Source organism: Rhinatrema bivittatum, chromosome 9 (assembly GCF_901001135.1).
Source record: "Rhinatrema bivittatum chromosome 9, aRhiBiv1.1, whole genome shotgun sequence".
NCBI classification, from domain to species: Eukaryota; Metazoa; Chordata; class Amphibia; order Gymnophiona; family Rhinatrematidae; genus Rhinatrema; species Rhinatrema bivittatum.
This window is the reverse complement of record NC_042623.1, coordinates 150,970,945-151,084,709: the sequence shown is the minus strand read 5'-3', so window position 1 is coordinate 151,084,709 and position 113,765 is coordinate 150,970,945. Positions and strand designations below refer to the sequence as shown.

Genomic DNA, 113,765 nt, shown 5'->3' with positions numbered 1-113,765 from the left:
TTTTTAATGAGAAAGTGTCTCGTGCCTAAAAATCAAGGGTTGAGTGGGTGGGAAATACAGACACTAGAATTAACTATCTCTGGCTTGCTTATTACCTCAGACACACACAAACTCTAAATAATATATCCCTTAATTTCAACTTTCACCAAACTTTTATAAGCCCAAAGATTTCTGAAAGCTATACTTACCAATCCTCTTTAACCACCGTTAAATGAATCTTCATTCAGTTAATGGAAGAGTTTGAGATAACGGCACGCGCTTCCAGTCCTCCTCTACTGCAAAGGGTGTGGGGCCTCTGGAAGCTGGGGCTGTGGAAGTCAATCCCTGGATCGCTTGTGGTGACCTCTGGACTCCTCTCCCGGGGGATGCTGGGAGCAGTATGCAGATCAGCCTTCCGGTCCTCCTCTACTGCAAACCGTGCGGGGGCCTCTGGAAGCTGGGGCTGTGGAATTCAATCCCTGGATCGCTTGCAGTGACCTCTGGACTCCTCTCCCAGGGGATGCTGGGAGCAGTATGCAGATGAGCCTTCCGGTCCTCCTCTACTGCCTGAGAAGTCAACATGGACCCCTCCTTAGGCAGATTTAATTGTACAGGATCCAGAATTGGACAGCCCACACTGTCCAACAACACTGTTGGCTCAGTTCCTGGTGTATCCAGTTCTTCAGCTTTAAAGTTTGTATAATCCCAGGAGTAGCCATCTCCTTTAGGTCCCCTGGAACATCCTGAGAGCCCAGACCACTCTGAGGGCTAGAGGAAATAATCAAAGAAATGCTGGAATCAACCAGCAATATACCTGGTGAAGTTTGGGATTTAGATGAAGGAGATCACGCTTCAGGAGAAAAAGAGATCCTGGCTCATCCTATACTCAAATCTTGCAGTGGTGAATTAGCTTTATGGTCGTGCAAGTCCATTGGCCCACAGATTAAAGTGAGGATAGAAACAATACCGATGTCTTCCCTTTCCTTTTCTTCTTCAAACTGTTGGTAGTTGGAAAAAACATAAGGGGCATGCCCTTTTGGTGAGCGCCGCTGCATGCCACAATTTGAAGATCCCATAAGAACATAAGAACATAAGAAAATGCCACACTGGGTCCGACCAAGGGTTCATCAAGCCCAGCATCCTGTTTCCAACAGTGGCCAATCCAGGCCATAAGAACCTGGCAAGTACCCAAAAACTAAGTCTATTCCATGTTACCATTGCTAATGGCAGTGGCTATTCTCTAAGTGAACTTAATAGCAGGTAATAGACTTCTCCTCCAAGAACTTATCCAATCCTTTTTTAAATACAGCTATACTAACTGCACTAACCACATCCTCTGACAACAAATTCCAGAGTTTAATTGTGCGTTGAGTAAAAAAGAACTTTCTCCGATTAGTTTTAAATGTGCCCCATGCTAACTTCATGGAGTGCCCCCTAGTCTTTCTACTATCCAAAAGAGTAAATAACCGATTCACATCTACCCGTTCTAGACCTTTCATGATTTTTAAACACCTCTATCATATCCCCCCTCAGTCGTCTCTTCTCCAAACTGAAAAGTCCTAACCTCTTTAGTCTTTCCTCATAGGGGAGTTGTTCCATTCCCCTTATCATTTTGGTAGACCTTCTCTGTACCTTCTCCATCGCAATTATATCTTTTTTGAGATGCGGCGACCAGAATTGTACACAGTATTCAAGGTGCGGTCTCACCATGGAGCGATACAGAGGCATTATGACATTTTCCGTTTTATTCACCATTCCCTTTCTAATGATTCCCAACATTCTGTTTTCTTTATTGACTGCCGCTGCACACTGTACCGACGATTTCAATGTGTTATCCACTATGACACCTAGATCTCTTTCTTAGGTTGTAGCACCTAATATGGAACCCAACATTGTGTAATTATAGCATGGGTTATTTTTACCCATATGCATCACCTTGCACTTATCCACATTAAATTTCATCTGCCATTTGGATGCCCAATTTTCCAGTCTCACAAGGTCTTCCTGCAATTTATCACAATCTGCTTGTGATTTAACTACTCTGAACAATTTCGTGTCATCTGCAAATTTGATTATCTCACTCGTCGTATTTCTTTCCAGATCATTTATAAATATATTGAAAAGTAAGGGTCCCAATACAGATCCCTGAGGCACTCCACTGTCCATTCCCTTCCACTGAGAAAATTGCCCATTTAATCCTACTCTCTGTTTCCTGTCTTTTAGCCAGTTTGCAATCCACGAAAGGACATCGCCACCTATCCCATGACTTTTTACTTTTCCTAGAAGCCTCTCATGAGGAACTTTGTCAAACGCCTTCTGAAAATCCAAGTATACTATATCTACCGGTTCACCTTTATCCACATGTTTATTAACTCCTTCAAAAAAGTGAAGCAGATTTGTGAGGCAAGACTTGCCCTGGGTAAAGCCATGCTGACTTTGTTCCATTAAACCATGTCTTTCTATATGTTCTGTGATTTTGATGTTTAGAACACTTTCCACTATTTTTCCTGGCACTGAAGTCAGGCTAACCGGTCTGTAGTTTCCCGGATCACCCCTGGTGTCCTTTTTAAATATTGGGGTTACATTTGCAATCCTCCAGTCTTCAGGTACAATGGATGATTTTAATGATAAGTTACAAATTTTTACTAATAGGTCTGAAATTTCATTTTTTAGTTCCTTCAGAACTCTGGGGTGTATACCATCTGGTCCAAGTGATTTACTACTCTTCAGTTTGTCAATCAGGCCTACCACATCTTCTAGGTTCACCGTGATTTGATTCAGTCCATCTGAATCATTGCCCATGAAAACCTTCTCCATTACGGGTACCTCCCCAACATCCTCTTCAGTAAACACCGAAGCAAAGAAATCATTTAATATTTCCGCGATGGCCTTATCTTCTCTAAGTGCTCCTTTAACCCCTCGATCATCTAACGGTCCAACTGACTCCCTCACAGGCTTTCTGCTTCGGATATATTTTAAAAAGTTTTTACTGTGAGTTTTTGCCTCTACAGCCAACTTCTTTTCAAATTCTCTCTTAGCCTGTCTTATCAATGTCTTACATTTAACTTGCCAATGTTTATGCTTTATCCTATTTGCTTCTGTTGGATCCTTCTTCCAATTTTTGAATGAAGATCTTTTGGCTAAAATAGCTTCTTTCACCTCACCTTTTAACCATGCCGGTAATCGTTTTGCCTTCTTTCCACCTTTCTTAATGTGTGGAATACATCTGGACTGTGCTTCTAGAATGGTATTTTTTAACAATGACCACTCCTCTTGGACATTTTTTACTTTTGTAGCTGCTCCTTTCAGTTTTTTTCTAACAATTTTTCTCATTTTATCAAAGTTTCCCTTTTGAAAATTTAGCACAAGAGCCTTGGATTTGCACACTGTTCCTCTTCCAGTCATTAAATCAAATTTGATCATATTATGATAACTATTGCCAAGCGGCCCCACCACCATTACCTCTCTCACCAAGTCCTGTGCTCCACTGAGAATTAGATCTAAAAATGCTCCCTCTCTCGTTGGTTCCTGAACCAATTGCTCCATAAAGCTATCATTTATTCCATCCAGGAACGTTATCTCTCTAGCGTGACCCGATGATACATTTACCCAGGTCGAGTCCTCTGATGTGCCCACAGCACAGATCCCCTTGAAGCCTCTGGGTCCCAGGTATGGATGGGAAGGCTAGTGTCCCCGGTTTTTGCTCTTTTTTTATTGTCTTCATTTGGATCCATCTTCCAATTTTTGAAGAATGACCTTTTGGCTTTAATAGCCTCTTGCAGTCAGTGGAGACAGAGAGACAATCTTGATTCCAGCTGTCTAGACGATGGGTTCTCAACCCAATCCTCGGGGCACACCTAGACAGTCAGGTTTTCAGGATATCCACAATGAATATGCACGAGATAGATTTGCATACAATGGATTCAGTGCATTGTGGATATATCCTGAAAACTTGACTGGTAAGATGTGCTCCGAGGACTGGATTAAGAACCATTGAGTCTACAGTTGGTGAAAGATACAATGTGGGTTTTTTTTTGTCAGTGGATGACAGGACCCTTGTTTCTAGCTGTCTTCTCTTTAGTGAGTGATAGACTGATGCTCTTGTTTCCAGATGTCTTCTCTATTGTAAGTGACAATGACAGTCTGTTTTTGGCTGAGAGTGGGCGACAGGACACGTCTTGTTTCCAGCTATCTATTCTCTAGCGGGAGACAATTCAGCCTCGTTTTTGCTGTGCGCGGGAGACTGAAGGTCACTTGTTTCCAGCTGTCGCCTCTAGAGTGGATGACAGAGGCCGTCCGCATTCCGCGGCCTCCTCTCTTCGGGAGAATACGGGCCCCGCCGGCTGCGTCGCGCCCCGCGTCAGCTGACCGGCCGCGCGCCGACTCCCTGACTAAGATGGCGGCCGAGATCCACTCCAGGCCCCAGAGCAGCCGGCCCGTCCTGCTCAGTAAGATCGAGGGGCACCAGGACGCCGTGACGGTGGCGCTGCTCATTCCGAAGGAGGACGGGGTGATCACGGCCAGCGAGGATAGGTGAGAGCGAGGGCCGGGCCAGGGACCTGCCCCCCCCTGGGAACCGAAGGCCGCGGGCTCGGCGCCGTCGGCTTTGGGGGACCGGGGAGACTTTTTTTTTTTTGCCAGCTCTGGTGCCTTTCCCTGCTTCGTTTCCAGGTGCATTATGGTATCTGTAGTCCTGGTAGGAGTTCATATTCAAAGAGCAACCGTGTTCAGGAACTGGGGCTCCTTTAAAGAACATTTCAGGGAGCAAAACAAGGCAAGGCTGAAGTCTATACTATTGTTTTTAGTTTCTCTTCATTCCGGCATTTTTATAAGGCTCGCTGGACAGGCCGTTTATAAAGCCCCTGTGTCTTGCATGTGGAATTGATTTACAGCTGCTCATAAACGTCTCAACTTGCAGCTACAGGTTTACAAAAGGAAACGTTTCATTGTGGTAAGGATCGTGGTGTGGACTGAATCCCGAAAAGTTGACGTTGAATGTAGTACTAATTAGCACTAAGCTCATTAAAGACGGAGTTAAAACACATTTTGTTAAGTATATATAGTTCCCTTAGCTTTTGACTTACTTTTATGAACATATGTGAGGTTATTTAATAGCTCTTTGTAGACTAAATAACATTAACAGTGCTGTACGTTTCTGTGTGAATTGGTGGATACATTAGTTGCAGACTTTTACAAATAAAACATGGAAAATTAGTTAAATGTACCTTTGTGGTGGTGTGCTCCATTGTACGTAGAACTGCAGGAGAGAAGCCATCTCTTTGAGTTTTGGTACTGGAAGGTAATCTGATTTGTTGTGGAAGTCACACAGTGGAGAGACTTTTTTTTTTTAATTGAAAACATTTTTAACCTCAGTGGGGACCTGAACATATATCCGGCTATACCCCTATTTGGCTTCCTCTGACGTTCATGTTATGATGCAGCACTCCTCTGTTAGGACTCCGGCACAACTTTTTATGGAGGGAGTATTTTGTTCTTGGGCTGAGTTTCAGGAGAAATCTAACATGCCAAATTTTCCCTTCTATGAGTTCTTTCAACTGAGAGCTTTTGTCTTAACCCAGAAGAATAAGGGGAGAATTTTGAAAGCACCTACTTTGGGGGAAAGGGTGATGTTTGGAGAAGGCCTCTGTAAAGGCTATACATGGCTAGCCAATGATCATGAAGTTGCCTGTCATTAAATCATGGGGGAGAGAGTTGGGAGGAAGATTGGAAGAACATGATAGAAGGGGTAAGGAAGTGCTCAATTTCTGCTAATGTAGTGGATTAACAATACAGCAACCTTCAGAGAGCCCAATCTACCCCAACTAGGTTGCCTGCTATTAGTGGGATCCTCTTCGGAGCGATGTTGATGGGAATGTGGGACATCTTACACACATACTCAAATGCCTTGCTTTGTCCCCATTTTGGAGAGATGTGAAAAGTGCAATTACTACTGTTCAAATTCTTGAGGTCCCAAAATTTTTCTTTTTCTTTTTGTTCCCGACAAAGTGATGGGTACAAGACCTCCGTACTCTTATTAAGAAACTCTGCCTAGTAGGCAGAAGGATTATTTTAGCTAATTGGAAAACAAAAATCCCTCTTCAAAGCAGGATTGGTTCTAAGCAGTGTGTGTGTGTGTGTGTGTATGTGTGTGGGGGTGGGGTGTTGTTATGGAAATGGAAGTTTTAATGGAAAAAGTCATGGGCAAGTCTGAATGGGTGAAGAAGTTTTGAGATCCTGTGTGGTGCTTCCTTGCAACCAATCCATGAGCCTGCGGCTTAGTTGTATTGAAGGTTTAGTCTTTCCAGCTTTCATGTGTGTTTTGATTTTGTTTAATGACAGTATGGTGGTGGGGAGGGGAGGTGGGTGAGAGGCAGTAGGTATTTGGGGTTGCTTGGGGTTGATGGAGATGATTTTCATTGTTGGGTTCTAAAATTAATAAATAGTAAGTAAAATAAATAAAATAAAAATTAGTAGACCACTTTCACAGAAAACTGTCCATGCAAAGTGGGGAACTATCTTGCCAACAATTGCATGAAAACCAGCGTTTGATCTCTGTGTTGTTACCACTACAATGTATCAAACCCTGAGCCCTTACAGCTCAAAGGTGTGCATTGCATCATGCTCTAAAATTGCTCTGGGGTTTAATTAAATTGCAATTATATGATCTGGAACCATTCTGGTGGTAAAAAACACAAATTGGGAAAACAATTTGTGAATAAGTATTCTGTTTTTATGTGCAAATGACAGAAGCAGGTGGCACCTATAGACCAGTTTATTGAGGCATTGGACCATAGCAGGCATGTATAAGTAACTGCCCTTCTCCAGCTCTTCCATTTTCAGAGCTAAGGCTTGCAGTCATAATGCATTTGGATTGAAGTCTCTAAGCAAGGAGGAATTGATACTTAGCAAATGAGGGTCAGTGGAACACAGATCTTAAAATATATATTATCTTTAGTGTGTTTCTGTGTAGAAGTAGTGACTCACAAATTTGTAGCACTCTATGGTTTGTGATTTGGCAATCCCTGAGCAAGAGCATTAAAAAAGTTAGTGAAAATGGGTTACTTCTAGGGGCATGCACTGTATGGGTGGCTTTAAATACATTCTTTTTTGTTTCTGATTTTAAATGAAAAAACAAAACAAAATAAAAATTGGTGTTTGAGTCCAGGATTCTGCCTCCTCCCCTTGTCAGCACAAATTAAACATTTCCAGGCTCCTTTCTGCCCCTCCCCCCTTCTCCCCAGTATCTTACCCCCATCTGTCAGCTCCAAATAGGGCAGGAGTGATTCCCAGTGATTCCTGCTCCACTGCTAATTTTCATAATGTTGCCGGCGTCCCAAGGCTGATGCCATTTGTTGTACACTCCTACCCCATTTAGAGCTGATAGATGGCATAAGAAAAAGGAGGGAGGGGGAATGGAGGGCCTGTGAGGTAGATTAACTAACTCAAAAGAAAACAAGCAACATTTGCTTTCCCTAGTTGCTACTTGGTTCCTAATGTGAGAACTATTGCACCTCCAATGTATTGCATTGAAGACTAGCTGACCTGTACTGACGTTTATCAGATTTATCATTACTACAGAACTGATATTCTGCCCTACTTGCCAGGTGGTTATTCAGATTCATATTTTGATCAAAGGTCCTTTTATGTCTGAGTCAGAAACAGAAATGTGCTAACCACTGTACCAAAGGGAAGTGATTGCAGTGAAACCAGCAACCATTATTACTCAAGTCTTCAATGAGAGAATTTTGCCAAGTGAGAAATAGTGACAAAACATTTGCAACTCTTGATAATCCTAGAAATGGATAACAGACTATATAGTCTATTTAATAAAGATTTTTTTTCCATAGGCATTGAATATAGTCCCCCTTTTTTTTTTTTTTTTTAATCTGACCCTATTAGCACAGGGCGGCCAACTCTGGTCCTTGAGAGCCACACACAACCCTAGTTTTCAGGATATCCTGAGAGCCACACATAACCCTAGTTTTCAGGATATCCACAATGAATAAGCATAAGAGATTTTCATACGCTCCCTCGTTTGGATACAAATCTCTCTTATGCATATTCATTGTGGATATCCTGAAAACCAGGCCTGTTTGTGGCTCTTGAAAGAAGGAAAGGTCCGTAGTGGTATAGTGAAATTGAAAAGTGAGAAGGCACACTGTGTGGAGAGAGATGTAGAAATATTAAACAAATTCTTCAGTTTGGTGCTAACTAAAGAAGACCCTGGAGAAAGACCATTGCTGGTAGATCAGATCATAGATGGGGATAGGGTAGATGAAACTCTGTTTATGAAACAGAATGTATGGGAAGAGCTAGGGAAGCTGAAAGTGGACAAGGCCATGGGGTGGATGAGGTACATCCCAGGAGACTGAGGAAGCTCAAGAGATGTGCTGGCGGGTTCGCTGAAGGACCTTTTCAATAACGAAAGGGAGTGGTGCCATGGGCTTGGAGGAGCGGTGGTAGTCCCGCTTCACAGGAGTAGAAGCAGAGAGCAGGCTGGAAACTACAGGCTGGTTAGCCTCATATCGATGGTGTGAAAATTAATGGAGACGCTGCTGAAGGAAAAAATAGTGAACTATCTGCAATTTGGTGGGTTACTGGACCCGAGGCAGCATGGATTCACCATGTCAGACAAATCTGATTTTTTTTTTTGACTGGGTGACTAGAGAATTGGATCGAGGAAGAACGTGCAATGTGATCTACTTGGATTTCAGCAAAGGTTTTGATATGGTCCTGCACAGGAGGTTTGTGAATAAAATGAGAAGCTTGGGAGTTAGTGCCAAGGTGGTGGCGTGGATTACAAACTGGTTGACCGATAGGAGACAGTGTATAATGGTAAATGGAACTCTCTCTGAAGAGAGAGATGTGTTAAGCGGAGTGCTACAGGGATCGGTATTGGGACTAGTTCTGTTCAATATCTTTGTGAGTGACATTGCGGAAGGGATTGAAGGTAAAGTATATCTATTTGCGGATGTTACTAAGATCAGCAACAGAATGGCCATGCCTGAAGGAGTAGAGAGAATGAAAAGTGATTTAAGAAAGCTGAAAGAGTGGTTGAAGATTTGGCAGCTGGGATTCAATGCCAAGAAGTGCAAAGTCATGTATCTGGGATGCGGTAATCCAAAAGATCTGAAAAACTAATGTGCATGGACCAAGAGAGGCATCTTGTAGTTATAGTGTCTGGGGATCTGAAGATGACGAAGCAATGTGATAAGGAGATAGCTAAAGTCAGAAGATTGCTGGGCTGCATAGAGAGATAGGAATAACCAGTAAAAAAAAAAAAAAAGGTGATATTGCCCTTGTACAGGTCCTTGGTGAGGCCTTACCTGGAGTATTGTATTCTGGAGCCTGTATCACAAAAAGGATAGAGACAGGATGGCAGTGGTCCAGAGAAGGGCAATGAAAATGGTGAGGGGTCTATACTAGAAGACTTATGAGGAGAGGCTGAAGGATCTGAATATGGAACCTTTTTCCATTGGAAAGAAATCAATAGAACTAGGGGTCACGAAATTAAACTTCAGGGAGGATGACTCAGAACCAACGTCGGGGAAACATTTCTTCACGGAGAAGATGGTGGAAGCCTGGAATGCCCTTACAGAGGAGGTGGTGAAGAAAGAAGCTGTCAAAGAATTCAAAGGTGCATAGGATAAGCACTGTGGATCTCTAAAGGCTATAGAAAGACAGAAATGAGATAAGCATGTAGCGGGTAACTTGCTGGTACGGCGGTTACTACCCTTAGCAGAAGACATGGGGATTACTACCCATAAACAATATGCTTTGATGCTTTTAATGCAACTGCTGGTTGGTATCCACATTCTATAATTTGCATTTTTTATTTTTTATAATTTAAGAGACGAGACACTTATCATTTATGTAGCGTAGGTGGTGACAGCTTTTAACAACACCGGCCTGACCCGACACGATGCGTGTTTCGTAGGCTTCTTCAGGGGTAAGATGTTTTTGTGATGTCTACAATAAAAATCAAACAAGATTATATCTGATGGTTAAATCCCAGCAAAAAATCACCAAACGCTAAAACCATACATTTTATAAAAGTCTGTCCCATTGCATTACGCTATAGCATGATCTCAGCTTTACTGAAAGCAGAATCCGCCATTATTGAACCGAGCTTTATTTAAAAGGATCATTAGATTCACAGCAAGCCAATGAAAACACAGAGGATGAATACGTGTCCCAATGAAAAACTAGAGAAGTGATGACCATTCAACGCTGTCGTTAAGGCCAGCTGGAGCTTCGGACGCGAGAGTGAAGATCCACCATTGCTCGCAATAGTTGAGATGACCGCTAATGTCTCCACCTCTTTCACTTATTGCAACTTGCTCCAGTATAGTCCATTGAAGTTGGTCGAATGTGTGGGAAAATTGAAGACAATGCTTGACAATAGGAGCTTCAATATTACCAGTGTTAACTCGGATCCTATGTTCATGTAGCCTGATTTTAATCTGTCTACTTGTCCGTCCCACATAGAAAGACGGACAAGGACATTGAATTAAATATATTACTTGTGTCGATTCACACGTTGTATGAGCATTTTTTTGTATATTTTTTGTATAATTCTTCATTGTGATGGTCATCCAAAAACGTCTTACCCCTGAAGAAGCCTACGAAACACGCATCGTGTCGGGTCAGGCCGGTGTTAAAAGCTGTCACCACCTACGCTACATAAACAATAAGTGTCTCGTCTCTTAAAATATAAAAAACAAAAAAGAAAAAATGCAAATTATAGAATATGGATACCAATGATTAAAATCAAGGTTGATCCAGTCACACAGTCAACAAACTAACTGGTGAATAATACTTGTGCAAGCTTTGTACATCCGTTGTGAGCATTCTCTGATAATATTGCAAGCTCAATCGATATGAGGTACTACATTCTTTCTTAAAACAATTTCATAAAATAGTTTGCAGCTTGTGTATATGATGTTGAATGAAATATAGTTTATCAATACATCATATATCTTACAGTTTCTAATTGTAATCCGTTAACTGCAACATTGCTGCCCGCTTAGACTTCAAGGGGATGAGGAATTGGATTCAGACAACCGAGGGCCCCAACTTTCATGGTCTGGGATACTGATACGCAGACATAAGGGAAAAAGCACAGGACTGCTTCTACAGCCAAGACCTAAAGGAAATGAAGACAGCATGCATGGGGCAATTTTGCTGGTGCGGTGGTTACTACCCTTAATCAATAAACTTTGATACTTTTGATGCAACTGCAACCTTTTCTCTCTGCTTCAACGGCAGGGGAGAAAGGGGAATTTGGATTTAGACAGCAACCAACGAGGGCCCTGCCTTTTTTACGGTCTGGGGAAGTGATAAACATGAGGGTAAACTGCACAGAACAACAGTTACTGCCCTTAACAGAAGGCATGGATTACTACCCTTAACCAATAACTTGGATGTTTTTGATGCAACTGCAATATTGCGCTCCTCTTCGAAGGAGGGGGGTGGGAGATGAAAGGAAATAGAAATGTGGATTCAGAGATAACCAAGACCTTTTTACAGTCTGGGGTACCGATGCTCAGACATTAAGGAAAAAAACATAGGACTGCTTCTGCGGCCAAGCCTATAAGTAAAGTACATTAAGCAAAAATGATCGATCCATGGGGATAACCTGCATGACGCGGAAGAGACTACCATGCTGGGCAGACTGGATGGACCATCGGGCCTTTTCTGCTGTCATTTCTATGCTTCTATATATTTAAAGCTGATCCGGAGGTCGATCTAGACTTAGCATTTTCATGCACAGCCAGGTTATGCTTCCAAAGAATCTGAGCTAAAATGGTTTTGCAGTACAGCAATGGAAAAAACGTATGTATTTGAAGTACATTATTACTATATTTTATTGATATTAGAAATAAAAGGAAAGACAAATGGCATTAGGCTGAATATTAATCATGCATGTGTGCCCGAACGTGGCAGTGTAAGGATGTGGTGGTTGAGCCAGGTAAAATCCTATTCTTTTACCACTACCAACAAGAGGCATTTCTTCATTTTAAGAATAAGATAGATGTGCCTCTTGGCATACAACAGAAAAATCTTTGCTGTATTTTCCACTGGCCGCATGTCCTGTGAATACTGCATAGCTGAGATCTCCAAAGAGAAAAATGCTCCTGACTAGCTGTGATCAATGTACGCATGTACTACCTGCGTTCTGCCAGTTCTGAGCTGGTTTTTGTGTATTCGGTAAGCCTGGGGCTCTGAGTTTGTGCTTGGAGGTGATTGGCATGACTCATCCTGTTTTATGGCGGTCTTACAGTCCTGCCATAGATACCGCTTCTGGGTGTTTTTTACCTTCCAGCCTTGGTGAAGCATCAGAATTGTTTCCTCCCTAGGCTTACAAAAAACAGCAATGAAACAGTTACAAGTATTCACATTCCACTTCACTCCAAATAAACAAAATCCAATTAAGGCTGGAAAGCTAAGCTTGAAAAAGTTGTTTCTGTGCCTCAGTTTATCCAAGCTGAAACCCAGGGTCTGTTTTTCATATGTCTGTACTGTGTGCTTTGTAATTACATATGCTGCTTTCCATACAAAGCAGTTCAATGGATCAACTCCCGAAAGACAAGTTGTGTATAATGTCACAGCTGATGCACTGAGCAGCCTTTGTGCGCTTGCAAAGCTAAAGTATGAAATGAATACTGAAATTTTATCTCTGGGCAGAGGGAGCTTGAGCCTGATGGAATGTCTATAATGAAAGATGAATATCTTCTGTTCCAAAAAAGTTGAAAATTAAGAAACTGGAGAAGAATAGAACAAAGAACCAGAGATGATTGGATTTGGAGGATGGTGGCTGTTGCTATACACGGAGAATGAGAGAAGGTGTTGAGGAAACCCAATTGAATTCATACAGGCCGATTCTGTAAAGTGCGCTTGGCTGTGTACACTGTTTAACACGGGTTTGGGCACGTGTTTTTGATGTGCGTCTATTATCACTTATACTGTAAGGGGTTTAGCGCCTCAAATGCGCGGCCAAACCCCCTGAAAACTAATAGCGCTCTTCACATGCAGATGCATGTTGATGAGGCTATTAGTCACCCGGGATTCAAAAAGTAAAATGTGCGGCTTTTCTGTACACCCTCTGACTTAATATCCTAGCGATATTAAGTAGGAAGAACCAAAAATGTAAAAAAAAAAAATGTGCTGGTCGGTCCAGTTAAGAGAATGGATGCTCAATTTTACCAGCGTCCATTTTCCTAACTGATCGCTGTCAGCGGGTTCAGAAAACAGATGCTCTTAAAACTGAGCGTCTGTTTCCTGAACCTGCTGACAGAGCCAGCTCTCCTGATCCAAGGAGGTGCTAGGGGTGCGTAATCTCCCCTAGCGCCTCCTTTTAGCGCGACCCCTCATTTAAATATAGGATGGAGCGCCCAGGAGAGGTGGCTGGGCGCGTGTTGGGAGAGCGGGCGCTCAACACAGAGCACCCATTCTCCTGTGATCTTTACAGAATTGGCCTGATAGTTTCTTGTGCAGATCTTAAGTTTTAATTTGACATTTTTTAGTATGTTTTTTTTAAATGGAATTTGTCTTCATTCCCATTATTGACCAAAACAGAAAATGTATTTCAACAGCCCATAATCTTCAATTTCTGCCTTTAAAAAAAAATTCTCATTTACCCAATTATAAATATGTATCTGTAATATTTCTTTAGTGTTGCAGGAGCCTGCACCCTGTGATATTCTCTCTGAAATTAGGGCCTGTAGCAAAAAGAGGCGCTAGGGACACTAGCACGTCCTAACTCCTCCTTTTTGACAGGAGCGGCGGCTGTCAGCGGGTTTGACAGCCGACGCTCAATTTTGCCGGCGTCTGTTCTCAAACCCGCTGACAGCCACGGGTTTGGAAACCAGACGTCAGCAAAATTGAGAGTCCGGTTTTCAAGTTGCAGGCCGACTTCAATTTTTTTTTTTTTTTTAACTTTCGGGACCTCCGACTTAATATCGCCATGATATTGAGTCGGAGGGTGCATAGAAAAGCAGTTTTTACTGCTTTTCTGTGCACTTTCCTGCTGCCTGGAGAAACTTACGCCTACCTTTGGGTAGGCGCTAATTTCTGAAAGTAAAATGTGCGGCTTGGCTGCACATTTTACTTTCTGTATCCCGCACGCAGACCTAATAGGTCCATCAACATGCATTTGCATGTTGCGGGCGCTATTAGGTTCGGGGGGGGGGGGGGTTGGAAGCGCATTTTTGACACGCTATTCCCCTTACTGAATAAGGGGTAAAGCTAGCGCGTCAACCGCGTGTCCAATCGCGGGTTAACAGTGCTTTCTGCCGGAGCACACTGTACTTGTATCGGCCTGATAGTAACTTAGTAGATGACACAGAAAAAGACCATCCGATTCATCTAGTCTTCCCAGCAGCTAGCCATAGACCAAGGGGTAGCCAGAAACAGGCCAGATTTTCAGGATGTTCGCAGTGAATATACATGAGAGAGATTTGTAATCACTGCCAACATTGTATGCAGATCTTTCTGATGCATATTCATTGGGAATGGCCTGTTTATGGCTCTCGAGAGCCAGAGTTGGCCACCCTTGCCATAGACAATATCCACTTGTAAGATGTCTCCTTATTTAGGATAATTTTTGTCTTCTTCCTCATTTGTATTCTGTCATCTTGGGCAGAGGAGCTTAGAAAATCCCCCTATTTAGTTTGCACAAAGTATCCCTTCCTTCCTTCCCAGTGTTACCAAAGCTTCAAAATAATCTGTGGCCTTTCCAGGCAGTACCCTGCCACCACCAACCTTCTGCATCGACTGGGCAGTATCCGGGGAGTTACATTATTTACATAATTGCACATTGAGGATTGTTAAATTTGCAGACTTTCATTTAGAAATGGACTGAAAACATTCATTTAATGTATTTTTCTTGTCCTTCTGGATAATGAGTTACAAATTTTAAATAGTACAAAATGCACACAATCGTAACTCACAATGTTCAAACAATGCAAACACATTGCACCACAAATAACATGAATAACAAATATAGATCTAGATTCATCAAAATGCTATAATTTCCTAGCATGTAGCCAGATGAACTCAGGACCAGTGGGTTATGTGCTCTTCTGCTAGCAGATGGGAGACTGAGTCAGATTTCAAAGCTGACGGCACCCTAGATATACCCCTGCAGTGACCTCAGCTCTTCAGTATCTCTCAGTCTCCTAGCAGATGCGGACACTATCCCACACTAGCACAGTGTTAGGAAATTACAGCAAGAAGACAACAAATTTACCTCAAGAAGATGAGCCCCGCTCTCCTGTGGTGATACCAAGGGTCCCTCCCCCAGTTGAGAATTCCTGAGATGATTTCAATATCCCTCAGAGGTGAGCCTTGGTCCGATAGCCGGTAACCCTGGCGTGGACTTAGCCCCTAAAGTGGCTGAAAGGCAGCGGGTGCACATCAGAGTGCAGCAATTGAGGTAAAGCCCTCTCCCCCCGCAGCTGGAGACCGTCCTGGCACGTGATCAGTAAGTGCTGAGACCAGGTAAGAGGAAAACTTTAAACTAAGGTCTCTGGGGCTTGGAGTGCCGCCCCGATCCAGAATTTCACCCGGCGAGGTAAAAGGGAGCACCGATCGGGTTGAGTAGCCTTGCTTGGGCTAGGCCCCAGTCCAGTGCAGGGGGTCTGAACACATGGAGACCCTTGGGGGGGGGGGGCGCGTGCGCCATATTACGCGCAGGGTTGTCGGTGCTATCTTCCCTTCTCATCCGGCGGTACTCGCAGGGCAGGCCGGTCGGTCAATGCGTCCAACTTGTGTGCCTTCAACTTAGATGTGCGCGCAGCTGTGCGCACAACCGCACGAATAGCTATACGCACAGCCACGCTTAAAACTACATGCGTGTATTGCGCTCACATGCATAACTACGCCCATATTGAAGCACATTACCTGTGTGCCTAGATATAGAGGCAATGGCACCGGTGTTCAAGAAGCCCAGAAGGCACTCTTTGCATAGCCTGAACTGGAGTCCTGCCTGTGTCATTGTGAAAAAGCCCAGGGGCACCCAAAGCCTAGTCCCTCACTGTCTGAGGATGAGTCTGGAACTGCTACATATGATAGCACCCCAGATCTATGCAACTCCGAAATGGCATCTCCACAAGAGGGCACCTCAGGGACCCGTACTCAGACTCTCCCTGGGGTTAACATGGATCCAGGGACCTTCTCCTGGCTAGAATTTTTCCAGGGGCTGCAAGCCTTGTTCAGGCACAATCAGCCCCGGCTGCGACCCGGGTTCAACCCCTGCCGGAAGCACAGGATCCTCCCGGCCCTGTTCGGATGCCTCGAGACATGCCTCTTCTAACCAAGAATTTCCCGGACGGGGTCCTGGATACCTCAGATGATGATGGTGGCTCTATGGAAGAAGGCGAAATCCCTCTAGGCCTGGAACTATGCTTCACTTCTTCCACAGGGATGAATTACCAGCCCTTGTTTCTCAGACTCTGCAGACTCTGGGGATCCCAGGCATGGACCCTGTGGTGGAACCAAAGAAAAACCCCATCTTGGTGTCCCTTTATAAAGCCTCATGCTACTTCCCAATGATGTAAGCCATCCAGGAACTGATTGACCTGGAGTGGGATGCCCTGGAGACCAGCTTTAAAGGAGTTGGTCCTTGGAAGCCTTGTACCCTCTGGAACCAGCGACCAAGGAACCCCTGCATTTTCCGAAAGTGGACACCATGGTCTGTGCCGTCTCAAAGCGAACAACCATTCCCGTTGAGGGAGGGGTTGCACTGAAGGATACTCAGGATGGGCTCTTAGAATCCGTCCTTAAGCAGGCCTTCGACGCAACAGCAGTGACACTGCAGATTGCTTCCTGCTGCGCACTGGTGGCACATTCTGTTTTGCTCCTCTCCAGAGAGGCAAACAATGCAGGAACATATACCGGTGAAACAATTTAACCTGCATCAGCCTTTCTGATGGACGCAAGCTCGGACCTGCTACGCACCTCAGCCAGAGGAGTAGCCTCAGTAGTGGCAGCCAGAAGACAGTTATGGTTGCACAATTGGTCTCCTGACTCTATCTCTAAAGTGAACCTCACAAGGATGCCTTTTAAAGGATCTTTTATTCGGAAGTGAATTGGAGAAGTTAGCCAGCAAGTGGGGTGAATCTCCAGTGCCTCGGTTACCGGAGGACAGGGGTAAAAGATTCCAGTGCCTCTCCCCCCAGAAGAACTAGGGGCAGGGGCTCTCAACACTTCCCCCCTACAGCAACTCTCAGTTCCATGCACCCCGTCCCTCAGGAAGGTCTCAGCCCTTTCGGAACAGACAAACCAAGAGAGGAACAGGGGCAGGCTCTGGCCGTACTCCCCAATGAGAATGGGACGACCCATCCACGGGAAGAAGAAATAGGGGGTCGACTTTCCCTCTTCTATCAACGATGGGTCGAGATCATGTCGGCAAATGTGTACTAAACATCATTCGAGAAGGTTACTCTCTGGAGTTCTGCAACATCCCTCAGGACAAATTCATGATGTCACCCTGCCACTCCCACACCAAGAGACTGGCCGTGGAAGCCACTCTGACAAGACTACTCAGTCTGAAGGCAATAACTCAATTTCTTACACCCCAACAAAATACGGGGCGCTATTCCATCTATTTTATCGTTCCCAAGAAAGAAGGATCTTTCCGACCCGTCTTGGATCTCAAGATTGTCAACAGTCATCTGCGGATACTACGCTTCCGCATGGAGACTCTTCCGTAATATTGGCAGTACAACCAGGAGAGTTCCTAACCTCCCTGGACCTCTCCGAAGCCTACCTTTACATTCCAGTCTATCAAGATCACCAGCGTTTTCTACATTTTGCGATACTGGGTCACCATTACCAGTTCAGAGAGCTACCCTTTGGCCTAGCAACTGCCCCCAGAACATTCTCCAAAATTATGGTGGTCATGGTGGCAAAACTGAGGAAGGAAGGGATCTTGGTTCACCCTTACTTGGGTGATTGGCTGATCAGGGCAAAGTCTTCGGAAGAGAGCCGGCAGGTGACCAGCAGAGTCAAGAACCTTATGCAGGAACTCAGTTGGGTCGTGAACATGGTCAAGAGCAGTCTGCAGCCCCCTCAGTCTGTAGAGTACCTTGGGGCCTGTTTCGACACCAAACAGAACAAAGTCTTCCTCCCCTGAGGAGAAGGAAGCTGATGGAACAATTAAATTTGAGAACCAATGCATGCCCCAAGGTATGGGATTATCTTCAAGTCCTCTGGCTCATGGCATCAACCCTGGAGGTCGTTCCGAGGGCAAGGGCTCACATGCGACCACTCCAGTAGTGCTTACTGTCACGCTGGAACCCACTGTCCCAGGACTACTCAATTCGCCTCCAACTGCCAGCAGAGGTATGTTCTCAGCTTCAGTGGTGGCTACAGGAAGACCACCTAAGCAGAGGAGTAAGCCTGTCCCCACCGTACTGGATCATGCTCACCTCTGATGTGATCCTTCGAGGGTGGGGAGCCCACTGTCAGGAACTGACTGCCCAGGGATAATGGAGCAAGGAAGAGGCGGGATGGAACATAAACCGCCTGGAAGCTCGAGCAGTAAGACTAGCGTGCCTGTGATTTAGCCACAGACTCCAAGGCAAAGTGATTTGAGTAATGTCTGACAACACTACAACGGTTGCCTACATCAACGGCCAGGGAGGAACCAGGAGCCAGCAGGTGTCTCTGGAGATAGATCCTCTCATGGCATGGGTGGAGATAAGCCTACAAGGGATCTCTGCCTCCCACATCGCAAGAAAAGCAACGTCTCAGCAGACTTTCTCAGCAGAGAGAGCCTGGATCCGGGGGAATGGACGCTATTGACAACAGCCTTCCAACTGATAATAAATCGCTGGAGCCTCCCAGCCATGGACCTATTGGCCACCTCTCTCAGTGCCCAAGTCCCCAGATTCTTCAGCTGCAGATGAGAGCCTCACTCCCAAGGGATTGATGCTCTCGTCCAGACCTGGCCAGAGGAAGACTTACGTACGCCTTTCTCCCACTACTGGGCAAGATCATCCACAAGATGAAACCACTACTATTTTTCCAAGGTTTCAGAACAGTTCTCCAAGCGTTGCTATTTGCTAAGATAGATTACTGCAGTGCCCTTTTCCTTGGCCTCCCAAAATCTACTACCAAACCACTGCAGATGATTCAAAATGCTGCGGCAAGATTATTGACCAACACCAGCCGTGGAGATCACATTTCTCCCATCCTTAAAACTCTACATTGGCTTCCAGTGAATTTTAGAATACTTTATAAATCAATTACCCTAATTCACAAATTCATTCATCATCAACTCCAACTCGACCTCGAAATCCCCTTCAAATTACACTCCTCCAATAGACCAATTAGAGATATTCTTAAAGGTACTCTGAATTTTCCCCCAACTAAAGCCACACGCCTTTCCTCGACCAAAGTCCGAGCTTTTTCAATAGCAGGACCTTCTATCTGGAATAACATTCCCACAGGCCTAAGATTAGAACCCTGCCTCTCAACGTTCAGAAAAAAACTCAAAACGTGGCTATTTCATCAAGCCTTTGCTGACCCTCCAGACAATCTCTATTCACCTTTATTCCCATCGAGACGATTTTATCCCCTCCCAGACGAATGGATTGCTTTCCGCTCGAAAGATGGACTCTGGCACTTTTAGGTTAAAGCACCTTAAGCTTTAACCCACATCCTTTATTATTATTGTGTTACAATACTTCCTGCCTTTTTTCTTCCAGCTATATTTAGCTTCCAAGTTTCTACTCCTTGTTAAATGTAACTTTACCTTATTCTCCGCTATTGTTATTCACTTTATTTATTGCTTCAGTTATCCTTGTTCTATGTAAACCGATCCGATATGGTTATCACTATGAAGGTCGGTATAAAAAAGTGTTAAATAAATAAATAAATAAGATAGAACATCACAGGGGACAAGTTCTACTAGTGGCCCCGGATTGGCCAAGATGCCCATGGTACGCAGACATGCAAAGACTCCTGGCGGGGAGCCCTCTGTGTCTACCTCCACACAGGGACCTTCTCCAGCAGGGCCTGATTCTTCACGAAGATCCATCTCTATTCTCTCTTACGGTCTGGCCCTTGAGAGGACTCGCCTGAAGAAGCTTGGTTATTCAAAGGCTGTGATTGACACCCTGCTCCACGAGTGCAAGTTCTCAACATATCTAGCATACATACGGATCTGGAGAATATTCGAAGCCTGGTGCGAGGACCGTGGAATACTCCCGCGGACGGCCAAGATCTTCACACTGTCCTGTAGGAACTTCAGAATCATGAGGAAGGGGTTGTCATTCAACTCCTTCAAGGACCAAGTAGCAGCCCTCTCCTGCTTCAGAGCCGAAGTGAATGGAATCAGTCTATCAGCTCATCTGGATTTGACCAGTTTCCTAAAAGGGGTTAAGCAACTTCGGCCACCCCTAAAGTGGCCAGTGTCCCTATGGAACCTCAATCTGGTATTAGACTTCCTAGCGGGGGCTTCCTTCAGACCAATGCACAGTCTGTCACTACACCTCTTAACATTGAAGATGGTATTCTTAGTGACAATATGTTCAGCTCGTTGCATCTCCAAACTACAGGCACTATCCTGCCAGGAACCCTTCCTTAGGTTCACTCCTGGAACCATATAGCTGTGCACTGTCCCCTCCTTACCACTGAAAGTGGTTTATTTATTTATTTATTTATTTATTTAACATTTTTATATACCGAAATTCATGTAGCAAAAGTTACATATCAATTCGGTTTACATTATAACTTTAAACAGGCAAGACAGAGTGCAATTACATCGAACAGGAGGATAAACTTGGATCAAGTAACTGGGGATTAAAGAACAAGTAGATACAATAAATAATGTAGTACTCAAAAGGACCTGGCTAAATATACAGTAGACACATTACAAGGTGCATATATTTGGGAAGATTTAGAGTAAAATTATTGGTATGGATAGAAGGCTTGTTTGAATAGCCAAGTTTTGAGTCTTGGTTTCCGAGTTTTATTTGACCCAAGCCATCTCCCTACCATCTCCGGATGAACATAAGGACTCTGAGGATTCACACTTTCTTCACCATCTAAATATCGGCAGAATCCTGGTGCGATACCTGGAAAGATCGAAACTGGTGCACAAAATGGATTAATTGTTCGTTCTCCACAGCAGGAAGAATCAAGGAGAAGCGGCCTCATGGGCGACCATAGCTAGCTGGATCAAGGAAGTAATCAAGGCGGCCTACATAGAGGCAGGAAAGCCCTTACCCCTATAGGTTAAGGATCATTCTACTAGGGCCCAGGCAGTATCTTGGGCAGAAACCAAGCTGCTGTCACCTGCCGAGATCTGTCGGGTGGTGACGTGGTCCTCCCTACACACCTTATCCAGGTTCTACTGCCTGGATGTTCAAGCCTGAGAAGACGCAGCTTTCGCAAGGGTAGTACTAAGTGGGCCATGGGCAGCCTCCCGCCCTGTCTGGGAGTAGCTTTTGTACATCCCACTGGTCCTGAATCCATCTGGCTACATGCTAGGAAATGGAAAAATTACTTACCTGATAATTTTGTTTTCCTTAGTGTAGACAGATGGACTCAGCATCCCGCCCATGGCTACCCTCGAGAAGGAGAACCTAGAGTTTAAGCAAATACGAGTAAGCCGTTGCCTACCCCTAGTTCAAGACACCCGCAGTTTGTCCGGTGTTGGCGTTAATTGGTTGAGTGCACTGGTGGTCTCCAGTTTTTGGAATCAGTTCAATCAAGTTAATCAGTTTTAATCAAGTTAGTTAAGAAAATATATATCCACAATGGCTTTTTGAAGACAATACTGAAGAGCTGAGGTCTCTGCAGGGGTATATCTAGGATGACGTCAGCTTTGAAATCTGAATACGTCTGCCATCTGCTAGCAGAAGAGCACATAACCCACTGGTCCTGAGTCCATCTGTTTACACTAAGGAAAACGAAAATATCAGGTAAGTAATTTCTCCAAAACAGTGGAAATAGCACCCACGATTCCAAAAAAATAAAAGGGCATATTTAGGCTAATTTCCCTGCTCCCGCATTGGATAGGTAATCCTCAACGCGCGATATGTTTATCGCGCCTGCGCTATTTTTTTGCATCGCGCAGGCACGTTACCAGAAAGGATTTTAGCGCAAATGCTGGTTCAGAGAGAGACTCCAATCTGTAAGTTTACTATTTATATCACTGTAAGAGGGGGCACTTTTAGCTCGGGTGAAGTTTGGTAGATGGGGTAGGTTTTGAGGGGTAGTTTTACATACCCATTCAGAAGTATGAACAGCAAAGTTGACATCAGTGAAGATTTTCTGTTTGGAGTGCTGAAAGGTAAAAGAGGAGTTGATTTGTACAATGTATTCTACCTAGCTTGATTGCTATTTACGATAATCTTTTCAGTCGTTAACGTGGGCACAACACACAGAAAAAAGGTATAGTAATTTCCGGTGTCCTTCCATTCTGTGTTTGTTGCTACTGACAGTTACTTGCATTTTATTTATGATAACTTTGTATATCACTTTGGCAGGCCATTTGTTGGCTGGAGAGGGGATTGATAAATATTTTAAATAAAATGTATTTATATAGATGAGTGCAAATACTGTAAATCCAGCCCATAATTCAGTATTCATCCCTGAGTGCATTTTATTAGGTCACAGGGTAATAAGATACTGGGCAAATGGAGAATAAAGGTCAAAATCCTTGTTCTGAATCTGGTTAACCTGTTTTCCTTCTCCTCTCTCTACACAGAACAATCAGAGTATGGCTAAAAAGAGACAGTGGGCAGTACTGGCCCAGCATCTACCACACAATGTCATGTAAGTATTGTACTTCCATGGAATGGGTATGTACAGAGAGAGTGGCACTCTGATGTCATTGGGGGTAATGAAAGGAGTTAGGCGGGTCCAAAACTATATATTTTTTTTCCAAACTTGGTTTCAGCAATGGTATTTATTGTTATGGTGCTGAAGGTCTTGGTAATGATTTTCCTTCTGTTTTCAAAATGTTTGCCAGAAGGCCTCTCTCTTCCCTGAGAGCAGTCCTTTCATAGAAACAGTGTTGGGATTTCTTTTTCTTCAGTTACTTCCACAGAATAAAACACAGATTATCCTGGGTGGGGTTGCAGCACTTGTAGGGATACCAGAAGTCTCCTTTTACCAGGACGGTCCTAACTTTAGCATATACCGTGCCAGAAGGGTAGCGGATACATGGAACGACCTCCCAGGGGAAGTGTAGAGGTAAAAATCAGCAAAGGAATTCAAGGAAACCTGGAGCAGGTATTAGAGGCTCCTTGCTTTCCCTTCACTTATTCACAATCCAGAGATCAGCTATGGTTCTTGAGTCTGTTCTCAGGTCCCTCCATCCTAGCTGTTCTGGTTATTTAGGATGTCCCTGACATGATGAGTATGTGTCAGCAGGTTTATCTCCTGCGCATTCTTTGGAGGGGATATCCTGGAGAACCATCAGTCTGTGAGGAAGAATGGTTTTGGATGGACTTTATGATCCTTATCTGCTCTCCTATTCTGTATTTCTATATTTCATATTCTATGAAAGATTTTTATGTATGATAGTCCTGGTCGATTAGACTGTCAGCAGTTCTGAGGAATAATATGTTGCTTAAGTTGTTGAAAACTAAACCATTTTTCCTGTCTAAAGTGCCTATTCATGTTCCTCTGATGCACAGTGGCTGCCAACTAATACTGGGCTTCTTGATATTCATATACCATATTTTTCGCACTATAAGACACACCTGACCATAAGACACACCTAGGATTTAGAGGAGGAAAATAAGAAAAAATTCTGTCCCCAGCTGTTTGAACTGGCGTAGCCCATGCGGTTCAAACAACTGATGTTTGACCTGCGCCGCACCACGCCGACCTTCACAGTAAGATGCACCCCGGGAACAGCAGACCGGCAGGGAGCTCAAGCTCTGCCGGTCTGCTGGCATCAAAGTTTATGGTTAGTACAGGCCATTTCCTTCTCATTTGTTTAGATATATTAGAAAATCATGAGGGTAATATACTGCCTGGGATAGAGGACACATGATACAAACCTTTACTTTTTTAGTTCATGTTATAGTTTAGTGATTTATGATAAAATGTTTCTTGCATTTGACCTGCGCCACCATGCTGATTGGGCTGAGTTGGGAGGAGGAGGAGGAGGAGGACGGCGCGCGAGAGGAAGAGACACTACATTCGCTCCATAAGATGCACAGACACTTCCCCCCCACTTTTGGGGGGAAAAAAGTGCATTTTATGGCGTGAAAACTACGGTATTTGTTCTGCAGCACCAGGAAACATGGCCTTTAATCAAGGGACTAAAAATGATAGTATTCCATTTCTAAATGTTGATATCTATGAAATCTTTTATATTAGAAAATTTATTTTTCATTCCCTGGTTTGTATGTTTACGGAAAGTGTCAGCACCAGCTCCTGCTGTGATTGCCATTGCCTTGCCCTCAGCTTCAAACACAATTTTGGTTTTGTATCATCTTTGGATTCACTGTCAAAATGGAAGGAAAAAGAATACTTTTAAACCAGTTCAGGGTGGTTTTGTCCATTAATACAGGGGTGCTCAAACAGTCCTTGCACCCTTCCCGTCAGGACCTCCCTAAAGAATGTGCATTGGACATATTTGCATGCACTGCTTCCAGCATACGAAGATCTCATGTGTATTCCTTGGGGCTATCCTAAAACCTCGACTAGCTAGTGGAGCCTGTGGACTAGTTTGAGCACCATTGCATCAATAGACAAAAACGGACAACTTATTTTTACTCTCTATACCTGAACATAGCTCACTTTGAGTTGCCAATGAAAAGGCGTGAGCTAAATCTAAATAAATAAAATACATCTTGAAAGTGAATTTCCATACAAATGGGTTGCTCTGAATCTTAGATTTTTCCCCAACAAAAACAGATGCAGAATATTTGGTGATGCAGAAACAGTGGAAAAAAAAATTTAGAATTTAAACCCAGTTTTGGTTTCATTTATTACAATGCGGTAATTTAATGTTATATTTGGTTTGGCTACCCATCTGAAACTGGCTTTTTGTTTCTAAAAATGGCCTTCAAAAGGCATACTAGCAGAGTACCTGCTTCCTCATTCTCATAATTTGGGTCTGATTTTATCCTGGGGGGTTCCCATAGTGAAGTATAAAGAAATGAAACCTTTAGAATATGCAGAATCTCAGAAAAGTCTGTGTATGGTACACAATGCTGGGTTAAACTTCATCTGCCTTTTAGATGCCCAATCTCCTGCCTCCTATCTACATTATAATCAACTGACTTCTTTATCCATGTTTATTTATACCTTTAAAAAAAAAGATCCAATAGGTGTAAGGCAAAACTTCCCTTTGTTAAAACCATGTTGACTGTTGCTCATTAAGTCACGATCTTCTACCTAGCAATTTTTTTATTTTAAGAATAGAGTCTATTATTTTGCCATGCACAGACATTTGGCTCACCAGCCTATAGTTTCCCAGATCACCCATGAAGTCCTTTAAAAAAAAAAAAAAAATTAAAAAAAAAAAAAAAAAAATTCCACAATACATTGGCTACTGTCCAGTCTTCGGGAACTGTAGCCATTTTAAATGATAGGCTATAGAGTACTAGTAACAGGTTTGCAGTTTTATGTTTGTGTCCTTTCAGAGCACTGGGGTGAATACCATTCAATCCTGATGATTTGTTATTCTCCAGTTTGCTCTATTACAGTTTCTAGTTTCACAGTGATTTGCTTTAGTTGCTCTGAATCATCTGGGTATGTCCCAGACATCCTTCTCAGTAAAGATTGAGGAGAATTTGTGTTTGTACTATTTCCTAGTCCCTCTGAGCACTCCTTGGTCATCTGCAGGTCCAACTGGCTATGCTATGTAACTTTCTATCTCCGACTTCCACTTGAGAAAGTAAATATGCTTTAACCCTATATTCCTTACTGTGATCCACTCTGGCAAAATAGAAACATTAAATTAAATGCAACTGCAGGTACACGATGCTGGGTTCCAAATTAGAAATCGCTACCCAGGAGAAGGACCTCGGAATCCTTATGAACAATACTTTTAAAAATCCTCAGCTCAGCAGGCGGCGGCAGTCAAGCAAATAGGATGTTAGGAATTATTTGGAGAAGAATGGAGGAAAACAAAAACACAACATAATGCCACTGCACCATGAATATTGCTTCCAGTTCTGGTTGTCCTCATGTAAAAAAAAAAAGACAGAGCAGAACTAGAAAAGGTGCAGAAAAGGATAAGAATGGCAAGTTTTTATTTAACTTTTTAAATACTAAAACAAAGGGTCACTGTGAAACTAGCAACCAGCAGATTTAAAACAAATCATAGAAAATACTTTTTTTTTTTCCACTTAGATTCCACACTTGTGTACAGTTGCCAGAGGATGTGGGTAAGGCCAGTAGCATAGTGGGGTTTAAAAAAAGGTTTGCACAAGTTCGAGGAAAAAAGTGCATAAACTGTTATGAGCTGGGTAGACTTGGGGAAAAGCATTACTTATCCCTAGGCGTGAGCAACAAGAAATAGATCTATTTTTATGGGATGTGTCTGACCCAGCATGCATATCTTTTATGTTCAGTTTAGCTCATGCCTTTTCAAGAGTGAATTACATTTAGGTACGGTAGGTATGTTTGTATCCCCAGAGGGCTTATCATCTAAGGGCCTGATTTACTAAGGTTTTTCTTCCATTCTATGGGAGGAAAAATGCTTAGTGAATGAGGCCCCAAGTCTTTATACCTGAGGCAATGTAGGGTGAAGTGATTTGTCCTAGGTCACGAGGAGTGTCAGTGGGTTTGAATGCTGACTTCCCTGGTTCTCAGCCCGCTGCTCTAACGTACGTTACTGTGGAATCGGAATAGAAGTGGCTCACAAATCTTGGGCCTTGGAGGTTCTTGGATCTCTAAGTAGGTCAGCTAAACAAGGGTCGCATGATGGAACAGCAGTTCAAGTTAGTGCAAAAAAAGAGAGCGGTTTACTTCATGCTCTAAGTCTTATGATTAGAGTCTTATGATTTAATGTTGAAATCTTGGACTGGAATGAAAGGCAAATTTAGATTTGCACCTGGAACCCAGTAAGAGCAAAACTGACAACTTCCTGTTTTATGAGAAAAATGCTTACTAAATGAGGCCCTAAGTTTCTATACCTGAGGCAGTGTGGGTGAAGTGATTTTGTCCTAGGTCATGAAGAGTGTCAGTGGGTTTGAACCCTGATTTCAGTGGCTCTCAGCCCGCTGCTCTATTAGGTTACGCACCCACTCATTTTACATCATTACAAATGATTTTGTAAACCCAAAAGATACAGTTTGCTTGCTTGCATGCTTATATTAACCAATTGATGTGGGTAAAAGCACAGCAGGGGGGTGTGGTGCCAGCACCTTGGAGGAACAAAGGAGCACTGCTGCAGTAAAGTTGGAGGCTTTCTAAGTACTGTACTAGTGTTGCAAAAATAAGGTAGGTGGCACCTTATAGACTAACCAATTTATTGAGGCATGAGCTTTTGAGGACAGTCCACGTTGGTCAGATGCATGAATTGTAGTACAGGAGGTGATTAGTATTCATGAAGATGGGGCTGGGGGAGGAAGGTTACGGAACCAAGAGAAGGTATTGAAAAAAGCAGGGCAGGGTGTAGAAAGGGAGTGTTAATAGGATTATGGTTCAGCCAACTGAAGGAAGGGAGAAAAGACAGGGTGACTCCAGTGTGCCATGAAGCCATCGTCTGTTCAGACTGAGGGTGATGGTGTGTTTTGATGAGTTCCAATTCAGCTGGCGTGTTCCTTTGTAGGAGTATGGCAATCGGAAGGTCAGACAGTGTTCCCCAATTTGCCCCTGTTTTAGCACTTCAACATTCACATGACCCCAGAGGACAAGCAGGGGTGCAGTTCCTCTCTAATAATCGTGCTGCTCTCCGCTTCCCTGCACTCCAGTTAATTCCTTCCGTCAACATCCACCCACCATAGTCTCTCTCAACCTCCACTCCTCCAGCTAATCTCCCAAATCCTCTAACCTCTCTAGCCTATCCCCTCTTACTTACCTCTAGCCCTTTTTTGCACTTTCAGTTCTTCTTTCACCTCCAAGTGATCTTTTGTTGTCCCCTCTTTCTCCCCTCTAAGCCTTCTCGTACCCACTCTCAGCTGATCCCTTCTCCTCCACAACTCCTTTTACATCCCCCTTCTGTTCCTCCTTTTTCACTCTCCACAGCCAACCCCTTTTCACCTGATGCAACCCTCAAAACCTCCTGCATCTGATCTCCCTTCAAACAGCTCCTCCTCCAAACAATAACCCTGGTCAGGATTACTGGTAACATTTTCCTTTGTGCCTTAGGCCAAAGGTGGATGACAGTTGGTTGGAAGAGAGGGCAGGCTGGTTACAGTGGTAACGGTTTTTTCCTTTGGCTAAGTTCATTGGTGAGTGAGGACAGAGGAACAGTGTCAGTCTCTACTAGCTCATGCACACTTAGCCCTCCCCTCTGCTCATGGCTGGTCTTAAGCCTGTCTGTGATCTGCTGCAAACAGCAGCAACATTAGTAAAGAAAGTTAGCCTCGGGACTGTGAGCTAATGCAAGTACCGCAGTGGTTCCAATTCCTCCTTGCGCAGGGTTTCCTGTTACCACAGAAAGTCCTGCATAGACAGTGCCACTGCAGGGCCTGTGAGAGCATTCTGGCTCATAGGCCCCATGACTTCTACCTCAAATGTGGCTGCTGCTGGCACCTGAAGAACCCCAGTAGTTTGAGCCATTTGGGACCGCAGCTGAAGGTTTTGTGTGTGACCCCATTTTGGGTAGCACTGGTTTCTGAACATTGACTCCTTTTTTTAATGTCAGATTTATGTCCATGTATTCTTTTTCCTTAAGTGATTGGGCTGTGTAGATGATAGGGGGCATTGCCAGCAGGTGATAGTGTATATTACATTAGAAGAAGAGCAGGTGAATGAGCCCTGGATGTTGCAGTTGATGTAGGGTTCTGTGATTTGTGTTGCCTGGGTTAATATGGGAACAGAGTTGGCATCTGGATTTCTGGCAGGGTCTGGTTCCCGAGTTGGTGTCGTTGTACAATTTGTGGTTGTCGGTGAGTATCCATTTGAGGCTGGAGGGCTGTTGGACATGTTCTCCTTTTTGCCTATTGGCCTGTCTCTGTCTGCAGAAGAGAGCATAGCATTCTGGAGGCCAGGAGGCCCTTATTTCAGGAAACTTTTGGATTTCCTGATGTTTGCCGCCAGGTGTAACACAATGCCTCTCTACAGTTCTGAATGCCCACCAGTGATCAACACTTGGTCACTTGAGTGTTCCAACAATCAGTGTTCAGGCCTTACCTCCACCTGCGCATGTGCCCCTGTCTAGGTACCCTCCCACCCACTAACTGGGTTCCAGCTTGCCTCTTAGCAAACATCCTGATTATTTTCTAATGGTTTCTGGGGACATTGTAACCTCACAACAGTTGGAAGTCAAAACGTTCACAGAGAGGCATTCACTGACTAGTTACTAAAAACCTGGAGATCATATAGCTTACTTGGTTTACTAATCCAGTCACAAACACAATGTTAATAAACTAAAATTGTATTGTTAATATTGATTTACAGCAAATACAACAATGATTTGAAAAGCTGTAAGCAACGAAGAGGGAAAAAGAAAAGGGATTTTTCATTTAACACTAAATACTTTTACCTCGGACTTGTCTGCCAATTTAAACACTGCAGTTTTTCTCAGCAGGAGAGGAGTTGATCCTGTTGGACTCACAGTCTGACTTCTTACAACAAAAACAGCTGAGAGGCTAGATGCTGATTTTCTCACTTTGTGACGTATCCGTGCACAAAGCTGTACTCTGACTTTGTTTGAAAAAGCTTTTAGCTCACAGCTATACTTTCTTGGCTCCTATCCCTGTCAGCTTGTATGAGTAATTCTCAGCTGTCACTCTGCCTCCTTTCTTAGAATGATTTCATCTGATTTGATCTGCGTCAGAGATTAATCCACTCACTATGAAATACAGTATTGATATGCTGCCACCTGCTGTTTAACTTAAAGTCAGTAGAAAATGAGTTTATAAAGACAAAGATGTTTCACAGGATACATAATTTTATTAACAAAACATATTTTGCCACACCAGGGAAAGAGATCTTATATTCTTATTTTGCTTGATGTTTTGTCTGCATTTGATACCCTATTCTATGTTAAATGACTTGATTGCCTTTAATCATTTGGTGTGAGTGGTTTAGTCCTTCACTGTTTAATTCTTTCCTGCTGGATTGTTACTAGTTAGTGAAAATTTGTGATACTTTTTCATATTGGAAGCCCCATAAAGATCAGCTTTATCAACTGTACTTTAACATCTATTTACAGCCCTTTGGTGATCAGCCTCTTTTCTCAGAGGGCAAGCAGGATGGTAGTCCTCACACATGGGTAATATATCATCAGATAGAGCCCCAATGCGGAAAACTTATGTCAAAGTTTCTAAAACTTTAACTAGGCACATTGAGCATGCCCTATACCACACGTCCACACGGGGTCCCTCTTCAGTCTCTTCTGTGGAGCTGTAACCCTCGCGGTTTGATTGAGCTCACTTTGGCTGATTCTGGCCTAGTAGAAACCCTTTTTTTTTTTATCACAGTTTTTGGTATCATTCCATCGCTGGGTCCCTCTCGGTACCTCCCTTGTAGTATCCTAGACAGGGTTTTCGGCATTTCTGGTTCATTTCCTTTCATGGTCAATTTCCCCCCTCCACTGGCCATTGACGGATGCTGCCTTTGTTTCGTGTTTGCGGCCCCTTTTCTTGTTTCATCATGGCCATGTCCAGTTTTCGTTGATGCCCCCCCCGTGCCGGAGGACCATGTCCATTATAGATCCTTACAAGATATGTCTTAGGCCTGGGGGCACTGCATGACATCCATGGTTGTTGCTTGTACGCCCAAATGACCCCTGAAGGTACATCTGCTTCAACTCAAGATGGATTAGCTCTTTAGGTCAAGGAAGTTCGAGCCATCGGCATTGATGGACCTTGGAGTCGCACTGAAGGACACCATGCCATCAACATTGGTGGGACCATTGATGGATAGGGGCTCCAGAGACAGACAATGGTCTATCTCCTCTGGGTCAAGGACGCCAGGTTCATTGTCTTCAGTCTTGGCACCGGGGAAAGACCGGGCTGAGCATTGAAGAGAGCCTAAGAAGTATCTGCACTAGTCCCCGTATATGCACAGTGCTGAGAGTGGGGATGAACCAGCTTTTGCCATGAGGGCCCATCCTCTAACAATGCCAGGGGTCCGCAACGATCTTCACTGGTCCTGGTACCAGTTGCTAATACACCCATGGGTCTGAAGATCTGGCCACCCCTTCTTCCTTCCAGTCGGTGTTGGCATTGGCAATGATTGAGGAGGAGCTGGAGTGTGGAGTCCAGCTGGTAGTGGATTGGGCATTGCAGGACATCAAACCTGTGACACCGAAGGCACTGGAGCTGGTACTACCCATCATCCTACTGCTGTTGGAGAAGCTCAATATGCTCATTGGTGCGTTACCAACCTAGCTGATGCTGGTTCCTGGGACAGCACCTGTGTCCAGTGAGGCACTGAGGCCTCCCCCTATCAAATCAGTGATTGTTGCCGGTTCCTCCAAGGAGGAAGCTCCACAGAGGCCAGCAGAGACAGAGGCCTGTAGTCCCCTGTCCAGTTCTGCTGGTGCCTGTATCTCTGGACAAAGGCCAAGCACCTAGGGCCCCTTTCCCTGTAGCATTCAGTGAGGATGAGGGTCCTTATGACCGCTGGGGGGATGATTCAACGGAGTCCTCTTCTGAGGGCTCTGATGGTCTCTCGTCAGACCATTCTCCTCCGGATGAGTGAAGGAAATCCCTGCCTGAGGACTTGACCTTCGCAGGGTTTGTGAGGATGATGGAGGCGGCCAATCCCATTTTAACTTTTAACAGAGGAGGATGTCGGGCACAAAACTATATAATATTTTATGCATATCTTATCATTGATAACTATTACGTGTTCTTATAACTTTTAATTATGCCAATAATTCTACTATATATCATCTGATAACTTCTTATTTTAACTTTGTAATGTTATATCTGTTCTTAATATTTTACATATATCTTAACATTTTTATGCATTTTTATCACTTTTATGTATTTAATATATTGTAATAGGAATTGTACTTGGATTAGCTATTCTTATACAAATGTTTTAAACCATTATGATGGAACCCACCGAATGACGGTATATAAAACTTGCAAATAAATAAATAAAATGCTTGAGATCCTCCAGTTCGAAGAGCCTCCTAAGGCGATCGTGGCAGTCCCGGTACATGAGATCCTTAAGGAGTTGCTGCTGAGGATATAAGGTACCCCCTCACAGTGTTAACAAGGAGGATGGGGTCTACTTCATCCAGAAGGCTGCCAGATTTGATAAGAGTCAGCTGCCTCACCAGTTTGTGGCAGTTGAATCTGACCTCGAGAGCTGAGTACACTTGGACACATTCCTTGGTGCCTTGGAACATCTTCCTCTCGATAGCATCCATCGCCAAGGCACCATGCTTTATTGCCTGCATAGCTGCCTACCAGCTCTACATGAGCCAATACTCACAGGATATCTGGAAGCAGGTGCAGGAGGTGGCTGAGCAGCTACCTTAACAGCAGCAAGACAGGTGCACAAGGGTCTGAAGTGCGGAAAAGACTAGATCTGTGTGACCTATGATGTTTTTGAAACGGCATCGAGAGTCTCTGCAGCAGGAGTCAGCACCTGCAGAATGGCGTGGCTATGGGCCTCTGATCTCCAACCAGAGTTACAGGAATGACTCGCTGGAGAGAATCTCTTCAGACATAGGGTAAGGGATGCTGTGGCCTCACTTCGAGACCACCATGAGACCCTCCAACAACTCTCTGCCAGTACTCAGGACCTGTCCTCCTCATAAAGGTGGTCATCGACTGTGGCCAAGGAAGTCTTTCTTTTGCCAGAGGAAATACTGTCCTCCGCTGCCTCACTCCATTGACACCATCAGGACTCCTGCGGCCATCCCAGGCAGCAGAGAGCCCACAAATTCCAGCCAGATCCTCAGTCAACACCGGAGATGGCGTTTTGACTGGACCATAAGGAGCGTAAGCCAGTTGCCCATACCCGGGATGATGGACCCTCCGTTCGGAGGCAAGCTGTAGTTCTTTGTGAACCAGTGGCCCAGTGTAATCTCTGACCAGTGGGTCTTGTCCATAGTCTGCTAAGGGTATTATTTGAATCTATTGGATGTCCCACAAAATTGCCATCCGTGCCCATACTGGGGGCCAGTAGCAAATCAGGCATTACAAGCAGAGCTGGGGGTAGTCAAGCCTCTACCCGCAGGGAAAAGATGGGGATTCTACTCCAGGTACTTCCTGATTCCAAAGAGAACATGAGTCCATCCCATCTTATACCTAAGGGTCTTGTGCAAGTTTCTAAAAAAGAGAAAAGTTAAAGATGGTTTACCTGGGTACCTTGATCCCCCTTTTTACAAAAAGGGGACTGGCTGTACTCTCTCGACCTAAAGGACGAATACTCATATCAAGATCTTTCCCAGTCACTGGGAAGTATCTCCGATTTGTAGTGGGAACAAAGCACTTCCAGTACAGGGTGTTGCTGTTTGGGCTTACATCCACCCATGGGTCTTCACAAGATGTTTGGTCATGGTGGCGGCACAACTCTGCAAACTGGGAGTGCATGTCTTCCCTTAGATGGACGATTGGCTGGTCAAGAGCATGCCTCAGGCAGGAGCTGTTGGGTCCATGCACTTGACCATTCTGGTGTTGGAGTTACTAGGGTTCGTTATCAACCAACAAAAGTCCTATCTCAGCCCATCACCTCAGTTGGATTTCATAGGAGCCCTGCTAGACATGGCTCAGGTCAAGGCCTTTCTGCCTCCCAGAGGGCCACTGCCGTGGCGACCATTGTGGCAGAGATGCAACAGAACCAGCAGGTATCAGCCTGGCACATGTTGAAGCTGTTGGGCCATATGGCTGCAACTGTCCATGTTACTCCCTTGGCACTTTTAGACATGCGCAGAGCCCAATGGACCCTGAGGTTACAGTGGCGCCAGTGCATCCGAGTCATCTCATCTCTCCAGGACTCATTGTCCTGGTGGTGGATATTTTCCAATCTGGATCAGGAAATTTCGTTTTGGAGTCTCCCCACTCAAATTGTCCTAACCACAGATGCATCTACCTGGGGTGGGGAGCTCATTAGATAGGCTTTGCACCCAGGGTCTTTGGTCCGCTCAGGAACGTTCTTGTCAAATCAGCTTCTTGGAGCTTCGGGCGATCATGTACATGCTATGGGCTTTCAGAGATCGGCTGTCTAAAAAAGTTTTCCTGATCCAAACAGACAGACAGTTAGCCATGTGGTATGTCAACAAGCAGGGAGGCATGGGTTTGTACCTCTTGTGTCAGGAAGTGATCCGGATATGGTTGTGGACCCTATCCAGGATGGAGAATGTTAGTGGACAGGCTGTGTCAAGCCTTCAGACCCCTCGAGTGGTCACTGGACTGGGGGGGTAGCGAATTTGATCCGTTCTCGTGCCCCACACAAAAACTGCTCAATTACCTTATACACCTATCGGAGGTTGGCTTAAAAACCAACTCCATTAGAGTTCATCTTAGTGCAATTGGTGCATACCACCAAGGTGTAGATACAACAATAGGCTGTACAGAGATGGGTGTTCTATGTTTCATGCAGGGTCTGCATCAATTGAAGCCTCCCCTAAGGCCTCCCACTATGTCTTGGGATCTCAACTTGGTGTTAGCTCAGCTGATGAAAGCGCTTTTGGAGCTGCTGCTGCACCTGTGTCCTGAAGTACCTGACATGCAAGGTCATAATTTTGGTGGTGGTCACTTCAGCATGCAGATCAGCGAGTTCCAGGCCTTAGTGACTTATCCACTTTTATACTAAGTTTTATCACGACAACGTAGTCTTGCATACACACCCTAATTCCTGCCTAAGGTAGTGACTGATTTCCATCTTAACCAGACTGTCGTCCTGCCAACATTCATTCTTTCCCAGGTCCCATTCACATCAAGGTGAACGAGCACTGCACAGTTTGAACTGCAAGCAAGCCTTAGCCTTCTATCTGGAGTGGACAGAAGCCCAATGATAGTTCACCTAACTTTTTGTTTCTTTTGATAAGAATAGGTTGGGTGTTGCCATTGCCAAACAGACACTATCCAGTTGGCTAGTAGATTGTATCTCCTTCTGATATGCCCAGGCGGGACTGCATCTTGGGGGTAATGTCAAGGCTCATTCTGTCAGAGCCATGGCAGCGTCGGTGACCCACTTGTGAGCAGTTCCCATGGAGGAGATCTTCAAGGCTGCTACGTGGAATCCTTTCCACTCATTCATATCACATTACTGTCTGGATAGGGATGGCTGATGCGACAGTAGCTTTGGCCAGTCTGTCCTTTGGAATCTATTTGAGGTGTAGAACCAAACTCTCTCATCCTAAGGCCCGTTGTTTGGGTTCAAGCTGTCTTGCTCCTTGTTACCAACAGCACTGGTGGTGTTTGCCCATTAGCACTGGGTTAGGTGTCTGTTGGTCTCCTCTTTTGTGTTGGGGAGCAGCCTGTAGCTAGGGATTCCCCTATGTGTGAGGACTACCATCCTGCTTGTCCTCGGAGAAAGCAGAATTCTTACCTGTAACAGGTGTTCTCCAAGGACAGCAGGATGTTAGTAGTCATGAAACCCGTCTGCCACCCCACAGAGTTGGGTTTATCCTATTTTCTATTTTAATTGTAATTCTGTTATGATACTGAAGAGGGACCCCGTGTGTGTGAGGGCTAATATCTTGCTGTCCTCTGAGAACACCTGTTACAGGTAAGCAACTCTGCTTTAGGGATGGATGTAAAATTTATGCAGACATACATTTGCATTTTCCAATTGGGTCGTCTTCTCAAGATGTTTTTGCAGAGCTGTCTGATTGTATTTATGGGATTAGGAAGTGGAACTGCTAACAGTTTAATTCTCAATCTTAAAAAAAAAAAAAAGTCATGGCAAATCCATAAATTTTTATTTCTCAAGATTTACATTGTCTATGGATCGATGGAGTTACATTTCTGTTTTTGGCTGAGGTGAGAGATCTGCATGGAATTCTTGATTCAGCCCTTACCTTTAAATGACATAAGTCCTTATTAAAAACTGTCTTTTTTTTTTTGTAAGTTATGGACAGTGAAAAGACTCAAATACATACACTCCAAGATTTGCATCAAGTAGTACAAGCATTGATTATGGAGATATAATGCTATGATTGCACTGATTGCCAGTCTTTGCAGGAGCCAGATTGAAACTTCTGTGTGTGGTTTTTTTTTTGTGTGTTTTTTTTAAGGCACTCAAGGAAAATAGACCTTCATATCTAAGAGATCTGTTAATTGAATATACTCTTATCGTACCCTCTTCAAGCAGCAGAGAAAGTGCTATTAACTGTTCTCTCTCAAACACACAAATTACAACCAACCCATAATGGGGCCTTTACAGCCATTGTGCCAATTTTTATGGAATAACTTTCTTTTGGCCTTGAAGGAGGAAAGTGAAGTGAGATTTTTTTCAGGAAAAAATGAAAACTTTTATTGTCTAATACATTTGATTAATCTCTGAAAAAGTTTTAAAATCTTTTTTTTATATATATAGTTGCTTAATTCCTTTGGTTAATGTTGCAGTAACTATTTTTAATTATTTTTTTTAAGTTGTGGGTCCATGCTGTCTGTGGAACATTCTTATTTTTCATGTCTGTTTTTTGGTTTATCTGTGTTAATGTGGTGGTTTTTTTTTTAAAACTTTTATCTGCTCCAAACAACTTCTTTGGCAGTGGATGGAATGCAATTTGTTTAAATTAAATTAAATTAGATATCATGCAACATAAGACCCAAGCAAAAAAGAACCATTTGGTCCACCCAGTCTTCCTGTGGTGCTGCTCGGGTCTTACTTGATCTGTAATCTTCTACCTCCACCACTAAGGACCCTTTTGGTTCAGTCCTATTCATGTTTGGATTCTGCCAGTCTTCTTGCTCCTATCATTTCCATTAGAAGTCTGTGTCCACCACCCTCCAGATGACAAAATTATTTTCTCAGTTTCATATGATGACCCTTTGTCCTTGAACGTTTCATTCTGTGGGAAATATAGAATGAAGCCTGGTAGATATTGGAATGTTTGTGAGTAAAGAGGCGGAGCATTTATCAGGGGGGGGGGGGGGTGTTAGTAGTCATTTATTATCTGGAGAGGTAATGGGGTGAATAGGCAGATGACATGATCCTCAGAGGAAGAAAATGGGTGGGATTGAGGTGGAAGGAGGGGGTTGAATCCTACAGGAAGGGGAAGAGCAACAGTCCAGCACTTTCTCTGTGGCTTACTCTTCAAGGTATATGGGGAAAAAACATACCATCCATGACGAAGAGCAGCAATTGAAACAGCATCCTTGGGAGTGGGGGGAGAAACCCAAGTCTGAAGGTGCGAAGATGAAGAGTTTAAAAGAGAGGTCATAAATGTAGGCAGCAAGCTTGTTAGAAACAGAATGGGTATTTCATAGGAGAGGGATAGGGATGAAACTGGAAGAGTAACAGTTTGCTATACACAGAATGGGTGACAGTTGTCTTGGAGGGCAAGAATTGGGCTTGATATTCCCAGCTGAGAGGAGGAGGAAGAGCAGGAGAATATGGAGATAAGAGGTTGAAGTGTGATGACTGTGATGAGGATGAATATTTTCAAGCATGAAGATGGCTGGATGAGAGGAATAAAACTTTGAAGCTAAAGAGCAGTGGACAAGACAGAAGATAATGACTACTGAGGTAGAGAATGGGGACAGTAGACTTGATGTTAGTGATTTGCAGCAGGAAATAAGACTGGGGAGGTTCAGCATCATGAAGAATAGATGAAGTGGAGCCGTAGAAAATAGAGGGGGAAAAATCTGCTGATTTAAGACAGCTAAGGCATGCACCTCCTAGCCAGTTGGTGGAAGCACGAGTGGGTTGAGGTTTCCTCTGAACTTCACCGAAGCTACTAAGAAAAGTATGCAGATGTCCTACACTCTCCTTAGTACATGGCTGGCTGCTTGAGGGAGCACAAGGTGGAAACGGATGAGGCCCAAGGTGACTTCTGAAGTTGACTATTGACGAAGCTGGGAAAGCAATGAAGATTTACTGCAGCCTTCCCAGTTCCTGAAGAAATTATAAAGAAAAGAGGGAGAAATGGAAAGGAGTCTTGCCGTTGGAAGAAATGTCTGTCTTACTTAAATTAGTTGCATATGAGAGTGCTCAGATTGTTTTAATGTGGAAACAGAGTTGAAAACTTTTCTTGAAGAAAAGGTGAAACTTGCAGACCAGTAGCATAAGATCACTTTGCCCTTTTTTGCGTGGATCTTTGTACTTCCCAATCTAAAAACGTATGTGGAGAGCAGCTGCTCAGAACAGTTAGTTTTTCCTCCCCTCACAGTAAAGACCACTTATTTCTTCTAGACCTTACTCATGGGGCATATGGTTTAAATCTGTTAAGGTTTGTTCAGTCACAACTGAGGGCTGAACTGAAGATGGAAAGATCTGATTTTCCCTAAAGCACTAATGAGCCTTCAGCGTAGCAGAGCCCCTCTTGAAGCAGGGGATATTTTGGAAGATGATGATGGCCTTCATGTGACGGGAAGGCCAGGAGGAAACTGATGTTTTAGGCATGGGTGGAGATTAACATGAAGCCAGTTTTTCATTCCTAGAGCTAACTTTTTTGTTAATTTTTAAAAACGTTTTTGCTGACTTTGAACTTGGACTAAAGTAGAGAAATTTTGGGGGATCCTCTCCTGTGTGGATACACCAAACCTTCAAGGATTTTCATGGTTTATTTTGTATGGAAAAAAAACAAACCCCAAAAAACTGGTGTAAGATGTCCCTGAGCATGGAGCACAATCAAACTGCAAGAATTTATAGACTTCCCAAAGATAAAACCCTAACTTTTTTCCATTTCATGAGTAAGTGCCTTGACACCTGTTAATTGAAGGCCCAACAAGCCTGAAAGACCTTGAGATTAATGATTAAAGCCCTTTGACAGATACTTTTTATTTTAGGGACACTCATTAACTGGTTAAACAATCCCTTTCTGTCTTTTGCATTCTCTGTAGATTTTTCTTTTTTTTTAATTTTCTTTTTTTTTTCTGGAGGAATCTGTGAATGGTCACATGGGCTCTGGACCAGGACAAGTTATTGAATGCTTTGGCATGTAGAGAGTTTGTCAGATAGGAGTGCAACTGCTTAGGGTGTGTTTGTTTTAGGCTTCTCCCCTCTGGTGCCAACAAGTGGCTGAAAAGTAATCATACTGATACACCTTTAATGTTTTCTTACTGTAATACTCGTTGGTCTTAATCTGAGAACTATTCATATATGTGGTTTTAATTTTCAATATTTTGGTTTTGTTCCTTGTAGCTCCCTGTTCCGCTATGACTTATCATCATGACAGCAAGCGAATCTTTGTTGGCCAGGATAATGGAGCTATTATGGTAAGTACTGTAATAACCCTTCAGTGGTAGTTTTTGGAAAAGATGAGAGAAATACACAGTATCTCTGGGTACATAAGTCCAGTTAATGAGGTAGTCCTGATTGAGGGTTAGGTGATACTTTAATGATCGTAATCTGTACCTTTTATTTTCTAGAGGGTTAGATACTTTTAGCATCTATTATATAAGCTAGGGTGAGGGACAGTCTTTCTTTTATAACTAATTCCCTTTTTCTTAAGAGCCTGAATTTTGTGGGGATTTTGTACCTGTAAATTGAGAGAGATCCAGGAGACAGAGTAAAACCAAAACATGGGCACTTTCCACAGATTTCAGGCTTGACTGGGATTTAATTCTCAAACGGGCCAATACAGTAAACCGCGTGTGAGAGCCAGTGAGCGCCCGCACGCCCAGGCCACTCTCCTGGCACGCGATTTACTAAGCAAAGGTATGCAAATTAGGGCCTGCGGTAATAAGGAGGCACTAGGGACACTAGCGTGTTCCTAGCTCCTCCTTATTGACAGAAGCAGCAGCAGCTGTCAGTGGGTTTGACGGCCAATGCTTAATTTTACTGGTGTCTGTCGAACCCGCTGACTGCCATGGGTTTGGAAAATGGACGCCGGCAAAATTGAGCGTCCATCTTCCAACCCGCGAGCCGTGGGCTGTTCTTTTTTTTTGTTTGTTTTTTTTTTTTTACGATTTTTAATATTTTTTTTTATTTTTGGGGCCTCCGACTTAATATCGCTATGATATTAAGTCAGAGGGTGTACAGAAAAGCATTTTTTTTCTGCTTCTCTGTACATTTTCCTGGTGCTGGCCCAAATTAACTCCTGCCAAAGGCAGGAGTTAATTTCTGAGAGTAAAATGTGCGGCTTGGCTCGGGCGCTATTAGTTTCGGGGGGGGCGGGGGGGATTGGCAGCACGTTTTCCATGCGCTATTACCCCTTACTGTAGAAGGGGTAAAAATAGGGCGTCAAACGCATGGCCAAACTGGGGCTAATGGTGCGCATCATATTGAATCGGCCCGAAAGTGAGAAGGTCCAGTGCACACGAGAGTCCCTGTGCTTGAATAACATATCTGGGCCTGAGAGTATGGAGTCTATTCCCATTGTACCTCAAAATAAAAGAAAGCTACTAGTTTGCGCAAGAGCTTGTCTGAATCAAAAAGGTGGCCAAGTAGAATGACGCACTCCAAGGAGGTAGTTTCAAATGTGTGACACTATTTGGCTTCCCCCAAAATAATGTACTTCATTACTACAAAGTTGTTTTTTTTTTTTTTTTTTCTGATTTGGGGCTTGGTATTTGCCAAGGTGTAACTCTTGTTACCTTCTTGCTGATATTTTGTTGCCTCTTTGAGCCTATTGTATTTTTGCCTTCTCCTGGTGACCTGGTAGAATCGATATAGGTACAGGACCACTAGATGTTGTACACTCAGAAGAAAGGCCCAGACTCTGAATGACACAGCTTCCTTTTAGTACTGTAACACTATACTTTTAGCAGTGTACAGCCATGGGTATGTTCTAAACTGGGCTGACTCTGGAGTCTGTTAGTACTTCCTTGTAATACATACTACACAAATACGGCTGCAAACAGAGACACAAAAATTTAAATCTGACCTGAAAACGTGTTTTTTTTGTTTTTTTTTAAAATGCGCATATACAGAGAATGGATAGCAGACAACAGCAATGTCTTGTTTTATATTGAGTTTTTCCGCTATCTTTTTACTTTGTTTTTAATAAAGTATTTATTTATTTATTATGTTTTTAACAATGTATGTTACCTTCTAATTCTGTAATCTGCTTCAGCAATTATTCTAGCATTATAATTCCTTTTTAAGTATTGTTAACTTCTATAGCTGTTAAAATTGTTATGTTTTTTTTTAAATTTTTAGCTGTTATTATTTTATTATGTATTGTATTTCCTGTCTTATTTAATTGTAAACCATTGTGATGGTCCCAACTGATGAGATGGTATATAAAAACTAATAAAACCATTTACTTTTATCTGATGAGACTGAAGATGAAAAGCGCATGAGAGAAGAATGTCACAGGTCACCTGAAACTGAGGAGAGTAGCTGCTGCAGTGGGGCATATTGGAAGATGGAGCGCACCCATCGGAATTGAGAGAGATGATAAAGCAGTAGGAAGTGTCTTTAACCAGAGCCAGTTCAAGCAGTCTTTAACCTTACATTGGTGTTCCAACAATATAAACATATGACATTTTGAATATAGCATCCATTATTTCACCTTTGCAACTAATATTTCAATTTCATGATACACAATGGTCATGCTGACATCAACAGGAAATGGTGGGGGTCACCACAGAGTGCTATCACCTTCCCCCCCCCCCCCCCCCACAGAGTGCCAATTGCCACCACCTGGCTCTGCAGGCTTCCTGCTGCTAGTAATATGGTTCCACTCCACTCCTCACCCTACCTCTAGAATCACTAATGTGAGGGCTGCTATAGGTGCTTCCACCTTCCCTCACTACGGCCGGGCACTCTGGGTTCATCATTGCTGTCTTCGGCGCTTCCCACTGCTCCCTCAAACAGCTAATCATGTTGGAGAATGAGAAGGAAAAAAAAAAACCCTGCTCTGCTTCTACTATGGGTCAGAATGGCCCTTACTACTCCAGTTTCCCCTCCTGCCTCCCTCCTCAGCAGGCCGAACTACTGATTTTGGTCTAGTCTAGTGGATGAAATGGCTTCTTTTCTCTGTGATTCCAGATAAGGGTGCTGCCCCTTTAAGAGGTCCTATCAAAAGTGATTAAAAAAACAAAAAAAAATGTAATTTTAAAGTTTTAGTCCCTGGCTATGATATCTTCTTTAAACACACAAAAAAAAGGGGGAGTTTCAGAGGTTTGTGCTGGTACTAAACCCCATTTTAACATCTTTCTAACTGGTTTTGAGTTACATTTTGATTTGTGGGGCAGTCTTCAGGAATCAATTGTCAGACAGAAGTATATAGAGAATTCCTACATCTGTGCAGGAGGCTGTCCTGGAGGGGAGTGTTTGGACTGCTGGCTCCAAAGAAAGGCAGGGATTATGAACAGCAGCGAAAAATGGCACATTGATTTTTCTTTTTGGAGGTTGTTGACTTTCAAAGTGAGTGAGGCCAAGGGCTTTGTGTACTGTGTATCATTAATGTGCTTCAGTGTTCCTCTGGCATAAGGTTTTACATGTGGGTTTTCAGTGGTTAAAGGGCTGTAAAGTAAAAATTGCAAATATGTGCTTAGGAATGATGATGGGTTGTAGTAAACTCCATTTTCTGCAGCTGTTTGATGAGTTACTTAACCAGGTAGCACATCCCCTTTGTGGAGATGAGCTGCAGAAACTGTGATGCTCCTCCTTTTGTTAATCCTAAGACATGCCGTACCAAGGGATACTGGTACGGCATGTCCAGGATACTGGACTTGATGGACCAAGGGTCCATCAAGTCCAGGATACTGGACTTGATGGACCAAGGGTCCATCAAGTCCAGTATCCTGTTTCCAAGAGTGGTCAATCCAAGTCACAAGTACCTGGCAGGATCCCAAAAGATCCATACATTCCATACTGCTTATCTTGGGAATAAGCAGTGGACTCCCCTCCCCCCCCCCCCCCAGTCCACCTTCATAATGGTTTATGAACTTTTCGTTCAGAAACTTATCCAAACCTTTTTTAAACCCAGCTATACTAACAGCTTTCATCAGATCTTACGGCACCGAATTCCAGAGTCTAATTATTTAAGTAAAAAAGGAAAATTGGTTCTTACTTGCTAATTTTTGTTCCTGTAGTACCACAGATCAGTCCAGACTCCTCTGTTTTGCCTCCCCTTTAGCAGATGGAGACAGAGTTTGACTGACACTGCCACATAACATGAGGTGCCACCTGCATCCCTTAGTATTGATCTGTACCCAAGCCAAAATGCAAACAAATACCAACACTTTAACTAAGTAACATCCCCTGAATGAGCAGTGGGAAGTGGAAACCTAGAACAGATAACCATGCCCACACAAAACCCTGTGTAGGACTAAAAAAACCTGTGCCAATATTCAGAGTAATCACAAAATCAGACTGAGTGGATTCTCCAAATCTCCATTTCCTCCAATGGGCAGGACTCTGGACTGATCTGTGGTACTACAGGAACAAAAATTAACAGGTAAGAACCAATTTTCCTTTCCTTGTATGTACCCAGATCAGTCCACACGCCTGAGATGTACCAAAGCTTCCCTAAATGGAGTGGGGTTGCGAGAGTCCTACTCGACGTACACTTTCACCAAAGCCCATGGCCTCTGGGGCCTGGACATCCAAACAGTAATGGCTGGTGAAAGTGTGCAATGATTTCCAAGTAGCCACCCTACAGATCTCTTGTGGCGAAACTTGCTGACACTCTGCCAAGGAGGCCACCTGCGAATGTGTAGAATGAGCCCTTAGCCCCTCTGGGACAGGGTGACCCTGACAGATAGATGTGGAGCTAGTAGCCTCTTTCAACCACCACACAATTGTGGCTCTTGATGCATTATGACCCTTATTTGCACCACTCCATAGCACAAAAAGATGATCTGACCAGTAGAAGTTGTTTGTGACCTTCAGGAACTGCAACAATATATGCTTTACATCCAAATTTTGCAACTCTTTTGCCTGAGGCACTATAGGATCCAAACATGGGAAGGAGGGGAGTTCCATTGACTGATTTAAGTGGAATGATGACACCACCTTCAGCAGAAAGGAAGGAACCGTCTTCAAGGAGACTCCAGAATCCAAAAATCTCAAAAAAGGCTTCCTATATGACAAGGCCTGAAGCTCTGAGTTCTGTCGAACTGAACAAATTGCCATAAAGAAAACCACCTTCAAAGTGAGATCTTCAATAATAGCTTGTTTCAGAGCCACACACGTGTTGTTAAGGACTATGTTAAGGCCCCAAGAAGGACAAGGCTTCTGAACTGGAGGAGACACATGCTTCACTCCCTGGAGAAAATGCGCCACATCTGGATGTGCAGCTAAAGTCTCCCCTCAAACCTTAACTCAAAGACCGCCCAAAGCCGCCAAGTGAACCCTGCGGGAATTAAAGGATAAACCCTTTACCAAACCTTTTTTCAGGAAATCCAGAATATGTACCACCAAAGCTCGCATTGGATCCATCCCTTGCTCCAAACACCAGGCCTCAAAAACTTTCCATACCTTCACATACACCAAGGAGGTAGAAGTCTTCCTAGACTGCAAGAAAGTGGCGATGACCCCTTCCGAATAACCCTTATTCCTCAATTATTCTCTCTCAAAAGCCAAGCCGCTAGACAAAAGCGAGCTGCCTGATCTGAAAATACAGGGCCTTGATGCAGAAGATTCGGCAGATGAGCTAGTCTCAAAGTGCCACCCTGTAGGTTGATGTAAACCACCATTGTAGCACAAAACTCTCACTGGCTTCCCCTGCACCAGAGGCGAAACTCCTGTAGAGCCAAAAGTAAGGCTCTCATCTCTAAGTGATTGGACCACAAGGCTTCTTCTGCCGACCACTGCCCCTGAACAGACTGATCCTGACAAACCACTCCCATCCAGAGAGACTGCCATCAGTGGTGACTATCATCCAGACTGGAATATCTAGGTCCACACCTCGTCTCAACTTGTTCGTAAGGAGCCACCAGGAGAGACTGGAGCTGGCAATCTCCGTAAGTCGAAGTGGCAGCTGAAATTGCTCAGACAAATGGATTCCAGCGGGATAGTAAAGCTGACTGTAGAGGCCTCATATGAGCAAATCCCTGTGAAACCAACTCCAAGGTGGAAGCCATCGACCCGAGAACTTGCAAGTAATCCCAGAACTTAGGTACCTGCTCCCTTAGCAATCCACAAACTTGAACTTGAAATTTGGAAATCTGCTGTTTAGTAAGGAATACCTTCCTCGCCTTGGTATCAAAACACACCTCCAGGAATTCCAAAATCTGGGAAGGGAAAAGAATACTCTTGGACAGATTGACTATCCTTCCCAACGACCGCAGACGCCAGTGGACCAAGTCCAGTGCCTCCTGGCAAAGGATTTCTGACTTCGCTTAAATCAGCCATTTGTCCAGATCAGGGTGAACGAAGACCATGTCCCTCCGGAGGACCGCAACCATCACGACCATCACCTTGGTGAAGGTCCTGGGCAGCGTTGCCAGACTGAAGGGCAGGGTGCAAAACTGAAACTGTTTCCCCAGAACCATGCATCTCAGATATCTTTGATCGGGCCAGATTTCTATGTGTAGATAGTTGCGGTCAAATCCATAGATGCCAGGTACCCCCCCCCTTGTGCACTGAAGCAATCACAAAGTGCAGAGTCTCTATTCAAAACCAAGGAGACTTTAGAGCCACAATCATCTTTTTGAGGATTGGCCAGAACGTGCACTCCTTCTTGAGAACTATGCAATAGTGGCCTGTCCCCTGTTCCTCCAGGGGAACAGGAACAATGGCTCCCAGCATGCGAAGATGACAAACAGTTTTCTGCACTGCTAATGTCTCTTCCTTGTAAGTATACAGGGAGACGAAGAACAAATCTCTTAGGGGCCAAGCAAATTGTAAAGTGTAACCTTATTTTATCACGTTTAAGACCCACTGGTCTGATGTGATTCTGGCCCACTTCTCGTAGACCAGAACCATCTGGCACTGAGGAATGGACCAGCCTCGCATTATTGGGCAGGAAGGAGTTGTCCACAGGCTGCCTTGCTGGAGAGTGCCTCTTAGGCTAATAGCGCCTGGCCGAAGTCACTGCCACTGTCACCGAAGTGCCCTCTTCCTTGGAGAGATACTGGGAGCGTGGGCCATTGCCCAAGAGACACGCCTGTGCACATCTCCACAAACGGAGCAGCACAACTCGCCAAGCATGAAAATGTAGCCTTGAGCCGCAACACCATAAGAGCTGCGGGAGGAATGGGAAAATAAAAGCAGAGCTGCTCGATCACCACCTGTACGGAAGAATCTGGATAAAAGCTTGCTGTCCCATGTCAACCCTTTTGTTTAAAAAAACAAAACACTTTAAGCAGGGACTCAAAATTACACTTCCCTTGAAAGAAGATTGGCAGCAGGCTCTGTCCATCCTTCAGGGTGAGGGAACTGGAGCCCCCAGTTCCCTGTCCAGCGATGAAGGACCGAGCAATAAAGGGTCCCCCATCACCTGCTCGTCCACTTCACTGACCAGGGGGGATGGCCCCACCAGGACCTAACAAGCCCCTGGGAGGCAAGCAATCCTGGATCTTCTAGTCTCTTATCCTTCAATATTTATTTGTTTTAAATCTGACTGCAGGCTTTGCACCTCCACCATCTGCTGGAGACAGAAATATTGAGGAACTGCAGGTTGCACCTCATGTTGTAGGCAGTGTCAGTAAAACTTTCTCTGTTTCCATCTGCTGGAGAGGAGGCAAAAGCCTGGAGTCTAGACTGATCTAGGTATGTACAGGGTAATAGATTTTCTCCTATTTCTCTTAAATGTATTACTTAGTAATTTCTTTGCATGTCCCTTAGTTTTTGTACCTTTTTTGAAAGTGTAAATAACCCATTCCACTCCATTCATTATTTTATGGACCTTTTATCAAATCACCTTTCAGCCACCTCTTCTCCAAACTGAAGAGCCCTAACCTCATTAGTCTTTTCCTCATAGAAGAATCATTCCAGCTGCTTTATCATTTTGGTCACCCTTCTCTGTATCTTTCTAATTCTGCTATATCGTTTTTTTTGAGATGCGGTGACCAGAATTGCACACAATATTCAAGGTGTGGTTGTACCATGGAGCAATACAGAGACGTTAGGATCATCTGTTTTATTCTCTCTTCTTTTCCTCCTTACATTCTCTTTGCTTTCTTGTCTGCTACTGCTCACTAAGCAGAGGATTTCAATATACCCATGATGACTCCTAGATCGTTTTTCCTAGGTGGTGACTCCCAAAGTGGAACTTTGCATCATGTAGCTATAATTTTGGTTCCTCTTCCATACATACGTCACTTTGATCATCCACATTAAATTTAATTTGGCGTTTGCATACCCAGTCTCCCAGTCCTGCAAGGTCCTTTTGCAATTTTCACAATCCTCTTTTGATTTAACAACTTTGAATGATTTTGTGTTATCTTAAATGCCTCTTTTAATATTAAGATTATTGATCCATCTCTTAGTTTTGTAGAGGGAACACAAATAATATGCTACATAGTTTGCCTCTCCATAGCTACACAATAGGTTTATGGTAAGACTCTAGCAATGAAGATAGGTTGCACAGTGGCTTTTCCCTGTCTTGAACATACTTAGCAATGACCATTCTTGTTAGGTTATTTGAAATCCAGTAAGTTAATGTGGTATTTGATATAAGGAAATTGGTTATGATTTCCCATGATACCCATTCTCTGATGACAGCAGGATGGCAGTCCTCTCATCAGATGAAGCCCAGCCTGAAAGTTTCTAGAATTTTTGACTACGCCTTACTGTGGAACCCACCAATCGCAGTTCCTCCCTCTCCTTTGTGTGTAAAAGTTGCAGTTTCATTTTTTTGCAGGGGCCCCATGGTTCTTGTTTGTCATTTTTCTGTTATATTTTCTGCACCCGACAGGTGCACTGACTGCAGCAACAGTCTCGTGGCCCTGAAATGGATCAAATAGGTCATTATCGAATGGTAGGTAAGGTGCAGTACAAATGATTTTAACCAGCTTATGGATCATCAGTCAATCAATACGCAGAGGAGTTATACTTGCAAGAACAGAAAGCCAAGGTTGGGGACTTGCATGATTTGCATTTAGTAGGTTGTCAGCAAATGTTTGTTTGACTTTTGTCAAACAGGTGCACGGTACTGAACAGGAAATACACACATTATGCTCTCCTCAAATGACACAACCAATTTTTTCTTTTTTTTTTAGGAGTTTCGTATTGCAGAAGACTTCAATAAAATGAACTTTGTCAAGACATACCCAGGTAATGGATGAGAGACTGCATCAGTTGAGCTCGTGCTGAATATTCATCGTAGTTTTGTCAAACAGCCACTGACTATGCTGTCTTGTAAATCTAGAGTTCCAGCAGCAGTAATTAGTGTGACTTATTAAGATATTTATAGGATTTATTACTTACTGTCCTACCTGAGCATTTTTTAGGTGTGGGTTTTTTTTTTTATTTGATATTTCACTTTCCTGAACTTCAAAGTGGATTACATTCAGGTACTGTAGATATTTCCCTGTCCACAATGGGCTCACAGTCTGAGATAATGGAGAGTGAAGTGATTTGACCAAGGTCACAAGGAGCGGCAGTGAGATTTGAACCCTGGTTTATAGCCCACTGTTTTAATCACTAGGCTTCCCCTCCACTCAGGGTACTCAGAACGAGGAACAGGATTATTGAGTGGTTTATATCTGTAAGACAGGGAAGACACGATAACTATATCTCTATATATAAAATATAAATATATTTTATAACATGTGATAAAGAGATGGAACTATGAATTTTAAATTAAATTTGCAATACATGTTATACATGAGTGGTTAGCAACAAAATTGTGTGGCAAAATAATGTACTGATCAATAACAGCAGTGAAACCTTTTTTATTATTTTACTTACGCACACATCAGTTGTGCATAATATTAAACTCCACAGTAAACAATATTGTATAAACAAAGGACCCCGACATGGCCATGTTTCACATCAGGGGGGACCATAGTATCCACAAATTCATGTTATATATTAAGAGACAAGATGTACACTTGTGTCTGACAATCAATGGGCAGCACGGGACAAGGTTTGACTGATGAACTAATCTACAAGGAGCCACGGAGGCACATCAGCCATGGCGCTGAATGAGTAGAAAACCTTGACAGGCTAGAAAATCCTAGCGTGGACTTTTACATCGCCAAATCAAAAGGTATATTAAACAACTAAACCACTGTTCTGGAGTGAACTGGACCGGGAAGGGTCTCCAATTTTAAATTTGATGGAAATAAGTTCGGGGAACACTTCAAAACGCGATGAAGGTTTAATCTTGTCCAACACTATAGATCTTACTCTCACAACGTATATATTTGACACCATGAGCATCCTGGGCATTCCAGATCTTGGTCTCACAATGCATATATTGAGATACATATGATTTTTCCCTAATACTTTTGTATTTGGTTGTGTGCACCTACTGAATATGTAATATCTTGATGCTATTGATTTGGTATGATTCTTTTTTCAGCTTTTTGTAAAAATGTTTGTTTCTATAAAAATTTATTTATTTAAGGCTTTTCTTTACCGACATTCGTCAGGGACATCATGCCGGTTTACATCAAACAAGGGAGAGGCTAAGAGGTGAAAGCAGTTACAATAAACAAGGAGCAGAAAAACTGGGAGTTGAGGAAGTAATATACGTAAAAGCAAAGCAAATAGGCATAAATAAGAAGATATCAAATTAAACAGAATATAACATGAAGTAATATGAGGGAACTATTATATATGGATGTGTAATGAAAAGTGATTTATCTTCTGCATTAGTGAGTTGTGTATACTGATTTTTTTTGCAGAGAGTGTACTATACGTTCCAGTTTTTTTTTTTACCTGATGATAATTCTGTGAAACATTTCCAAAGAAAACCATGCCATTGTGTAATCCTAGTCCCACAATAATTATTTGCGCCGCAGTCCAACAATAATCGGTTCCACAATCATGACGTAACAATTGCAGCTATCCATCACACATCAATTAATATTTTGTTATATTGTGTATAATCCTTAATCAAAAGTGAAAGTCATCACTGCTCAAAAACTGCTTCTTCAATTATTAAATTATTTCTTTAAAAACAGAATTATTGTAGTTTGAAGTTCAGTTTTGTTCAGAAATGCTCATGTATTGGGAAAACCTGTTTACTTCCCTGCATCAAATGCCAGACTGCACTCAACATGGCCCCGTGTTTCAAGTTAACTGCGTGAGGAGTGCTTGACATGGAAACCCCATCAGACAGCAACTGGAGAAAAATCTTCAGTGTTCCTTCATTTGTGGTGAAACTGTAAAAAGGGGCCAAGTTTAAACTGTCGAATGACCAACTGCCCAATTGCTATTCTGTCTCATAAACCACCTGGTCTCCATGATGCATTCAAATAAGTGTGTTCCACTTCAGTTCCATCTTTAAACCTAAATAAAGCAGATTTATCTGGCTCATTCCTGAATTTAGCCAGACAAATCTTTTGACTATTGATCTCAGTAAATATGAGGGGCATGTTTGAGCCAGCAATTTCCTCTTCCTCTTTTTTTCACTGCTTAGTCAACTGGCCTCTGTTGAGCAGTGGCACTAGGCACCTTCAATTACAACCACCTAGAGTATTTCCCCTATGTTTTTTTGACCATCCCTAGCCTGCCCATTGAAATGATGGTTCTTGGCCAGAAGCCACAGACCACATTTCCCTCATGAACCTGGTATGCATACACCCTAGTTCCAGACCAGTAAGTGCCAGCCATGGAGCAATGGACTGGGCCTTCCAGCCTACCAGTACCCTTATTTATTTATTTTAAAAGCTGTACTCTGTTTTCCTTAAATTTGGTGCCAGAACAAAATAGTGACTTTTTCCCCCTGATGTTTATTTCATTTCTGAAGTAGAATAGTTTTTGTCAAGTTCTTGAAATTCAAATGCTAGTTCACCTTCATGGAGCTCAACAATTGAGACTTTAGAAACCTGTGCTACTGAATGCCACAGGGCCTTGGAGGAATGGAGATTTAGGAGTAAGGAAGACCCTAATAAGCAAAGCATACAGTTAGATAAAATCCTAATGTTGTGGTGCTTATTTCCTCCATTACAGACCTGACTTGTAATGAAAAGCGGTGAAGAAGCAATGAAAACAATTTTTTTTTGACCTGTCACACAAGAAGTCTTTGTTCCTTTTCTCCTCAGGTTTTTTTTTTTTATATTATTATTTTTGATCATAGGTAGCTTATAATTACTAACAAGTATAAATAACATTTGTGCTTCGACTTTGTGCTTGTTTTTCTAGACAGACAACACAAGTTAGATAGTGATGCTGCATTACCAGAAAGAGCTAGGCTGCAAGGTTATAGAAAACATTCTTGGGACAGAGACAAGGCTGCTAACGCTGCAAAACTCCCAGAAAACATTACCATATGAGACTAATATTAATTAGTATGGAGAGCGAGAGAAAATTACCATATAGCTATTCAAATTAATTGTTTATGGTAAAGACCCAATCACTGAAATTTTGACAATTATGTAACCTAATTTGGGGATGAAAATGTACAAGTAAAAATTCAGTATAAAATTTTATCAGTACATTAAGTGAAAGGGAGATTTATGCCGGTGCTTTGCATAGCACTGTGCCTCGCCATAAGGGATAGGAGGCGATGTCCTTTCGTGGATTACAAACTGGTTAAAAGACAGGAAACAGAAAGTAGGATTAAATGGTCAGTTTTCTCAGTGGAAAAGGGTAAACAGTGGAGGGCCTCAGGGATCTGTTCTTGGACTGGTGCTTTTCAGTATATTTATAAATGATCTGGAAAGGAATACGATGACTGAGGTTATCAAATTTGCGGATGATACAAAATTATTCAGAGTAGTTAAATCACAAGCGGATTGTGATACATTGCAGGAGGACCTTGCAAGACTGGAAGATTGGGCATCCAAATGGCAGATGAAATTTAGTGTGGACAAGTGCAAGGTGTTGCACATAGGGGAAAAATAACCCTTGCTGTAGTTACACGATGTTAGGTTCCATATTAGGAGCTACCACCTAAGAAAAAGAGCTAGGCATCATAGTAGATAAAACTTTAAAATCGTCAGCTCAGTGTGCTGCAGCAGTCAAGCAAACATAATGTTAGGAATTATTAGGAAGGGAATGCTTAATAAAACGGAAAATGTCATAATGCCTCTGTATCACTCCATGGTGAGACCGCACCTTGAATACCGCATCTCAGAAAAGGCATAGTTGCGATGGAGAAGGTACAGAGAAGGGCAACCAAAATGATAAAGGGGATGGAAAAATACCCTATGAGGAAAGGCTGAAGAGATTAGGGCTGTTCAGCTTGGAGAAGAGATGGCTGAGGGGGGATATGATAGAGGTCTTTAAGATCATGAGAGGCCTTGAACGAGTAGATGTACATCGGTTATTTACACTTTCAGGTAATAGAAGGACTAGGGGCACTCCATGAAGTTAGCAAGTAGCACATTTAAGACTAATCGGAGAAAATTATTTTTCACTCAACTTAGTTAAGCCAGACGATGTGGTTAGTGTAGCTGGGTTCAAAAAAGGTTTGGACAAGGTGTTGGAGGAGAAGTCCATTGACAGCTATTAATCAAGTTGGTACAATAGATATTCCCCTACTCCAGATGTCTTACAGTCCAACTGGAGGATTTATCATTTCGTTATATGATCGCCCTTGGAGAAAAAAGGGTTAGGGGGGCAATAGTGAGCAGGCGGCCGCATCATTGTGGTGCTGCACACTATTGTCCCCGTTGTGCCAGTGAAAGAGCTGTAGTTATTTCCAGCACTATTGTGGATGATGATGTTCGATACATTATCACTCGCAGCGCTGCAAGCCCCTAACTTTCCCTAACCCGGCCCAAACTCCTCCCCTTTCCCTAATTTCAATTTTCAATTGTGATGATGTTGTCATCGCATGTTAGGTCGTTATCGTGTGTGATAATGCAGGTGCTAAGGGCGCGTCGCAATTTGAAAAATGACCCCCCCCCCCCCCCAAGTTTGAATCTGATGACTGAATTTGTTGTAGTTGGTTCTGCAAAAATTCTGCATTGCATGAAATACAAGAGGGTAAAGTTCCAGGTCCAATTCTACAGGCCGAAAACTAGACCCATGCTAACATCTGTCAACCAAGATGAAATACTACAAACTGCCGAAACAGTTGAGAATTAGTTATAGCACCTGTTGGTGGGCAGATATTGCAAGGCCATGCTCCTGGTTTTTCTTCTCTTTTACCAAAACAATGACACTCATCTCTTCGCGAAGCCAAGGTATATCCTGGGTGGAATGTGTACAATGTGGTTGACAGGGCTGACATCACATATGACTATCAGAGGTTGCTGAAAAGGTATAAAACATGAAGCAGCATAGAAGGACTTCAAAGGAGCTGTCTTCTTCCATGGACAGGCAGGACTAATTTTAGCTGCACAAGTAGGTAACATCATTCAATGGTGCACTTGCAGAATGTTCTCAGAGCGCAGAGAAAGCCCTAGAAGTCTTTCTGAGCATGTGCAGGTGCATCATGCAGCCACTGCTGCACAATTCTCTGTTTTTCTTCCACCAAAGCAAAAGGACACATTTGTTCTCTCACATCAGCTGTGTGTCTCTTCAGATTTTTTCCCTATTTAGTTCCATTTTCATTCTTAATTTTCTTTCAGAGTTTTTTTGTGAGTCTCCTAAAAGGGGAAAAAAAGGTTTTCATAGATTTAGGGGTTTACATTCTTTGTCTTCCCTTAATTTTGTTTCTTAATGCTAGGGAAAAGGTCTTTCAAATGGTGCTTGAAATGTGACTTCAAGATGTCAAAGCTGGACTTCCATGATCACTGACATCATGTGAGGCTCTCAGACAGTACATAAGAAATTGCCATACTGGGTCAGACAGAGGGTCCATCAAGCCCAGCATCCTGTTTCCACAAGTACCTGGCAAGATCTCAAACAGTAAATAGATCTCATTCTGCTATTGTGCAGTGATAACCCATTTGGCTACTTTGCCATAAACATGTTGAATAAGGATTTGGAATGACAAAAGGGAGGATGTCATGATGCCTCTGTATCGCTCGAGTTAGATCGCACTTAGAATACTGTGTGCAGTGCTTCTCACCGCATCTCAAAAAAGATATGGTTGCACTGGAGAAGGTACAGGGAAGGGCGACCACAATGATAAAGGGATGGAATGGCTCCCCTGTGAGGAAAGGCTAAAGAGGTTAGGGCTGTTCATCTTGGAGAAGAGATGGTCTACAGAATCATGAAAGGACTTAACCATTTCACATTTATTTACTCTTTCGGATAATACAAGGATTAGAGGGTACTCCACTAAGTTAGCATGCAGCACATTTAAAACAAAGAGAATTTTTTTTTCACTCATTGCACAATCAAGCTCTGGAATTCTTTGCCAGAGGATGTGGTTAAGCTAGGTTTAAAAAAGGTTTGGATATGTTCTGGAAGAGAAGTCCATAAACTGTTAATCAATAGGGAATAGCCACTGCTTGTTGCCAGCTTTAGTAGCATGGGATCTATCTAATGTTTGGGTACTTGTGACTTGGATTGGCCACTGCTGGAGACAGGATACTGGGCTTGATGGATCCTTGGTCTGACATAGTATGGCATTTCTTATGTATGTTCTAACTTGGAAAAACAGTACACTGAATTGGGAATTGGATAATGTCCCCTGAGCACAGGTTCCCTCCCTCACGTAATGTGGTATTCCAGTGCTTTCTGGTTGTCCATGTCAAAAGTGACAACTGTACTACTTTTTATATAATTGAAAGACAAACTTGTACAGTGTGAGAGCATTTGATATGGTGCTCAGTGTAGTCGGGCTTTATGCTCCTGTTATACAGCTATTTGTGTGTAGAAGGTGACTGGCAAACACCTACTAAGCAGGAATTAAAACTGCCATTTAATGAAATAGTCCCACTCTCTGCAGAAGTTTTCTTCCCTTTCCTGAAGCGAGTATAGTAAGAAAATGGCAGTAAAACACAGTGAAACAAATGCAAACACAATTCTTGTATATTAATCAGGATTTAGGAGCTGCTTTTCATTCAGACTGTATCAATGCATGTAGACAGACATTAGCAGTGCTTAACATGGCAATCAGAAAAAAATACCTTGTAAATCTCTCACATTTCTAATTCAGCTGACTTAGAAAATGAGGATGTGTTGAGTGTGAGATCATAGGGAATTGTTATTTCTGCTATCTGCCCCATAAAACTTTATCACTCTAATTCTGACCCTATTGCGTGTCTCCTGTTTACAGCTTGAAGGAAGAATATATTCAGTGCAAGAAATAGATAAAATGCATGTTTCAATGGACTAATGCCACAGAAGTGTTTTTAGGCTGCCATTGTGTAGGCGTTTGATTCATTCTTGCTGTGATAGGGAACTTAATTTGCTATTCCTGCATAGGATAGAAAGTCTCAGGTCAGCCTTTTACAGGTTAACGAATTGCCCCTCCTATCTCCAAAGAGAGCAGGAATGGCTCAAAATGCTACGCAGTAGGAGTCTCAGGATACTGCCTGGCTGCTGTTGATCTTGAACAAAATGCATAGCACCACTTGTGAACAAAATGAGTCTTTCCATGTCAAGTGGATGAGCGCACAAAATCCAAAATTATACCATGAAAAAGAGAAGAACATTTGAATTGGAATATATAGTTAAACTTCTGTAGCTTTATTCATCATGCCTTTCTATAACCTGATATACGGGGGATTCATTTTGAAGCCATTTGGATGTTGGTAGCCGTGGCAGTGAGGAACAATGGTTTTGAGAAGATGCTATTTTTCTCCTTCAACAATTGGGAGGAATCTGCCACACAAGTAGGGGGAGATGGCACTGATGCTTGTGAGCATTCCTCAAAGCTATGGTAAAACCTAAAACACTTTTCAGACGGATTTAAAAGGCCTGCGCAAGTAAAATCTGGGCTAGGCCTTGTGCACACCGCATGAATTTTCAAAGGGGCCCAGCCTTGTACATAAACCCAGGTTCGCGCACGAGTGCTGGGCCTCTTCAAAGGGCTGGGCCAGGGTAGCGCCATTGAACTTACTCCTTAATTGGTGCGGACTGGGAGGGAATTGGGGAAGGTCTGATTGCGTTGCCGTGTGGAAATTGCAATAGTCCCCTCCCCCCCTTTGCGCACGCTGTCCGCACATGTGTGCGCGGCCACCAGATTCTATAACATGCGCGCGCATGTTATAGAATCGGCATGTTCATGTGTGCTCAGTGGGAACCATGCGCGCGCATGTTATAAAATCTACCCCTTTTCGACTTGTGCACGGCAGTTCCAGCGCTGCTGCTTCCACCTCCCAGAGTCTCCTCTGGCTATTTTTATCTGTGATTCAACTGTACACATTTTCCTTCTCCTGTAGAAGAAAGTATTTTGGGAAGAGAAGCAATCTTTCTTCTGTATAAACCCCAGACTAGAAAGACCAATAAAGACCAGCTCTAAAAGTCAAACAGTGAAGTGTATTATAAAGAAATGCGTGGTTTCTTTAGGAGTAGCAAGCGTTACAAACAAGCGGTGTAAGCTCAAACCTACTCAGTGATCTATTGCTTGTGCACAGCTTTATAAGGGTTTGCCTTCAGCCAGTCACCAGGTGTCTGCGTTTCCCCTGCCCCTTATCCCAGGTCCAGTTGTTAATTTTTGCATGTGTATGTGCCTTGTTGCTAGGGGTGCTTGTTCTGCCATTTGCACTTGCTGTTAGTTTCCAGGAAATCAGTCTTCTTAGGTTTCGTTTTCTCAGCTCTGACGTCTCTTGTACTGACCATATTCATACACTTCTTTTCCTGTTATCTTCCCTGTTAGCTTCTTAGGTTTAAGAGTGCTTCAAACAAGTGTTTTCTTTTTTGCTAGTCTGCATGGCTCTGGGGATGGTGTTTAGTAACATTGAGGTCTTTTGCAGTGATTTATATTTAATTTCACATTGGCTATTTTTCTCAGTATATACAGACCAATGGCTTCCCAAGGTACTGCAACTGCAAGATGTCCCTTGCAGGTCTTCACAGCTTATGCATCATGTCCCTAGTTATAACCTCTGTGCAAAGATGTTCACCCCTGAAGCTTTCAGTTATTGGATCTCTTTGGATCATTATCTAAGCCCAATGCATCTTCATCAAAGACGGAGTGTGGAAGCATTTGGGAGCCGCACCAACCTCTGGTAGCTCTTTAATATCAAAGCTCTCTGCTCCATGCCAGGAGCAGAGAGCTTTCCCATTCAAAGAATGATGAGGATTCAAGAAGGCGCTGGAGAATTAGAGTTCTCCTTTCCTTCCCCCCCGCCCACCAAACAAGCTTGATGCTGAGGGAGGCGAAATTGAAATTTGATGTGCCCATTTTCCAACCAACTATATCAATTACTTGGAGCTTCAGGTTTGCAGGATCCATCAAAATTTATATCAACAATTTGTAATATGTTCTACCCGAACAAGCAGGGAAGGAATAGGTTCATTCCTATCAGGCCGATACAGAAAAATGCGCGGGAGAGCCGGCGAGCGCATAGGCCACTCTTCTAGGCGCACGATTCAGAAAACCCAGGTATGTAAATTAGGGCCCGCGGTAAAAGGAGGCGCTAGGGACACTAGCGCATCCCTAGCGCCTCCTTTTTGACAGAAGCAGCGGCTGTCAGCGGGTTTGACAGCCGACGCTCAATTTTATCGCATCGGTTCTCCAACCCACTGACAGTCACGGGTTTGGAAAACGGACTCTGGCTAAATTGAGCATCCGTCTTCCGGGCCGCGGGCAGATTTTTAATTTTTTTTTTTTAAATTTTGGGGCCTCCGACTTAATATCGCTATGATATTAAGTCGGAGGGTGTACAGAAAAGCAGTTTTTTCTGCTTTTCTGTACACTTTCCCGGTGCCAGCCGAAATTAACGCCAGCCTTTGGCAGGCGTTTAATTTCTGAAAGTAAAATGTGCGGCTTGGCCGCACATTTTACTTGCTGTATCGCGCAGGAATAACTAATAGGTCCATCAACATGCATTTGCATGTTGCGGGCGCTATTAGTTTCGGGAGGATTGGCCGCGCGTCGAAAATGCGGGCTAACAGTGTGCTCCGCTGTTAGACTGTGGGACTGGGCCATATCTCATGTTAAGTTTTGACGGCAATGTACCTGGCCAAAAAAGGAAATACCCTGGCAGACAGTCTCAGCTGGATACTAGACCCTTCTTCTGACTCAGAAGATTGCAAACAAGATTTTCCTCTTCCTGGCACATCCAAGGTGATCTACTTACAGCCTCTCTAAATAGGAAAGTTCTGTGCTCCTGGAGGAGATCAGAGGGCAGATTAGCATTACACACTTTCTTTCTTCTATTATTGGGGGCCATATCCTCTGTATGCAAGCCTTGTGATAATTCTTTTGGATGACTTCACTCCTTGTGTGGCTGATTATTTGCTGTTTTTGGAAAAAAAAAAACCCCATTATAGATAGCAACTTAAGTTTTTTGACACAAGTGCAACATTACAGATGAAGAAAATGGGTGCTTTTTTTTTCTGTGTTTCCAGCTCATCAGAACCGGGTGACTGCAATTATCTTCTCCTCTGACATGGAGTGGGTTATCAGCACGGCACATGACAAAGGTATCAGCTGGATGTGTACCCAGAGTGGTAGCATGTTGGGAAGATACTATTTCTCCTCCTGGGCTTCTTGCTTACAGTATCCTTCTTTAAATGTATGATTAGTAAAATCTTGCCACAGAGACTTCATGTAAAGGGCTGACTGCAGGTATTTGTTTTTGGGTTGTTTCTTGATGTAAGAATCTCCATTTCACAGCAGTCTTATAGTGTTGCAGACTGAAAAGGTTTTCCTTATTTGTCCAAAATGACTTATCACTGGAAGGACATTTTCCAAAAGGATAGCAGAAGTTAGCAAAAGCATTACTTATGATCACTCCTTAACTAGCTTTGCCCAGATATGACTATGATACTCGGCATGCTTTTGTTGGCGATTACTCTGGGCAGATAACATTGCTGAAGCTTGAGCAGAACAACAGCTCATTAATCACAACCCTCAAAGGGCATGAAGGTAGGTTTTCTTTTATGGTGAAGCGCAGTGAATGTTGTGACTCGCATTTTGGACCTGACCAAGCTAGAAGTTGATGTTGCAGCCACTCCTTGTCTTCGTGGAGGGAAAGCAGGTGGATTTGAGTGATAACGCATGCCCAATCTTTGGTTTGGCTACTGTTTTCCAAACTGTCTCAAGATGTTAGAACTGACATTTCGCTGATGTTCTACACTGATCAATCCACACTCTTTAGTCTAAGTTGTTGTGAGCTGTCTGCTTTCTTTGGAACAGCTATCCACTTTTATCTTGGTGGTCCATAAATACTAAGCATTATTAGATAATCCCAGAAAGGTGAGAGGAATTGCGAATGATGTAATATGACTGATGCATTTTAATCAGAAGTACAAACTGGTACCATTTTCAGAATTTTGATGGGAGCGAGTGATCGGTCCAAAATCCTGCTGGATAATTGCTTGCTATCACTATTAAGAGAGGCTGGATTTTTGTGATTTAGGTTCTATAGCCATTGACTTCCATCTTGAAAAATGTTCTAAAAAAACTATCTCCCTCACCATAGAAAATGGCTCATCTACAATGTGTATTTTATACAAGAGACTTAGCCTTTTATTTTGAGGTGGTCAAAGTAAAATTTTCAAATGCTGCACCATTCATTTATTTATTTTCAAACACTTCTATACCGCAATATCATAGAATATCAATGCGGTTTACAGTATTAAACACATACATAACATTTTTAACATAAAAACCACAGAACAAACCTGTAATTTTTGTTGAATGCAAGTAGCCAAACAGAATGAGGCAGCCTTCAGAGCCGTTGTTGCCTACTTACTGTAGAATGTATTTTTTATGATGAGAGAACCTAAGGAGAAGGGAATGCATTTCTTCTATTCCTATTTTGAGGTGGATTTGTTAAGAATCTGAAAATTAAAAGGGAATGCTACTTAATGAATGAACAGTCCACTATTTACTAAGTTGTGATTATCAGGAAATGATATGCTATTTCAGATAAAACAAATCGAGCACAATGTATGCCATTTAATGAGCTGCATTGCATGTATGTCAATTCCATTAATATTAAAATGGATTGTGAAGAACTGCTGATACTGTTGTTCACCTCACATCTCCTTGCATTGATTGTGAAGGGGCAGATATCCCCTTCACGATTGCACTCGCAAACTTGCTCCTTCAGTCCAAACACCCTGTCTGCCAAATGCAAGGAATGCTCTGTCCTCCAAATCTCAAGTTACTGCTGCTTAACCAATTTTGATGCGAAAGGTCCTACCCCCTAGGAGTAGGCACAATCCCTTAAACCTCCTGTCTTGTCTGTGCCATCATTCAGAATGGCTTCAGTGGTCTTGCAGCTCCCCTTTGCTCCTTTAAAAATTATGGCGGTGTTTCCAGGAATGCCTATACTTCCCCTGGCAACACACATCCCATCCACAATAGGATTCACTAAACTGTGGGAATTTTCTTGCAGTAAATGCATGGAATGCAGCTTAGTTAATGGGCCCCAGTATGCCAAGAAAATGGCAGGTTTGGCATCTCCTGCTCCCTCTGAGCTACTTTTCTATGACTCGTCCTAGATTAAGCTTTCTCATTTTTCTAACAATTAGGAGACTTTGAAGTCCAGTCCCAAGCCACTTTCACAGTTCCAGCTGTTGGATGCAAACACCTGTTTGGAACCAACAGGTTGAACAGTCATATAGGAAAGGACAAGGGGAAATGCACCTTATTTGGACATGAAGAGTTGAGTTGGAGAATATAGAATAAGATGCCAACATAAGCGAGAGAAGCAAACCTTGTATGTTCCTTTAATGGCAAAATACATAATTTAGCAAATACTCTACAAGGATACATTTAGGGTGTAGAGTTTTTTGGGGCCAACCATTTCATGTAGAATGTAGAGGATATGTATTCTTTCACTTACTATGGTAAATGTGCAATATGTTGTATCCAAGGAGTGTTATGAATCAGTTGCACCTATATGACTGATGGATGTCAGACTTTATTGTATGAATGTGGTTGTCTTAGTCTAAGGTTCCACCTCCTTTCCAAAGGAACCTTACAGTGAACAAACAAGGATAAGAATATATATATATATATATATATATATATATATATATATATTTTTTTTTTTTTTTTTTTTTTTTAAATTAAAACACAATGTGGTTACCTGCCATGCAAAGTGTACATTCAGCATGAGGTCCAATGGTGCTTTTTCTCACCAGGTAGTATTGCCTGCCTTTGGTGGGATCCTGTTCAAAGGTTACTTTTTTCTGGTGCATCTGATAACAGCGTTATCATGTGGGACATCGGTGGAAGAAAAGGAAGAACACTGTTGCTGCAGGGCCACCAGTAAGTGACACACCCTCACATTTCTTTAGAATCAAATTCTCAATGCTGGGGATTAAAAACAGGGAGCAACAACAATGTTTATCTGCCACTCAACCCCACTTTCCATATTCTGCACAAAATTATGTACTAGGCTTGCACCAGATGAAAGTCCACATTTACGATTAGAAGTATTTAAAATCAAGGTAAAGAGATTAAAGAGAGCCCAGAGTGGCTGAGCATAGGGAAATAGAGTGAGGTGCTTATGTGTTTGAAGAAGCTAGAGCGAAGATTCAAGCCTGGGAATCCAGGAAACTGGTAAGGTTCATGGTCTTGTGCTTTGATTGGCTAAGCTACATGGACTACTCTATTACTGCAAAAGCACCATCACCTCCTTTTCATCTTTTGTGCTTGATAGTGGTTTCCACTTTATTGTGTTGCAGCACACCTGGCATAGGGTTCACTTCATTGTGGCACACCACCACCTTCACAATCCTCACCTTCTCTTCCTTCTACCACCACTATGCTGGCATCATCCTCACCTTCCCCAATCCCGGCACCATCACCTCTTCCTTTCCCTCTCTTCCCACCCCCCCAGCATTATAATTGCCTTCTCTTCCATCTCTCCTAGCATCATTACCACCTTCTCTGCCCTCTCCCTCCACTCCTACTGGCATTATCAACATCCTTCTCCCCCAGCCTATGGTATCATAATCACCTTCCATCTCCCTCTCCCTCCATCCTCCTGGTGTCATCACCTTCCCTTTCCTTCCCCCACACCCTGATTCAGCTGTCATTTCTTCCCCCTCCCTCCCCCCATCCTGGAACAGGCAGTAGACTAAGCAGTACTTACTGGTGCTGCTTCCTGTTGCTCTGCCAGCTTCACTCTGTAATCCGAACTGCATGGGGCCAACAGGTCTGGCAAGACTAAAAGGCCCAATGCAGTTTCTATTGCAGAGGAAAGCCAGCATATAAGTGCTGCTCCCAACCCTCCCCATCCTGCTGGTGGGAGGAACATCCTGCAGGCCAGGCAGGAAAGACAAAATGAAGACCTCAGCACACTAGTCGGGAAACGCTATACTAAATTACTTAGAGGCTGATATAATAAGGTACGCTCAATACAGCACAATTTTTGTGTGCGAAAAATTACTTCCGATGCAGCAAGTTTTGTGCACAACAATGTATACAAGTTAATGCCCTCTTTGTGTGCATAAATATTCCCAGCCTCTTCCTTGCTCCTTTTAAGTATTTTTAAAATGGTCCCACAAGGTTGCTCTTGCCTTCTCTCCCAACTAGTTTCAAAATGCCCCAATGGGGCTGCCTCTCATTCTTGGCCTATCATGGCCACTAGTACAGTCTGTCCCAAAATGACCCTGGGGGGAGGGATGCAACCTGTTTTATTGCTGCCGCAGTGAGAAACAGCTTCTCCCCTCCATCCCCTGCAGCTATGGCTGCTGCCAAAACTTTCTGGCATTCCTGTTAATGCCTGTGAGAAGCGGAGGGCTGCCAGCCCCAAAACCCAACCACAAGGCAAACAGCTGATGAGAAGGTTGTTGGGGCCTAAAAAGGAAAGCCACCATCATAGCTCCACTCATTGACTTTGTTAGAGCCTGGATCCCCACTTCACTTGCCAGTGTGTTGGGTCTCCCTCACCTGGTCTCTGTTGTTCCCTCTCCTCCCTCATAACTTATGCAAACAAAACTAGCATAAAATGTTTGTGTGAAAAAGGCTATTAGCAGAAAACATGATTTGTGCTTGCTTGTGAGTGTATAAATCATGAGTCAGTCTGTCCTGCCTTCCTACCCCCAGCGAATTAAAATGTGCGCGCAGTCTGTGCAAAAGGCCGAGCACACTTGGGCTTGTGTGCACATTTGTGTTTGCATGCTGTTTTTAAACTCCCAATGAATTAGAATACCACTTGCCTGCTGCATCAAGAGTTTAAATTTTGTATTTAGCACATGCATTAAACTGTGCACCGAATTTCTGGCTTCTTACATCAGCCTATTAAAGAAAATAAGGAACAATTAGAATTTCTATGACTGCTGGGCAAAATGATGCATTTGCTTGAAATGTTTTCCCTAAAATGTAAATATTGAGGTCTGTAAATGTAGGTGTCCATACTATCGGGTTTTTTTTGTTTTTTTTTTTCTTTTTCCTTACTTAAGCATATGTATTGGTTCAGTTATCTTTCTCCTTGTATAGTCTGAATAGGAAAATTGATTCTTACCTTCTAATTTTCGTTCCTGTAGTACCACAGATAACTCCAGACTCCTGGGTTTTGCTTCCCTTCCAGCAGATGGAGACAGAGTTTTACTGACACTGCCACATAACGCGAGGTGCCACCTGCAGTCCCTTAGTATTTATCTGTACCCAAGGCAAAATCCAAACAAATACCAACACCATAACTAAGTAACATCCCCTGAACGAGCAGTGGGAAAGGGAAATCTGAAACAGAAAACCATGCCCACACAAAATCCTGTGTAGGACTAACCAGACCTGTGCCATTCTTCAGAGTAATCACAAAAACAGATCGCGCGGACTCTCCAAATCTCCCTTTCCTCCAGTGGGTGGGACTCTGGACTGATCTGTGGTACTACAGGAACAAAAATTAGCAGGTAAGAACAAATTTTCCTTTCCCTGTACGTACCCAGATCAGTCTAGATGCCTGGGATGTACCAAAGGTTCCCTAAATGGGGTAGAAACTGCAAGAGTCCCGCTCTAAGTACGCTTTCCTCAAAGCCCATGGCCTCTGGGGTCTGGACATCCAAACGGTAATCGCTGGCAAAAGTATGCAATGTTTTCCAAGTAGCCACCCTACAGATCTCTTGTGGCAAAACTTGCTGCCACGCGGCCCAGGAGGCCGCCTGAAGAGCCGGTAGAATGAGCCCTTAGCCCCTCTGGGACAGGGCAACTTGGAAAGATATGCGCAGAGCTAATAGCCTTTTTCAGCCACCACGCAATTGTGGCTCTTGATGCCTTATGACCCTTTTTTGCACCACTCCATAGTACAAAAAGATGATCTAACAAGCAGAAGCTGTTTGTGATCTTCAGATACTGCAGCAGTGCACACTTTACATCCCAACATCGCAATTCTTTTGCCTGAGGCGCCGTAGGATTCAAACTTGGGAAGGATGGGAGCTCCACTGACTGATTTAAGTGGAATGACAACACCACCTTCGTCAGAAAGGAAGGAACCCTCCTCAAGGAGACCCCTGAATCCGAAATTCTCAAAAAAGGCTTCCTACATGATAAGGCCTGAAGCTTCGAGATCCAGCAAGCCAAACAAATTACCACCAAGAAAACCACCTTCAAAGTGAGATCTTTCATGGTAGCTCATTTAAGGTTCGAACAGAGCTGCACAGATGCTCTTAAGGACTACGTTAAGGCTCCAGGAAGGACAAGGCTTCCAAACCAGAGGATGTAAATGCTTTGCTCCCCGGAGAAAATGCACCACATCTGGATGTGCAGCTAAAGATGCCCCTCGAACTTTACCTCGAAGACAATCCAAAGCTGCCACCTGAACCTTGAGGGAATTAAAGAATAAACCCTTTTGCAGAAAGGCCAAAATGTGCCATCGAGGCTTGCATAGGATCTACCCCCTGCTCCGTACACCAGGCCTCAAAAACTCTCCATACCCTCACATACGCCAAGGAGGTGGAAGTCTTCCTAGATCCCATACAGAAGGATGTCCGTCGGACAAGGCAGAACTAAGGCACCTACCCCTTCTGCTCGTTGTTCCCTTCTTCGACTGAAGAACCACAGAGCCTTGGCATTTTGGAAGGTCGCCATTAGATCCATGCATGGTGTGCCCCCCATCTGTGACTGAGGCACATTGCTTCCTCTGACAGCTCCCATTCTCCAGGGTCCAGCTATTGAATCAGAAAATCCGCTTGCACGTTGTCTGTGCCCGCTATGTGAGAGGCTGCTAACAGCGCTAGATGTTGCTCTGCCCAGCTGATTAGATCCCAGGCTTCCTGAGCCACTGCCCGACTGTTGGTGCCACCCTGTCAGTTGTTGTAAGCCACCATTGTCGCATTGTCTGACAAGACTCTCACCGGCTTCCCCTGCATCGGGGGCAGAAACACCTGAGGAGCCAAACGTAAGACTCTCGACTACTGCTCCTGAACAGACCGGTCCTGACAAACTGCTTCCCATCCGGAGAGACGAGCATCGGTGGTGACTATCGTCCAGACCAGGATATAAGAACATAAGAACATGCCACACTGGGTCAGACTAAGGGTCCATCAAGCCCAGCATCCTGTTTCCAACAGTGGCCAATCCAGGCCATAAGAACCTGGCAAGTACCCAAAAACTAAGTCTATTTCATGTTACCATTGCTAGTAATAGCTGTGGCTATTTTCTAAGTCAACTTAATTAATAGCAGGTAATGGACTTCTCCTCCAAGAACTTATCCAATCCTTTTTTAAACACAGCTATACTAACTTCACTAACCACATCCTCTGGCAACAAATTCCAGAGTTTAATTGTGCGTTGAGTGAAAAAGAACTTTCTCCGATTAGTTTTAAATGTGCCACATGCTAACTTCATGGAGTGCCCCCTAGTCTTTCTATTATCTGAAAGAGTAAAAAAACGATTCACATCTACCCGTTCTAGACTACTCATGATTTTAAACACCTCTATCATATCCCCCCTCAGCCGTCTCTTCTCCAAGCCTCGTCCATACCTCGTTTCAACTTGTCCGGAGCAAACCACCATGAGAGACTGGACCTGGCAAACTCTGTAAGAGGAAGTGGCAGCTGGAACTGCTCTGACAATGGGTCCCAGAGGGGATAGTAAATCCGATTGTAGAGGCCTCATAGAGCCAAAGCCCCTGGAACCAACTCCAAGGTGGAAGCCATAGACCCAAGAACTTGCAAGTAATCCCAGACCTTGGGTACCTGCTTCCTCAACAATCCGTGAACTTGAGCTTGCAATTTGGAAATCCGTTGTTCTGTTAGGAATACCTTCCCCATCTTGGTATCAAAATGCGCCTCCAGGAATTCCAAAATCTGGGAAGGGAAAAGAAGACTCTTGGACAGATTGACTATCCATCCCAGTGATCTCAGGCACCAGAGGACTAAGTCCACTGCCTCCCGGCAAAGAATTCCTGACTTTGCTCCAATCAGCCAGTTATCCAAATAGGGGTGAACAAGACCCTGTCCTCTGGAAAGCCGGAGCCACCACAACCATCACCTTGGTGAAGGTCCTGGGTGCTGTCGCCAGACCAAAGGAAAGGATGTAAAACTGAAAATGTTCTCCCAGAACCATGAATCTCAGATATCTTTGATCGGGCCAAATCCAGAGATGCCAGATACTCTCCCTTGTTCACTAAGGTAATCGCAGAGCACAAAGTTTCCATTCGAAACTAAGGAATCTTTAAAACCACATTCACCTTTTTTAGATTGAGGATTAGGCGGAATGTATCCTCCTTCTTGAACTATGAAATGAATGGAATAGCGGCCTGTCCCCTGTTCCTTCAGGGAGACAGGAACAATGGCTCCCAGAAAGCGAAGACGACAAACGGTTTCCCAGACTTCTAGCTTCTCTTCTTCGTAAGTACACGGGGAGAACAAGAACAAATCTCTTAGCAACCAAGCAAATTCTAAAGCGTAACCTTGTTTTTATCACTCTTAAGACCCACTGGTTTGTCGTGATTTTGGCCCACTCCTAGTAGAACAGAGCCAACTGGCCCCCTATAGCTGGAACTGAGGAGTGGACCAGCTTCGCATAATTGGGCAGATTTGGTTCCACCGCCACCCTAGGAGGAACAATCTCTACCCAGCTTTCGCCCTTGATGGACTGGTTCCTGGACGGATGTCTTCCCGAGGACTGTCTTTTGGCTACCCCCTGATGTTCTGAGAGGCCGAAAACGCCTATTCTCTCTGAAGCGGGAATGAGGAGGAAAGGAACCTTTCCCTTTCAGCTTATCTCAGGCAATTTATGAACCTTATTCTCCCCGAGAAGCTTGTTCATCTCCTCCAAGTCCCGACCAACAAGCAACTTCTCCTTGAAAGGCAAAGCTCTCAACTGAAACTTGGATGAACCACCACCGACATTGTTCTGGAGGAGGTCCTAATGAGATCATATAACGCATCAGCGCCATAGCCCACCACAGCTTCCAACCTGCTGCTTCTCAGATTCAGACAAGAACTTGTCTGCTTGCACTGCTGCGTCTAGTGCAAGCCCGCCCTCAACATGAAACTGCTACATTCAGCCGCTCGAATGCCAAGGGCGGACACCTCAAAAAAAACTTCTTGAGGTGCACTTCCAGTTTCCTATCCTGAAGGTCTTTCAGAGCTGTAGAACTGTCAAATGCAATAGTCGTCGTCTTAGTAATAGCTGAAAGTGATGCATCCACCTTTGGGACCTTCAGGAGATCAGTTATATACTCTGGCAAAGGATTCAACATATCCATGGCTCTGCTGACCTTCAGGCCTGTCTCGGGAGTATCCCACTCCCTAAGCACCATCATGCTGTCAGACTTGTTAAATGGAAATGACCTGTTGGACCCCAGAGGCCAGCCATGACTGAGTCCACATCTTCCAGCTCAGATTCCTCTTGTGGGATCTTTATACCCAGTTCTTCCAGAACAGCGGGTATTAGGGGACCCAGCTCCTATTTGTGGAACAGCTGTACTACCTTGGGATCATTCCCCTTCGACAGCTGGGCTCTTGGTTAGCGCTTGATCCAGATCCTGATCCGCCAAACCCAGACACAACCCTTGAGGGTCCTGTTACCACAGATCCTCCAATTCTGAAGCCTCAGAGGAGTTCTCTATGGTGGTAGTCAGTGCCAAGGCCCCTGGGACCTGCTGGACCCTTGTAGCCCCTGCAGCCCTGGAGGGCCTGGCCCTCTTTGCTGGCCTTGGGTGCACCGAAGCCCCCTGCGCAGCTCTACGCCGGCTTGTGGCTTTCCTGGCCTTATAAGCTTTATGCAATAGGAAGACAAAATCAAAGGAAAAGGTAGAAGAGGCATCTGAGTGCTCCAGGGAATCCTCCTCGCCTCCTGAGTGAGGCCCCTCAGTATTTTGACCTCCCCTGGAGGTCCTAACCACTGGGGATAAAGGAGGATGGAAATCCTCCCTCCCCCTCTACGGCCCGTGAGGCAGCCGCAATTGTGGACAAGATGGCCAGCATTCCCATGGTTAGTGGGAAGGGATCATCCGCAGGCTACCATGCTGGTGAGAGCCTCCCAGGCTCGTGTGCCTAGCCAAAGTCTCTGCCACCATCCCCAAAGTTCACTCTCCATCGGAGAGGCACCGGGAGCATCGGCCATCATGCAAGAGAGCACATGCGTGTCTCCATAAGCAATACAACACGAACCGCACGGCCTGAAACTTGGTGCCGAGCCGCGACAACTGACAACTTATGCTTCCAGTTGTTCCTTCAGAAGGTGATGGATTGCTCTAAGGTGTTTTAAATGTTGACTATTGGCAGCTAAAGGAGCATTGAAGTTTGTGTTCCTATAGAGCATTATGGGGATTCTGTCCCACATATCATACTGGGTAGACTGTGTAGATCAAAGTTCTTTTCTTTCCTATCCTCACCTCTACTAGATGGCTGGTATCAATAGTCCAAACCAAGAAATCCAATTAATTTCAAGAACAGGACATTAACGATAAAAATTGTAATGCATTGAGAATCTATTCCAGGGGTATTCCTTGAAAACTACAAACTGGTCTGTTTTTCAGGATTCCCATGATGAATATACATGAGGTATATTTGCATACGGTGAAGGCAGTGCATGCAAATTTCTCTTGCGCATTCATTAAGCATAACTTGAAAACTTGATTGGTTTGTGGCTCTTGAGGACTGTAGTTGGTCATCCTTGACCTATTCCATTTTTCACCTTTTATTGGGGTGAATATGTCATACATATTTGGTTTTTCTTGATCAAAACATCAGCTGCTGTTTTCCCCACATGGTGGAGGGGGAGGGAGGAATCTGTGCAATATTATGTAAGGCCTGTGACAAGTGAGGAGCAAAGATGTTATAACAGGACTGACTGATTGTTCCTTCATAAACGGAGTACTCAAAACTGCACACGATTATAGAAAGCTTATTTGACGGACTACTTTTCAACTGTAGGCGTTCATTCTAGAATATCTCTTTAGCTAGCCCTCTATATTGATATGTTTTTTTATGTAGAAGTGGCACAGTGGGCCACTCTGCTCTGCTTTTAGCTGGCCAGAATATAAGATGTTGGCAATTCATAACTTTTCATTGGCAGATTACTGAAAAGTGGAAAGTTGGCGGATGATTGAGGAGCAGGATCAGAACGCTCTCCATTCTTTCTATATTTGAACTTTATCATTGTTACCTTTTTTTCATTTTTCCTATGCCGCATACGAAACATAAAGTCAAGCTCCGAGAGAGCTTGGTGGTTTTGGAGACCTTGGATTCAAATCCAGCCACATATTGAGAGCTTCTTTTCCTCAGTGCTGAACATGGGAGCAAGGGCCACAGAAGGAGACGAGGAGCAAACGTCTCCTCCTATGGTCGAAGAGATCTCGCTTAGTCCCGATGCGCTAGAGACGCCGTCCCCACCCCAGTGAGAGCTGCTGTAACATCTCCTTCAGCTTGTTCTATCGAGCGGTCTATATCACAAGAGATCGATCTGGGAGCCATGGGAGAAGGTTCCAAGGGGAATATCGCTGTAGGAGAGGTTTTGGAAGGCCATTCCATGGCCTATCTGCCCTCTTCCTTATTGGAAAAGCTGGTACTGCTGTTTTAAACTTGGACCTAAACCAGGACACTGACACTGAAAACACTGGAAGTGGTGAGCATGCAGTTCTTTCAGGCCCTATCTTTTCAAAACCTTCTATTATAACTCTAGATTCGGTCTGGGAAGCGCTGGTCTCAATAGAGCCTGCAATTGTTACTTTAACTCAAACTTATCTGGATAATAATAGATGTATAAATACTGAAAAAAGGGTTTCAGAATAAGAGAAGAGATTAAATGCCTTTGAAAAAAGATTAACCTCAGTTGAAAAGCTTCACAAACTGGTGCATTCTGAAAATGTTCAGGTTAAAAAGAGGGAAAATATAGAAAATACTTTAAGAAGCCTTAATATTAGGGTTCTTAATTTTCCTCTTGTTAAATTGTTACCTCCGGTGGACATATTTAAGAACCATTTGGCTAATAATCTCAAGATACTGGCTGAAGCTATGCCTTTAGTTACAAAAGCCTATTATTTGCCTCAGAAACCTACGGAGAATTTACATGGTGATATGAATGCTCAACAGTCAATGAATCTTTTGGACGTCTTGGAACTTTCACAGGATGTTGAAGTTACTCAAAGAGGGATGATCTTAGTGAGCTTTGCATTTCTAAGTGATGAAAATACAGTCCTAAGGTTTTTCTTCCGAAATAGGAGCTCACTGTTTCATGGACAGAAAATATGGATGTACCCAGATATTACACATTCCACACAGGAGAGGAGGAGAAAGTTTCTTTCTGAGATCCAAAGCCTTGACAAGCTGCTCTAAGTTTATATTACGTTATCCTTGTAAATGTGGTAAAGTTTCAGAGCTCTAATTATATTTTTTTTGAACTGTCGCAGTTGTGATTTTTTTTTTGGACTATCACCCTAAGTGATAATTAATCAGTGCAGTTTGGCAATTGTTTAAAGGCAATGAGACCTCTGTTTTCTTTATTTTTTTAGATTCTTTTCGCTCTTGGGTATTTTCCTGGGCTGCCGCCCCCCCCCCCCCCAGATTTCCTAAAAATTGAGGGTTATACTTATTTCCTTGTAACTCTATAAAGATTTTTATTTTGAGGTAGATCTTAAATAAGTACGCCGGATTTTATAAGATACGTGCTTAGCCGCACGTATCTTATAAAATCCGGGGTTGGCACGCGCAAGGCTGCGCAAAATCGGCAGGCTGTGCGCGCCAAGCCGCGCAGCCTGCCTCCATTCCCTCCGCATCCCCCCCCCCCCACCTTTGTTGTGCAAGTTACGCCTGCTTGAAGCAGGTGTAACTTGCGCACGCCGCCTCTGCATCCCCTGGCACAGGCCGCAGTGCCGGGGGATTCGGGACCGCCCTCTCGGCCCGCCCCCGAACCGTTGCCACGCCCCCAGACCCGCCCCGGACACGCCCCCTCCCGCCCCTTTTACGAAGCCCCGGGACTTACGCGCATCCTGGGGCTTTGCGCGTGCTGGCGGCCTATGCAAAATAGGCGAGCGGGGCTTTTAAAATCTAGCCCACAGTATTACTTGTACCTCTGTTTTCTTTCACTAGTGTACTTGTGTTAATTTGGAATGCAATAAAAATAAAGTTAAAAAAAAATATAGTGGGAAGTTGATAAATAGTGTACCTCGGGCTTTGGTTTGCAACATTTTGCCTAATGTATTGAGAAGGCAAATGTACGATTTCTTTGCAGTGACAAGGTGCAGGCCTTGTGCTACATACAGATGACACGCCAGCTTGTTTCCTGCTCATCTGATGGTGGGATTACAGTCTGGAATATGGATACCAACCGAGAAGAGGTAAACTTGCAAATCAGTTTTGGGATCTTATGTGAGTCCTCTTCGCATGCAGCAAAGAGAATGGTAGCACGTTCAGCCACAGAGGCTGATACACTGAGCTGCACCGAAACTCGCAAAGGGAAGTTTGCATGTTCAAATAGCTAATAGCACCCAACAAATGCTTTAACATGTGCTTTTTTTGCCATTCTAATATGTGTAACTTCTACTGTTTTGCTTTTTTTTTTTTTTGCAAACAGCTGTTTTAGCACACATAAGTTTTCTTTTGCAAGTTTTTTGTGCAAAATCAATGCCAATGAGTGACTGAGATTCAAAATTGTGAAAAGCAGCTCATTTGCTTTGAATGCAAAGTTAAATTTATGCTTGCTAAATATTTCGAGAAAGTCATGGCACAGAAGACGTAACTATACCTCAGGGAGGTGTAGTTGAGCACTTTGCGATTATAGTGCCTGTGTTAGTTTCCTACTCAACTCATTTGTATATAATGCAGAATGGTACCTGCACTTGGAATCACCAGTTTGCAGATTCTTCCACTGGTTAACCTTGACCTTCTAGCACGTCACCTTGAACCCCCAACAGTTCACCAAGATTTCCCACCCAAAAACTGCAGATTTCAGTTATGTGAGTCAATTAGCAGATGTAAAAGTGTCTGGACCAATTCGTTAATGTATGCACATATACCTATTACAAAATCGTGACTTGTGCCTGTACTTCCGAACCCTGCCCTTATTTCCTTGTTAAAATTTCCAGACGATACTGCAACAACCCCCCACGTATCTCTTTGAAGATTCACCGAAGTAAATGTGTAATCCTCTTGTGTTATACGTACTAAACTGCATTTATAGACCTTGAGTAAGCAGCATGACAAGTTAGTGTCACAGCCCACCTTCTCCCTCATGTTCTCTCTCCTTCCCATCCTCTTATTTCTCTTGTAGCGATAGCTCTCAGCTAATCTTTTGGGTGTCCTGCTGCACTGACTTCCCTCCACCATCACAATTAACGTTGGCGCACAGAGCAACATAGCTAATCAGACCTGATGGTCTGCATACAAGCAATCTGCTATTGGAGGAAAAGGCATTTGTCTTCCCATAAGACCCTTCCTTTTGGCCCTCCACCTCATATCAGTTTACAGAGGGCAAATGAACCAGTTGTACCTGAGGATCTGATTACAGTGAGGCTGTGATTGGTTAAAAGATCTGTTCTCCATAGGACTCTGCTCCTTTCTTTCTTAGCAAGCCATATAGTATTGCTCCAACAAGGTTCAGAGGGAGAAAAATCTCCAGCGGCTCTGTGTAGAGCTCGTCCTTCCATTAAGTACACTACCTATTTAGGTGGTGTGATCATGCCTTTGCACTTTAACACCCTTGCACCTTAACGCCCTTGCTTCCTCATATTGATCACAATGAAGTGCGACAGTAGTGTAGGGAGTAGGACCAGTTAATACTTCTAGTTCTGAAAAAATGGTGCTATGATTAAAAATAGCTAGAAGCAGATCCCAAAAAATACGAATTGACCCAGTTTTACCAAATACTGCCTTTTACTAGAATGATAAACTCCTGAAAAGGGGGGGGGGGGGGGGGGGCGCTATGCCTCTGTTTTTGAATTCAATGTTACTAGTTTTCTATTCCCCTCCCTCTCAAGACTTCTCCTTGAAGACACCTCCTGTTTTTCACTAGGTCTTGAGGATATTCAAACCTTAGCATGGATGCTTTAGCAGGTCAATTTTCAGGGGTTCTAGCTGGATACAAAGATATTTACACAAGAAGATTGTCCTGGGTGAAAATGTGTCCTCTTCAGAGCAGCTAAAAAGCATGCGCGGAGTTCACAGCTTGTGTAATTCCTGGTGCATTAAAAAGCAGTGTTCCTGGGGTGCATGAAAGAATAAAATACACACATGGAATTGAATTTTCAAATCTGCATGCATTCTTTTCCCCCTGTTCCTCTGCCTGCAGAAAAAGAGGCACAAGCCATGAGGGACTTTTTGTGCCTGTGTCAGAGTTTTCAAAGCGAAATTATGCAAGTAGTTTCTCTTTGAAAAATGCCTACACAGTAGGTGGGTTACTGGGAAAATGTCTTCCTAAATGTATGCATTTTAAAATGTCTATTCATGGAAGCTTGAAACCTTAGTGTGTGTTCAGTTTTAAAAGGCCAGCAGCTGCTTGTTTCTCTCGTGGCTTCTAGTGTGTATAAAACTTGAATCCATTGGGGTTAGCTATCTTTTGGTTGCCTTTAGCAACATGCCCACATACTACACTGATTCCACATCTGCATAAAGGCTTGCCAGACAGATCTTCTGGTGGCAGTAGATATGAACTGCCTTTGTAATATAATGCCAGCAGATCTGGCATGCAGCTAAAGGTGAAGATAGACATGTTACATTCACATAGGCCTTGGAGGTGGTCAGTCTGTCATGTCAAGGCCGAGGTAGAAGGCATCTACTCCCGGGGGAACATGAGGGTTCCTGACCCTACCACTGACCCAGGAGTGCTCTGAGAATGATCCAACCTTTTTCGGACTCCTGCAGCAATATAGGAGTCTACTGATTATCTTCCCTGAGGCCAAAGACAAATGCAATTCATGTCATTCAGTTATCGCCACTCGGGGGGGGGGGGGGGGGGGCAATATTCAAACCACCTTCATTAATACCAAGTCCGCATGACTTTTTTTTCCACGTCTTTGCACCAGTTTTCAAAAAGGATGTTGTGTGTACTTTTTGCTTTGAAATTTGCTTTGAAAGTGGGAAGAATTTTCAAAATGTTTTTGTGAGTTAAATTACCATATATGTGCTTAAGTACCTTGTACTTATGTGCTATTTTGTAAACATCAAAACTACCTGAATGGGCTGAAAAAAGTGTGAAAAGTGGAATATTAAAAAAATCTAAATAAAATGTGTTTTTTATGTTGCATGCACATTTACACTTGCAAAAAAGGGGAGGTCTGTGGGCATTCTGGGATGGGGCAAAGAGGTCCGTGTGCAAGTTGCTATTTTATAAGAGACATGCATACGTACATTTGGCAACTTATTCGCATAAATTTACACTTGCTGATTATCTTATACCATTCAGATCTTATCTCATCCTGTACTGTTGGGTGGGTGGGAGGTTTGCATGAACTAGGGGGAGGAGTTCAGGGTGAAGAATTAGGAGGGTCTGAATGACCTGGAGAAGAACTGGGCGAACTGGTGGAGGTGTCTATAAACTGGTGATTTCACTTACATGTGCATGTTTTAAAATATATCGACTTACAGCTAGTAAGTCCATTCTCTTTTTTTGCTCTTAGAATATGCACATGTATGTTTTATAAAATAGGAAATGTATGCTTATTCAATGCATTGACGTGCACACTTCCTGTGCATTGCAGATGTTCGTGTGCATATTGGGGGGAGGGGGGATAGACAAACACATCTTATAACCTATGTATATCCGATACACGCAGGTTATAAAATACTGTAGTAGATCTATGCATGGCTGTATATATGTGGCCACGTGGAGTTGTTTGAAAGTTACTCATTGTGTACACAGTCGCTTGTACCTGCTTTTCTGGGGGTAGAACTTGACTGGAAAAGTACACTTGTAGATTTAAAAATGCTATTTACATATGTATTTTTCTTCTCCCGACCTAAACATGTCCCCTGGAACACTGCATGGATTTCTAGCCTAATTGAGGCTGAGCGAATTTCAGACAGCTGTTAAACATGGGTGCAAAGTGTTTTCCCAGGTGCATTCTTTGAATATTGGCCTTGAAATGTAGTGATTCCAAAACTTATGAAAAAAAACTTAATTCAAATAATTTACAAACGTAAAATGGTATGTTGTCCTTGAAATTAAAACTGGAAATATTGATTTGGTTATCAGAGGTACAGTTTGCTGAGGCACTGGGGTCAGGTCAGGCATGCTCACCAGCACTCTCTTTTGCAGGCTCCCCAGTGGTTAGAAAGTGACTCATGTCAGACGTGTGAGCAGCCTTTCTTCTGGAACATAAAGCAGATGTGGGACACAAAGACACTTGGACTAAGACAGGTGAGGCTGCAGCTTTGGCCATTGTCTATGCTGCTTGGATGAGAATTTTCCCCAGCAATGTGCTGCATGTTAGGGAATAAAAGCAATGATGGGAGTGGTGGCCAAAAGTGAGAAAACAAATGTGAAGGTAGAAAACGACTGGAATAAATTTAAATGAAAAAATAAGTTAATCCAGATTGCTAAACAATCACTTAAATAAAAGTATTTTAATATAGATATTAAGTAAAAAAATATATAGATATATGGAAATAATGAACAATGCTGAACAAGAGAAACTTTTCTAATAGTGCTGTAAGAAATCAGTTTTGGTTTACTGGCAGAGTGGCAAAGTGCTTTAAGGCATTTCAACTTGGCAAACTGGAAAAGAAACCTGACAAAGTTGAAATACTTTCTGATGATGTCTAGCACTAAAATATGGCACATTACATAGTCAAATAGAGAAAATAACATTTTCAGTTACTTTCCCTATGGTTCTGGGGTTGGCAGCTGTTACCTGCTTGTCCTTTAACACTGCCCTGTTATCCTGTCTCTCTTCCACAGAGCATCTGCAGTAGTATATAACTTTCTGTTCCTGAACATACCCAGATCAGTACAGACAAGTGGGTTTATTCATCCCTACCAGCAGATGGAGGCAGAGATCAAATATTTTGAGGCACTGCTACATAATGAGAGTGCCACCTGCAGTCTCTCAGTATTTCTGTGACTCCAGCAGATGGTAGAGGTGCAAACGTGCAGGCCTGACTGATTTGGAGTTTGGAGATTTGGATCTGTTCTCTAAGGTGCCGGGTTCCTTGGTGGGCCATCCCTTGGGTTGAGCCGAGCGAACGAGGCTTTGGATACCCCTGGCTGTTGTAGCCTGCTACTTCTGGGGTCCCTGATAACCAGGTCCACTGCTGGCTCTCTCCGGGAAGTATCCCTTGTGGTTTGTTTGTTTGTTGCTTAAGTTTAAAAAAAAAAAAAAAAAAAAAAAAAGTAATTAGAGAGCTCTGAGAGATTTACAGCCAGGAGAATCAGCCTGCAGTGCAGTGCCGAGGTGGTAGACTTCCAGGGTTGCCGGGGTCAGTAAGGGAGTGGGAGCAGAGTGCACCGGCGGGGGTTCTCTGTAATTTCCCTGGCGGGGGAAAGGTTTCCCATGCACCATGGTCTTTCTGTGAGCTGCTTTTGGTGCACGCTATTCTCGGGCCAATTCTGTTCCTGTGTGCCGTCTTGGCACCTTGGAGGAGCGGCCTACCTTGCGGCAATACGCTTGTGAGTGACACTGCGCGTGTGAGCAGGCCTGCATGATAGAGAAGCCGTGCATGGAAGCCTGTAAGGCCTGCAAGCTTTGGTCTGCTAGATTAAATTTGTGCTTTCTATGAACAGGTTGGGCTTTGGGAGGGAGGGAGCCTCCGCTAAGGGTCCAAAGGACAGGAGGGCCTCTCGCTCTATGGGGCCTGTGGCAGGGGCCAAGGTGGGGGTCTCCACCTCCACTGCTCCCGAGGGGGATTGCATCCAGGGGACTCCAGCCGGCCAGAAATCTGATGACTTATTCCCCCCCCCCCCCCCCCCCGGCTGTCTCTCCTCTGGGGTGGGAACTCAAGGATGGGCAGGAAGAGGGAGTGGATTCATCATCCAGTAGTCCCGAGTGGGTGTTGTCTTGGCCCGCAGGGGTTTTCCCACAAATTCATTCTGCTCATGCACAAGGCTTTCCTGGAACACTGCATCCAGGGAGAAACTTCCAGGCCACCCAAGAGATCTTGACTGGCTTCAGTCGGTGCCTCTAAGAGGGCTAGCAAGCATCTGCATGGCATTGGTGCGGAGCTTGACATCAGGGATCTGGATGACGGATGAGCTGCAGGAGGATGCGGCTTCCCCTCCAATAGCAGACCCGGAGATGAACCTAGGGATCAGAACCTAGATTTGCATGGGAGCAAGGATGACCCAGATCTTGTTCAGGGGACCAGGTCTGAGGGACATGACCCTTGGGTGGGCCACCTGTTTAAAAAGGAGGAGCTGCAGCCTCTCATTTCCCAGGTGTTGGAGGAATTGGGGGTGAAGCTAGCTCAGGAGTCTGATAATGAGTGTCAATCCGGGCCTGGATGGTCTGCAGGGTACTTAGGGGAAACCAAAGACAATAGACTGCCGGAGGACAAGAAGGGCAATAAGAAGGTCTTTCCGTTCCGTCCCTGCTTTCACAAGTTGAAGAGGTTTTGGTGCTGAAGTGGGACTTCCTCCTCTGCTTCCAAGCAGTCGGCAGGTCCTCCAGAGGCTGGTCCAGTCAGGGGACCGGAGGAAGTAAGCCGTCCCAATGAAGCCAGGCTCGTCCGCTCCTTGTGGACAGCGGTAGGGGGCAGGTTGTCCCATTTATTTTTATGAGGAGTGAGCCAAGATTATCTCAGACCAGTGTGTGCTGGAGGTTGTAAGAGACAGTTATGCCTTAGAATTTTCTCGGCAGCTCAGGGATGTCTTTCTGGAGTCCCCTGCTCTTCTTGAAACAAACAGGAAGCGGTAGAGGGGACTCTGCAAAGGTTGATAATCTTGGAGGCAATAGTTCCCATGCTGCTGAGGGAGCAGGGGTAGGGAAGATACTCCATCTATTTTGTGGTTACAAATAAGGAGGGCACCTTCCTTCCCATCTTGGATTTGCAAAAGGTGAACTTGAGTTTGCGGGTGCCACGTTTCCAGATGGAGCTGTGCACAGTAATTGCGGCGGTCCACAAAGGAGAGTTCCTGGCGCCTTTGGATCTCACTGAGGCTTATCTGCATATTTCCATTCGCAAGGACCATCAGAGGTTCCTGTGGTTCAAAGTGCTGGGTCAGCATTTCCAGTTTTGGGCCCTTCCTTTTGGGCTAGCCACAGTTCCTTGAATCTTCACAAAGGCAGCCTTCAGGAGAGGAAGGGATTTTGGTCTGCCCATAACTGGAAGTTTGGCTTATCTGGGCAAAGTCGGAAGCAGATTGCGCTCATTCGGTGGGGCAAGTGATGGATACCCTAAGCTCTTTGGGATGGGTGATCAATGTGGTTCCATCTCAATCTCTGGAGTACCTAGGAACCCACTTCGATACCCTGAAGGGCAGGGTGTATCTGACAGCAGACAGGTTGTCGAAATTGCAGGCGCAAGTAACCTGGCTTCTACACCTTTCTGTTCCAAGGGTCTGGGATTACTTGTAGATTCTGGGTTCTATGGCCTCGCCATTGGATCTGGTTCCAGGGGCCTTTGCTCACATGTGTCCACTGCAGAGAGTGGTGTTGTCCCGGTGGGATCCAATGTCAGAACAGTATTTTGTCCCGTTGCCTCTTCTGAAGGAGTTCAGGTCCAGCCTTGCATGGTGGCTGTCGAGGAGCAACTTGGAAAGAGGGGTGGACCTTGAATCTCCAGATTGGTGTTCGTGGTCACGACCACCCATTCTCAAGGGCTGGGGAGCAATGTGTCTGGGTCGTTTGGCCTAGGGTCTCTGGTCAGTGGCAGAGAAGGCCTGGTCCTTCAATCGGTTGGAGACGAGAGCGATGCGCAGACCTTGGAGTTTCTGCCTCTGGTCCAAGGTCACATGGTTTGGTTGTTTGTGGACAATGCAACAACAGTGACATACATCAATGAAGAGTCCTGCAGTGGCTCGGGAAACTCAGCTATTGTTTGCTTAGGCGGAATTTATTTATTTTTTATTTATTTTATTTATATACCGTCAAACTGTAGACAATCTAGACGGTGTACAATTAGTCATATAAATAAAAAGCACACAAGTCATACATCATAAAAGAATCTAAACAAGGTTAAAATTAATCAAAACTATCTATAAAATACATTGTAATTAATAAAATAAAATATAATAAAATTAAAGCTTAAAAAATCTAATAAACAGCTTGGAGAATAGAAAAAATATATATAAGTAGAATACAAGATAAAACAAACATCAAATAAAACCAGGTGTTACAATAATAAAAGATTAGAAACAGCTTAGTGGATAATCCAAACTGACATGTTGATCATTTTCCTGCCACTAGTTCATAAGCATTTTTGAATAGTAATGTTTTCAACTTCTTGTTAAAGTTTCATATCCTTTTGTAATCTAAGCTCCTCCGATAATGAGTTCCATAACTTAGGGCCTGCAACCTAGAGAGCTCGCTCTCTAACCTCTGATAAATGTGCTGTTCTGAGTGATGGTATTGATAAAAGACCCTTATTGGCTGAGCGAAGGTTCTGCTGTGGTGTATGAAGATGTAATAAGGCATTTAGCCATTCAGTTTGGTTATAATTTATAGCTTTAAATAGGATACATAGAGACTTATACTCAATTCTTTGTTTTATCAGTAACCAATTTAATTCAATGAGGGTTGGGGTGATGTGATCACATTTTTTCCCCACACATAAAACTCTTGCAGCTGCATTCTGGAGGAGCTGCAATGGTCTGATATGGGATTCAGGTATTCCAAGAAGTAAGGCATTGCAATAATCAAGAGTGGAGAAAAGCAGAGATTGTAAGACAGTCCTGAAGTGTTTAAAATCTAACACGGGCTTTAGCCGCTTTAAAATTTGTAATTTAAAATAACTGTATCTTATTTTCCGCTTTATGTCTCGGATTTAATCTAAAATAAGAATCAATTAAAATACCAAGATCTCGTACTTGACTTGAAGATTCAATCTGCATGAAATTGGTGTTAAAATGGAAGGTTTTACTAAAATTAGATTTTCTGCTTAACAGAATTAATTCTGTCTTTTGATTGTTTAAAATCAACTTCATATGAGACAAAAGTTGTCTAATTGAATTTAGGTAAATTTCAAGTTCTTTAAAGATGTCTTCCAGGGTATTCTTTATAGGAATCAAGAGCTGTACATCATCAGTGTAAATATAGTAAATTAGTCCTAGTCCTGACAACAATTTACAAAGTGGCAAAAGATAAATATTGAGCAGACCCTTGAGGAACCCCAGATTCGATGTTTATTTTGTTAGAAAAACATTCCTTTAGTTGAACGATAAAATCTCTCAGAGAGAAATGATTTAAACCACTTGAATACACTTCCATTTATACCAATTTCCAACAGTCTATGAAGTAAAATTTGAATATCAACTGTATCAAAGGCAGCTCACCTCGAGGGAATTGCAGCCTCTCTCATATAGCGAAAGTGGACAATGTGCAGACGGATTTCCTAAGCAGGCAGCAGTTGGATCCCGGGGAGTGGGAGCTATCCCCGGAAGCCTGGAATCACATTTGTGCCAGATGGGATGTTCTGCAGCTGGATCTCATGGCCATGCGGGCCAATGCAAAGACAAGATTTTTCAGTTGCAGAAAGGAGGTCAGTTCGGTAGGACTAGATGCTCTAGTGTGTCCCTGGCCGGGAATCCTTCTATATGTGTTTCCTCAGTGACCGCTCATAGCTCAAGTGCTTCAGTGTATAGAAGTGCATCCAGGATCGGTAGTGCTGGTGGTGCCGGAGTAGCCGCGTCGTCTTTGGTTCGCAGACCTGGTGCGCGACTGTTGAGGAACCTCTTCGGCTGGCTCATCTGCCAGGGTTTTTGTGGCAGGGTCCCATATTTTCAGATCAGAAGGATCACTTTTGTCTTGCAGCTTGGATTTTGAGAGGCAGAGATTACACTTGAAGGGATATTTGGAGTCAGTGATTGCTACCCTGCTTCAGGCTAGTTAACCTTCCTCTTCCATGGCTTACGTCAGGGTTTGGAAGGTTTTTGAGACATGGTGTGTTCAGCAGTGGCTGGATTCTCTGGCAGCATCTGTTCCGCATATTTTTTTCTTTTCTGTAGCAGGGTTTGTCCAAGGGTTTGGCTTTCAGTTCGCTCCGTGTCCAAATTTCAGCCTTGGGTTGTCTCAGGGGCAAAGTGTGAGCCAAGCCTTTGGCCTCTCATCCGGATGTCATTCGATTCTTCAACAGGGTTAAGAATGTGAGACTCCCGGTTCGAAAGGTGTGTCCGGATTGGGACCTCAACTTAGCTTTGCGAGTTCTCTATGAGGCCTCCTTTGGGAAGGACTTCTTTGAAGGACCTTACTTTGAAGACCGTTTTTTCTGATGGCAATTTTGTTCAGCCAGGCGTATTTCGGAGCTTTAGGCTCTTTCTTGTCGTGATCCTTTCTTGCGGATTTCTAACGTACAGTGTCTTCCTTTTTGCCAAAGGTGGTTTCTGCCTTCCATGTGAATTAGACAGCAGAATTACTGGGTTTCCCAGAGTGGTCTAGAGATTCTGCGAAGGGTCGAGATCTCCATCTTTTGGATGTAAGGCGTGCCCTGTTGCATTATTTGAAGGTCACCAATTCTTTTAGTCAATCGGACCATCTTTTTGTGGTATTCGGTGGAGCGAAGAAAGGGGAGAAAGCAACTAAAGCTACTTTGGAATGTTGGTTGAAAGAGGCTATTTGTTCGGCCTATATTTGTAAGGGCCGTGCCACACGGACAAATCTTAAGGTGCATTCTACTAGAGCACAAGCAGCCTCTTGGGCGGAGTGTCAGTTGGTGTCTCCCCAAGAGATCTGTAGGACCGCGGTGTGGTCCTCGCTTCATACTTTCACCATGCATTACCGATTGGATGTTTGGGCATAGGAGAGTGCGACTTTCGGTGAAAGTGTGAGAGTGGGTTTTTCGGATTCCTGCCCAGTATAAGGTTGCTTGAATACATCCCACTTGTCTGGACTGATCTGAGTATGTTCAGGAAAGAAAAATTGGTTCTTACCTGCTAATTTTCGTTCCTGTAATACCACAGATCAGTTCAGAGATCCGCCCTGGTATTACTGCCAAAAGACTGATTTTTCCTGGTACTTCTCCACTGAATATTGAAGTTTTCTTTACCAATTCGAACAATTAAGTTTGAGTTAAGCAGTTGACAGGCTGTTGTTGGTGCTAGAGTTTTGTAGGTCCCCAGTTCATGGGTATCCAATCCTGGGTTTTCTCGTTCGCCCTGCTGTAGGGGAATGGTACCTAATCTTGGCTTGGGTACAGGTTAAAATTGAGGGACTGCAGGTGGCGCCCTCGTTATGTGGCAGTGCCTCAAAGTTTTTATTCTCTGCCACCTCCTGGTGGTAGGAATGCATAAACCCACTTGTCTGGACTGATCTGTGATATTGCAGGTAAGAACCAATTTTCCTATACTTTTGCAAAGACTTGGAACACCACCAGTAAAGGAAAAACACATTTGATGAATGCCAAAGCACTGATGCAGAGAAAATAACATTTCATGTAGAGGTTTATCACTTTTGAAATAGGATTCAGAGGTTGAGTAAATAATATGGGGGATTGGGCAGATGGATCTAGCTTCTGGTTTAAGTATGACAACTTGAAAACTCGTTTACCCAGAATAGCAGAGGACCAAAGATGACAAACCCTTAGTCAGGTAAGCAGCAGCACACTGCAGGCAATTTGTCTTAGCTAGAGCTGTATAGTTGGGAAGAGCTGGGCAGACTGGGTAAACTAGTTGGTTATATGCCTTTATCTACTATATTACTGTGTGTAGAGTGCTATAGTTTAGTACAGTGTCTTGTCACAGAGTATTTCAGCTTGAAATGCCCCTTGAGTAGATGCAGCAAGTTAGGCTGGGAGTTTTCTTCTTACTAAGCAGGCCTGCCAAGAGTGGTTAAAGAGTTAACAAGTTTTAACAGCGTTCTTGGAGCATTCCAAGAATCAGTAATCAAAGGAATGTTCCAGGGTTTTGTGTCTGTTAAATATCTTTCAACAATAATTGAGTAATTTAGCAGAAAGAGGACTAGAACATAATCTCCTGGAAGAAAGGAAAGCATAGCAGCAGGGTTAAAGAAATGTGGGCAGTCTAACAGTAACAGTTTCTCTGACATTGTCCCCACAAACTCTCTCAAAGTCAAATGTTTTATTCTGTGTAGAAAAATGCTTGGTGTATGTGGCTCTTTGACGTCTGGTTAAAGTGTTTGGGGTTTTTTTTTCCCCTTCTCCTTATTCCCATGAAGCATCACTGTAGAAAGTGTGGCAGAGCAGTATGTGCCAAGTGCAGTTCAAAGCGTTCCAGCTATCCAATCATGGGCTTCGAATTCCAGGTCCGTGTCTGCGACTCGTGCTATGACTCCATCAAAGATGAAGAGTGAGTATCTATTGCCTGTCTCCCTCCCCCCTTATAAGGACAACCTCTAGGTAAAGGTTTCTAGGACTAGACAGGAAACATTGCTGCAGTGTGTATAATCTGTATTGGGAGCTAAAGCTGTCCTGTTTTTATTGAATTCTATGCTTTGTTCTTCAAATGTATAACTTCACTATGTCATAAGTAATGAAGAAGCAGAAATATAGATAGATACTGACCTTTGACGGTAGTTTGGGTGATTTCTCTGAAGATGAGCCCTACACAGAGAGAGCTTGTGACTGTTCTTGGCACCAAATAGATGGATTCTTCCAGAGCTTTCTGGAAAGGTGTAAAAAGTTTCTGTCACTTAATGTATGATAGTTACCATGCTGCCACAGTTCCCCTCTCTTCCTTTTTATCTGCTTGGAACTGTCTGATGTGTGTATTTCTCTAGAGCCCCAGAAAGTTGCTGAAGAGAGATTTCTTTCATACTTTTCCTTCTGGCTTTAGCTAACAAAAAAACCCCCTCTTTCCCTATTAGGTTTCTGCCACTCTATTAGTTTTCTTCATTGCTGTCTGTCAGTTAAAGTGCCCATTTTTTTTTCTTCTCTTTGGACTGTATACTTTTTTCCTCACCATATCCAGCAAGCAGGCCAGTAGCTTCGATTTCTGTCCCAACTGCAAACAGAAGATGATATCCATAACTGACCATCATCAGTTTACTTGTAAGAGTCTGGGACAAGACCACAATAACTGAGGCAGTGCATCTGTGCAAGCATATAAACCAGAGTGGCTTGGATCCAGAAGATCAAGCTGCTTCCCTTCAGCAACTCGAAACTGGTATTCAGGACCACAGAGCCCCTCCTACCGTTGGAGGCCAGACTGTCAAAAAGACCTTCGACCTTTTTCAGTGGCTCAGAAGCCAGGCCCAGAAGTCAGGAAATATTACCCTCCCTGCTCAAGCTGAGGCAAGGGCTCTTGAGTTCAGTTATGGAGCTGGAGAAAGCAGGTGAGGGGGAGAAGTGCCAAAGCATCAACACATCTCTTCAAAATGTGGCTTTGAGAGCAAGGGGATACAGAAGGTTCCACACGATCCAAACCATCTGCCCCTCAGGCTTGGACAATACCACAGTGGTCTCCAGAGATCCAGTCTGGAGTCTTTGATTTCACCATGGAAGATATCCACTTCACAGTGCAACAACCCCCTTCCCCACCGCAGGTGGTTGTTGGCACTCAAGATGGTGGTGTACAGGAGAATCACTGAAATGTTCACTTGATGTTCCAAGTTTAAATGGAGATTTGCCATCTGTTATGAGGGCAAGGCCTTAAATTCCTTCTTGTTATGTATTTCTCTTTAAATATTGTTGTACTTATTTTTTAAATTTTGATTGTTTTAAATATTTTCACTTTTTTTGTAAACCACTTTGATGGCTCTTACAGAATTATGGTAAATCAAATAATTTACTACCTTCTACATTTTTCAGTGTTGGGCCTAAAGAAAACAATTGGTAGGCACCAGTTGCATTAAGGTGAATTTTATCACTATCATGTGGAAAGATGCCCCATTTCTGTACCATGTCTATTCAGATTCATCTGGATTTTTCTTCCTGTCTAGCCTTGCACAGTGTCATGGGACATTAGGTCCTTAACCCAAGGGGTAGCATTGTCACATCGTTTTCTCCTAAATATCAACCAAGTAGCTGAGTTTTGCAAGACCTGCACGACTCTCAACGACATAACAGGCAGATCAACAACGAGAATTACAATAATCTATAGAATACAGCACAGTGGGTTTCAAAGTCATCCTTAGAGTACGTATTTCAAATGACATAAATCGCAATTTAAAATAACCCCCCTTCGAAATATTCTGCAAGTGGGTCTTAAAAATAAGCTGACTGTCAAAAATTACACCCAGATTTCGCATCAAGTTTGAAAACTGGATTATCAATATCCAATAACAAAAACAATATTGTTTGTCTAAATAATCTGGATCACAGAAGAAACATTGCTTCAGTTTTGTGAGCAATCAGTAACATGATTCCTTTGTGCACAGCTTAATGATTGGATGCAATCTGCAATGTGAACTAATATAGCCGACAAGTTGCTCTTTATGGGAAAATACAATTGCAGTTTCTGTTCATACCCCAGATCAGTCCAGACAAGTGGGTTTATGCATCCCTACCAGCAGATGGAGGCACAGAACAAAACTTTGAGGCACTGCTACATAACTAAGATCGCCATCTGCAGTCCCTCAGTATTTCTCTGAGTCCAGCAGATGGTAGAGGTGCAAACCTGCAGTCTGATAGTTTAATCTTTCTTTTTTTTTCCCCTTAGTCTTAGTGATAGAGAGAAGATAGAAGATCTGAGGTTGGAGCTCCCAGAGGTGTTAAGTTCCTTTGTGGGCCATCCCTCTGGTTCAGTAGGGCAAGTGGGGGGTTGGATATCCCCTGCCAGACTCGACCCTTGATTCCAGGGTTGAGGGAAAGCCAGGGGTCCTGGTTCCCTCGCTCCCCCTGAGGGCCCCCCACACAAGCCGGCCTGTTGCAGCGTCCTGGAGCCCTAGAAACAGTAAAGTATGCCTTCGGGTATTTTTTTCTGAGGGGCTGGGGAGGCTGCGTGCTTTTTTTAGGGCTGCCGATTAATGAGTTCTCTCCATCGTGTGGCTGTGTCGACGGCATCGGAGTGAGGAGGAATCCGCGCAGCTTGAGCTGTCCATTCAGCACTCAGAGCCGGGAAAGTGGCATTAGCAGATACGGCTTTATTTTTTCTCCTGCTCGGTTTATTTTTAGCCACGAGCGCCATGCCGTCTCCCACTGAGCACGGGAAATCTTGTTGGGCCTACAGGGGGAGGTGCTGTCATCTCATTGTGGCCCATCTCTTCCCTGCCTGTCTCTCTGAAGGCGAGGGAGCCTTGACAAAGGCTTCAAGGGGCAAATACTGCACTTGGGTTAGCCTCGCCCCAGGCTGGCAAAGAGGCTGGATACTTAGCCGCCAGCTCCTATCTAGCGAGATAGGCCTCATGTATCAGCAAAATAAAATCCGTGGAAAATCCACCACAGTTCCCCTCCTCTGTGGGTGCCAAGTCCTCCCCTGAGCCCACTGACATCTCCCCCACCATATGACCCCTGTAGCACAGGAGAAAGCGGGGGAGGGGATTTCCTGTCTTCCTCATCCATGGCATGTCTCCTGCCACGAGCAGCCAAAATGGCACTGTCTCTTTCACCTCCCTCCAGGGGCCTCCTGCACAGGGGCTGCAGCTGAGGTGCGTCCGAGGAAGGGGGACATTTTGTGATGGTTTCCTCCGAGGATTTTGATGGTGCTGATCCACTGGGCAGTGATCTGCAGGACCCGCAAGTGGATCAGGGTGCAGATCCAGGGGCTGGTCCGCTGAGGGACCCAGATACAGACAAGGTACCTCTGGCAGAGGGGATGACCCTAGGGTGGTTAGATTATTCCGCAAGGATGAATTGCAGCCTCTCATCCACTTGTCTGGACTGATCTGTGGTATTCCAGGAACGAAAATTAGCAGGTAAGAACCAGTTTTCCTATTGTCAGCATGATCCTTTTTGTCATCTGATATGAATTAGAATTGAAGGCGTCCTCTCTCAATGAACTTTTGATATTTAGAGAAATTTATTTGTTTATCACATTAGTCAAGCAAAAGAAGAAGTGTGCTCCCCTGAAGAAGCTTTGTGAAGCGAAACATGTTGGGATGTATTTTTTTATATATGTGTGAATGGTGTGTGTTGGTATGTATAGTGAACGTTTGGCGTGTGATTGAGGGTGAACTCAGTGGCATGGTGGTTGATGTTTCTTTAGAAAGTGTTGCTTTAGAGTATATTTATAATATTAAGTTTGTACAAATTTTGGTAATATTTTTGAAAATGTTTTTTTTTTTGTTTTTTTTTAAATATATGTGGTGATATAACAAGTAAACCTTTTGTCATTTAAATATTTTAGGATATATTTTCTTTAGATGTTCAGTTGAAGTGAAACTGCAAAAAAATAAAAACCCTTTTGTGTCTCATTTTCCTTCTAATATTCACATTTTGCCTGTCTGGGAAATACACAAGGCTGTTATACCAGTAGTAGCTACAAGGTGTCAAGCACAAGAATGCCTGAATGTAGACATAGGCAACTGCCTAAGGTGAAGGCTCGTAATATAGAGGCCAAAGAGGAGCCTGCTTTTGCTTGCCTTAGGGCCAGCTTCAAAAGGGCACTACCGTGGCACTTTGCCTGTGGACGCTGAGATCTTAAATCTTGCCCTGTGCGCATGTAGAGTCGGGCTGTGGCTTTGGCCTACGTTGGGCTACAGGATCACGATGCCATAGTGAGCTGCATCGAAGGCAGGAGCTCCAGTAATATGCAGCGGAAAGCGCGTGTGATGCCAGGGCACCCAGCATCGCTGGATGGTGAGGCCACAACAGTGGCAGCAGGATCAGTAGACAGCCTTTGGAGTGCCGGCAGTGGGAAGTGGTTGTGGGGGATCTTGATGTGGCACTGGGGGGGTAAGAGATGTTTGGTTTTGCTTATGTGCTTTGGGGGCAGTGTGGGACCCTAGCCAGTGTGGTGCAGGAGTGGTAGTGGAGTTGCACGGGTTGCAGGTGCTAGGTAACAGGAGGGTAGCTTCAGAGGCTCGCGGATCGGTGATTATTGGGGGAGTGTGACTGAGAGGATCAGCTGTATTGGCTGTGGGATTTGGGGGTTGAGAGAGAGAGGAGAATTGGATAGACTTTGAATGTGAGAGGGTTTTGAGTGGGGGAATGGTTATCTGGGAATGCCTCAATATGCACACATCTATAAACACACCCATTTCCTCTAACTCTTCTTCCACTTGATTATATATTTTTATGTGTGTGTATGTGAGAGAAGGGATTGATGCCAGAGATGGATGTGTATTTGAGAGAGTACTAGGGATGAAGTTTGGAAAGGAGTTAGAGAGAGGACTTGGAAGTAAGGAGAGGACAGCAGATCTGGAGTGCCTCTGTCTTCCCAGTGATGTTTTGATTATGTTCAAGTCCTTGGTGAAAAGATCATTAAAAACTCTGTATTTACAGAAGTCTTGAAATAGATATTTAATTTGACAGCAAATATTTTGCATGTCTCTGCTACTAGGAGATATCCGGTGATGGGGAGTGTAAGCCAGCCAAGCTTTCTCATATAATGAAATGGAGCAGGGTCTTATCACAGCTTCCTGACCACAGAATGTCACTTGGCAAGATAATGCAGTTGTCAGAGTTGAATTGTCATCTTCCTGACAACCTTCTTTGTTCTAAGGGCTAGGCTAATGCTTAGCTCCTTTATTGCTTTAATATCAGTGGCTGGAATTTAATGATGATTTGATGGAAGAGCTCTTTTTTTTTTCTTGTTAAATATTTCCCCTGCAGTCGCAGTTCCTTGGCAACATTTCATGAAGGAAAGCACAATATCTCTTACATGAGCATGGACGTTTCCAGAGGACTGATGGTGACCTGTGGCAGCGATCGAATTGTGAAGGTACAGGTGATATTTTTAGGCCAATAGCTCTGGTCCATTCTTCTCAGCAGCATGAAATATGGTATCTTCCCTGCAATACAAATGGATGCAGTGAGGTTGGCTTTCATTATTTGAGTTCAGAGTTAATTAATCTCCCAACCTGTTGTAGTTGTGGTTTCCAGAGCTACAGACCTGCCCTGATATCCCCTCACTCAGCACACTTGCTCTTCTGCCCCACACTCTGCATAATTGTGCTACTCCTGACTTTGCATGATACTTACACACCCTTTTCAGACTCATTCGAGATGTTGATACCTTTGGGAAGGCTAAGTGACCTTTTCCGATCAAGTGCCAAAACAGCGGCAATATTGCTTGCTTGAAGGGGCTCCATTGTTGAAATCATGCTCCTCATGGGGTAGAGACTAGAGATGTGCATTCGTCCTGTTTCGGCAACCCCAAAAAACGAAGCAAATTTTCCTGAAATTTCATGAATTTATTTTTGGGGTTAGTGTGTGCTAACCCGAAATTCAGGGCGGCCAAAAAAAAAAGGCCCAAACCGTGGGAAACCGAAGTTTCCCACGGCGGGCCGATAACAAAGGCCGAACCAGATCTCTAGTAGAGACCCAAAGTAGATAGTGCCTGTGACAAAATTCAAATCAGAAAACTCCTCCTCCTCCTTTGCCCACCCCAGCATCCCACTGCCTCAGAGGCGTCAGCATCTGTGAGCATTTTCAGAACTCATGGGTTGACTGGGATAATCTTGTGGTATCAGCACTTCTCTGAGAGAGAGCGGTGCGCTGTAGGAAAGGGGTTACTTGTCATGGGTTTCTGAACCCTGCCTTAGGCATTCTCCTATTTTGGAGTTTACCTACAATTTAAAAAAAAAAAAAAAAAAGTAGTTTTTTTTTAATTATTATACATAAATTATAAGATGCATTGGAGAAAGCAAGTTTGCTTATCGTAAATGGTGTTCTCCATAGACAGCATGATAAATTCTACAATACATGTGGGGGATATCACGAAATATATCCTTCTCTTGTGGCGTTTAATACCAGAAATCTTATTAGTAAGGAGGCTAATATTATATCTTGCTGAATATAATTGCTTAAAGTTCTCCTAGGACAATTAGGATGGTAGTCCTCACACATGGGTGGCATTGGTTGAAGCCCAGCACGGAAAACTTATGTCAACATTTCTAGAACTTTGACTAGGTATAGTAAGCATGCCAGCATGACCTATAGCATGTGTCCGTGCGGGGTCCTTCTTCAGTCGTTTTTCTGTGAAGTGTCCACCTCACCTTTTTTTTTTTTTTTTGAGTTCGTGGCTTTTTGTTCAAAATTGCCTTGGAAAACTGTTTCACCAAGTGGAGTGTTATCTTGTGTTTTTTGTCTTTCTTGGCACGGGTCCCTGTCCAGTTCCACTTAGTCTTCCAGCCAGGTTTTTCGGCGGTTTGGTAAGTTTTATTTCGTTTCTGTCCCACCTCACCCCCAACCCGTGGCAGCAGTGCCTCGGTGCCCACTGGTGTCTGTCACCTACTGTCACTGCTCCTCGTTTTTGCCCCTTCATTTCACTTCATCATGGCCTTATCAGGTTTCTGTCAATGCCCTCTGTGCCCAAGGACATGTCCATTGTGGACCCACATAATGTGTGTATCCTTTGGCTGGGAGCATCACATGACATCCGGGAGTGCCGCCTATGCAACCAAATGACCCTGAAGGGACATTGCGCTCACCTCGACAAAATGGAGAAGATCTTTGGGGCGAGAAAGTCCGAGCCATCGACATCTGCATCGGTGGCAGACACCGAAGGACCTTGGAGCTGCACTTGGAGATGGTTTTCAGGGGTAATGAGTCGGAAGAACTGAATGAAATCACTGTGCCGGGAAAAATAGTGGAAACTATTCTCAAGATCAAAATCGTAGAGCATATAGAAAGACATGGTTTAATGGAACCCAAGGGAAGTCTTGCCTAACAAATATGCTTCTTTTTTTTTTTTTTTGAAAGGGTTAATAAGCATGTGGATAAAGGTGAACCAGTAAATGTAGTGTATTTGGATTTTAGAAGGCGTTTGACAAAGACCCTCATGAGAGGCTTCTAAGAAAACTAAAAAGTCATGGGATAGGAGGTAATGTCCTTTCGTGGATTACAAACTGGTTAAAAGACAGGAAACAGAGAGTAGGATTAAATGGTCAATTTTCTCAGTGGAAAAGGGTAAACAGTGGAGTGCCTCAGGGATCTGTACTTGGACCGGTGCTTTTCAATATATATATAAATGATCTGGAAAGGAATACGATGAGTGAGGTTATCAAATTTGCGGATGATAGAAAATTATTCAGAGTAGTTAAATCACAAGCGGATTGTGATACATTACAGGAGGACCTTGCAAGACTGGAAGATTGGGCATCCAAATGGCAGATGAAATTTAATGTGGAAAAGTGCAAAGTGTTGCATATAGGGAAAAATAACCCTTGCTGTAGTTAGACGATGTTAGATTCCATATTAGGAGCTACCACCCAGGAAAAAGATCTAGGCATCATAGTGGATAAATCTTTAAAATCGTCGGCTCAGTGTGCTGCAGCAATCAAAAAAGCAAACAATGTTAGGAATTATTAGGAAGGGAATGGTTAATAAAACGGAAAATGTCATAATGCCTCTACATCGCTCCATGGTGAGACCGCACCTTGAATACTGTGTACAATTCTGGTCGCCACATCTCAAAAAAGATATAGTGGCGATGGAGAAGGTACAGAGAAGGGCAACCAAAATGATAAAGGGATGGAACAGATCCCCTATGAGGAAAGACTGAAGAGGTTAGGGCTGTTCAGCTTGGAGAAGAGATGGCTGAGGGGGGATATGATAGAGGTCTTTAAGATCATGAGAGGTCTTGAACGAGTAGATGTGAATCGGTTATTTACACTTTCGAATAATAGAAGGACTAGGGAGCATTCCATGAAGTTAGCAAGTAGCACATTTTAGACTAATCGGAGAAAATTCTTTTTCACTCAACGCACAATAAAGCTCTTGCATTTGTTGCCAGAGGATGTGGTTAGTGCAGTTAATGTAGCTGGGTTAAGGTTTGGATAAGTTCTTGGAAGTTAAGTCCATTAACTGCTATTAATCAAGTTTACTTAGGGAATATCCAGTGCTATTAATTGCATCAGTAGCATGGGATCTTCTTAGTGTTTGGGTAATTGCCAGGTTCTTGTGGCCTGTTTTGGTCTCTGTTGGAAACATGATGCTGGGCTTGATGGACCCTTGGACTCACCCAGCATGGCAATTTCTTATGTTGTGTTTCTTATGCACTGATAATCATCAAGCCATTGGCGAGGCCGACTGCTCCATCAATGCCGCCGTGGATAGGAGTGCCGGGGACTGGCTCCTATCGGTCTCTTCCAGGTCGAGGACATTAGGTTTGTCGTCGTCAGCCTTGGCACCGGAGAAACACCTGTTATTGTTTGTAAGGTTTTGGGTGGACCCTTGAACACTGTGACAGTTGACCACGCCCACGGGGGGAAGTCCCGTGAGGGGCCACAGGTCAGGCTCAACTTTGGAACACACAACACAGTTATATCTTTTATTAGACAGAGTTGAGTAGCCACCAGAGGTGGCAGTAGTGAGTAGAGATGAAGCCCGGTTGGGCTTAGGGATCCTCAGGATACTGGAACAGCGATTCCCTCTATGGCTGTGCTGTAGTGGAGAAAACTGAGATAGTGAGAACAGTGAAGCATACACGGAGTTCTGGTATAGAGCCTCGTTGGTAAAGTTACTCACACAGAGGTTTCTCCCGGAAGGAAACACCAAAGCTGGAATAGAGGCAGGCCCTCGGAAGAGCGCGTACCTGGTTCCAGGGAACAGCTCTGAGGAAATAAAGTTGGTAACTTACTGATGATGTAGGCAGCGGTTTCTTCCAAGCAGAAGCAATAAGTTCAGGCAGCGAGTCAGGGAACATGGGCCCTCGAGGAGCGAGTACCGGTTCCTGATAGCGACCTGAAAGAAATGAGAGAGGCCCCCGAGGAGCGGGTACCCGTTAGGATAAAATCCAAAAGTTGGAGAGGCAGAGTAGCTAGGTATGGAGAGCGAATCCCATCCATAAGGATTCCCTTGCTAACTCGATTAGCTAGCAAAAAGTGTAGGCTTTTGTATCCGGGATGCGTGACGTCATCACAGGGGGACACCCCTGAGGTTCGCGCCAAAGAGAGAATAAGAAGCAGGGCCGCGCGCCCTATGGTACCTGGACAACATGGGATGCAGCGCCCAAGCCGGACCGGGGACGCCGGAGAAGATGACAGGCAGATGCCGTGGCAGCCAGACGTCCATCAGCAGCGGGAGGAGTCGCAAAAAAGGTAAGGTGGGCGGAGTGGAGACGTCGGGCAGCGACAGTCGTAACTACACCGGGCCAAGTACAGAGGGAAGCCGAGGAAACATCGGCATTGGTCACTTTCGATGCACGATGCCTGGCTCGGGAAGGTGCCAGCGCTTGCCTTAATGCCCCAGAAGCGACCCCCACGGCGAGGAGTGCCCATCCTCCATTGATGCTGGAGGTCTGCAATGATCTCTGTTGGTCCTGTGTCTGTCACTGATCCACCTTGGGGATCCAAGGAATTTCTGACCACCCCTCCTGCTTCCCAGTCTATTTTAGCATCGGCAACTTTCAAGGAGGAGTTGGAGCGGAGAGTCCAGCTGGTGGTTAATCGGGTCCTGCGGGGCATCGAGCCAATGGCACCAAGGTATCTACCCACGTTCTCCCTGCTGGAACCACTGCTGGAGCAGCTCAACATGCTTATCGATGTGTTATTGACCCACCTGGCATCAATTCCCGGGAGGCCATCTTTGCCCAGCAGGGCACCTATGCTTCCCCTGACTAATGCGGTGCTCATTGCTGGTTCCTCTGAGGAGGAAGCTCCATCAAGGCCAGCAGTGATACCGAGGCCTGCAGCCCCCGTCCAACTTTGCTGGGGCTGGCACCGGTGCAACTGGTGCCTAGGCCTCTGGATGAAGGCCAAGCAGCTAGGGCCCCATCCCTTGTAGATTAGTGAGGATGAGGCCTCGTATGACCCCTGGGTGGCTGATGCTGCAGAATCCTCCTCAGAACTGTCTCTTCTAGAGGAACGAAGGAGGCTTCCGCCTGAGGACCTGACCTTCATAGGTTTTGTAAGGGTGATGGTAGAGACCGTCTTGTTTCAGTTGATGATTGAGGACGCCAGGCATAAGATGCTGGAAATCCTCCAGTTTGTGGTGTCCTGGTACATGAGTTCTTTAAGGAGTTGCTGTTGAGGATTTGGAAGTACTTCCTGTAAACAGGAAGGCAGACAGAGTTTACCTTGTCCAACAGCCTATCGGATTTGAAAAGCATCAGCTGGCATACCAATTGGTAGTGTTTGAATCCGCTCTCAAGAGAGCCAAGAGTGCTCTGACCCATGCCTCAGTGCCCCTGAGGAAGGATCACAGAGCAATGGATGCTTTTGGGAGGAAGGTATTTCAGGAGACAATGCTCATTGCCCTCATTGCTTCCTACCATCTCTACATGAGCCAATACTCTCGCAATCTCTGGAAGCAGGTGCAGGAAGCAGCAGAGCAGCTAAGTCAACAGCAGCAAGGCACCTTCTTTTTGTTGGTGCATCAGGGCCTGGAGTGTGGAAAACATGAGGTGCATTCCACTTAAGATGTTTTTGAGATGGCAGCGAGAGTCTCTGCAGCGGGAATCGGCACCTGCAGAATGGCATGGCTGCAGGCCTCGTATCTCTGACCAGAGGTACAGGAAAGACTCTCTGGCCTGCAATGCACAGGGGAGAATCTCGTCGGCGATAAGGTGAGGGATGCGGTGGCCAGTTGCAGGATCACCATGATGCCCTCCAGGATTTCTCTGCTAGCACTTTGGACCCGCCCTCCTCAGCCTTGGAGGTCTGCGAGACAAAGTCAGAGGTGGTCTTTCTACTGTCAGAGGAAGTAGTATGCTCTGGCTCTTTGCTCTTGTTTGCGGAGGATGAGCTCCTGAGACCATCCCAGGCAGCAACGAGCTCCCAAGCCCCAATCTGCGCCCCAATCTGCGCCCCAGCCAAATCTTAGGACTGGGTTTTGACTGGATCATAGGGAGCATAAGCCAGCCACCTGTACCCAAGATGTTGGACCCCCCTGGTCGGGGGCAGGTTAAGGTTCTTTGCAAACCTAGTATAACCTCAGACCAGTGGGTTCTGTCCATCGTCTGCCAAGGATACCAATTTGAATCTATTGGGTGACCCATTAAATTCTCCTCCGTGCCTGTTTTGAGGGCCCATAGTACATCAGGAGGTACTGTTAAGGGAGCTCTCTGCCCTCTTAATGGCCAGAGCAATCGAGCCTGTCCCACCAGGGCAAAGAGGGCAAGGACTCTAATCACAGTACTTCCTGCTTCCAAAGAGAACAGGGGGACTCCGTCCCATCCTAGACCTGAGAGTCTTGAACATGTTTCTAAGAAAAGAAAAGTTCAAGATGGTTTCCCTGGGCACCCTGATTCCCCCTTCTGCAAAAAGAGGAAAGTCTATGCTCCCTCAATTTAAAGGACGCATACACTCACTCAGATTTGTGATGGGAAAACAGAACTTCCAGTACAGAGTGTTGCCATTCAGGCTAGCTTCAGCCCCATGTGTTTTTACAAAGTGTCTGGACATAGTGGGATCGCACCTCCGCAGACTGGGAGTGCATGTTTGCCCTTACTTGGATGACTGGCTGGTCAAGAGCACCTCTCAGGCAGGGGCAGATCAGTCCTTGCACTTGACCATCTGGGTGTTGGAGTCACTAGGGTTCATTACCAACTACCCGAAGTCCCATCTCAGCCCATCACTTCAATTGGACTTCATAAGAGCCCTGCTACACATGGCTCAGGCAAAAGCCTTCCTGCTGTGATCCATGGCGGTCACCTTGGCGTCCATAGCAGCGGTGATGCAGCAGGTGTCAGCTCGGCACATGTTGTGGCTGTTGGGCCACATGGCTGCAACCGTACATGTTACTCCCTTGGCACATTTACACATATGCAGAGCCCAGTGGATCTTGAGGTTGCAGTGTGCCAAGCACAAAGGACCTTCAGGCTTGCATCTGCATCATTCCATTTCTCTGGGACTCCTTGTCCTGGTGGTGGGTTCTCTCAAATTTGGAGCCAGGAGTATCTTTCCAACCTCTCCCTACCCAAATTGTCCTTACCACAGATGCGTCCATCCTGGGGTGAGGTGCTCATGTAGAGGTGCCCCGCACACAGGGCCTATGGTCCGCCCAGGAAGCACAATATCAAATCAACTTCCTGGAGCTCTGGGCAATCAGGTACGCTCTGTGGGCTTTCAGGGATTGGTTGTCCAACAAAATTGTCTTGATCCAAACAGACAACCAAGTAGCAACGTGGTATGTCAATAAGCAGGGAGGCACAGGGTTGTACCTCCTGTGTCAGGAAGCGGTCCAGATCTGGTCCTGGGCTCTGTCCCACAGGATGGTGTTCTGGGCCATGTATCTGGCTGGAATGGAGAATGTGATAGCTGACAGACTGAGTTCAGCCTTCAGACCCCATGAGTGTCACTGGACCAGAGGGTGGCAAATCGGATCTTCCATCTTTGGGAAAACCCAGACATGGACTTGTTTGCATCTCCCTGGAAGAGTAAGGTGACTCAGTTTTGCTCCCTGTATAGAGCAGACGGTGAACCAGCGTTGAACACCTTTGGTCGCCATTGGAGCAAGGGTCTTCTGTACACATCCTCCGATTGTTCTAGAAACAAAGACTCTCCTGAAGCTTCGAGAGGACTGAGGGACTATGATCATCATAGCCCTTCATTAGCAAAGACAGGTCTGGTTTCCACTACTTCAGGAGTTGTCCTTCCGGAGACCGATCAGTCTGGGGACTTCCCCATATTTCATCACGCAGAATTAGGCATACCAACCTCCAGGCCCTGTCTTTCACAGCCTGGATGTTGAGAGGCTGATTCTGCAGCCGCTTCATCTTTCTGAAGATGTATCTCGGGTCCTGGTAGATTCTAGAAAGCCTTCCACTAGAAAGTCTTGCGGATTGAAGTGGAGGAGGTTTTCCGTTTGGTGTAAGCAGAAGGCCCTAGATCCATTTTCCTGTCCCGCACAAAAACTGCTTGATTACCTCCTGCACCTATCGGAGGCTGGCCTGAAAACCAACTCCATTAGAGTCCATCTAAGTGCAACTACGCCCCCCCCCACCATCCTTGAGTCCGACCCGTCTCCCTTAATTGAATTTTTTGTAGAATGGATAAAAACTGACACCCCCTCCATCATCCTCGGAGATTTTAATCTCCACGTTGACTCTCTCCCCCCCACTGCATCCTGCGACACCTTCATTCAATCCCTCCTTGCCATAGGCTTCCGACAAATCATAGTAACCCCAACCCACAAAGCTGGCCATACGCTAGACCTGATGTTTATCAACTCTAGCTTCCAAACCACCACCACACCCACCTGCACCCCAGTGCCCTGGTCCGACCACTGCCTCATTGAAAGCCGACTCTCTGCCATGAGACCTCTTCCTAGTAACCATACACATCACACTACCATAATTTCCAGAAAAACTTGCCCCAGCGACAAACTTACAGATGCATTAGCCTCGTCCTTACCAAACCTAATCTGCTCTGACCCCGACACAGCCTTAGCGTCCTGGAATAGCCTTACAGAAGACAGCCAATAAACTATGCCCCCTCTCTAAACGAGTCATAAACACCTCTGCGAAACCCTCCAAGCCCTGGTACACCCAAGAGCTAAAAATCCTAAAAAATAATCTCAGACAGAAAGAGAATATGGCGCAAGGACCCTACCCCGCAACACTCCTCTAGCTACAAAACAGCATTACACGAATACAGACTATCTACACTCAAACACAAACGTGACTTCTACTCAAAAAAAATCCATGACTATAAATTCAACCCCAAAGTGCTTTTCTCCTATGTCGCCAGCCTCACCACCCCCATCCCTCCTACCATACCAGACTCTGAGGCAGCCGCCAAATGTGAGGAACTGGCCATCTACTTCCAGAGTAAAATCGCCAACCTCCTCTCCAGATTTCCGTTCTCCAATCTCTGTGCCCCCACCACCCTCACTCCTATCCCCGCCTCATCCCAACCCACAATGGCCACTCTTGACTTCACTTCCTCTAAGGAAATCATTAGCCTCCTTCGTAAACTTAAGCCAGCTTCTCACCCTAGCGACACCATCCCCACCAAAGCGCTAATAGCCATCCCAAACAGCATAGCTAGAGCCATAGCAGACATTATCAACTGCTCCCTCACCCATGGGATGGTCCCAGACTCACTTAAGCACGCTGTCGTCAAACCCCTTCTTAAAAAACCCTCCCTAGACCCTAAAGACCCCTCCAATTTCCGCCCCATCTCCAACCTCCCTCTTATTTCCAAGCTAATGGAAAAAGTTGTTAATTCGCAACTGATGGATTACCTTGAAGATCACGCTATCCTCCATGTTTCCCCAATTTGGCTTCAGAAAACATTTTAATACCGAATCCCTACTCCTCTCCCTAGCCGACTACCTCCTCAGAGGTCTGGGCCAAGGCCACAGCTACCTCCTTGCCCTCCTTGACATTTCGGCGGCTTTTGATACCATCAGCCACCACCGCCTCCTGACACGGCCAGAAAGCATCGGCATCTCAGGAATAGCTCTCGCCTGGTTCAAATCCTATCTTTCAAACAGAAAGTTCTCTGTCAAAATTGGAAACAACCTCTCTGCTTCACACCCTTTACAACAAGGAGTCCCGCAAGGCTCATCTCTTTCCTCAACCCTCTTCAATATTTATATCACCCCCCTCTGCCAGCTCCTCACTGACCTTAAACTCAAATTCTATCTCTATGCTGATGATGTTCAGATCATCATTCCCATTCATAGCTCTATATCTGACGCCCTGGAGCACTGGGAAAATTGCCTTGCAGCCATCAACTCCCTCCTCACCAACCTTCAGCTTGCCCTCAACGCAAACAAAACGGAACTCCTCCACATCTCCTCGCAACCGCCTGACCTCATACCTAATGACCCTAAACTTAACCTCCTCTCAGGTCAACCAGCTGTTAGGGACCTCGGAGTTCTCCTTGATCCCAACCTTAGCATGAAACCACAAATCAAATCTATCCTCAAAGCAGGCTTCTTCAAACTCAACGTTCTTAAGAAACTCCGACCCCTGCTGTACACCCAAGATCTCCGCACAGTGATCCAAGCCACCCTTACCTCCAAACTGGACTATTGTAATGCCCTCCTCCTAGGGCTCCCCTTATCTTCAATAAAACCCCTTCAACTTTTGCAAAACGCCACTGCAAGGCTCATTACCAACACACGCATACACGAACATATTACCCCTGTCCTCAAGGATCTACATTGGCTTCCCATCCTTTTCCGTATACACTACAAGACCCTGACCATAGTACACAAATCTATCCACACACACAACTCCAACTGGCTTGACCTCCCTTTCACTGCGCCCCTGTCCTCCCGAGCCACCAGATCTGCCAACAAAGGTAATCTACATGTACCGTCCTTGAAGGCAGCTCATCTCTCATCCACCCGTGACCGCTCCATATCCATTGCCGGCCCCGCCCTCTGGAACTCCCTACCCGTCCACTTGCGCCTTGAACCCTGCGCCATCAAATTCAAAAAGAAACTAAAAACATTCCTGTTCAACCAAGCCTACACAGAATAGACCCTCCCTTCCCTCTATTGCTCATACCCCCTAGGTGACCGCCCTTTTCCTTATATTAAGGAATCTAATCACAATGTACATTGTTGTCTTCTTGTTATGACCTCTTGTTGATTTCTTGTTGTTTAATCTATTTTCCCTACTGCTCTAGGTTAACCCCCTGCCCAGTTCGCCTCCCCTGTTGAAATGTACTTCTAAATCTTTTGTTAATATGTGAACCGGTATGATGTCCCCACTAATACCGGTATATAAAAGTTTCTAAATAAATAAATAAATAAACTGGCACATACCACCAAGGTGAAGATGGCACACCATCTCTGTCTATCTATAGTTGTATGCTTCATGTGGGCCCTGCTTCAAATGAAGGCTTCCCGCTGTGTCTTGGGACCTCAGCGTGGTGCTATCTCAGCTGATGAAAGCTCCTTTTGAGTCACTGCGCTCATGTGATCTGAAGTACCTGACTTGGAAGGTCATGTTTTTGGTGGCGGTCACTTCAGCACGCAAGGTCAGCAAGCTACAGGCCTTAGTGACTTATCCACCTTCTACCAAGTTTTATCATGACAGGGTGGTCTTGTGCACGCACCCTAAGTTCCTGCCTAAGATGGTGACGGATTTCCATCTTAACCAGACTGTCGTCCTGCCAACATTCTTTCCCAGGCCCTATTTGCACCAAGGCGAATGAGCACTGCACAGTTTGGATTGCAAGAGAGCCATAGCGTTGTACTTGGAGCAGACTGAAGCCCATAGACAGTCCACCCAACTTTTCATTTCTTTTGACAGGAATAGGTAGGGAGTTGCCATTGCCAAACGGACAATATCAAATTGGCTAGCGGACTGTATTTCCTTCTGTTATGCCCAGGCAGGACTGCATCTTGGGGGTCATGTCAAGGCTCATTCTGTCAGAGCCATGGCAACGTCGGAGGCCATATTACAAGCAGTCCCCATGGAGAAGATCTGCAAGGCTGCGATGTGGAGTTTTCTCCACACATTTGCATCACACTACTGTCCGGATAGGAATGGCTGACATGACAGAGGTTCAGTCAGTCCATCCTTCGAAATTCCTTTGAGGTGTAGAATCCAACTCTCCCTGGGTTTAGGCTGTCTCCCCCCCTGTTACCAACAGCACTGTGTTGTTGTCCCTGTTGGCACCTATTGGTGCTCATTGGTCCCCTTTTGTGTTGGGGAACAGCCTGTAGCTAGGGATTGACCCATGTATGAGGACTACCATCCTGCTTGTCCTAGGAGAAAGCAGAGTTGCTTATCAGTAACAGGTGATCTCCTGGGACAGCAGGATGTTAGTCCTCATGAAACCCGCCCATCACCCCACGGAGTTGAGTTTCTCCTATTTTTTATTTTATTTTTATCATAATTCTGTTACAGACTGAACAGGGACCCTGCTTGGACATTTTATTTTTATTTATTTATTTTTAATTTTTATAGACCGAAGTTCTTGTAGGAACTACAAATCAATCCGGTTTACATACAACTTTTAAATGCCCAAAAGAGTAGTGGGCTTTACATAGAACAGTTGATCAATAAAACAGGTAACAATAGAACTAACAATAAACAATGGACATGTGGTAATGGGCATGTTGGGCAAGCTCAGTGACCTAGTCAAAATTCTAGAAGCGTTGACATAAGTTTTCTGTGCCGGGCTCCATCTGATGATGTCACCCATGTGTGAGGACTAACGTCCTGCTGTCCTAGGAGAACATCTGTTACATGTAAGCAACTCTGCTTTATCTGGCTACATGTACCCAGATAACTTTAAAACCTAACCAGTTATGTTTGAGTATAGCTGTTCTAAGTTTTTAAGTAGCATTTTTGACAAACAAAAAAAGAACTAAAGGGGTCTATGGCCCAATTTCCTCTCTTCTCCCCCCCCCCAGCTATTATTAAAGATGTCCTATTGGCCTTGCATCTCCCGACCCCCACCCCACATCTCAGAAATGCACAAATGTCCCACATCTCTGCAAGCTGTTCCTTCTCCTGCCCTTTCATTCTGGATTTTTTGCAGGATGGATTGAATAAAGGCTTGGCCCTTAATTCCTTGCCTGTTTCGGAGTCCTGGTGAATGGTGTTTTTGTCGTCTCATCCTGATGTGGCCCATTTTTTTTGAAGGGAGTGAAGCACCTTAGGTCTCCCTTGAGGTTACCAGTTCCATTGTGGAGTCTTTATTTGGTGCTGGACTTTTTGATGGGCCCTGTGTTCCGACCATCGTGTAGCCTTTCCTTACGGTTGTTGACCTTGAAGATTATGGTCCTGATGGCTGTGTTTTGTGCGTCGGATTTGTGAGCTGCAGGCCTGATCTTGCCAGGAGCTGTACCTTCGGGTGACTCTAGGGATATTAAAGCTGTGTATTGTTCCATCTTTCTTGCCCAAGGTAGACTTGGACTTTCATTTGAATCAGTCCATCTCCTTGCCATCCCTGGATAAGGTCAGGGATACGGAGGAGTTTCGCCTTTTGTGCTCCTTTGATGTTAAGCAACTTGTGCGGTATTTGGAGGCCTCTGAGTCTTTTTGAAAGATGGATTATCTGTTATCCATGGTGGGAGTAAGCAGGGCGTTCCAGCTTCACAGGCTACCATATCTCGTTGGATTAAGGAGGTGGTGACGGCCGCATATGCTGGAAAGCTGTTGCCTACTCAGGTTAGGGCCCATTCCACTAGGGCTCAGGAAGTGTCATGGGCGGAGGTTAGTCTGTTGTCTCCCGTTACTATCTGCCGAGCTGCGAAGTGGTCCTTCTTATATACTTTTTCGAGGTCTTATTGTCTGGATGTGCAGGCCTGGGAGGATGCAGCCTTTGCATGTGCAGTGTTGACTGGACCGCGGCAGCCTCCCACCCTATTGGGAAGTAGCTTTGGTACATCCCACTGGTCCTGAGTCTGTCTACACCCTAGGAAATGGAGAAATTACTTACCTGATAATTTCGTTTTCCTTAGTGTAGACAGATGGACTCCTCTTCCTGCCCTCAGCTGCCCCATGAGTGTGTCAGTATTCCTCCTTGGGGGCTCTGATTCTCAAGGGATTACTGGTAAGTGTTCATTCAGTCCCTAGCTTGGGGTACCTAGAATCTTATGCGAGTTCACTGTTTTATGGTTGGTTGGGTACAGTTCTGATTAGGGGTGTGCATTCGTTTTCGCCGTATTGGCAATCCGCAACGTATATTATACTATTCGTAGTATTCGAGGGGAAGCGAAACGTATCGCGATTCCCCACGAATACACGAATCTTCCCCGAATTATATGGCTACCTAAATAAAAATGTAAATGAACCCCCCAAGACTTACCAAAACTTCCTGGTGGTCCAGCGGGGGTCCGGGAGACATCCCCTGCACTCACACCCTCGCTGCCGGTTTCATCATGGCGCCGATAGCCTTTGTCACAGGGGCTACCAGTGCCATTGGTCAGCCCCTGTCACATGGCCATCGGCGCCATCTTGTGCTCCTACCATGTGACAGGGGCTGACCAATGGCACCGGCAGCCCCTGTGACATAATATGGGCAAAGGCTATCGGCGCCATTTTGAGTACTGGCCTCGTGCAGGAGGTCGCTCCGGGACCCCCTGGGACTTTTGGCCAGCTTGGGGGGGCCTCCTGACCCCCACAAGACTTGCCAAAAGTCCAGCGGGGGTCCTGGAGCGACCTCCTGCACGCCGGCCGTCCGATGCCAGTACTCAAAATGGCGCCGATCGCCTTTGCCCTCACTATGTCACAGGTACCGACAGTCGGCCCCTGTGACATAGTGAGGGCAAAGGCGATCGGCGCCATTTTGAATACTGGCAGCAGATCGCCTTTGCCCTCACCATGTCACAAGGGCCGACCGTCGGTACCTGTGACATAGTGAGGGCAAAGGCGATCGGCGCCATTTTGAATACTGGCATCGGACGGCCGGCGTGCAGGAGGTCGCTCCCGGACCCCCGCTGGACTTTTGGCAAGTCTTGTGGGGGTCAGGAGGCCCCTCCAAGCTGGCCAAAAGTCCCTGGGGATCCAGTGGGGGTCCCGGAGCGACCTGCACTCTGGCCGTCCGATGCCAGTACTCAAAATGGCACCGATAGCCTTTGCCCATATTATGTCACAGGGGCTACCGGTGCCATTGGTCAGCCCCTGTCACATGGTAGGAGCACAAGATGGCGCCGATGACCATGTGACAGGGGCTGACCAATGGCACCAGTAGCCCCTGTGACAAAGGCTATCGGCGCCATGATGAAACAGGTACCGAGGCTGTGAGTGCAGGGGATGGCTCCCGGACTCCCCGCTGGACCACCAGGGAGTTTTGGTAAGTCTGGGGAGGGGTCAATTTTAGCTGGGACACGAATAGAAATCGCCATATTAACGCATCGGTGTGCCATACGGCCGAATGCAACGTATCTGCTCCCCGACGAATCCGAATCACGAATGCAACGTATGGCGTCCCTCTGCACATCCCTAGTTCTGATTACCTGTTTTAAATCATGTTTTTTAATCAAGTTTTTTGCAAGTCTGTTCACAGTTGCTTTTGGAGAAAATACTGACAGGGCCATATATACTGCAGGGCTATATATATACTGTGACGTCAGCTTGCTCTGTCTCCATCTGCTGGCAGGGGAGCGTAAACCTACTGGTCCTGAGTCACTCTGTGTACACTAAGGAAAATGAAATTATCAGTTAAGTAATTTCTCCATTTTCTACCGCATGTGGTCTTCAAAGCTGCTCATGATGGGCTTCTTGGAGCTGGATATCTTGTGAAGAAAGAATATTCTCATTGTTTTTTATAGCATTGAAAAGTACTGTTTGAGGGCTGCTGAGGCAGTGGGGCAACTTAAAAATAGAAAATATTTAAAGAATAAGGATATTAATGAAAAAAAAAAAGATAGGGTACATTTCTGGGCTGACACTTGAATGAAAAAAGACTTAGGGGACTCGCAAGTCAATGCCCGTGTGGGAATTCCCACTCATGCTCAGAAGAGCAAAAGTTCTATTAGCTTAGAGAGAGGGGCCTGTTCAGCACTATCGGATGATGTCACCCATGTTTCATGGGTAATTTAGCCCTGCTTGTTGATGGTGAATGTTAATATTTAGCATGTATGATGGATTCCAAAGTTAGTTGCAAAACTACTATTGTGACATTCCATTTTTTTAAGTGCAAAAACATTTTACTGTCATTTTTCCTTTATCACGTTGTAATATTGTTGGGATGTGTTTCTGGCCATGGTAATAAAGTGGTTGAGAAAAAATTAAGTATTTGTTAATCTTCTGTTAACCTCCTTTCATGTACAGTTAGCAAATCATTGGGTACTTGGTAACAGCAAGACAACACTAGCTTCATGGAAATTATAACCCAGACAGCTGTCCTTTCCTTCATTTTTCAGTTTGAAAGCAAAGTCTGTAGGGCTTGGAAAGACATTTTGATAAGTGAAATAGCAAGTTGTGGAGGGTGCATGCAAGGATTTTTGCTGTCTTTTCAAGTCACCATGTGTACCTGTTTGAGCTACTTCGGCATGCCCTGCTGTGGGTTGTTACTGAAATGGACAGAAGCACCACAAAGGGTCCTCCAGCTTGCCTGGTTTTGGATTTCCTAACAAATTATGTGACTCTGACTGTGAACACTTCATGCTGTAGGGTTGTTTATCTCCTAACAATTCTGTGACTTTATGGACTTGCGTTGCAAGTCCTAGTTCCCATGGAGACAGAGATGCGGCTTATTGTCATGCTGCTGATCTTGAGTTTTCATGTAGACTAGTAAGATACTCATATTTTAAAAGCCATATACAGCCTGGGAAAGGCTCACATTAATGAATCTCTTGTTGCTTTTAGAAATCTGTCTTGGTGTTTTAGCAGGGAACAGTGTAGCTCAGAATATGAATGAATACAGATTCTTCCAGGTAAAAAAAAAAAAAAAAAAAGTGCAGTCTTTCACATGGAAAATGGTCACAAGAATAAGAACAGAAATCCAGGTAGTGTTTTCAGTGTCCATGCACAATCGCAGACTCTTACAGCTGATGTCTAGCAAGCAAGGCAGCCACAGAATGTCTTCATATGCACTGTTTTTCCAGTATCTAGGGCCAATAATGAAGGCATTTGTGGGGGTGGGGGGAGGGGGGCAGGAAGGGGGAGTTGGGAAAAATGTTAAGCAAAAATGCAATCGTGAGAGGAAAGTCTCTGGGCTATTTATTTATTTATTAATTACAATCTACTGTTTCAGATACATCTTACTGTGACTGGTATTTTAAGTTGAAACCCAGTGTGTCTCCTTTGCACCTTTTAGCACCATGCTATGGGTTTTCTAGTAATTGGCATCCATGTCCATAACTCCACTGTCTACACATGAGGCTCTGGCACCACTTCAAGAGAAAGCTATCTTAGTTATAGAATTGCCATAATAAATATTGATGTAGATGCATTTGGGTCCAGCCAGCTTCTGCATGTTGATGCCTCTCTCTGGTTTTTCAGAGGCCCCTCTCTGAAGTGTGTGTATGGGGACCAGTAGTCTAGGTATCAGTGCTATCTGCATTGTAGTTCTGAGAGGTTTGGATATAAAAACGGTGAAAGCAGCAAATGTTAATCAGATTTGCACTGTGCTCTGTGTTGCTGATTTGTGTACATCTTTTCCCATTCCCCTTCCTTCCAGATATGGGATATGACGCCAGTCGTGGGCTGTAGTATCGCAACTGGATTTTCTCCACGCTGACTTTTTCCCAGAAGTAGCTAATGCACCTTATGTACAGCGCCGAGAATGGAGAGTATGAAGTTCCTGGTGGAAGCCTGAGCTGCTTAATCGTCCACCTTCCTGTCTGGATGGATTTTAACCTTTTTGAGCAATTTCCCTTCTAAAGGACCCACTCGGCCTAGCCTTAGTACTGAAATACGAGCTTACGACTTGGTAGACTAAAACAGAAAACAGTTTAACTGCAGCATGACACTGCAATACTTGGACCTCCTATATCCTGGTTTACATGTCTTGTTAATAATCCTGTGCTTTCTCAGCTAACACCGTCTGTTCAAGGGCAACCAAAGTTAACTGAAGTCGTTTTAGTAGCAAAAGTTCTGAAAATAAACTGTAGCACTGTATATAATTTTTTTCACTTCAGGTTTACTGTTCCTAGAGAGATTTAATTTTTACTATATGTGCAGGTAGCCATAGAGGCAGGCTAGCTCAGCAGCCAGGCAACCCATGACATGTTTGCAATTATGACACGTTTTTAAGCTAATTTGGCTTCTTGTGATATGAAGGTGTAGGTAAGTGATTGAAATGGGAGAAGGTTGATTCATAAAAAGGGACCCTTCCCTTGCAGGATAGAATAGTGCTATCCATTCATCTATCCAGAAGACTGAAGTTTTTCCCCCCCCACTTTTGTTGAGAATATCTTGTTAAGTGTCCTTCGATATTAACTCTGCAATATGGGCTTGTTTGCACTGGTAGACTCTGAGAGCTTTTCTACAGACCTTTGATTAATTGTCTGCATTACTGAGTAATTTGTCAGTTCACACTTTAAAAGGATAGGCATCTTAGTCAGGTGTAGCAAAAGTGACAGGAGTCGGGTGGTACCTTTTATAGACTAACCAATTTGTTGAAGCATGATCTTTGGAGGACAGAGTCCACTTAGATGCATGAAGCGATGTACAGGAAATGGGTAAAATATATACAGAACAAAGAGAAGACATTGAATTAGGCAGGACACGGTGTGGAGAAAGTGTTAACATTCTAGTATAGCCTACTGACCACTTCGGTAAGTGTGAAAAGACAGAATGATCTGATAACAGTAAATTCATAGATAGGTTGTAGTGAGTCACGAAGCCATTGTCTCTGTTCAGCTGTAGGGTGAGGATGTTAAGATTTTTGATGAGTTCCAATTCAGCAGTTTCACCCTGGAATGCTCCTTTGAAGTTCCTCTATAGGAGGGTGGCAACCTTAAGGTCAGATAGAGAATGTCCTGGAAGATTGAAATGTTCTCTTATTGGTTCTGGATGTTGCCATTTCTAATGTCAGATTTATTCTTTTCTTTAGGGTTTGACCTGTTCTATGTAAACAGCAGAGAGGCATTGCAGGCAGGTAATGGCATTGAAAGAAGAGTGGGTGAATGAACCCATGATAATGTTGGGTCCCGTGATGGTGTGGTCCAGGTTAATATGTGGATAGAGTTGGCATCAGGAACCAGACCTTGCCATAAACTCAGATGCCAACTCTGTCCACTCATTAACCTGGACCACACCATCACAGAACCCAACAACATCTCTGACCACAGCCAGGACTCATTCACCTTCGCTCATTCCAATGTAATATATGCCATCATCTGCCTACAGTTTCCCTCTGCGGTCTACATGGGACAAACAGGTCAGTCCCTAAGGAAAGTTTTACTCCAATTGATGCCTTTTTAACAAGTCCATTTTTGTTTTCAGAAAATATTTACAACCTCTCAACCACATCATGAAAAAAAGGTTTATACTTAGTCTTAATTCACATATTTGGCTAGCAAACACTAGCTAGTAAACCTTGGAACCTATTCCAAAGTTGTGAAGATGCGAGGCTGTTCTGAATATTGACAGCAGCATCTAATATGCAATATATCATTCCGCATGACTATGCAACTCCACGCTATGGCTCTCATTTCTGACTGAGGCCTTCCCAGCGCTTGTTTGTACCAGGCAGCAGGACATCACCAAAGCAGGCTGCCTAATTCCAGAGAATATTCTGCCTAGGTTGCATCACCAGGAATTTATCCAAAATAAAAAGCATTTTGGTATAAGATCTTAGTTTGGGGAACCAATTAACACAATTTTAAAAAAATTATCATACTGGAACACCTTTTTTTTTTTAACTCAGATTTAACATTATATACAAGCATAAGCTTGCAAAGCAAATGCAGGATAATAAGAAACTATAAAAATAAAAAGAGAAAAGTATATCCAGCATACTGTACGAAATAAAGGAAAGACCCTGAAAATAAGGGAGAATTACAACAGAAATATTTAAAAAATAAATAAAAATCCTTCTTAAGGGTGCAATACCCATTCTGATACTCAGTTGACAGTAATAGGAGAACTTCCTCCCACTGGGAGTCTAGAATCAGTGAAAATTGGTAACTGAAAGGGTTTAAGGAAATGTGACCAAACAGTGCACCATTTTCTTTAGAAGCCAGGTATGCAATGATTTAACAGGATACCTCAAGTCCTGGTGCAAGCACTGGACATAAACTAGACAAGCTCAATAGCTTTCTTCTAGCAGCAGTAATTGCATTGCTGGGGTTGGCCACTGCACGTTTATCAATAATGTGGCGCTATTGTGCTCTTGTCTTCTGTATAACAGTGCTCCTTAAAACAGTAGTTACAGATTAATGGTGAGGGGATGTCTTGCATGGCTGTGCTTAAACAGGTTCTCTTCGTGTCTGGATAAGAATGTTTCCAGTACTTTGAATTGAGTAGCTCTTTGGGGCCGATGCAATACAGTGCGCTCAGCCGAGCGCACTGTAAAACCCGCCGTCGGACACGGGTTAAATAGGTGCTAATCCACCCCCTAATGCAAAAGGGGGATTAGCGCCTATTTAACACGCATCTGACGCGGAGTGAATGTAATAGCGCTCATCCCATGCAAATGCACGTGAATGAGGCTATTATTCATTCACTCCAATGCAAAAAAATACATGTGCGTCTCAGATGCATGTTTATCGCTCAGCTATTATCGCCTGCCTGGAGCAAGCGTTAATAGCTGAGTGCATTGGAAAAAGTACAGAAAAGCAGTTTTTTCTGCTTTTCTGTACTTCTTTAAAAGTAAAAAAAAACCCAGAACCCCCCCCCCCCCCTCTGCCAGCCACTTTGAAGACCGACGCCAATATGCTCGGCATCTGTTTTTGATAACCGGCCGGCTGCATTATGAAAACAGACGAAGAGTTTATCGGCATCTGTGTTAATAACCGGCAGACTGCCGGTAATGGCGGGGTCACGTTAGGAAGGAAGCGCTAAGGTCGCACAAGCTACCTTAGCGCCTCCTTGCTAGCGCGACCCCCCCCCCTTAATTTGCGTATAGCATGGCGCCCCCCTTGCAGGCACCATGCGCGCGTTAAGAAAGCGGGCGCTGACTTTTCAGCACCCGCTTTCTGCATTTTTTATAGCATCGGCCCCTTTGTGTGAAATTGGAGTTGAATCTTGTTCTCATTCTCTGAGCAGTGCTTTCTGAGACATCAAGTTTTGCTTTTCCACAGATTAAAAATTTGAGCCCATTGCAGTGTAAATTATAGCAAAGATTACAACCATAGTTGTTATCCAAAAGAGTAAATAGCCGGATGTATAGTTCATGATGTTGGGTCCTGTGATGGTGTGGCCTGGGTTAATATGTGGACAGAGTTGGCATCAGGATCCAGACCCTGCCATAAACATAGATGCCAATCACTCATTAACCCAGACCACACCATCACAGGACCCAACATTATCGACAACATCCATCTCTTCTCCAAGCTTAACAGCCCTAACCTCTTTAGCCTTTCCTCATAGGGGAGCCATTCCATGCTCTTCATAAAGGGGGCATTTCATGATGTTAGCAAATAGCATATTTAAATCAAACTGGAGAATTATTTTTCAATCAGCGCACAATTAAGCTCTGGAATTCATTGCCAGAGGATGTGGTTAAGGCAGTTAGTGTAGCTAGGTTTAAAAAAAGGTTTGGATAAGTTCCTGGAGGAGAAGTTCTTAAACTGTTATCAATCAATAGGGAATAGCCACTGCTTGTTGCTGGCATTAGTAGCATGGGATCTATTTAAAGTTTGGGTATATGCCAGGTACTTGTGACTTGGATCGGTCATTGTTAGAGACAAGATATGGGGCTTGACGGACCCTTGCTCCGACTCAATATGGCATATCTTATGTTTTTATAGCAGGGCAGGTAGCATTTTAAATGCAAGGCTTTTCTGTTTTTCATGTGGAAATTAACAATGAGTCCTTTTCTTCTGATAATATGCAAATATTACAAAGCATGGACTGTATGTAGCCCAAAGCATTCATCCCAAGACCTCCATTGGAGGCGAGGGCAGTATAAAGGACTGCTACAGATGAAACCCTGTTTCCCTAATACATTTCTGAGCCACTGATTCAGAAAAGACAGTCTGATTTCCAGCTGATAGTGTTTAATCAGTTCTTGGTTAGGATGCAGTTTGTATTTAAATAGTAGATCATGTATAGAAAATTGAATTGACTGTCAGAAATATGTGGAATCTGGAATTCTTTGCTGGGTATTGGTTCAGAGTTTAGTTCATGCTGTGTTTCTGATTATTGTTCTGGTCCCTTACTAGAAATGTCATTTTGTTGGTATATTATCAGGAAAACATGGCTGAAGGTTCTTTATACAATTGTTTGCATTTCTGTTCTATGGATTTATTTCAATAATGAAGTTGGAATTTGAAGAAGGCAGTAGTAGCAAAAGAGCTTTAGGTATTTCAGATAGCAAATAGAATCCCTTAGCTTTTTACAATATTTTTGAAGTTCATTCTACTTGACTCTTCCCACTATTATGAACCTATGTGATCTAGCAATGGAAAAACTGACAGCAGTTAAGGGCTAAAAAGCCCATCTGGTTTACCCATTTCTGGTGAAGTACCACCAAGCCTACCTGATCTTGGGCTTTATCCTCACAGTATCGTGTGTAATAATTCTCTACGCTTGAATCTGGGTTCTGTTTTTGCCCCTGCCACCTCCAGTGGGCGACTGTCCCATATTATGAAGAAATATTTCCGTGTGCCTCCTCTGACTTTCATATCACTTTATTCCAGAACTTCCTTTCCAAGGACATCATTCTTCATGTGCATCATTTATAACCTCCTTTTGTAGGACTTATGGTGCATTTTCCTCCTCAGAACCCTTTTATAGGCATCACATGGATGTATGCAAAGCCTTTATGGAGCACAAACAACTGAAAAGTGGACTTGGGTAAGACACCCTTAAAACTTGAGGCTGTGATCGTCGTAAAATATACACCTTTTTGTTCAAAAAATAAAATAAAATCAAAATCCAAAAAGTAGTACTAGGATAAAAAGGAAGCTTTATACTCAAGACCTAGCGAACAAGCAATAGAGCACCCAAAAAAAAAATGCAAGTTGAGATTGAGATCTGTAACTAGTACTGCTGCTTTACCAGCTTGACTGCAATACGCTGTAGCTGTCAAATATTTGAATAGACAATGACAACTGCTGATGCTGGAGGGTTGTATTTTTATTATAGTATGTATTTTGCTGTACATGACTTTTTTGTAGTTTGTGCTTTGTTTGCTGTGTATTCATACCTTATAAGTATATTTGTATAGTAAAAAAAAAAAAAATAATTCAGGACTGGCCTCAAGAAAAAAATCTAGATAGTAAAACACTAATTGCTGGAGCAATGCCAATATTGGTCATTTTCAATGAGAAAAAAAATAATAGTTTTGCTGGTCCCAAAGTAAAACTAGACTTTGTTTATCGTAACCATAGAGCAGGAACCATACATTCTCTCTCCATCCAATAAAACGCAGTTATTGAAAATATAGTTTTTTAGCCAAAACAGGGTTTTCTTTAGGGGTCTAACTTCATGGCTCCCATCAGAGGTGCATGAGCTTAAAGAAATCATGTTTCCATCTTTAAGGTGTGTTCTGGAGACCATATTTGTTTAAGAAGACGTTCCAGCTCTCTTGAAGGGAGCCTACTTTCTGTGACATGCATGGATCTGAAAAATAAAATCACTGCTGTCTGAATCCTGATTATACCCCCTGTCATGTCCTAAACATAGGGACAGTAACTTTCAAACAGGCGCGCGGGTGCACATCTGCATTGGCACGCGCCCCGAAACGTGACAATCTTATAATTATGGGCACATAATTTTGCAAGTGGGTGCGCACAGCCGCCTAAAGTTGGGTTTGAGCCACACAAGTGGGGGAATTTTATAATGGGCGCATCCATGCCATGACCAGTTTGTACACCAGTTTGCCCAATTCAAACACCCCTGGTTCTTTACCTTGCACCCCCCCCCCCCCCCAATGACTCCAGCCCCCTTAATCGCCTCAGGGATGCCTGTATTATATATATTTTTTTTAATTTACACCTTCTCCATAGTAGTAGTAAACGTGCGTGGCACTGGACCTGGGCACGCACCCAGGTGCGTAGGTATTTGCCCGCACATCTCTTGGCCATGCCCCTTCTTTCTCTGATGCGAGATGTGCGCGCATCCGCCCCACTTTATAAAATTGGATGAACGTGCTAGAGGTGTGACCATCTCCTGATCTTGGCGCACGCTTCTCTCTTAAACTTCACCTCTTAGTATGAATAGGAAATAAATGTTATTAGAGAGACATACTTCAGAAAGCAGTCTGGCAAAAAGACTGATGAGCGATCCTGAGGATTCATGCCTTTTTGTTTGGTTTCATGAGCATACAGAATAATTGAAGGTCTCACATTTACTAATCAGAAAGCTGCTGCCATCTTCGCTACTATTGGGCACACTTGACAGGGCAAACATGGATATTTTTAATTATCCACGTAAGGATATGTGCTCTAAAGTGATGTCATCTAATCTTAAAAAGGAAGAGGGCAGATTTAATGGATTGCTTTAGTTTTATGCACGTCTTAAAACCATCTTTATTAGGTGTTTTTTTTATATATAACTTTTAACAAAAAACATACAGAAATGGGTAATGTGAGCTGTTCATATACAGTAAAAATTGTGATACAATTAACCAAACACTTAAGCA

The 113,765-nt window shown here is 44.1% G+C and overlaps 1 protein-coding gene across 2 annotated transcripts; it reads left to right on the top strand.

Annotated features, from left to right (window-relative positions):
* Nucleotides 1-4,324: 4,324 nt before the first annotated feature.
* Nucleotides 4,325-107,136, top strand: WDFY1 (WD repeat and FYVE domain containing 1). 2 transcript variants are annotated; one of them, XM_029616330.1, is made up of 12 exons: nt 4,325-4,512; nt 22,700-22,767; nt 39,346-39,419; nt 48,261-48,315; nt 58,570-58,720; nt 58,977-59,089; nt 61,318-61,444; nt 71,804-71,909; nt 75,824-75,925; nt 83,829-83,959; nt 89,323-89,437; nt 106,692-107,136. In XM_029616330.1, exons 1-12 carry the CDS (start codon nt 4,376-4,378, stop codon nt 106,749-106,751), a joined length of 1,239 nt encoding a protein of 412 aa, XP_029472190.1. In that variant the 5' UTR covers nt 4,325-4,375; the 3' UTR covers nt 106,752-107,136. The 2 variants fall into 2 exon arrangements, with proteins under 2 accessions (XP_029472190.1, XP_029472191.1); XM_029616331.1 differs by having other exon boundaries at nt 4,326-4,512; nt 89,323-89,431.
* The last annotated feature ends 6,629 nt before the right edge of the window (nt 107,137-113,765 follow it).

Excerpts from the sequence above, each read along its gene's own strand:
- WDFY1 (XM_029616330.1), top strand. The coding sequence starts at position 4,376 with ATGGCGGCCGAGATCCACTCCAGGCCCCAGAGCAGCCGGCCCGTCCTG. Across the intron at positions 4,513-22,699 it reads ATCACGGCCAGCGAGGATAG|AACAATCAGAGTATGGCTAA; the intron begins GTGAGAGCGAGG and ends CTCTCTACACAG. Across the intron at positions 89,438-106,691 it reads ATCGAATTGTGAAGGTACAG|ATATGGGATATGACGCCAGT; the intron begins GTGATATTTTTA and ends CCTTCCTTCCAG.